Raw genomic sequence first — 131,037 nt, forward strand, 5'->3', positions numbered from 1 at the left:
TTTAGAAAATATTGCTAATAATAAATAAGAAATTCACATACTATCGCACCCCCAATATAACTCATACGCCTAGGCATATCCACTGTAATTAGGCAACAAAAATATTTCGAGAATTTGTGAGTTACTGCAGGGTGATATCATTTAGTTTAGAAAGTAATTGTTAGCAAAAGTTTCGCCACTTCTCATGCAAAAATATAATTTTATTATGACAAGGCTCGTTGGATCACTTTAGGACGGCTGGAAGTTGCTGAGGTGATATGGTGAGGTTCCAAACATAACCGTACATGTGGACACATTTATGCAGTTTTCTAACTAGCATTTTGAAATTATTTGCTACTGCGAAGAATTATATTAAAGTTTTATTTCTGTTGAGATGGCTGCAAACCATCCACTGCTTTTTCTTCAAGCCAAACTTAAAAAGCTCCCGGTTCATTGAATGCTATGCAGAAATGTTCACATCTTACTGCTCCAATGATCCTCCAATCCGTGGATCCCATCCCTGAAGTGAGAGTCCGGAAGGTGTACAAAATACGTTCCAACAGCCGTTATGACCTCTTCATTTGATGAAAAGTGCTTGCCACGCATAAATTTTTTGAGTTCAGGAAACAAATGGAAATAGCTGGGGGCCAAATCTGGTGAATACGGTGGATGTTCCAATAATTCGAACTTTAATTCATGGATTTTAGCCATTGTCAAAATGCTCTTGTGACACGGTGCATTGTCCTGATGAAAAATGATTTATTTCCTCTGCAAACCGGGTCTTTTTTCACGATTTTTTTCCTTCAACTGTACAATCACGTTTAAATTCAGCAACCCATCTTTCTACTGTCCTAATTGTAGGTGAACAATCATTAAACATTTTTCACACCTTGAAAAATTAAAATTTTATCACTGCACGATATTCAATTTTTTCCATTGTAAAAAAATACTGCGACACGGCGATACTAAATGGCTTGTAAACAAAGAATGAATTGACAGATTGAAACTTCACATACATTCATATGAAGCGTGTACCACCAAAACAAAACAATTTTTGGGCCCTCTCTTATTGAATGACTTCACTTTTGGCATATCTACTCTCCCAGTTCGATATGAAGTTGGCCTTGTTATAAAATCCAAAGATCATTTGCTCGACTTGAAGTCGATTGAAACTCTCTTATGCTCTTAACTCAGTTTCAAGAGGAAACCCAAAAGCGTCGATTTTCGAAAGTATGCTGTCATACTGTAATCCAAAAAGTAAGGCAAAAAGGGTTTATTTTTTAATTTAAAAATTGCGTCACCTTTAAATCTGGTATACTTGGAGAGAAGTCCTTATTTATTTTATGGAAATTTTAACTGCCATAGCTAAATATCTTAGTTAGAAGCGCTTTTGTATAACAATAGACATTGTTACTGCAATTTGCTGATTTGTGAAACTCAAAGTACGCCCGAAACACTACAATCCTTTTCGCAATTTAGCGATTTAATTCGCACTCCAACGAATAATTTCAACTAAAGCTTTGATTTATAAAAAGTGTTTTGCACTTCAATTTGAATGGAATGCTTTTGCTGAAGATTTCCAACTTTTTGGATTCGCTTTTCGTAATTATTTTCAACATTTTCTTAGAAGTGTAGAGAGCCTTTGTTGCCATGCGATTCCCTTTACAAAGCTGCCAAAAATGTAAATGCAATTCAAGTGCATGCAGCCTTTACCAGAATAAAACAGTAAGAAAATTACTTTCGTGTAAATACACACAAACAGAAAAGTGCAAAACCGCAAGGCAGCAGCAGCAGAAGCAGAACCAAAACCAGTCTAGGGTACTCTTTGTAGTTGTTGTTTACATTTTAGAAGCGCTGCCAACACTTTAAGCCCGAAAATAATTTGTTTTCCTTTAATATTTACACGAAGCCGCCATTGTTGCCGCGCTGGATGGTCGTCGTAAACACGGTTGGAGACGCGTCGTTCGTGTTCGCTGCCGACTTGGCCACTTGGCTACTACTTAACGCTTGTACTTGCACAATAGTCTCCAAAAACTGAAAACAGAAAACAACAACAAAGTGTACAACAACTACGAAATCATCATTACTACAGTAATAAAAGTGCATAAAACTCAGAATAGTACATCCTGTCGAAACTCGCCCTCAGTTCCGCTTTGCGCGCGGCTTGTTTGCGTCTGCCCAGTGAACAAGGGGAAACTTAAAATTCAAGTCGTGCGACAGCGGCAGAGCGAGGTACAGCGCGGGAGGGTGCTAAAGACAAGCAAAGTAAAAATTGCGAGAAATTGCAAGCAAAAGAGTAATACAAAAAGCATTGCATAATAACGGAGAAGGCGGTGATGTTGCTACTTGTTTTGCATATCAAAGCCGGGAAGGACGCGGCGTGCGCGCGGAGCGTGTTGTGGGCTGTAAGTACTAAGCAGGCGGTTGGCAGGCGCAAAAATACTAACCATAAACAAACCAACCACCCAAAAACCACATGAATGAGACGAAACTTAGCTCATAGCATAAGGTATGCAATCTATCCACACACACACACACACACACACGCCCCAAATCGCCTGCTGAACTCTTTTAGCGGTAAAACAAGCAGTACTCAACTTTAGTTTCGTTTACTTCCGTTTGTGCTATGCTTAAGTACTTCCGCTTGCGCGTATGCCAACAACACAAACAATCAGCTGCTGCACTATTGTTGCGCTGTTAAGCGTTACAGTAAAGGACAAGCTGTGCAAGGCAACATAATCAAGCAAAGAAACTTGTGTAGGCCAACATTACTAGATGCGAAGTCGTACATATATATTGTAATTAATCCTAAAAATATTTTTTATTTATTGAAGCAATTTTTTTTGTAAGGAAAACTATCAAAATCGATAACTAATAGAGAATGAAAAGTTGCTAAGTACCAGTAAGTTGATCCACCCGAGACAACAAACGCTTCCGGCTGCTGCGTGCATAATTAAAATGGAGAATGGAGAAGGATGCATGATCTCGATTATGCTCACATAACGGTTTCTTGTAGCAAAATACGTTTAAAATAGTATTGTAGGTTGTAGTTTATCCAAAGTGTTCATAAATTTAATAGAAATATTATCATTCGGTCATCTTAAATGAGTGAATTTGTTATACTAAAATATATATAATTTGATTGTACTTTTATATTCAAAATGTAGGCAGTTTCATTAGCCTCTCTCTATTTTTAAGAAAGATAAAAATATAATAGCTCTTCTTCTATTATTATAATCATTCTTGTGATCTGATTCCGATTGTTGGAGTTTGTAAAGTTCCACATGAAAGTTTTAAGAAAAATGGGCGCTTCTGCTGAATCCTTTAAAAAAATAATAATCTTTAAATATTTATATTAATGTTAATTGAAGAGTACTTTCATCTCCACATCCATCTCTTGCAATCAACTTTGGAAAAGGCTTCACTTAACTGAATGCAATATTATATATATGTACCTTTAAGGTATCTTCTTTCTAGTGAAAGTCAATTTACAATTTTAAAAATACTTTTAATATTTCCAGCGCAGCACAATATTGGCGGATTGCCCACAGGTTCTCCGTTTTTGACAGAAAAGTGAAGGCAACAGCTTAACTCATTTCCTTTTGACACTGCAGATGATTTTCGCAAGTTAATGTAAATTGACTACAGTTTCAGCGTGTTTTTATTTCTCAGAACAATTCAGTTCTTAGGCTTCGCCTTTTAATTTTCACAGAAAGTTTTCAGTTTATGGGCAAGTTTTGAAATTTAAATTATGATTAAAATATGATATAATTTAAATATCGTAATATAGCTGCATAGATGTAAGTATTTTCAATACGTAAATCCAGTGCATGAAAGGAAGCAGAAATCATTTCAGCAACTGGTCAGTCGAACTAATAGTATAGGGCTGCTTATAAAAAACAAATATGGGTGGCATGAATATAGCAAAACTAGAACTGTTGACAAATAGAAAAAATATGGCAACACGAAGAGTTTAAAATAATTTATATTTTGAAGTAGATATCTCTATTTTTTCTTTCAGTCCTACTTTTAAAGACATAGTTCACAAAAGAATTGTGTATTTATTCGTCTCATTTAAAACTTTGTCTCATTATTAGAGAGGTTAAACCTTTCTTTCGGTCTTCAAGTGTACTGTTTGCTATTCCAAGGTCCCTTCCACAGGTAGAGCATATTATGTCATTAAAATAAGTTCTCTGTCTGTTTATCAGGACTCTGCCCATGATGAAATTATTGGTATCGTAATGTCGTATGCAAAATGTTTGCCTCTCTTGAGGCCTTATCTGAAAATGTTGGAGGATAACAAAATTGAATCATATCACATTCTCGCCTTGGCTTTCCTGCTCTTATGAGACTAAACCAAAAGCACTCAGTTATTGCCTTTTTTTAATAATATACGAGGGAATCTTTTTTAGTATATTTATGATCATCTCTACATTTTTCGTCCATATTCGAAGACTTGATTGTCTTCCGATATTTTAGCATCGAAACATAATATCAGCAAGTTTTCAAATGCAAAGCTAACCTAATGAGTTCCGGACTATATTCTGAAACTTTCTTGCATAATTGAAATAAAAGTGGAAGGCATAAGTTCTTGCAGTGGGACTGCATTACCGCGCATATGACCAGTAATAGTGGGTCGGAAACTAGAACTCTACTAATTGTGACGTGGCGAATTTCTCCACAGGGTGCCATCATACAAGTATAATCCTACGCGCATTATGTATACCTACGCAATAATGCAATTGTTAGTGTTGGCGTTCCGCTTAGCACACATTGAATCGCATTCCAGGATGGTTGAAAATGCCCAATGGATTGTCATATTCGATGGTTTGCCGAGAATTGCTTACATTCACGGTAAGCGGCGAGAACAAAGCGACCAATAACGCAGTGAAGCCAGTAGTATTATTCCCGCATTTGATTTCAATAAGACAACAACAACAATAACACTATAACACTATAGTTGCGCCTTCGCACTAAGCCAACAATATCTAATTCTCCGAAGGCACATAATCAGCTCCTGGCGTGTTTGAGAAAAGACAGAAATCCTTAAGACGCAATTGCATGTATACTTATATGTTAGTATGTATATCTATACTCTTGAAGCTGAAAAGCGTGGTCCCTACTGTTTGGTTTACACGGCTATCTGCAATTGCTGACTTACAATTTAAAGACGGGCTTATCCCGATATTTTGATTTAATATCTTCAGACTTTCGGGAAGGTTTAAAAGTTCATTAAAGCCATTTTCGAAATTATTGGGTAATTATAATTTACTTCGAAAGCGAACAGAATTGTTCCTGAGTACTCCCAATTAGGCCAAATTTTACTTGCAGGGCTTAAAAGTGCGTCCATTTCCACACATGGGTACATAAATACACAACTTCGCATACATATTGCGTAAATACGTCCAAATGTTTAAGTTAATTTACGCACGTTGCTGTCAGCTTTGTTTGCTGCGACATCGGGGTTCGCGTGCATTTGTCCACATTACTAAATTCAATATGTGCCAAAATGTCATGGGTAAATATTCACAATACCCACACACATTTGTGACAGTTTTGGATTAATGGAACTGAATGTAGGAGCATGCAAGGGGGTAGCTGGTAGAATCCATAAGTTAGGGCTGCATTTTTATTTAGATTATAGTTTCACATAATTTCAATATTTAAGGTTGAAAGTTCGAAAATTGGAATAAGTGGGCTATGAATTTTTAGGTGGCCGGGAGAAAAGAATTTACGAAATTTATGAAACTTGTCAGTGTTGAATATAACATGGGCAAAGCTGCAACATTGATAGCAGGGATTTTATCATTTCACTGTCTTATCAAATGCGCCCCGTGGTTGTGGCTAAAATACGGTTACTGGAGCTAAAACACCGAACATTATGCGTAAAACGTCGCATGAAAATGCATCCGAGTTAAGTATAAATTGTCGCGCTTGAACCGATTTCAAATTGGCGAATTTATTTTAGTTCGTTTCGGTTACCGCCCTCCAATAAGTTAGCATGAATGTGTGTTCGAATTCTGCATACATACATATGAGTATATAGTGCTATGTATGTATATGTATTTTATTGGCATTGCGCCATAAGTTTGGATTGGATTAAATATGAATGAAAAGTGTCATCATGTATTGGATGAAATTTTGATCTTTTGTGCGAATAAAATTTATTGGATTATGCATAAATCATCAAAGGATGAAATGAGCGTAAAAGTATTATTTTAAATGCTATTAAAAATTAAAAACAATTTTTAAAATTTCCAAAACTAAAATTTTCTTAACCATTTAAAGATCACTTGCCCGCCGTGCTGACCAGGGCTTAATAAACTCATTACCAGAACTGTCGTGTTCCCTGATGTGCTGGCATACATTTGCACTTACGTATATACATACTTACATATACATTTTTCTATGGCGTCCTCTTTCTGAGTAATTCCAGCGCCTTAGCTTGAAAGTGTCAATGTGACTTCAAGCGAGTTGAATGCCGTTCATCTGACGTTATCAAGCGCAATAAGTGGTCAATTAAGCTTGACACTTGTACGCACATACATGTTTGCGTTGTTAATTGTGATTTGTGAGCGCTTTCTTGCAGTTTAGGCTTTTATATTTTTCAATGTCAGTTCACACATAAACGCAATAGCATAGACGAATGTATTAATTACTTCAGATATTGGTGCTTTGAAAGCTTTTAGTTATGTGATCTTCTATCCACAATGGTTTCTAAGTCAAAGTAATCAATTTTTATACTCTTGCAACCAGTTGCTACAGAATATAATAGTTTTGTTCACCAAACGATTGTATGTATTAACTAAAACTAATGGAGATAGGTAAAGGGATATATACAAGTATATAAATGATGACGAGAAAAGTTGAGAACCTGGTCTGTCTGCTGTCTGTTCATTCAACAAACTGTAACTTGAGTAAAAGAAGATATCTTGATGAAACTTGGTACATATGTTTCTTGGACAAAAGAAAGGTGGAGTTCGCAGATGGGCGAAATCGGATCACTGCCACGCCCACAAAGCTCCATTAACCGAAAAAGCATAAAGTGCCATAGATAAGCACTAAAAAAGTTAAAGAACTCTTATTGGCACAGCGGACAGGGGGTGGGCTGAAAATTTAAAAAAAGGGCGCGAGGCCTTCCTATCTCCTACGTCTATCCTGTCTATGTACATATCTCCTAGACTATTAATGCTACAATATGCAAATTACCTCAGGATAAATTCTTTAAGCTCCCCTACTGACATTTAAAAAATGGATGAAATCACAAGATAACCGCGTCCAATCCCGATATAACGGTACTGTTAAAAGCCACTAAAAGATACGACAGAATCGTAAAAGAGCCACACCTGAGATGGTATGAGCGGGCATTAAGAAAGCCGGGGTAAAAATTAGACGATGGAGGCGGCACCACCCATTGTTAGGTAAAATCACATATACCGAGAGCTGAACAACCGATTTCGACTAAATTTAGTAAGTTACGTTCTTTTCATACTTTTATGTCACAGTGTGACAATGAGCAAAATCTTGTATGTGAGGTATTATAACTTGATGAAACCCAGGGTTTTGTAGTACGTGGTACGTTAATAGTGGATGTTACTGGCAAAAATAGTTAAATCGGGTAAATACTACCCCCGTACTCCCACATTTTCCTGAAGAAAGTTCTCGGACTTTGCTCATACTGTCATGCTTAAATCTCGTTTTGAATCGAAAGAAATTGGAGTCTCTGCGATCAGCTTCACCTCTGTCGTATAGTGTCAGGACAGAAAACAGACCATCTGAGCCAAATTCGGAGATTTCGTCTGTTAAGAAGCAAGCCGAAGCCAAACTGATTTATTTTATTATCTTGTTTAAAAAATAATATTCTTTTGGATGCGGTTCATTCCGTACGATCCACTCGGATGAGCGTCAATCGATTTTCAGAGTAAAATGTTGAAAATAGATTTCATGCATTGATTGTGAAGGTAAATATATTTATTAAAAGCTGCAATAAATGAGCTTTAAGTGTACCTTTCGCGAATTCTCAAAATCGAGTTAAACTGTAATTCCAACTGGGTGCATTTCCTGTTGCTTATTTACACCTGCTACTCGGTACTAAGTATAAGCTATCATACAGTTTAGGCTTTCAAACAGCGATGCAACTACTGCAACTTTAGCTTTATATATCAGTAGATATATACATATATGTACATAGATGTTTAATACATCAATTCACCACGGTGAGGCAGTTCAAGTATTCTCCTAGCTTTTTAAGCATGAAATAAATCGCAATATTTATACGTACATACATATATATACCTATATTAGTCCAGTAGTATAAACGAGTATGTGTAGAGATCCTTATGTAAGTCTCAAATCTTTCGTGAGACAATACATTCTAGGATTTCTTATTACCAGTTTTGTTTCACACTGTTTCCGGTCTAAATTGGTTATTATTGACTTAGCCGTGATTTGAACCAATAGATCTCAAGTGGATGGTAGTGAACTTAACAGAAAGTAATCATAATAAAATAACTCCATTTTTGCCAAAAACTAGAGTTTCAGTTTTTGAGTTTGTGGTTATCACCGAGGGGTTTCAATTTTTGTTTAAAATAATATCTAAGTTTAATTCGACATTGTATAGGGTATACGTATAGCATATTTTGCAATGATTTACTGTCAAGAATAGTTCTACACATATTTATATTTGTATATATGTATATAAATACAGAAGCATATTAATATGTATATAAGTAAGTGAGATTTAAAACTCCGCCTCAGCCTCGTCGTACAGATATTTCGTCTTGCCTTACAAACTTTTAATGGGTACTTAAAATCTCATTACTCGAGACGATTGCATAGTATCTTGCAAGAGCTTATTGAAATAAATGACATAGTTGCCATTGTGGTCTTGTATAAGAAATTTGAAAACCGAAAATATTGGCGGGGGCAGATAAGATTACACCCTCACTTTCTACACATCCGAAAATATGTTTCGCCATGTCTCCAAATTATTGTTTAATTTGGTTTAAGTTCAATAATTGTTCAATAAGTGCCATTGGTTTGTAAACAAATCTCATACGACTGAAAGCGTTTATAAAGGGGAAAGGAATATCTAGTTTAAGCAAAACTTTTTAAAGTTGAATTTAAACCTCCTTATATTAGGATAGATTTATACAAATTTAGCTTTACTAACTTTGGTCATAACGAAAAATTCGCTCTACGAATTAGAAGATTCAGTATATAAGATTTTACAGATTCCCTCCTGCTTCATTAAGGGCATGAACAAAAGGTGTTATGAGATATACTCACTCCAAGACTATATGCAAATTACTTTATTCAATATATTACATTTAAGAGCTCATTCTAGGAGAGCCTTTCTTAGAGGTGTCTATAGATACCGTGGTTCAGAGTACCAAGCGAAAAAACATTAGTATTTTTTTTGATCCACCCCAATATAAATATTATATATCGATATACTCACTCAGAAGGCAATCACAAATAAGTGCTGGTGAGCTCGATGCCTATACTCTCCCACATTCCTACTATACTTAATAAACTGATTTCTCTTAGTCCGGTTGTGCTCAATTTCCTGCCTACATTTGACTACTCACCGAAATTATTACCTATAAATATTTACTCTATAAAAAAGATGTCTTTATCAGGCGCGTTCACACAGTGCAAAGGTAAGATTTTTTTGCCAAATATGAGTTATGAGGCTTATGAATAATTGCAACTTTCTTGCAAACACTTCACTGAATTGTTTACTAGAAAAACAGCAAGATTATTTTGCGTTGGTAAAACATTAATGGGTATGGCAGCTTCTTTTAATAATAATAATAAATATTATCATTATTTTTCCACCGTTTAATTAAACTTATGGCATGACTTGCTGTTTTTTGTTTTTATTTATTTTTTTTTTTTGACAACGCCAATTAGTATTCATAGTTCATTTCATTATCTCCGAAAATAAATATAAATGGCAGTTATAGGCTTGATCAAAGACAATCAGCATGCGATAGTTTGATATGAAGCTTATAATAATTATGCATTCACTATAGTGTATATACTACAGCAGTATAGTGTCTTTTTCTCGCGATATAACTGTTCATCATTCTAATATGAACTTTTTTATAAAGTTTTAAAATTTAATCGAAAGCAATTAGCATAACCGTAAGTGTCAAGCTCAAGTTCAGATCACAATTATTAAGTTTTTATTTCACAGAAGGTCAAATAACAATGTATAATAAATCTCACATTTACACAACAAAGAAATGTAATCTCAGAACATTATCAATTTAAGTCTGTCATACTTGAACTGCTCACCCCACTTCTGTCATTTCACAATATGTATTCAATTACTTTTTTATTTGATAGCTGTGTGATTATCAGTCTTTCTATTCCCAAAGAAAATATTAAATAACACTTAAAACAAGTAAGGAAAGGTTAAATTCGGCTATAACTGAACATAAACCATGTAAATTGCAAGAGTCGAAGTCCGGGTAACTCACATATTATCACCCAACCATATGGAGTACAGTCACTTAGATGTTATATGATTGTTATATAGCGCCTTGGTCAAGTTTTCGTCCAATTGTATACATTTTCTTCTTCTTAATTGGCGTAGACACCGCTTACGCGATTATAGCCGAGTTGTTTCTTCTTTTCGCTACGTGACGCCAATTGGATATTCCAAGCATAGCCAGGTCCTTCTCCACCTGGTCCTTCCAACGGAGTGGAAGTCTTCCTCTTCCTCTGCTTCCCCCGGCGGGTACTGCGTCGAATACTTTCAGAGCTGGAGTGTTTCCGTCCATTCGGATAACATGACCTAGCCAGCGTAGCCGCTGTCTTCTATCTGCTGGACTAAGTCAGTGTCGTCGAATATCTCATACAGTTCATCGTTCCATCGAATGCGATAATCGCCGTGGCCATCGCGCAAAAGACCATAAATCTTTCGCAGAACTTTTCTCTCGAAAACTCGCAACGTCGACTCATTGAGGCAAGAGTTATCCTGCGTTGGATTTCCAGGCTGACATTGTTGGTGGTGTTTACACTGGTTCCCAAATATACGAACTTGCCATTTTAGGCTCTAAAATACACTGTTATTAGAAAAACTCTCTGCTTTTGCGATGTAGAGTCACCTGGAAGTCCGAAAGTCTTTATATACTGTCTATGAGGCCTAAGAAAAGTTTTGCCACAATTTCTTAGTACACGTTATTACATGAAATTGATTTGTTTGGATATCATAGTTTCCCAAGTTTTCACATACCAACCAATTCTGGGGTTGGGAAACATTCCTAGATAAATCGGTTATTTCCTCAGTGTGTGAATATATGTGATAGATTTTTACTTTTAGTTGTTATGGCAACCCATTCGATCACAAAGCGGTTACAATTGTAGCAATATGTTGCAATGTACAAAATGCATTCGTTATCTGATATTTGTAAATTCTATTAGTAAATTTTGCATCGGCGATAAACAAGAAAATAGACATACATGCATACATATGTATATGCAAGAGTACAAAGCGAGGTAATCGCCGAGAGAAAGAGCCTACTGACACTCACTTTATCACATTCTGCTCACTGTCTGCACATACTACATAAGTAAACACTGATTAACCTGTGTTGCAAACATACAAACGCATACGCATATATGTATGTACTATGAATATACTCTGTGTATGCTATCGCATGAATATAATATCTGAACTTAATAACTGAAAAAACAAATATCACGCATGAGGGCATTACCCAAAGCGCAAAAGATTTTTTGTTATCTGTTTAAAGTGCTTGTATTTATGAGTGTGCGTGATGTCTTGGCAACATTTTATTTTATTGAGTTTTAATTAATCATATTTGTTTTTGCTAAGTACTTACTTGATGATTGCACTGCCGCGGCTTTCCACTGAGATGGTAATGGAAACAGAATTCAGTTGAATGAAGCAATTCACTTGACTTGGGGCTAGCGATATAACGGTGTTGAATCAAAGCGGCGAGAAATATTTGCAAACAAACACATGAAGAAGAAGAAATTCTGATTTTCGAATAGTACGAATTTTTCTAAGCTATCGGGCGACATGCATTCAAATGTCGGTTTTTTAGATAAACTACGTTGGCGCTTAAAGTGAGTTGTGATTTAATGAAAAATTAAGTCTATCATTTTGTAAGGGCTTAGATAGATATATAAACTTTTTAGAGTCAGAAATACCGGTGAAATATTTAGCATTTTAAGTATAAGTCATTTTGTATACGTGATTATAGTGAGCGAGAGTGATCTTGAGAAAGATATCAACAAAAGTTTCATCAACTTAGTCAAGTGTTTGTGTGACTACTCTACCACTTACTTACACAGTAGTAAACGTCTTCTTCATTCCAAAAGAATGCTTCCCAAATTACGATGCTTATATTGAAAGCCTTTGCTTTAATCACACATTCTTTTGGTCGCAACAGTTCTTCTGGTCAATGCTGAACTTAGATCACGGGTTTCAATATTCAATTTGCGCTGTGTTCGTGTCTTTAAGCTATAATTTTAGTTTAGTGCATATTCATTAAAAGTTCTATATTTCAGCGTACTTGGAAATAGATATGCTCAATACCGTTTAACCACCAACGAGACCGCTGTGGTTGAAACCGAGTATGGCAAAGTGAAAGGTGTTAAGCGAAGAACAATCTACGAAGTGCCATATTATAGCTTCGAGGGGATTCCCTTCGCTAAGCCACCAGTAGATGAGCTACGTTTCAAAGCGCCTGAGCGACCTGAGCCATGGGATGGTGTACTAGATTGTCTGAGCCCAAAAGACAGAGCCGTGCAACTGCATTTAATAACAAATAATGCGGAGGGTTCGGAGGATTGTCTGTACTTGAATGTGTATGCGAAGAATGTGAGTTGGAATAAGCAAGTTTCATGGAAAGCAGTCTTATAACTTTGAATTTATTATTACCATAAAAATATAAATTCTAGTTAAAACCAGATAAGCCACAGCCCGTTTTGGTTTGGATACACGGTGGTGGCTTTGTTGTGGGCGAAGCGAATCGTGACTGGTTTGGACCAGACTATTTCATGGAGAAAGATGTAGTTTTGGTGACAGTGCAATATCGGTTGGGTGTTTTCGGTTTGTACAATGTCTTTTTCGTATTCTTAATTAAAAAACAAAAAAAACTAAAATCAACAATTAAAGGTTTTCTTACACTCACCTCGCCGGAATTGAATATACCTGGTAATGCCGGTTTGAAAGATCAAGTGTTAGCACTAAAGTGGGTTAAAAATAATATAGCCAACTTTGGTGGCGATCCAAATTGTATAACTGTATTCGGCGAAAGTGCTGGTGCTGCCGCGACGCATTATCTCTGCATTACGGAACAAACCAGAGGTCTATTTCATCGCGCAATTTTAATGTCTGGCGCTGCCATTGCTTCTTGGGCGCACAATGGTCAGGAGCGGCACGCTTATCCACTTGCCAAGCTAGCCGGATTTAAGGGGGAACAAGATGAACAACAAGTCCTAGAATATCTGAAAAAATGCAAAGCGACCGATCTGGCACAGTTGGAGCAGAAAGTGCTGACCACAGTTGAGTTACAACGAAAAATAATGTTTCCTTTTGCACCCTGTATAGAGCCATACGATACGCCGGATTGTGTAATATCAAAAAGTCCACGTGACCTTATGAGAACAGCATGGAGTAATTCAATGCCCATACTGGCGGGTCATACTTCAGCGGAGGGTTTATTAATGCTGCCAAGTGAGTCTTAAACAACTTTAATTTTTTAAAAACCATATTATAATGCATTTACTAAACTTACAGTTATTAAGGCAATGCCAATTTGTCTGAATGAATTGGAAACTTGTCGTAGCTTCGTACCATATGAAGTAGTGGATGCTGTGGATATCGAGGAAAATGCTGCCAAGCTGAAAAAAATGCATGCCGACAGTGCTGAGCTTACAGCTGACGAATATATGGATGTATGTACTATCTTACAAAGCGCCCAGTTCATATTTTTATTCGCTTCATCATAGACAGTTTATGAATTTGCATCCTAATGCTCCGAAGGCTTATTCAAGTCCATATTCTGATCATGACTGTGACTGCTTTTTCCTATAGAATCTTGAGAGAGGGCTTACATGTATAATATCCCTGCGGCATAAAATAAGTCGCTTTATGTTTGAGCAGGTTCTGCGGCTGACGCAGGTTGGGTGCATCCTACTTTAGACCTGACTTTATACCGCCGAGCGTTATCTTGTGTGCTTTATTTTGGTCATTATCTTCAATGTTCCAATCGGGTTCTTTTTCATTTCTCAGTTAAGCTGCCGCTTTGAGTAGAAAGTTGAGGACATTAACATGAACGCTCAACGCTTTCAGGAGAAAAGCTCACCTTTCTTCAAGTACACATCGAGAGTTTGAACATTAAGTTCGATATCAAGTAGTGAGATCATGATTGCGATTAGACATCTTTAATTTTTTTTTAATGCCTGCCAGATTTTTAAGAATCACATAGAGAGTTTTGAAATAAAACAAGGCACTACCACCAATGGCTTGGAAAACTTTAAATTTTCTGACAATTCACTCAATATATTTATATATATCTCGTATGGTTTTCGTTTCAATTTATCATTTTCATACCAAAAACCATTTCAATATTTCTATAATCGCATTTTATAATAAAATTACACTCCATTTCACAATATTATTTCAGATCAACGCTTATTGGCTCTTCTACTTTCCTCTTCATCGTGTTCTGCTCTCGCGTTTGACTAATGCCACGTCTGCTCCCACATATCTGTACCGCTTCGACTACGACTCGGAAATATTATCATACCCCTATCGCATTTGGCGGTTTGGTCGCGGCGTGAAAGGTGTATCTCATGGCGATGAACTAGCTTATCTCTTCTCACATGCAATGGCAAATACACTTTCTAAGGAGAGCCCTGAATATCGCACAATACAACGCATGATTGGAATTTGGACGCAATTTGCGGCAACTGGTAACCCAAATGATAAAGAGGTTCTTGGTATGGAATCACTTTCATGGGACCCCATCCGTACACCTGAGCCTGCTTACAAGTGTTTGAATATTAGTGAGGAGCTGAAAGTAATAAATTGGCCAGAAATGGAAAAGGTTAAGGTGTGGGGGTCTACTTTCGATAGAAAGAAGGACTTATTGTTCTAAGCGTAGTATGTGTGGGGGCAATAAAATGTATAATTATGGTAAACACAATTTTATAATTTCCCAATGGGGTGATATTTCGTCTTTATTATTGCAAAGTGTGCAAAAGAATTGTCTGACTGACTTATCAGCGTGTGTGGCAAATATCAAATTCAGAGTAATGTGAAAAAAACTACCGAAAATATGCATGAAGACGTGTGATCTTTTCTCTAAGGAGAACATTTTACTTCAAAAGTATGTAGACATCAGATATGATGAGAGTATATACTAATGGTACTTTAAATATACGAGGGCGGTCCAGTAAGAACTTGATGGCACAAAAATTTCAAGAGTTAGTTAGCATGGTGTTGTTCACTTAGGTAGATGAAAAAAGGAAAAGAGCAATATCTTTTCGATGGAGTTTCCAAATATTGGTTTATTGAGTCTCAGTGATAATATTTCAAACTTTCACAATCTAAATTTAAGAGGCTACCTCTAAAATTTCGTACTTTCTTCTTCATCTGGCGGAATACTGAGGTATCTCTCAGGCAGAAGGCTTTGCGGTCAGGAAAGCTGAACAGATAGGTGAGTCAGGAAATAATGTAATTAGTTTCCATATTTAAGTCGATAGCCGAGCGGTATTTAAAGAAATAATCTCACATCGAATTTCGTCAGAGAATGTCCTTAAAAGCAGGGAGGTATAAGCCGGAAAGCGGTTGCATATATAAATGATTTCCAGGCTAGCGTTGCGGAGAACGAAATAGCTTAGAAAAAGCCATAAAATACTATAGAATATAGCCACAACACAAACTGAGTGATCGGAATCAAGTCCTTTTATAGGAAATATTTTTATATGTGAAGGGTATTACAGCTTCGTTTTATAGTTTTCTTCCGTAACATTGCCTTATATTCTAGTTTTAGTTATTTCTAGGTAATGTCCTGTTATACCAAATCCTTATAAAGAAAATTCCCATGTTCATACAAAGTGAAAGATCCTATCCCCAAAACCATTAATTAATGAAGAACTAAGTAGGAAAAGGATCTCTCCAAACTTAAACGCTCCGGGTTGCAGCATGATGATGGTAGAGTAGAAACAGCGTACAAATCGCCAAGATATCCTCGCTTATATACACACAGCTAAATAGTACATATGAGTATATGCGTTAACAAGCCCCATCATCTGAATGTATAGAAGTTATACTCTTTTATGCACCTTTCCATGTAGAACTGAATGCTGCTCATATAATTATATGCAAAAGATAAGCGTGCATTGCTGTGGAATAGCTGCGCATTAAAGAAAATTGCATTGCTGTCATGCAATTGCGTGCACATATGCCTGACTCTCCCCTTACATATAGACATATCTAAGTATCAGAATGACTCAACCATTGCTGGGGTAACGATGCAGCACACGCTTACGCAACGTCATTGAACAGATGGTTACTGGCAAGCGATGATTGTTTTGCGTGTTCTTCTTTGAGCCAAGCGCAGCTTGTTTCGGGTGTGTATAATAACGCTGTTCATCCTGTGGGTATCACTTTGTACCGCCCGCCACTTGCAGACTTAGAAGATTGTTGAAAACCAGATATTTACCTGTACCTCTATATGTGCCTTCCATGTACCCCTGCAGACAGTTACAGATGTTATTTGAAGCAAGCTTTTCAAACAACTCTAGAATACAATAATGGCGAAGACGAAGATCTGTGGTCAGAGGATCGCCATGAAAGAGCCCACGGTTTCGAAATTTCCAAGTTTCTTGCGTGCCTTACACTCCGTTTAGTTGAAATTTACATCTGTGTTCTTTGATTTCTCTTACTCTACTTATCACTACTTCCAATGGTTAACCGGTGGTATTATCAGCAGCTTGTTTATAGATCAGTGCTTGTTATCTCTGGTCCCTTTTACTTTGCTATGTTTTACATATAAATTTCTCGACAAAAAAAAACAGGCTATTGATAAAAAGGCGATCGGCGACTTCCACTTTGTCTTACTAAAATTGGGTTGGTATTTTTACAAAAAGCGGAGATCTTTGAAACTGACTTGGAGTCATAACGTCGATATTTAATAAAAGCAAGTGTTCCATTCTTTCATTTAAGTGATCCATGTAAAGATCCTTTGGACGAAAATCAGCCCTAGGGAAAGTTTATTTATCTAGTAAACCACTTCTTTCGACAGCGACGCCACAGTCAAGTGTGATAAATTCAGGATGACAAAAAAAGTGCTAACTACAGAAAGTTTTCAGTTATATTTCTTCAACAATTAAAAAGGAAAAACATTAATTAAGGACTAGCTGGTACAACAGTTAACTAAACGATATTTAGAGCAGTGAAAGATCACTTGCCTCTGCGATGATTTTTTAACTTGTAAATATTTCATGGGATCACTCAAGTAAGAGAGAATAGGTAGCCACTCCTTATCTCAAAAAGTGCGGCCAAGATGGGACCTCCAACTCGCTCCGCAGCATTACCAACCGCTTGCAGTAGATGAGACATTTATTAGCATTATTAATACTAAGACTGGCCACTCATAAGGAAATGGACGAGATCATGTTGCTGTCTGTATAATTTCTTTCATGATACCAGAAATGAATCTTACATTCTTTAGGTTGCAACCTCATTGTGCTCCTCCTTACTTGTTTTCCTCGTGTTCTTACTGTTCTATTAATACCTGATGATGCGCGCGACAATAGCGAATTACAGTCAGCGATTGGTGTAATAACATAATAATGAAATGGATAGCTATGCATAAACATTTATGGTATGTATGCGTATGTGTACCTTCATATTTAAAGTGGATAATAGTACATGAGCAGCGATTCACACATAAATATCTTTAATAAGAATAAAGCAGCCATGGTTTTGTTTCTTTTTTTCATTTATATAAAGAAATTTTGTACTAATTGGAAAATAGAAATATCGGACGGCTATCTTAACCACTTCCTATATGCTATAAAAACAATAATACGAGTATATAATATTAAATTTAAAATAATTTTCAAAGAGTATGACAAATATTTACAAAAACATGGATTAACTTCTATCGGGAAATATTCCTTCTTAAGAAAGCAAAACTGTGTGGTTTTGAGCTTTTTAGAATACATGAACATAAGTCCTTTTGGTTGTCTTTACAATAAGATACTACATTGAAACTTGCAGAGAAATCCAGACCTCCAAAGCAATATGATACAGAATGATATCTTTGAAATTTTCATTAAGACAATGGAGTTTATGGGATTGATCAGGTTCATTCGTGGCACCGCGAATTTGGGTAACATATTTAAACTGTAGCGCAGTTTAAGATTGATGAGATGTTGGTTGAAGGCTTCAGTTGCTAGGTTCAATATCGGGATCGCATAACGCTTGACCGTAAGCAACCGCACTGTTGCCATGGTTAGGCCAATGTGCTCTCAAGGTAACCCAATTAAGCACCATTTAACAACTATCAAACATAAATCAATCATCGTCATAAATCAGCCTACATAATACTATATGCTCGTATGTGCAGAAGGCATACCAATTCATGTGTGTGTGTAAATTCTGAAATCAAATCTCAATCAAAGGCGGCAATTGTCGGGTTGATGGATACAAGAGCAATAATTTGAATCCATTCATTCACAACAGCCTTTCGTAGCATACGTGTATGTATGTTAGATGCTCACACCTCTGGTGCAATACACATTTTATTGGCGCTTCTATGAGTTGGTATAGCAGCTCAGCTGCAATATCTAATACGATTTATGGCAAAATAGGTCAATAATAGCAGTCAATTGGATTTGATTGATTTTTCAATCTCTTCATCAACCCATACATAGGCACAGAAAATGCTTGTGTGTTTTCAGCTTTCAGATATTAGTTTTCAATTCCACAGTTGACCTGGACGGATCGCAAGTGGCCAGTATATAATTTAAATGTGTAAGTCTGTGTAATATTTTATATTTACTAGATTATGCTATATAGGAGTCTACTCACCGTTTTATATCGGTTGAATGTTGGGCATTTGTTTTCGGTTCTACTAATATACAGTGAAGTGTAAATTTGTGTATTAGCGGGTTAAAAAAAGACCGTTGCTAAGGCTCTTGATTGCAAGCGGCTTCACATTAGCTCTACTGAAGGCTTTGTAGTCTTTGATGAAAACCAAATAAGTCTGATTTCGTAATACGCTAAGACATATACATATACAAAGATGTATACTGTTTTTCCTGAATAAACTGAATATTTTTGAAACCGTTAAAGCATGTAAGTATTTTTTCCGCACGTTATCGTAAGGGATCATAACTGTAAACAACATACATAACAAATCGAACATAACGTGCTCAAACTCCACCCACACATATATACAGCTTATCTTTCATTTGGAGTGCATTGAAGTCAATCAACTCCTAACCCATAGCAATTGATAACTGCCACCGAAGCTCTAAGCCTCTACGAGTGCAAATGCAACGAGTTGTGAAATGTCTAAACATGTCGACTGCGCCAGCGGCAAATGCAAATGGCAGCGAAATTCTAACAATAATGTGAGTATTCCTAAGAGCAGGCACTGTCAGCTGTCACTTCGCTGTTGTACGAACTCTCCGCCTGTCATTGCAGTGTAAAAGTTAATGAGCACAGCGAATTGACTGCGAAGCGCGCCGCGACGGAGCCTCATCGCCTATATTACAAATGTCAACTGCCAGACGTTTCCCATGGATACTCGTATGCAACTCTTATTAACAAAGGAGCTTATGCGCTGTCTTCGGTGAAGTGCACTTTTTCTAAGCGATTGATTGACATCACTTAGTTGAACTAGTTGCAGTTTGTTGTTGCTCCCTTCAGCTCGCATGTATTGCAGCAGGCGGCGCTATTGACTAAATGCTTCGAACTGCAACATATTTTCCGCTGCTAGCCAAGTTTAATGAGTGGGTTTAGATTTGTTGATTTTCTACTTGCTGCGCTGTATCAATGCGCTTAATGATTTCTATTCGCAGAATATAATGCATGCCGATTCGGAGCAGTGATAAAGCAATGCGCCATGGAATATTGGCAGAGGAAGAAAAGTTGCAATATTCGTGATTTTGTTTGAAGCTTTTCAATGCTCATCGCTGGTAAAGTGTAATCTAGATTAAACTGTTTCGAGTGGTTCGGAAAATTTGCAAAAGAGTTCCGTAGACATTTAGTAATTCCAAATAAATAGCTTGCATACACTTCGACTGCTGCCGCGATTTAGTATTATGCGTTGGTTTACAGAAAGAGCAAAATTTCATAGAACAGGGAACGGTGCCTGGCTTTCAAGTGGCAAACCATAAAAAATCTGCGCAACAAAGGAGAATATATGTAAAAACAAGAGACAGCCACAAGACAAATGCACCGGTTCTCCATCTTACTCTTTCAGGGTAGCATCACTAATTAGTTATGTGTTAGCTTCTTCTTCTTTACTGGCGTAGACACCGCTTACGCCATTATAGCCGAGTTTACAACAGGAGGATGGAGTCATGTGTAGAAGTTCACGTTAGTGAGGAAAGCTCTCTGATCGCCATTCACTTGGGAGTGGCCAGAAACGGTTCTTTTATATATGGCTCAAGCGGTCTTTGACCAAGTATCCTCTGGGTTGCCAGAAAATATCCGTTAGAAGACGAGCTAAAGTGAGAAGGCGCAACATCCCCACCGCAGGGTTGTGCGCTGGGTTTGAGACCCGCCACGTAAAATAACGGCCCCAATGAAAAGGTTATGTGTTTGCAATCAGTTCAAAAGTAATGGGTTCAAAGAGTTTTGTGGTATTTCCTCGTAGTTTATTATTTAGACATTAAAGGCATTCTAATGATGTATTCTAGAGAATTGGAAATGTGTATGAAACAGTCATTTCCCAATGTTCGAACTCTAAAAAAACGTCAAAAGCGGTTCAGTTTTGTACATCCATTTTAGGGTTTGGAAAAGACGAGAACTGTGAGATCTATGTAGATGACGATAACAGCTGATTTCTGAAGCCTAAAGGGGTGACGTTTTCAAAATCAAATTTTTCCAATGACCCAACTTAAAGCACCAATGTTAATTTTGCCGCTAGGCTGGTCCGAAATACTGGAAGTAACTCTCGATAATACTTGTACTTTAAAGTTTTGCTCTCGTCAGCAATGTATTAAATTATGAGACCCCCTTCCACAGTAAAAATCTCTTTAACATCTTTTTATTTCTTACGAAGCCTTCGACTTTTCATTGCTCGCCACACGAGCATAAATATACCGTATTTACATTGCCATATTTCGCAGAAATTTATAGTATTTGCGTTTGGCAAATATAATTTTAAGTCACCATAATACAACTATGTATTTTGTTGCAATAAAATTGTAACACTGCGGCAAACAGTGCCGCTGGGCGTGTTGGCTGTTGAGAGCACAGTTTGTTGGAGTTGCCATGAATATTTGATTACGCAGAAACCGATTGGCGTAATCCAAACAGATTCAATCAAACTTAAGCGTCATTTGAAAATATCGGAACACAAACTGTGCGTATTTTATTATTTCGATTTGTATATTTTTTCCCAGTTGTTTTTGTTGGTTTTCGTTTTACCAACCCAATTACACTAATAAAGTTTTACAATTTCGCTTGCATGTTAATGCCGTCGACCGATGCTGTATTTTCATGCAGAAGTCTTTCAATTTATTTTTTATGCGAGTGGCGTATTGTGTCAGGTTTTGTTGCACGCCATCGCCATGAGGTGCGACCACAATGATGCCGAAAATTATGCAATACATTGCTTATTTTCGGTTAGGGTGACTCTAAATTCCTATTGCTAATGGAAACCTCTGACGTGGAGAGTGCTATGTGTGGAGTATCGAAGGTCGAAGGATTAATTAGGAAGTTTAAAAGAGAATTTAAAGAGATTAAAAAAAAATAAAAATTATATTTATGCCAATCGATTTTTAATCAATAAATCGCTGACATGTGTGATAATAATATTATGTACATATTTCAAATAAGTTTTAGCACAGATTGATACACATATCTGGTTATTAATTAATCTAATATTCTGAAACCGGAAAACTTACTTTTGTAGTAAGTATAGATGCGTCCTCCTAGGCATTTCAACTGTAGTCAAAACTCTAATTTCAGTTTTTTTTTAAGTATTACAAAGTCAAATTAAAATTTTTAATCTATGTATATGTACAACGACCACCCTAATGTGGTAACACAAATATTGGTATTAGCATTGTTGAGCATTTTTGAGCGTCTACACATACGGACGCACGTATAACAGCGCTACAGCATTATGCACAATTTGGCATGTGAGCAAATTTCAATTATTTTCAATAATTTATTAAGGTTTGTATTACGCGCCCGCCGTCGCCTGCATTGGCAAGCCGCAGCCGATGACACCAGCCAAGTGAGTGAAATATTATTGTACCAAAAATCATACATACGAAATGCGTGACGCATAATTGAACGCACACACCTACATGTATACATGTGTATGAGCACGTGACTTCTTTTATCCATTTTATCGGCTGACTAGTCAGACTCAACTGACAGGAGGATGCCATTTTTATTTATTTATCCGCCATGTGACCTTAAATATACATAAACCCGTGTATTTAAATCTCTCGTATGCGTATTCTCTTCTACTTGCATATTTGTATATGAATGTGTCTACTGTGTGTTATGAATATGTCAAATTTAGTAAAATGAACTAATGTCATTATCACAAGTTTGTTATCAAATTTCATGCTAAATGAACCTTAAATCGAGACTGTATTGTGCAGAGAGAAATGTGATTTATTAGGGTTACTTGGAGTAAGTGTGTGGCTAAATCGTTATTCTATACTTTTTGACATTGTATACAGGGTTTGTGCGGAAAATAATAGGACTGAGTCGATTAAAAAAAGGTACATGCTGCTTAGATCCTCCTTCATCGGCCTTTCCAGCCAAGGAAACAAAAAAAGGTTCGGAAGGCCACATCGGGATTGTAGGGTGGCTGCGGAAGCGTTGAGATGCCTGCCTTGGTTAGGTAGCTGTTCGAAAGAAAGGCAGTGTGAGCCGGGGCTTTGCGATGTCTTGTCGGATCCGATTGATCCTTCATTTGATTCTCTTGAGGACTTCCACGTAAAACAGGAGAAACAAATTCATGGTGGACAATGCCTTTGATGTCAAAAAAGACAATGAGCATCGTTTTCACTTTGAATTTGCCCATTCTTTCGGTCTTCATCAGCCCTCCAAAGAAGTTTGGTGCCATCGAAACACGTCACTTCTTGCCAAAGTAACATCTGGGTATTCATATTAAACGACTCTGTCGCAGATTTACCAAGTTTCACTCAGAATTTAATCGCGTACCTCTGCTCTTACGAACGCTTACGGGCGTGAAAATGTTTGTCCTGACTCTCGAGGTGCTCGGAGACAACTGCAGTCGGTGCGCGCACTCTCTAAAGTACAGTCGCGGTGGAAGAAAATCGGCCCTTTTTCTTTCCGGACAAATATACTATTAATATTTTAGTATATTATCTCGATTTATATTATTATCTTTGGAAATATTGAGATCTAGATTCTATATCCAGCAAAACCTAACAACACTTTGGTGGGCGCTTTCCAAGTTGTCAAGAATCGCTAAGTCAGCTGTATAATGTTAACCATCTTTTTTTTAAACAGTTATCTTACAGGGTTAATATAAACTCTTAAGTTTTTCGTCATAAATACTATATCTTCTAAGTAAGTTACATTTGTAGAACTATTGCCAAATCCTACTCTTGCGTACTTGCCGACTCGATATTTCAAGGCCATCTTGCGGGCATGTATCGCCATCAGACAGTGACCAGTTAGTATTCCCATCATGCTCCAACAGTCTCTTCTATCGAGTGCCAATATGAATGCTGTGTACTTCCGATCTATCGTTTTGCAAATGACGGGGTCACGCCTAAAAGACAACAAGCTTCAGCGAAACCACTCCAACATATTCGGTTTAAGGGTTCGTTGACGTCTGTAGCCTCTCTTCACCAGAGGTGCGGCTGGATTCGGGACTCTTCACGTATAAGCCACTCTCAATGAAAAAAAAACAACAGTCTAGGATGAAATACCTCACTTTTGATGACGACTAGAGCAAACGTTATAAGGACTATCATTTACAGTAATGTTCGGTCCCTAAATTGAGATGGTGCCAATGCCCGTCTGGCTGTTGTTCTCTTTAAAATAAGGGTTGCTATCAACGCCGTCCAATTATTAAGTTTTTCAATTTACAATTAAAATATTGTATCAAAGTACCCCAAAAAGTGCTATAGTCGCGTGCTAATCTGCTTGGTTATGGCAGTTTAATGCATTTATACCAGTTACTAGTTCGATTCGCAACGCATTAATATATATACATATGATGGCACAATTGTTGAAGACAAAAATAAAGAATTTTTTTCTATTTCATTGAATTTTTCTAAAATTCTAACACTATTTGGGTTATTTCAAATACAAAACTATGAATGCTTTAATTTATTAACAACGTAACTCCAAATGCAATATTTTATTTTTTTGATTTGCGAGTTAGTTAGTCTGCTTTTACAGTTATTTGTCAATGATTAATGACAATGAATGTAAATTACGCGAGTGCGACCAAAAATCCACAGACTAATGGTGTTGCTTACAAAAAAGAAGAATGGTGTGAAATATTCGCATATTCAATGGGAAACTAGTAAGTGCATATGAACGCACACCAATTCAACCATACATGGCATTTATACTTACTATACACTACATACTATGTATATAATGTAATAATATAGTTTGCACCCCTGGCAGTTTATCATGTCGGAAGCGCTCTAATTTTAGCAACTAGAAAACAGAGAGGCCTCATTAGCATGCTACGCGCACGTTATTCAACACACACACATACACATGGACCTACACATATAGTGGATATTGGCGATATCATAATTTATCAAAATTTATTTACATAAATGACACTGAAAAACTATTGAAGCAAAACTAACAGCATATGAATATTAAGTCAGCAGCACAGCATGGGAGCGTGGCTGCGCTGATGTGGGAGTAAGGCGGCGTTTTCGAGCCAATTAGTAGAACATGTGACAGCGCAAACAAAAAAAAACAATGAGAAATGGCTTTCTGATGTTACTTACTACACATATATTACACGTGGGTGTTTGTGTGTGCGGCAGCAAATAATATGCATCAGTGGAAAAGTAGTGAACTGTAAACTGAGCGCACGTACGTACACATACTTATACCTACACATATACACGTGTATTATGTAGCATATTTATATCGTTTCTGCTTAGATTATAGACTTTTTTTTTACAAATTATCCAAGTAACTTTATTACTCTTCGGCGGATATTTATTCCCTTAACTGGAAACCATTTTCTCCGCTACAAAAAACATAATCATCCACTTAAAAACGTGTTCATATCTTTGATTGGTGGTTATTGCTTAAGAAACAGGGATTGACGGGTCCAGTTTAAAATTGTTTCCCATGCGGACTTCAAAAATCGTAAAATTGACAAAAGATGATTTGCGTTAAAGGACAAGAAAGTTGAAAAGCTAAAACTGTAAAAATATAAAGTAAATCTATGGCTGTAAACATCGCTTGTGCGATGAAGAGATCTTTTTTGTAACTGAATATTTTGGAGCATAGACCGATAGTAGTACCTATCTCGATATAGGACGCAACTTTAACCATTTTATTAAGGTGAGTGGATAGAAAAGATTACACATTTCGAAGGGAATTTCAAGTTTTAAATATTTAGTTTGCTTTCTAGTTAATCGCTTCACTACAGCATTTTCATAAAAGATCTTGTCTACTCCATGGATAAGAAAAGCATGCAAGGTGAACTTCATCTACAATTCTAAAATCTAAAAACTGGTCTAACTCTATATCCACTGAATTGTGTCTGTAGATATTTGGCATGTTCCTTCAGCATTCTTAGCTTATTTTCATATCCACTCAGACAGAAATTGTGTCAGAGCTTTAGTAAGTCAGACTTCAGTTTAGAAACCGAGTTTTGAAACGAAAACTACAAGGTTTTTTAAATTTTCACCGCTGAAAGCTTTCCCTCTCGGAAATTCGATACCATAAAAATACCCAGTTTGAAATACAAACCACTATGGGCAGAAAATAGTAAGACTTTGTTTAGAATTTTAAAATTCTTAATTTATTCGTTAAAATCTATGTCGTCCCTCTCAATGTAATCCTTTTTGGCCCCAATACACTTGTGCCAACGTTTTTTCCAATCTCCGAAACAGATGTCAGTCAATTTCCAGAATTTTCTTGGAATCGTTTAATGATTCATGTCTTCAATTGACTGAAAACGGTTCCTTCGAAGAGGTCGTTGGAATTTGCTGAATAGCCAAAAGTCACACGGAGCTAAATCTGGCAAATGCGGTGGTTGCGGGACGATAGTGGTTGAAAATTTGGCGAAAATCTTACGAAGGAACAATTCAGGATGCCACGGTACATTATCATGGCCCATAATTCCGACCTCTTTTTACTAATAGCTTCGCGCAAATGACGCATAACATTCAAATAGTACTTCTTGTTGTTGACAGTTTGGCCAGTCGGAAAACATTCGAAGTGCACTGTACCTCGATAATCGAAGAAAACTGTCAACATAACCTTGATTTTTGGCCTACTATGCGTATTTTTCCGGCTTCGTCTCACCTTTGCCATAATATTGGGCCGATTGATTGTTTGTTACTGGCTCGTAAGCATAGATCATCGCCAGTAATAATACATTTCATGATAACCTGGTGGTCAAAAAGCATTGTTTCACACGTTAACGCGACGCTGCTTTTCGAAAGCATTGAATGATTTTGGAAGCAGTCTTGTTTTCAATTTTTTTAGCCCCAAATAATTTTTCAGATTGGTTTTCGCTGTTCCTTCAGATGTTCTAACGATGCCAGTAAGATCTCTGATTGTTAATCGTCGATTTTCTAGCACCAATTCTTTGATTTTATACACATGTTGATCATCAGTTGAAGTGGATGGCTGTCCTGGACGTTGTTCGTCGTCAAGGCCAATAAAAAAACCTTGCTCACGACAAACAGTTATTACCGAAGGCCTTTTCCAACATTCTGAACGTTTCGGCACCAGAAATTTGATTCCGTACATAAAATTCAATGAAACTTCTTTCTTGAATAATTTTATTCATCGTAAGAATCGCCGAATGCATTTTATGTACTTTTGAATTACAAGACTGACAAATGTCATTGATAGTCATACCACAAATGGAAGAAAAAGTATTGCGACAAGTGGGATTAAATTAAAAAGTCTTACTATTTTTTGCCCACTCTAGTATAAAGTTTTCTTACTCTTGTCATTAACTGTGCGCTACAAGACTTTTGAAAAAATTAATCTATTAAGAAGTGAAATACGGCGGTCGACAACCCAGCCTTTATTAAATCTGCTAGCCACATTTTTGGTGAATTGGCAGAACTCTGCTTGCTTAGACGACATCACACACTAGGAGTGTGGCAACTGCAGAAGCCGCATTTAATTTTACACCCCGCTGAGCAAAGAAATAGTTCTTTGTGGAATATTGTTCACTGGCAAATACAGCGCCTTGAACACCTCCCCAACACGCGCACGGACGGACTACAATTGGCCACCATTGCCACTAATGCCGTGCTAGTAGAAAGGTAGTACCGTCTATGTGCCTTACAACAGTGCATTCTTATCTGCGCAAATTGACTTGTACGACTATGTCGTTAAGCGTTCTTGAAAGCTTGAGCGCAGGCTAAGTTGCTCTTCGGGGAGCCATATGTATTGCCTCTGTGTAGATGTGTAATATGTGTATATATACATGATATTTTTGTTAGAGTAAGTGTATACAAATAGTTTTTAATATGAAATTTTATGCGTCCTTTGCTTGTACGCATCTTCTTAAGTTTTTGCTTTGATGATTGGACTACCAGCGATTGCTTGGATGCGCAAGTAAACCTCTCGATTAGGGTTACTTCTGAAGTGGTTGTTAAAAACTATGTATGTAGTTACAAAAACAACACAATAACTAATAATAATGTCATATATCTGTGTAGTATGGCTATATCTCTCATATGTGGCACTATTATTGAACCTAAGGGAATTCTGTTGCCTTAGAACAGCTTAGTTGCATGGTAAGGGCTAACGGCTTGTTCTTGACGCTGCATGAAGTCCATTGAAGCTGAAATTTTATATCAACTTTAACATTCATGCTACAAACACAGTTACATTACTGTTTGTGTTTGCTCACATATGAAAGAATATGGCAAAACGTATAGATGTAAATATGTATGTACATACATATACATGTTTATAGCGGTAAAAAATGATAAATTGTGTGTATACACTTCTTAGCTAACAACGTTAGCCGTGTGTATGTAAAAACGCCACACTTGTCTTATTATATGTTAAACTGAGAAAACTAAGCTTGAAGAGCAGCAACAACAATAACAAAATAACTAAGCTTGAAGAGCAGCAACAACAATAACAAAATGACTGACATCGCTTAATACATCTTCACTACCAGCTTGTCATTCTCTTTGGCGGGTTCACAGTTTGCTCCTCAATCATGCGTGATTACCTCTTTTCGTTTTTAAGTTAGCTTTTTTACAACGGTTTCCTTTTCTTCAAATACAAAACTAATTTCAGTGATTTTCCGAAGTTTTTGCGAACGGTTGAAAAGCAGTTGCCTTCAGCTCAGCGTCTCAGTGGACCTCTTTTAATCATACACTGCTGCACCTAATGTCTTCTGGGCCCCTAGCTGCCTTACTGATGGCAATAATTTACTCTCTAGCGTACTTTGCAAATTCAACATTGTATTCAAAGATACTATTTCTGCGGTAATAATTCTGATTGCAATTTTATGCGTGGATATTGTTTAGGGCCGCACAGCGGTTGGCATCTTTTTAAGCATTTCCTATTTCGGAAGTTGGGACAAAAAATAAGCATTTTATCGCCTATCGAGAGGCTATGGCAGTGTATGATATGTGATTTACAACAGTTCTGTGTACGGTTCAGAACTTCTAAAGCTTCTGGTATTTTTATTTTTAAGTTCTAAATTGAACAGGCACATTATGCTTCATTAATTAGCAAACAAGGAGGGAGCATAGAAACATATTTTGCACTTTTAAATAGAAGAGGTCGCATGAGAATATATCATGCAATTAGAACTGCTGATTTTGAAAGAACGGCGGAAGACTAACCTAAAGAATCCAATATTTTACAAAACTATTTTGTATGTATACTCAGAACTCTGCGGAATTTTGTTGCGTAACGCAATTTCGTCACCATTAATCGAATTTTTAATAAGCCTAATCGAGTTTCATTTTACTTTTTATTTTTGTTAAGGCTTTTAAGTTTTTTAGCTTAATAAAATTTACTGTTTTTTGATATTTCATGTTGCATTTTCTTAACTAAAATTCTGTGTAAACTTAAAGCAAAGCCAACCATTATTCTTTAAAGCGAATTTAAGCATTGCATTCTGACTACACTACACTTCTCTTGCCTTGCTTAGCATTGCACTTTCACTGCAAGCTTCAAGTTGCTACACACACACACACACGAGCGCTCTCACAGATACACATTGTGTACTACTTTGTTGTCATTGCTGCGTGTCTGAAAAGCTTATTTGTTAAAGCAACCATTGTAGAAGTGCTGCCAAGCCGAGACTAATGCAAAGCTACAGAAGCACACACAAAATTGCTTATTACACTGTGTGCCATAAGATGTGGTACGCAAAAGGCGCTGACTCAGGGTGTTACTAACAAGGAGCGATAAGTAACTACAAGAAATTTGTAAATCTAAAATTTGGAGGCACTTCTCAACAAATACTCGTACATACGTATGTATATGTATGAGTAAGCTCAAGTGTACTTACATATGTATGAAGGCAAGGTGGCTAGGGAAGGAAGCCGCGTTGTAGCGTCGAAGTTGGCGCATATGGCGAGATAATTTCATTGCTTTACTTAAAACGCCACAGAAGCTGCAATGTCTTTCGAATTTCGCTATACAATTATATACGTGCGTATGTGTGCATTTGCAGTTTCACTTTTGTGTTGCGATTGCTTTTAGAGCCAAGCAATTTTCCATTTCCACCGAATTTCCAATGAAATGTTGTTTGTTGTTATTATTATTTCTAAAGTAATGCCAACACACGTCCGGATTGTCGGCAGCAGAATATTTCGATGCTATGAACCTACTTACATAATTATATTGTATGGTATATGCATGTATAATATGTACATACATATGCATATTAGGGTTAGCATATATAGAGAAAAATATTTCGGAAAAAAAAAAATTTCTCACACTTTTGAAATGACTTTTTAGAAAATTTATGATCTGCAAAATATAGAGATGAAAAAATTCCACCATATACTTTGAAAATGTTATGGTATTTTTAATGACTTGATGTGATGGATGTTTTCTATAAAAAAAATCGCATTTTTAAAAACTTCAAAACTGAAAATTTTGCTCTCTGCATGGTTTCATTTTAACCCCTAAATTCGACATTGTTTTTGTTTTGGGTCACCCTAATGTATGTACATATATGCATTTACATGCTTTTACTTGTGTTATATGTTTATGTGTGTGTGTATGTATGCATCTATCTGCAACTACTAAGGTTTAATTAAACTAAAAGTGTGTGCACAACAACAACAACTAGTAATATGCCACTAACAGCGGCGATAATATCAGCTGGCAGCCGCCAAACTTTGCAGTCAACAACGATTTGCTTGCTGTTTTATCCGGCGTTAATTCTGAGTAAAGCGTATTTTCATTAGTATTGCAGAGATATTGGCTAAAATGCATACACATTTACGCTAAAATATACACAACGCAATATATTCATGCAATTTCGGATTTGTGCAGCTTTCTGGCACAAATTTCAAAAGCTGCACTTGACTGGTGTCGCTTTTACCTATAAATAAATGCGTCTAAAATACTAAAAAATAAAACAAATTGAATTTGAGAGATTATATTTATGCTCTCAAGAATAAGTTGCGGGCATTTTATGATAACTCGCAGCGAACTCGCAGAGTCTTACGCGGTCTTCTCAATAATTTCTAACAAATTTTGATTGCCATTTTTCCTAGAATGAACGGTTGGCTTAAATTAATGCCACATTCTTCCCGCAAGACCTGAATTTCTATCAAACTTCCCTCATTATCTTTGTTTTCTAATTAATTTGGCTCTGAGCAAGAAACGACAAAATTCCGAGTCTGTTTCTTCTATTAAAATTAATTTATATAAATCATCATTCAACAAGTATCTGGGTCAATAATTTTAGATATACTTCTCTCGACGTGATAAACTGGGTTTCATGAAAATTATTATTATACGGCATAACTGGCGAAGCGAACAATCAACTGGTAAAAATACTTGCATAATTAAACAGAGTACACAAATGAGTACACTAAGTGTGACAGCCTAAAAAAACGTCGATTTTTGGTAGTATCGAATTTTATCCTTCTTTCGGCAGTTCTTCGTAAAAAAAGTAGGAAGATTTCAAAAAAAAAATTCAATATCCAAATTAGATCTGAATATCTTCAAAAATTTTCCTTTGAGTGGAAACCGTTTTTTCACTGAGACGATCTCTTAAGTTCATCGGTAATTTGTCTTCGACTTATCACTGCAGCAAATTCAAAAAATGTTGTCTCTAGAAAAACGCGCTTCAAAAGAAACAGCTGAACCGGATTGAACTGCTCTGCTGTTTCCCTTTAAATGGCTGCAACTCGAAAACTATTTGAGATATGGATTTGAGAATTTAGTATGACTTTTTAAAAACTTCATGGATAAGATTTTTTTTAATTTGATAACGCAATTCATGCGTTGCAGTTTTCAAAACAGCATAATTATTATACCAATTAACTTATCACCTAACTTGGGACAAAAATAACTGCAACATACAATGAACAAAGCCACAGCAAGCAAAAACAGCAGAACTCCATAGAAATGAGTTTTCATTTTCTTGCTGCGCAAACAACCGCAAGCGTTGTCGTCCTGCTTAAAACTGCGCTTCATAAGACTCGGGTCCATGATAAAGCTAAAAAGAGAAGACATACAGAGCCGTGTTAAAATAATTGTCAGGCAAATGAAAATTCACTATTATAACTGTATGTATATATGTATTTTAACTCATACCTGTTATCGAATTATTAATCACTTTTAAAATGTATAAGTACTAACAAAGTTATTGAGCAAGAATTATATTAGAATTTTATATACACATACACACTATTTTTATTTTAAGCAAACATTTCTCTTTACGATTATTATTTTTTAGCCCTATGATTGAATACTCTCTGACACAAGAAAATTACATTTTTTTTTTCAAAACAGCAAAGTGTCCAAACTTGCAAAATTTACACAATAAATGTGTTCATATGGAAGAATAACATAAGTCCAATATGCAAGTTTTAAGATGTAGACAATTTAGTAAATATTTTAAGCCAATAAAAACGTTTAAGTTTGATTTAGGATATATATAATATGAATAATACAGATACTGCTGACTTAAGGTACCCAGCTCTTCGACTGAAAATTATACTTAAAGCATTAGAAACCCTTCCGCATCAATTCAAATATTTTTCGTCACACTTTCGACTTAATTTCGGCTCGAAGCAAGTCTGTGCTTATTTCGTTCCAAACAAAAACTCATATAAAAGAGCATTGAGGTGAGTGGCTAATTTTAAATTTGGTGCATGTTTTTCGGTTCGCTGCTGTTAATTGAGTTTTATAAAATAATCACAATTTCGCGCAAATTCCGCAAATATATTTTCAATTGTCTGCAATTCAAAGGCACACTCCCCTTCACTCCTAGTATGCAAATGTAAGCACTTTAATCTATTGTTTAGACACCTATTAATTGCCAATTTGACCACAATTAAATTTGTTTGCATTGCCGGCACAAAAATAAATTAAAATTTCAACAGTTATTTAATTGAAAATTAAATATTTAGTAATCAACAGGCTTATATGCCACAAATTAGCGCATTGACTGAGAGTGGGTTTAGTTGAAATGGTTCACATATTTCCATGTAAAGAGTTCTTTTTCAATTTTGTCATGAAATAGTAATCATATTTCAATGTTTTATGAAATGAATTATATTATATCCCGATCTGCGGCTTCGAAAGGATATTATCATCTTTTTTACTGAAAGATAATCACAAAGCCTATCCTCAGACATCTCTGCAGAGCCAATTCTGATGTGGACACTGTTGAGACACAACAAAAGAAGCGAACTAATATTATTTTCTGCCAAAGACGGCAAAAAACAAGAAAATCCGCTCGGTTACACCGCACCTAGAATGCCCTTCACAAATTCAACGGATTTCTTACAATAACTTTGTTTTGTAAGTTTGGATGGCAGCTATGTGCTATTGTGATTCGATCTGCTAATTTTGAGATTATACCGTTATCTTGGTAAATACCATACGTCTTGTCATATAAAAAAAGTTTTTCTTACAAGCACTTAATTCCAATCGCTCAGTTTGTAAGTCAGCTATTTGAGATAAAGATCCGATCTGAACTATCTCTTCGTTTTAGGCAATAACCCACGCCGAATTTCGTGAAGATATCTCGTCAAATGTAAAAGTTTTCCAAATAAGCGCTTTATTCTGATCGTTCAATTTGTATGACGGACAGACGGATATGGCTAAATCGACTTAGCTCATCACGCTGATCGCTTACATACATTATATATATACAGAGTCACTGATGTTTCCTTTATGTGTTATAAAAAAACCTGCGAGAAACTGTTGTTATCTCTGTTCACAGATTTTTGACCCCGAGCAGTTTGTCACTTCATGAGAAGAGTTTAAATCATTCCTGGCATTTTTGGTAACCTTAGTAACAGAAATGTCGAACTAAGAAATATTTTGAGTAGTAGTAAGTTTTTTAACTCGTATTATATGTATACGTAAAAAAAGGTATGAGTATGAGTATGCATAAAAACTTTTTTGAACTTTTGGACTTTTTTCTAATATATTTTTATATTTATCTAACATATATTTTGAAGCCAGGCAGTACTGCTCTTTATATACGATGACATGATAGCAAGAAATAAATAAATCTACCATCCTAACACATGGTACCATATTTATTATAGACATCAGAATAAGAGATGATTAAACATACCTATTAAAACTTAAAACAACGCCTATGTATGGCGTATGTTAAGATAGGCAAAAAAACGAGGAAGTTTTATTTTATTTGATTTCAATATTGGGTTTTGCTCTTTGGTTTTAAATGACAAATGAATGATTTAGGCTTTTTATTTAAAGAAAATAGTAGTATCACTGTTAACAGTTTGTTGTTTCACTAATATATTGTTACAATATTTACAAGCCATTAGAATAACTTCAATACTTTTTTGTAAAACTAAGAAATAAATAAATTTGCAAAACTGAAATCGCAGAGGCGTCATATAAATATACATACTTCATATATTAGAGCTCTTGGTATTCGAATAATCGATTAACCGGATGAAGGGGTTACATAGGTATACAGGTTTCAAAAACTCGATTTTTTTTATTTTTTATATCTAGAATATTATCCTAAATTTTCAAGTTGATCGAAACAAAAGTTTCGGAGATACAGCCTTGAGAACTTGTGCGCTCGAGGCTAGCGAGGCTAAGTGCGCTGTCTTTAAACGCGTTTTTCTCGAAGCTGTGTTTTTGAAATCGGTCAGTAGGATTTTTCAAGAATTACCCAACCGATTTTCATGTTTTGAGATTTTTTTGTCTATTACAACTACTTGAAAAAAATGTCGCGATATTTTCACTGAAATTTAAATTTTTTTATGAAATGTCTGCCAAAATTTCAATTTTCAGTTTTTTTCCCTTCATTCAAGTTCTAAGTTAAGGTATTAACTAAAACACGTATTTTTTCTTTTTCGAAGATGCTGTAATCCTGCGTCAGAATTTCTTTGTTAATAGTGCATGTTTGTAACAATAAAAAATTTTAATCAAATATTTCATTTTTTATATAAGAAAAAATATGTTGAAGAAAGACTGTTTTTTTAACCGAGGAAAGCCATGTAACTTCTTAACCCCATAGGAAATTATTCGAATAATAATAGTCGGATAGCCGTAAGCTATTCGATTAACCTCTCATTTTCGGCTATCCGGTTAACCATTCGTTGTCGACTATTTGCATTTACATAAGTGTTCAACTCCAACAAATTTTTTCTACGAAATAGATTTTTATTTATTCGAAAAGTCGCTGTAGAACAACTATACGAATAGGTGTAACATTTCGACATTAATCGGTTAATGTTCATACGAACAGTTACAAACAGGATATTCGAATAATCGGTTTTCAGGTTATTCGAATAATTTTAATAGGTTTTATATACATACGTATGTATTTTACAAATATTTAAAAAAGCTTCAACTCTAAACTAACCTTCATAAAAAAAGTCATTTAATTTTAATACAAAATCGAATAAATAACTTTCAGTGTCAAATATCGATATGAAGAGTTCTCTTTGTAATAAAATATACAAACACTATTTTTTTATAAGATTTGTTGTATTTGGTTTTATTTTCTACCAAGAACGATAATTTTAATACAAAAATATGTATTATTTTCATTAAGAACCTCCTTAATAGTGTGTCAACTTTTTTAACACGTACGCGAGTGGTTTGAAACACAACTGATATCATATCACACGGTAGAACAAACGTACGAAACTCACTTTCGCGTTAATGAAATAAATTTGCAAATTTTCAACACTTTGCCCGAACAAGTTGTCTAATAAAAAAATTCGAAATCGGAAACCAAAAACGCTTTGCGGTTTACCACAATTTACATGATTGCATATGTCAATTTAAATTGAAATCCAAACATTTTCGATGCGCATTTTTTGTGCAAATGACCACTATTGATTTTTGGTCATTAGAATTTAGTTAGAGCAGCGAACACGAAACACATATGTTTTACTTATTTATTTTAAGTATGCCAGCAAAAAAATATGGAGTTTGGAAGGCGTTTATATGCACAAACTTCGTCACAAAGTTAATATACAGTGTTAAGGGTACAAACGTAACTAAAATGTAGCAGCTTATACATGGAATTGCTGAAACTAGTTTTTATGTAATATACATAATATATCCATATACTATATCTAATACAGTTCTCCATCACTTTTCTAATTACCTATTAATCGACTTTGGCGAAAAGCTAATGTAGCTAGCTATTTTATAATTACTCATTTCATGCTTGTTTGTAAACAGTTAGCCTCTCATAAAAATAATTTATTTGCACGAAAATGTAAACCTTCGACTCTAATTTATATGCACACCAAATAAATTGTTAAAAAAGTTCTTTAAATAAATTGCGAAAATAAGCGATTTCAACACATAATTGTGCTAACACAATATAATTTTTATTACATGCTATTAAAATTTTAGCTATGGCAATTGACATGCTAATTAAATCAATTATCTATTTCCTATGTGAACGAATATATTAAATTAAATTAATTGCTATTTTGCTGTACTTCAAATAATGTACGCTTGCAATTTATAAAATAGTTCAAATAGTTTCACAACTTTGTTCGCTTTAGAATATGAAAACTTTAATGCGATTGCAAATGAATGCTTATACGTTTTAAAGCTACACAACAAATCTGGTAAAATCTTAGTTGTCACAGATGAAGGACATTTAATTTGTTATTGGAGTTGTGGAAGATTTTTCTTACGTTGGTTTAGAGTTTTCCGTCGTGTTTATGATCATAAAGGTGGAGAAAATATAGTCGAAATCAAGCCATTCCTTCGCTCATGGTGAAACTCAGCATATTTTTCAGATACGCAATAATCCAGCGGGGTCTTTAGGTTAATCACTTGAAATTTCGTAATTGACTGATTTGAAGTAAAACAAATTTGTCTGGCAAAACCCGTTTTTTCTATTCAACATAGTCCTCTTCAATTGTGACACACTGATTATTGTGACCCTCCAACTACCTGTTACCATTTTTGTAGTACGTTTTGTACTTTGCTTCAAATTAAGTTTCAATTTCGGCGACTTCATCTCCATTCGACGAAAATTTCTTTCCAGCGAGCATTCTTTTGAGATCCGAGTACAGGTAATAGTCGCTGGGGCCAGATCTGGAGAATGCGGAATTTGAAGCCCAACTCATAGATTTTTCTGCCGTTTTCGCTGACGGTCTTGGTACTCGTAAACAAGAATTTCTTTTTCTTTAAATGCAGCCATTTTTCGACGATTTCGTCCTTCAACAAACAGTCTAGTAATGCTATGTAATAGTCGCTTTTACTGATCCTTTCTTTTTCAAGGTAGTCAATAAAAATTATTCCATGCGCATTTTCACATACAAACACCATAACCTTGCCAACCGATTATTTCGTTTTTCCATAGTCCACTTGGATGAATGTCGATTGGACTTCGAAGTGAAAAATGGAGCCATCCATTGTCACATATCGACACAAAAACTCTATAGAGTGTCTGTTATCACGAACAACTTCACTTTACGGTCATCCAAAATTTTTTATAGACCTGTTGATGTTTTTGTTGATAACAACCTTTTTAGGTTGGTTTTTCAAGAGCATTGTCTGGAAACTCGTCATCGAGCCAAGTTTTTGCTTCAACTGTATTTGTTTTCTTCAAAAAACAATATTTTATCATCACAACATAAAATATTGTCCATATTTTTCATAGTAACAAAAGTTGCTTCTCTCAAATTGATATTATTCCAAAACTTATAACCCGATAGCTGTCAAATTTATACTCGCGCCTTATGAAGGTTAGGATTAACTGAAAATCAAATAGATTTAATTTTTTTTTTTTACGAGAAAATTCACTTAGAGGCTGAACTGTGTCTATAGTCTTTCAATAGTATTAACTTAAGGACTTTTTTTATAATAAATAATGTTAAGCAAATTTAAATTTGTCTTATAGCATAAACACATCATTACTAATACATATAGTCTTTAGTTTTTTTTGCTGTGCAATTATTCGAAATATCACCCACAATTTTCTAAGATTTCGAAAATTAAGGAGATGTACTATTCACAAGGCAAGTTGCTTTTCTAATTGATTTTAATTTAGTTGTGTAAATATTAACATTCAAAGCGAACCAAATTCCTCAAGTGCTTTAACACCATTAAGCTTTCATTCGGGAAAGCACTAACAATTAAACACTCATAAAGTGTGCCAGTGTATGCGTTGTTGCACTCAAAATAATTTCACACTAAATGCCCGAGGCAATTAAATGCTTAGACTTTGAGTAGTAAGCACATAATTCTTATAATGACCATTCAACAGCCAAGCATTGCCGGGTCAACCGTTTAACATGCCACACACACACACACGTAAATATGTATGTGTGTATGCATGCAAAAGCGAACAGCAAACCAATGTACGAGGCGTTGCAAGCAATGCACTGCCACCACACATACATACATCGAATGCCAGTAACACTCATGCACTCGCCGGGAAAGTGCTACGTGCTGGCTAAATTGTGCCAGCGAAAATAATTTTCTTCAAGTTGTAAAATTAAATGATTAAAAGCGAGTTGGAAAATTGCGGTCGGAAAATGTGTGTTGCCAGCAACACAATTGCACAATTTTCGCTCTGGTGTGGCCACGCCCATTGTTGTTGTTGTTTTTGTTGTTGCGCGTTGCTTTTGTGCGCACTTTTCGCGCGTAATTTCAGCACTTTATCTAACTGCAACATGGCCATCAACAACAATGGCAGCTGTCAACAGAGCACAACAATAGAAATAAAGTAAGGTGTTAGATGTGCGGCAAAGAGTTATTTAGTGGCTGGTGCAGAACTGTGCGAATGCTTAATGAACTTTTAAAAGCACATGCATGCCTACATACATACATATATACTACCAGTTCGCAACATGTGTGGCATGTAGCACGGGATTTCACGGATAATTGCCTCTGTGGGGCATGCAAGTTGGCGTTATAGCAGCACGCAAGTTTCGGCAAAGGGATCGAGCCCTCAATCACCTGCCATAGCTTTACTTTAATCTCAATGAATGAAATACCTAGCGGGGGTAGGAAGAAGTTTCGGATTCAGAGTCACATGGCAAATGATATAACTTCGCTCTGTCCATCTTTATAGAAGTACATCACAATAATACCTGTGACAAAGATGAAGAGGGAGAGCTACTGCGCTTCGTGGAGACCAAGTTCAGAAAGGTCTAATGGTGTCTCCAATTTTTGTAAAGTGGGAGAAAACTTGGCGCATGAAGTGGAATCAAGTATATACTAGTACAGCCTTTTGTAATTCTTTTCACCATTATCATATTTTCAATGTTCATAAAGTCAAATCTTAGAAATATTCAAAATATTCATGAATTTTTTTTCGTTCACCAACTGTCACAACAAAATACTGAATAAGAACCATTTCTTAACAAGCTGCAGTTATATCTTTATTTCTCAAAGCTATCTTTTTCAATTATTTGATGTTTAATAAGGAAAGTTCAAAAGCACACAGTTCGAAATCACTTTCCTGAAAAGCTCATATTTTCTTTCAATTACACAAAACAAAGCAGTTTGTTGTTAACCATTTGCGAATACCTATACAATTCTATTTTATTCTTCAACTTCTTGTTGGCCAGATTCGTCTGAAGATTTGTATTTCCAATGCGTTGGTTTTTAGTTTTACTCAAATATAGTATATTATATACATATGTATGTATGAAATATATTCAGTCACATAAAGTAAATTTAAAAGTCGCTTAACAAATTTGATATTCATTCGTAGATATCCAAAATATTTCAGAACATGTGCATATGCATGTACATATATACATATCTACACATGATTTACCACATGTGTTGGAGCAATCTCCATTAAAATTTCTTCCATAAAATACTTGCAAAAGCCACTTGAGGAAACAAACGGAACTCTGAATGCACTGTGAAACGTCTTATATATCAAATGTGTATGTGTATGTACATAAAATAGCTAATTCTAGCCCTGAAGGAATAAATTGGAATGCGGCATGAAATACATATGTGAATATTATTCCGAATGTTTTTTTTTAAATGAGGGCGCTTTAGCTTTTACTAAGTGAGCGTCTTTTCTGTAAATATTCTTAAAGCTTTCAACAGTCTTCAAGTAGCCAGTGTAGTTAAAAAGCTATATACTCAGAAAACGGATAAAAACTACTGGCGCTAAGAAGATCGCATTCTGAAATTTTTGATTCTGTATTGGTCCGAGTGAATGCGGGAACTCTCTATCTGAATAATTGCTGTAACTTTTCTGGTCATACCGATTTTCGGAAAAGGAATGAAAGAAAAATTTAATTGAAATTAAACTTTGACAATTCTGTTGGACAATGTATTTACAGTTATCGGAAAGTTTCGCGAAATTACTAAATTACTTATTATTCTCAAAATTAAGTAATTTAGTAATTGAAAAGGTTTTTTTTATGGAAAGCTCAAGCGAAAGTTGTGATTAACTTAATAATTTATAAAGTCTCCGTAATTACACGCGTGGCCATGCAAACCTTACCACTCAAAATTTTCAAGTATTGCGTACATTCGAGTTTTTGCGGTTCGGTTGCACCGAAGCTAAATACCCTTCACAGGTGCATTTATGTTAGTAACTATGTGTTCAGTTTGTAAGGAAGCTATATGCTATAGTAATCCGATCTGAACAATTTCTTCTGATATTACATTGTTGCCTTAGAAAAGAATCTTTCCCAAATTTGGTGAATATGTCTTTTCAAATGTGAAAGTTTTCCATACAAGAACTTGATTCCGATCGTTCAGTTTGTATGGCAGCTATATGCTATAGTGGTCCGATATCGGCAGTTCCGACAAATGAGCAGCTTCTTGAAGAGAAAATGACGTTTGCAAAATTTTAAAATGATATCTTAAAAACTGAGGGACTAGTTTGTATATATACAGACAGACGGACAGAAGAACAGACGGACAGACAGACGGGCATGGCTAATTCAACTTAGCTCAACATACTGATCATTTATATATATACGTTATAAGGTCTCCCACTCTTCCTTCTGGGTGTTACAAACTTCGCGATAAACTTAATATACCCTGTTCAAGGTATAAATATTAAAAATTTAAAACAAAACACATTCAGCTTTACACAAATTGAGTTATAATGTCAGCAATTTTGAAAAATGTCGTTTCGAGAAAAACGCGTTTAAAGTTTCACTTAAATATGTTTGCACCTCTGAGCGGTCGCTGTTTAGAACGCTGGCATTCAAAAGCTATTTAAGATACGACCTCGCCGATTTCACAGGATATTTTTGAATATATAAACTATCGAAAAAGCCAAAAAAATAATTTGTTGAAAGTGTCACACTGGTATAGCCCCTTAACTGAGCCTTCGTTAATACTTCGGAAAAATACAGTTCGTTTTCTGACTCACATGTTGGTAGTATAAAGTTTTTCGGCCTGGCTTTGATTTCGCAGTGGGTAATTTTTATAAAACTATGCAAATTTATAGCAAGATTATAAAGCACATGAATATAAGTACATATGTATGTATTGTATATATATAAGAACATGCACGTGAATATTAAATCGAAAATTTGTTACATAGAAAATAGAAGACAGTCCATGGAATGTTTTATGTAGAGAAATCATTCATGTTTTGAGTCAAAATTGCAATCAGGAGCGAAACAAGTCGGAAATCTTATATAGCAGTTGGCGCAAAAATTAACTTCCGATATTTTTGGGAAAATGGAAAACTTTTTTAAAAAATGAAAAACTTTGATTCTGCTTGTAGATTATTTTTATTTAGTACTTTTAATTTTTTTTACATCAAGTCGAGGATGTGATATCATGTAAATGGCCGCCGACAGAGTTGATTGTCATTTGTCACACATCTTATGGCATTTTCCATCACTTTGTATCTATTGTCCAAAAACAAGCTAAGAACCTCTTTTTATTCTTATTGAATCTACTGGCGGAACAATAATATGCATATTTGCAGGAAGCCAAGAAAACGGGAAAATGTTCTACGGATCATTCTGAACAATTATTGACGGATATTGTCTTTAAGAGCTGCAACAGTCTGAGGCTTGTTGATACAAACCCGCGACTTCAAAAAGCCCCACAAAAAGAAGTTTGGAGCGGTCAAATTCGCGATCTTGCTGGTCAGTGCAAATCGCCAAAACGGGAGATTAGGCGCCCGGGAAATGCATCCTTCAGCATATCGTTTTACGTGTATTTCGCATGTGTTTACTACACAAATGTCAAAACAGTACCGACATTTGAGGTCAATAGCAAAATTTATGACATCTCCTGATCATCTTCTGACTTTTGCGCCACCCGTTACACGTTAAACACATATATGTGTATATGTATAACAACAGAAAGTACTTCTAACTTTGTGATAAACTGCTCTCAAAATGAGAACGAGGAAAGCGCATTAAATATATGGAAATATATATGAAATTGCATATAAATAGGGTGCTGTTTTGGAGGTATACTACTGCCTACATTTAAAGCTGTGAGCCTGCTCTTCCGGTGAACTCAAGTACAAGTATATTCAGTACAATTTACAGATCACGACAAGAATTAAGAAAAAGTGCTTTATTTGGAGTGAGCATACAACTGAGGAGGTTCTTCCTGCCGTCTGCTGCCGTTATTTCTGTATATTTTTTTAAAAACTAAAGATAAAGCTTGCCAGCAGATTGCAGTGCAACATTCCATACATACCGTGCGAAACCAGCGCTTTTTTGGGAAGAACTGCTGACCTAATCCTATCAACTAAAGAGTCAGTCACATTGACCTCTTAAATATTTTGGTATCGTTATACCCAGTTTTGTAGGGAGAGTAGATCAACTACACCAGAAAAAATAGCGCAACATTGAACGTACAAAATATTTTCAAAAAGGACAGTCACTGTGTTTATATTCCTGAAATTCTAGTCAAGTTTCAAACGACATAAGATATGATAAAACAAAATGTTGACCATGCAGTACATTTTTCGTGTTTAATTTGAACTAAAGTTTTAACCTTCAAAAGAGCACCCTTTTAAAACATTTGTATATGTATGTAAACAAACATCTATATACATGCTTTCAAATAAATTTAATAAGTTCTCTGAAATCAAACATGCTATAGTGTTGCTCATTTTATAAGCATATAAATATATATGTATATACACATACATATACATATGTATTTACTCATATTGCGACATGCGAAGACAAGATGGGCAAATGTCTTACTAGTATAAGAATCATTTGGCATTCATGCTTACACATTTATGTAAGTATATAAGAGTATACGAATATATGCAAATAAACAAGCAGGAAAGAAGAAGAAGTGAATGAAAGTATTGAAGATAAAATGCAGCAAGAAATCAACAAAGGCTACATTTTCGAATATATTGTTCATTATAAATATGTTTACTACAAAAAATATTAGATTCACTCAGAGCATAACGCAATTTAATATGCATTTTACGCAAGAGCACTGAATTGACTCAGAAAAAAGAAAAGCAGAAAGTTCGCAGCTTTTTTATTACGCGGCAGAGATATGAAACTGAATTTATTGCGACTCTCAAATTGAGAACATTTCAAATCTGAAAATGAACAGATCTTTAATATTTACGGTACAAAAAACAATTACCATCTGTTAATATATAAAACTGTAAATGAATATACAGCATGAGTCATTCTTTATGTTGGTTGTTACGATCTTGAGGATGCACCACGTCCTGGAAAGCCACTTGAAGCCGATGTGGATAAAAAAAGTCGATGGTCGATGCGAATCGCTGAACACTCTGACTCGACAGATTGCTGAAAGATTAAGGGTGTCTAACGCGACGTTCGGAATAAAAAATCGTGTTAAAATTTCATTTTCGTACTCACACAGATTGTGAATCACCCTGTATATAGTCGTAAATGTATGTGATTTACACTTACAACTGTGCAAGTTGCTGGACCACACTTCCCTTTCATTATGTTTATTATTGATGTTTGATAAAAAGTTTCGAAACTCTATAACCCTAACAAATAAGTTAACGCAAAATAGAATCAAAGTAAATGAAAAATTGAACTTTGGTGAAAGCTTTTACTTGTGACGAAGTGAAACTTTAAACGTGCTTTTAGCATTAAACTTTAAATTGGCGGTAATACCTTAAAAAATTTTGTCAAATGTGTAATTTTTTATCTAAACTAAAATCCGAAAAGAGAGACTTTTGCACTTCTAAAAAGTTTAGCAAAATTGTTTAAAACGCACTTAGCTTTTTAATGTATTATACAAGTTACGTGCAACACGCTTCTAAGGAAACTATAATTCCTTATTCAATGAACTATTAGTTATCCAATTTCGTTGTAGTAAAGCTAATGTATGAAATTATATATTTCGGAGTCTTACTTCCAAAAGCAAAATATTTGAGGATAGTTTTCGTAAAACACTATTTAGAAGAAGTATGTACGGCAAAAGTATGCTTGCCCAAAAGTAGAACGCAGATGATGAAGTGTAATCTCAATAGTGACTCCTAATGTTGAGTTTATTGAGTCTCCAATTGACTTGTTTTCGTGTAGAATTCCATAGAAAAACTTCCTTCCAAAAGTATTAAGAGAACACTCCTAGAATATGTGAACGACGTTCTCTCTGTTACAAACAATATCATTGAAAGGGAGGCAGTTAAATACTTTCAAACCTCGCAAGTGCCCACTCAGACCAACTAATCTAACTTTCTCTCTCTTTGTTTCGATAACTTCGAAACAACTCATTACCTTGACCTCTCGTTAAATGAGTACGATTACTTATAATTAGTGTACCGAAACACATTGTTGTCATATGTACAGGTTATCACAGCTTGTACGATAACACCTCGGACAAAGCGGTAATGAAAATGACCACAATGTTCTCAAGTGTACCTCAGCCGATCTGTTACGTCACAACTTGCTTTCTAAAGAGGAGAACTATTCGCATTTGGCCCAGTAATTGTACCGTATTTATCAGAAACATATATTATACCGAAACAGCCGATTGCTCTGTTTGTCGATGCTTGGGGTACCCATACGTCCGTTATAATTAGTGGTACATCTTTTGAGGGTCTTCAAGCTCAAAATTGGAGTTAGTTTAGATATACTGACTCCTCATCATGACATGTTAGCTCTGTTCCCTTACGAAATAGCTTTACTTGTACCCAGTGATGGTGAATAATTTTTTGGAAAATCCCCACCAAAGAAGAAAAAAATCCCCACTTTTCCCTACGCTGTTTAAAATTTTTCCCCACAAAATTCCCTACAAGTTTTACCAATCATTTCTTACAATATTAAAAGAAAACAAAAAAGTTTGACCTTAAAGTACAAAAGGTTAGACATTTGGAACATTTATTATAATATTAAATATGTACAATACATAAAAATATAATATGTGCACTATTGCCTTGTATGTGAACACATACATATATATATATATATACATATATACAAATAAAGAAAGAAAAAAATTAATTTCATTTAAATACATTTCATGTTTTAAATTAGACTAGCATAGGTACAACAAGAATGATCCAATCAAATGGATGGTTAACTAAGGCGACATTAATTTATTTGGTTAAAAAAAACTAAACACACAAAAAACACGTAAACATATACTTTAAGCATGATGTAACCACAGTGCAAAAAAAAAAATATTAGTGATGGTCGTAGAGTTCAGACGCTGTAATTTTTTTATCTATATCCCCTTCTGCATTTACGTTTCTCTTATAAAAAGTATTCAATTGGTCGTTTTGCTTATGGCTTTTACATTTTTCTGGTGTGCTTTTGTTTCTGCGTGTTTCAATAAATCAGACTTGCCGCAATTTAAAATTTTGTTGCAGGCAGCGCATTTGCATTTAAACGACTAACTGGCCAAAGCTTGTAACCAACCCTTGAATCTTTCGTCTCCTAGCCACTTATTTGTAAACTTTTGTTTACGATATTTGCGGCTCTTTGCAATACTCTCGTCCGATTCTGTTGAAGAACTCATTTCTGTAAAAATGGTTTTTGTCGATAAAACTTACTTCAGACTTACCTCACAAAAAGTCAGCAATCAAATTAAAAGCGGCAAACGAATTATATGCGACGCCAGCATGCTGCCATACAAACACTTTTTCAGAGTGCTGCCTTTGACAACGTGAAGTTGAAACCGATTTAATGCTGCCATTCGAACATATTCTTGATAAAAAGTTGCCAAATAGACTTATTTGCATTTTGACCGAAAAAAAAAAATTACGTAGAAATTTCGATTTTGCTTTGTCGAAAAATCCCTACATTTTACTTATATATAAAAATCTGTCCTTTTTTCCCCACGTCCATTTTTTTCGACTTAAATCCCTACGTGTAGGGAATTTTCCCTTCATGTACCAACACTGCTTGTACCAAACAGTGGCTGTGAAGTGTGTACAGCGTAAATAATAATATTATTTTCAGGTTATTTTAAGCTGCTCGATCCATCAGAAAATATAACATTTATATAAAGTCTAAATATTTATAGCGCTTAAAGCTTTTGAAAAAATGTGAAAGCAAATACTTTTCCTCTCACCCTCCACAACAAATAGTTTATAATCTTTATAGACACCATGAAGGTTCTATTGCGCGCAAATAACAGCACGTTGTGTAAATAAAACATATTTAGATTTACATCTTACGGAACAGATATAAAAGCGAGTGCGGAGGAGCCAAAAAATGGTACAGGTGCAGCCGCAGTTTCAGTTATTACACCGCAGCAGTTAGTTGTAAAAATTATGGATTCGCAGTAAGTCGCACGACGACCGGGAGTAAATTCTTACAGATCACATACCGGGAAACTGTAGAAAGAAATATGAAATTGTATTTAACATATTTTTTTTTTTAGAATTCTGGAGCCAATAGTGTCCACCGCAAGTGGCAAGGTGAGAGGTCAACTGCGTGAAGGCATCTACGGTGGCACCTATTACAGCTTCGATGGCATACCTTATGCGAAGCCACCACTTGGTAAATTACGCTTTAAATCACCACAGCCGGTCGAGCCTTGGCTTGGCATACGCGATTGTACCATATGTCCGCCGATGTGTATCCAATCGAATTATTATAATGGCGTGATAGACGGCGTTGAGGATTGCTTATATTTAAATGTATTTACGAAGAAGGTGAGCTTGGCAATATTTTAAAAATAAAAAAATATTGCATAATAATATTTATTGTAATGTCACATAAACCTAGCTACGTTCTGCAAAGCCCTTACCGGTGTTAGCTTATTTGCTTGGTGGACGTTATGCCAACGGAGACGCCTCGCGTAACAGTTGGGGTCCGGATTATTTAATGATGAAAGATGTAGTATATATTACAATTGGATTTCGGTTAGGTGCTTTAGGTAAGTGACGAAATATATGAAAATTCGAAACAAGCCTGGATTAACAAAGGGTCTTGAAGGAAAAAATACTTAGTACTTTATTTAGAAGAACCGAGTAAGATAACTAGTTTCTTATCTCAAACCACTTAGGCTTTCTCAGTTTTCCGGAACCCGAACTTCAAGTGCCCGGCAATGCGAGCCTCAAAGACGTCATCTTGGCATTGCAGTGGATAAAGAAAAATTGTCAGTACTTCAACGGCGATCCCGATAATATAACACTATTCGGGCACAGCTCAGGCAGCATGACAGCACAAATGCTCATGTATTTGCCGCAATGTGAAAATCTCTTCCACAAAGTCATACTAATGTCCGGCATGCAAATGCACTTACGCCGCATTCCTCAACTAGAATATCGCTTCGCCAAGCACTTGGGATATAAGGGCAAAGAGAATAACCACGATATACTTGCCTATCTCAGCGCATTGCCAGCAGAGCGCCTTTGCGATGTTAAAATTTGGACGCCAGAAGAGCTGAAGCAATGCCCTCATTTCGTATTCTCTCCTACGCTCGAAAATGAGTCCGCGTCAGATGCTATACTGACCAAGGACCTACTTGATATGTATGCCAATAAGCAATCTTGGTGTCACAGTATACCGCTGGTAATAGGTGGCAGCTCATTTGAGGGTCTTATGAATTACAATTATTTCAACAAGGAACCTGAACTATATGAAACTCTCAGAAAGCATCCTGAGTACTTGCTCCCATACGAAGTCAGAGAGAAATATGATATGATCACACAACAACAACTCGCTAAGAAGCTTATCCACTTGCATTTAGGTGCGAAGGAATTGGATATTGAGCAATCGTTTGATCTTATGGATGTAAGTAAATTCATTTCTAAATTGGGAATTTCTTTTATTGCCGCTCTATAAGGGTTAAAAAGGTTTTTGGACAAATTAGGAAATATCTGTTGAAATTTGGCAATCTTACTACCTTAATTTCGCTTCTAATTCTTTGTAAACCCCATCTTACGTATTAACAAATCAAATTGTAATATGCATTTTTATTCCTGCATACCGTTACAGTTAACGTCATATGATTTTTTGTACCATCCAATATATCGCTATCTCAAAACACGAATACCTAATGCTAAAGCACCTACCTATCTTTATCGCTTCGACTTTGACTCACCTCACTTCAACTTGTTTCGGATTAACCATTGTGGTCGTGACGTGCGTGGCGTATGCCATGTAGACGATCTTTCCTATATCTTCTTTATGCCAGACTCATTTAAGCTGCAGCGTAACACGAAGGAGTTTAAGATAATTGAGTGCATGATAGATTGGATTACAGCCTTTGCTCTCAATTCGGATCCCAATTGTGAAAAGCTAAGCAGCTTCGTTTGGAAACCACTGACTGCAGATGCCCTCTATTGTCTTAATATTAGCGATGAACTAAGCACTGTCAAATGGCCAGAGGAAGAGAAGTGCGTATTATGGGATCAATATTTTAAGGAGGCGGGTATAAGGACTTTTTAGTTGACACCAAGTTTTACAGTGTGTGCAAATTTTTGGCAGCAGTTTATTTGTTTTTTATTTTTTTTTTATATAAACAATTATTTCAGTAAACTTTTGTTAAACTTAGTTAAACATTTTATAAATAAATGAAAAATAACATGTTAAATATTTTATTTGTTTTTATCAATTTACTATTAGTTAATGGCAATTGTGAGTTGAGTATTGAATTACAGCAAGTGCTATGAGGTTTCGGTTTATAGCTAGTAACAAACGTGGAGACCAATTTTTTATAACTGATTTAGGAAAGACCTAGCAAAAGCACAGAACGAAAAATTTGATATTTCCATTTTTCATAGAGATGACTATTTCCAGGTGAGCCACAATGGACTGAATTTATTAAGGTCAATGTAACTCTATACTAGTTGACATCTTGACGGAGCTATATGGTAAATACGTGGCGTATACAATAGTTGGGGTTCGTGTTTCAATAACGTTACCCAAATAAACACTGTCCTGATAACGGATTTTATTGCGAGAAAAAGTATTACACCGCTCCCCGTCTTAATCGCATTGCTTAGCTCATATATGTAGTACACTTCAGATAACCACTGACTTAATTTGTGGATAAGTAATCAAAAAGCTCTGATAAGCATCTTGTCACGGCCCCTTTAACATTATAAGTTGGTAGACAAAGTAAACCATTTAAATTATCTGAAATGTTTTTGGCAACTTGCATAAGTTAATCGTAATTTGCCTCCTCCAGCGACCAGTTGAAAATACACAGCATGGCTGCACAGTAAGTTGCCTCTTTGCTCTCATCAAAGTTACTATAGTAACATATTTAATCTATCGACAGTTTTGACGAAAATACGAGACAACCGATAATTTCCACAACACATGGGCATGTGCGTGGGCAATTGCGTGGTACCGTTTATGGCAATCAGTATTATTGCTTCGATGGAAGTGGGAAAAACTAACAGATCCAACCACGCGTTGCTGTGGCTTAGTAAGATGTACATATATATTTTATTTTACTCAATCCAGCAACAGTTATCGTCATTTGTTAGAATCTTTTGGAGCTAACAAATAATTGTGATTGTCAAATAGAGACAAATAATTTGCAATAAAGTAATATTGCGATTATAAATTGAGAAGTAAACCAACCTATCTTTAAATCTGGATCAAATTGCACACGGTGTGCAAATCCAAATTAAAATCGGTTCAGTGGTTTAGGAGTGCATCGCGGACAAACAACGTGACACGTAATTTTTATATGTAAAGATGATAGATCTCATCTAAATCTTATAGTTGCGCACTGAAACACAATATTGTATTTACACGCTTTCTCAGCTTGCAGGATCCCACAGTTGGCATAAGGGCAATACGGGTCTGAAAGTCCATCTTCTTGGCTTACAATGGCTCGAAGAAAGCAACAGAAATTTCAACTCTTCTCGGTGAAAGCGCCGGTTCTGGGTCCACACACCTATAATGCTGTCACCGCTGGCGAAAGGACTCTTTCACAAAGCTACAAGGTGTGTTCCAAAGTATACATTTTGGAATCTACCGCCCCTGGTGGCGCCATCTTTATGCCGAATAGTGCATTAGAATCTGCTATCTTTATCGATTGACCAGTGAGAATTTCATGACATTTCATCGATTAGAAGTGAAGTTATTGCGAAAATGAGCTTCGAACAAAGAGCCAACATTAAATGTCGTTTTAAAATTGGTAAAACTTTTACCGAAACGTTTCAATTAATGAATCAAGTTTATGGCGATGATTGCCTATCCCGTAGCGGAGTGCACGAGTGGTTTCAACGTTTTCAAAGTGGTCGTGAAGACATAAATGACGATCAACATGTGGGCCAATAAAATTCGGGATCACCGGAAATTCCATCGAAACTGTGCGTGCATTGATCAAAAATCAGCCGAAGTCATCATCGAAATTCATGAAGATAGACCAGACCTAACATTTGGGCTCACGAAAGGTGTGTGCACGGTTTTTTCTGCACTAATTTTCATTCGAAGGACATCATTATGACCGATTATTTGAACAACAATCACATTTTAACCATTAATAACTCCTCATATTCACCTGATATGGCACCGTGCGACTTCTTCCTTTTGAGAAAATGCATTTGCCCATGAAAGGAAAGCGTTATGCAGACGTAGAGGCTTGCATCGGCATACTGGCGGCCATATCGGCCAACGAGTTAAAACACTCGTTCGTCATGATTTTGGACCGTGAAAAAAGCTGTATTGAAGCAGAAGGAGACTATTTTGAATGGAATAAATTGATTTTGCCGAAAAAAACCATTTGTTCTGTTTTTTTTAAGTCCTGTTTACTTTGGAAAGCTCCTTGTATACTAATGTCTGGCACCGTACTCTGCCCATAGGCGCTGTCGCCACTGAAGGCCTTACCAAAACGATTAGCACAAGCTAATGGCTACACTGGCAAAGACAATGATCACAACGTACTCGTATGCTCGTTTCTTTTGCACGAGTTAAACGAAAACCAACAACATTGCCATAATTATTATTTTAGCTCTAAACTCTCTTCATTTATTTATAGTACGTCTTGTACAAAGCAATCACCAGCTTATCGGCTATTGTGGTAAAGAAGTACGCGGCGTTTCAAAAAATATGTATTTGGACTTCGTTTGCCGCAAACTCTGATTCGAATTATGATTATCTCGGCGGTAACAAATGGATGCCGCTGCAAGGTGATGGCAAGGTGCATTGCCTAAATGTAAGTGAGGATTTAGAAGTGATCGAGTTGCCGGAAATACATAAACTGCAAGTGTGGGATAGTCTGTATGAAGTGGCGGAAGAGCAAAGACGGTGTTGGCAAAGTATTTTTTAAATTGACACGTAGATATGTAAATGGTTGAGAATATTTTTTCAAGTAACTATAATCGCAAAAAGGTTTGGCTTTAGGTTTGCTTCAAACTGTTTAAACACTGCTTGATCCCGAGTCATAATTGGAGTTTGTTCGGTTATACTGAGTGCTCATTACGCTTTTGTTGTACCAAAGAGTGACCGTGAAGTGTCCTCAGCGCTAATTTTATTTATAAGCTCTGGCTTCACGAGATCCATCAGGAAAAGATAACATTTGTATTAAGTCTAAAAATTTAAGGTGGTAAATGTTGTTCTTAAATTGTGAACGCAAGTAGTTTGCCATCTAATCTCCACAACGAGATAGCGATTTTGGCTTGCGCTATGTAGTAAATAGCTTATACTCATTATAGACACCATGAAGATTCTATTGTGAGTAGAATAAAGCACGTTGTGTAAATAAAATATATTTAACATATCAAGGAATTGATAAGGTCGATTACGGAAGAAGCAAAGAATGGCACAGGTGCAGCCGCAGTTTTAGCTACTTCACAGTAGAAGACAGTTGCCCAAATTATGGATTCGCAGTAAGTCGAACCACGACCGGGAGTAAATTCTTACGTATCAATTACCGGCAAACTGTAGAGAGAAAAGTGAACTTGCATTTACCATATTTTTCTTAGAATTCTGGAGCCAATAGTGTCTACCGAAAGTGGCAAGCTGAGAGGACAACAGCGTCAAGGCATCTACGGTGACACCTATTACAGCTTCGATGGCATACCTTATGCGAAGCCACCACTTGGTAAATTACGCTTCAAATCACCACAGCCAGTCGAGCCTTGGCTTGGCGTACGGGACTGTACCATATGCCCGCCGAAATGTGTGCATGCCAATATTTATACCGGCGTGATAGACGGCATTGAAGATTGCCTGTATTTAAATGTATTTACGAAGAAGGTGAGCATGGCAATATTCTAAATATAACAAAATATTGCATAATAATATTTATTGTAATGTCACATAAACCTAGCTACGTTCTGCCAAGCCCTTACCGGTCTTAGTTTATTTGTATGGTGGACGTTTTACAGCTGGAGATGCCACACGGAATAGTTGGGGACCGGATTACTTTATGATGAAAGATGTAATACTTATAACAATTGGATATCGCTTAGGTGCCTTAGGTAAGTGATGCAATATATGAAGATTCTAAATAAGCCCGGATTAAAAAGAGTCTTGAAGGAAAAAATACTTAATACTTTATTTAGAAGAACAGAATAAGATTACTAGTTTCCCACCTCAAACCACTTAGGTTTCCTTAGTTTTCCGGAACCCGAACTTCAAGTGCCGGGCAATGCGGGCCTCAAAGACATCGTCATGGCATTGCAGTGGATAAAGAAAAATTGTCAGTACTTCAACGGCGATTCCGATAATATAACACTATTCGGACACAGCTCGGGCAGCCAGGCATCACAGTTGCTCATGTATTTGCCGCAATGTGAAAATCTCTTTCACAAGGTAATACTAATCTCCGGCATGCAAATGCACTTACGCCGCATTCCCCAACTAGAATATCGCTTCGTAAAGCACTTGGGATATAAGGGCAAAGAGAATAACCACGATATACTTGCCTATCTCAGCGCACTGCCAGCAGAGCGCCTTTGCGATCTTAAAATGTGGACGCCAGAAGAGCTGAAGCAATGCCCTCTTTTCGTATTCTCTCTTACGCTCGAAAATGAGTCTGCGCCAGACGCTATACTAACTAAGGACCCACTTGAAATGTATGCCAATAAGCAATCTTGGTGTCACAGTATACCGATAGTGTTAGGTGGCAACTCATTTGAGTCTCTTATGCATTACAAGTATTTCACCAAGCAACCTGAACTATATGAAACTCTCAGAAAGCATCCTGAGTACTTGCTCTCACACGAAGTTAGAGAGAAATGTGGTGTGCACACACAACAACAACTCGCTAAGAAGCTTATCCACTTGCATTTAGGTTCTAAGAAATTAAATGTTGAACAATCGTTTGATGTTTTGCGTGTAAGTCAATTTATTTATGATTCTGTATAAACCCCATCTTATGTATAAAAAAATGATATAATATATATTTTCATTTCTGCGTACCGTTACAGTTATCGTCATATGATTTTATGTACCATCCAATATATCGCTATCTCAAAACACGAATAGCTAATGCTAAAGCACCTACCTATCTTTATCGCTTTGATTTTGACTCACCTTACTTCAACTTGTATCGGATAAAGCGTGTAGATGAGCTTTCCTATCTTTTCTTAATGCCGAACTCATTCAAGCTGCAGCGTAACTCGAAGGAGTTTAAGATGATTGAGTGCATGATAGATTGGATTACAGCCTTTGCTCTCAATTCGGATCCCAATTGTGAAAAGCTAAGCAGTTTAGTTTGGGAACCACTGACAGCAGATACTCGCTATTGTCTTAATATTACCGACGAACTGAGCTTTGTCAAATGGCCAGAGGAAGAGAAGTGCGTCTTATGGGATCAATATTATGAGGAGGCGGGTATAAGGACTTTTTAGTTGACACCAAGTTTTACAGTCTGTGCAAATGTTTGGCAGCAATTTATTGTTCTTTTTTTATACACGATTATTTCAATAAACTTGTTGGTGGTTATGAATATTTGCAATTTAGATAAGCATGTGAAAAATAAATGAAGAAGTGCGTTAATTTTTTTACTTAGACTCGAAAATAAGGGGTTTTCAATAGGGCACTACAAAGGTGGATCCCTAGGGACAGCAAACGACGCCATATGTTGCGCGCTTTTTTTGACATTTCTCTTCGGTAAGCTTTGTCATTTCAGCATGGAAATTTATACGATCCAACGACGAGTCGAAATCGAAGAAGTACGACCCAGTGACGCCTCCGACCCATCAACCGCCCTAAAGCGTGATTTTTTCGAGATGTAGTGGTGACTCATGGAGTACGTAGGAATGAACTTCCACAAGACTAAAAAATTTCATTGATATTCGGAACCGCTTTTGCGTTGTTAAAAAAAAAACTTTTGTAGCGCTCTTATTGTAGAACCCGCTATATGCTTACATTTCCGGAATTGCTTCGTTGCTATAACGCTTGAATGCGCCAACTGAATGCGTAATTAAAATGTTGCACCATGGGTGAAAAATGTTGCACAACAGTCTTTTTTTTTGTAAATTATCAGGCAAGTGGACGTGCCGCATAGCCAAGCGCCGGAGCGCATTAAAAGTGGTTATATAAAGTATTATATTTAACTACCTGCCCTTACACATATTCACAACAACAAATATGAACGAGTTTTGTGTATAAAAACTTCTCTTGCCCACTCACCTCACTGAACAAGGTACAAGTCGTTATCTGTGGGTAGCTAAGGGCGCCTCTTGCAACAAAATAAATAACTGCCAAATAAAGGTAAATAACAACAAGTCTATCGCATGTAATCGCTTCACTGCCAGCGAAAATGCAACAAAACGAATACAATATATCAATTAATGGAATGTAAAAAGTGGCCACCGAAATGCGCACGAACTTCATACTTACTGCAGATCCTTGCAACGCCGTATCGCGGCTGCTATGTTGCTCGCGATGCAGACGCAAGTGCTTGCCGAAGTAGCTGCTATAAATAAGTGCCGGTTCATGTATAAATTTCGTGCAAAAACACGGTGCAGTAGCCGGAGTAGGTCACATACTTCACATACCATCGAGGTTACCGAGCAAATGAAAAGTGAACTTTACTCTTATTTTGGATTCGTTAATATCTTTGCGCAGTCATGGTTTGCTTTTGTTTTCCAACTTGCTTAAAGTGCACAATTTTAACTGAAGAAACAGAAAGAGAGGAAGAGGAGAGGAGGAGGGAGTTGGAGCGTAAAGATAATATAATTTTTATGTATGTGTGTTGTCCACCTTATAGATCCGTAAAGAAGAGGAAGCTGATGGGGATAAGCGCTGTCATTGATATAATTCGCAATCAGGTTGGCAACTTTGGAAGTAGTGGTCTATATTATATTAGTTTTTTTTTTTGTTTTTTTTTTTCAATACAAAGATATGTACATATATCTACACCAATCTTGAATTTGCAGATCCTGTAGTATGTGAGTGCTGAAATCGTGATTTATCTGAAGTTTTTGTGGATAAAAGCAAAGACTGTTCCATAGATTCCGCTCTGTTTTGCTGCACCTAGAAGTTTATAATGTTAACTCAAAATAATTCTATGAACCTTCAAGCTTCATATCTCAATGAAACAGCCAGTCCACTCCGACACTATCCTCCCACATACTGAAGCAGCTTATCTATGCAATCTCTTGACCATGCTAGTATTAGACTGTTTAACGCTACGCCGGTTGATTTTACAATTCCTCAAAGCCACATTTTTCATTTTCCTACAAATTCAAAATCCAATGAACTTATGCAAATTGCCAGACAGTGTACAATAAACAAAATATCAAGAAAGTAACAAACCAACGACGTAATCGACACAATCTGCGACCAAATGGCCAAAAGTCAGCAAATAAAGAGCAAAGGCAGAGCACGAGGAAACAGAAAATTGTCAAACAACAAACAAATGCGTACTTATATTCATATTTGATGCTTTTACTCAGCGGCAGCGCATTTTTACTGCCACTGTATTAACAGACGTCTATGACTGATTTTCGTCCTTGCCATGGGTCACTGATGTGCAATGATTGTGGACAGAACAAGGGCGCATGAGAGCGCGATTGTGTATAAATTGAAATTCGTAGCAGGTTTATTATTGTGCGCTGTTTTTTTTGTTTTTGTTGACCACAAATCTTTGCTGTCTGCTGTCCGCATTAAAATTGTGGGCGTTTGTCTATTTGTGTGCCAATAAAAGGTTGATTCAACTCATCGTTAAATTTTTGATTGCATTATGGTTGGCTTACGGCGGCGGCTATTATATACTCATATATGCATGCTTTAAGTGTGTACGAATGTTGTAAGTAGAAGTTAATGCGTGTAGTGATCAGTTGGCTTTATTGCGAGCGGAGGGGGTAATGAATGAACGTTGTGGCGAGAAAGTCAGCATAATTGAGCTTGATTAAATGAAATTCAGAAATTAATTTATGAAGTTTTTAAAATGTTTAAATTCAAATGTGTTGGGAGTGACTTGCGAAATTTTTCGTTTTCCATATAGGGGTATATTAATATCGTCTTGAATGTTGCGTATACGCACTGTCGCCCATACTTGTAATGACAGTATGTAAAGAGTAAAATTTTTTTTCAGTTAATGCTTAATAAAGTCAACATTTTGAGAAAGATATGGGGGTTTGCTGGTTAGAAATAGTTAGGCCAAAGCAATCTGTGGGGTAAAACTAGAATTCAGCCGTACTGGTATCGTTCTCGCGTGAACATTTTTACTTTCAATTGGCAAAAAAATATGGTGAATATACGAAAAATAAAACCAAATATTCACTGCAATTTTTTTTATACCTAGTAAGCAAGAGTAATTTTCTTGCTTATTATGAAGCAGAATATCTGAAACCCAATCTTGCATCAATTTTTAAACTAAGGGTGGAAAATAAGTGAGTTCAGTGATGATGCAAGGTGAAATATATTATCTTATTATAGTACATACAGTATACAGTTTCATGATCTTTTACTGAGCATTATTATTAATAATTTTCCACAGATTGATGCGTCTGTATTTGCTTTTGTGGATAAATCAAGTAAACTTAGCCAGAATGACTCCCAACCCTCGTGACCTTAGTAATTGCAGTCACAATATATTCACGCTGACAAGGCTTCAGCCAAACAGTTAACAAATTTATAGCACAAGGGCAGTAGAGGGGCAATGCTAGCGCACATTTTGCTGCTAGTACTTATATATGAGCATTGAAATTGTGCAAAAAGACTTGAGAATTGTATAACCACAGCAATTAGTAAGCATGTTGCCGCTAGCGGGCATACGGCGTGGCTGAAAATATGAAGGAAATAATAAGAGCATTGCAACAACTTGCACACTACCGCATGCAATTTTGTGTGAGCCAGCATTAGGTTGGGTCATTATTTCAGAAAGAGTGCCCTTTTTAGAATTATAATAACAAACATGTCGATTGCATTACTTTAGAATAAGAAATGTTTTTTTTTCACCTGCCAACAAATAATACTACACAGTTTGCATCGAATGTTTGGAATTTTTTTTAAATCATCCCACTCTAATACTAAAAGTAAAATCAAACTTGGCGCGTATTCGCCTGAGTGTAGACAACGCTTGTATGGTTGTGTGTGTGTGTGTGTTTGTGCGACCGCAGCTGCAGCTCAACAAATTTTTGTAATTGAATTGCTTGCAGCACATAGCGTGCCACATACGCTTTCGCACACGTGCGCCACTCATACGCCATGTTTGCCGCATGTAGTCACGCACACTAGCACAGCTACGTGAAGCTACATGCTGCATATTAACTTTTTAAGTATATTAATTGCCACCATTTGAACTTTATTTAATTTACGAGCGACTGCAATAATCTTGGCCGCATGCACTGACTGCGCTTTTCACTTCACTTCCTTCCTACCGCCGCCAGTTAAGTGCAGCTTTATGTGAGATTTAGTAAAACGGACGGCCCTTCCTCTCCGCTCTCCGCTCTCATGCTCTCTCTGTGTGTTACAGCTTGCCTATGCATAGGTGTAGTGGGAGCGCCACTTGCCCATACATTCTCTCGTTTAGCTCGACTTAAGTTAAGACTTAGCCGCGCCTTTCCATGCACTGTCAATTGGTTGACTCGTTAGCTAGCTGACTGCCAGCGCGCCACATGCAACGGCAACAAAAGCTAGCACATTGCGTTGTGGCAATTTGTGTGTGGTTGGCTCTTTCTGCTTTTTTGCCGTTTTCCCCTTTGCTTGTTATCATATTATTCGCTTTTTATCCAGCTCTAGCATTGCTGTGGCGAAAGCTGTTGTTTTTGTTTTTGCTTTTTATTCATAAAACACCAATGAAGTGCAAGGCATGGTTGATATTGCACGTGAGTGTGAGCGTATATGTGTGTAGCGCACACACACATCTGTAGCCCGCTTAGTAATTGCAGCAACTGCAAGTCGCTCACATATGCACCTACACATATGTATATTGCATGTGGGGGTGTAGTTGTAATTAGAGTACACCAGCTCGCCAGAAATATGAATTGTCATTGCTCGTTGTATGGCAACCTAACGCTGCCGGTTGCTGCCTAACGACGCCTGGTTACCGGGTCACATATGCGGCTAATAAATTGTGTTAAATTAAAAGGGAGCTGTCAGAAGAACGTACTAATGCATGCCAATTTAGAGGCGTTACATATATACATACATATGCATTTGTTCTTTCCCATATATCCTACATTCTTTGAACTGCATATGTGTGTGAGAGTAGTACAGATTTTTACACTTAGGTTGAAATCAAAATAAATTCAAAGTTTTTAGATTGCCGGTGTTTCTTGAGAAGTTAGCTGCCGTTGCTTGATTGTGATAATTCGACTATTTTTGTGTCATTCCGGCAAGAGTGTAAATATTCCAATTCGATTAATGAAACACTGTTAGCTTTGTGTTCAACGATATAACTGAAATTTGCAAAATATGCGCACAAAGAAAAATAATTTCACAGTTTTAGACTAATACGTCAATGGAAAAGTCCAAGGCCTATCACAGTAAAACATATTTTTTTGCAAAATTCGCTTTTTTATTCAACATATAGCAGTTCCCATCATGGGTGAGATACTATATACAACGATCTTCCAACTTTTCGATACCATTTTTGTAGTAAGATTTGCCCTTTGCTTCAAAATATACCTCATTTTCGGCGTTCCGAGAACAGGAAATAGTCGGTGTGGGCTATGTCGAAGCCTACTTCATGAACTTTTGCCATCACTTACACTGACTTGTGACACGGTACATTGACTTGGGGATACATCACTTTCTTTTTCTTCAAATGCGGCCGTTTTTCGGAGATTTCGCCCTTGAAACTACAGTTCTTTTCAAGGTAGTCAATAAAAATTATTCCATTTGCATCCCAAAATACAGGCGTCATAACTGTTTCTGCCGACTATTGAGTTTTTCCACGCTTTGGAGCGCCGTCTAAATGCAACCTACACGGATGATTGTCGAATGAACTTTGGAGCCATGTTTTATCCATTGTTACATATTCGACGCAAAAACTCAGGTTTGTTACGCTTGACCATCTCCAAACAGTGCTCCAAATCATCAATTCCTCGATGTTTTTTGTCATAAGCTCGAGCCGCATTCACAAAAACAACATCTTTTGGGCGTCCGCTAAGTTCACCATTTTTGGTGCACATTTTACCATGTCCCCACCAATGCTTGATGGTTGGTTTTCTTGGGGCAGTGGCCAAAACCTCATCATAATGCCAAGTGTTTGCTTCAACTCTATTTTTCCTTTTCAAAAAGTACTATTTTATTAACTCGCGAAATTACTTTTTTCCCATTTTTTCGAAATAACGATTTGAGTGAAAATATGTTACCGATTATAATTCACAAACTAATGATCCGACAGCTTTCAAATTATTTACCTTCGTAAGGTTAGCGTGGCTTTTAGTCTGGTGAAATCATCGGTGCGTATTTCTTTCGAAATGAATCTGTTATTGACAGAGGAGGGCGACGATTACCAGTTTTCCTGGCCGCAATTGTCAGAAGTTGGTCCTGAAAACATCTGGTTCCAAGGAGACGGGGCTTCGTGCCACATAATCAAAATGTACAAAAACCTAATTATCGCGAGAAAAGTTCCGAGACTCGATTATTTCAAGAAATTGTGACATTGAATGGTCTCCAAGAAGTTGTAATTTAATACTATTACAGTACTTCTTACGGAGTTATTTGAAGTCATTGGTATATAGCAATAAACCAGACTCTCTTCAGTCTGTAGAAGTCAGTACTGAACGTGATATTCAAGATATACCACATGATTTAGTGGAAAAAGTAGACGAAATTGGATTCATCGAATTCGTAACTGTAAACAAGTTGTGAAGGCCGTTTGAATGTTGTTATATTCAGGACTTAATTGTATTGATTCCTCTTCGCACTGAATAAAAAACATTTGAATTTTCTTAAAAAGAACGTGCGTTTTTTTTTTAAGAAAGCATACCAAGCTTATTGGAAAACCCTGTAAAATGTTTCAAAAAATCTCCACTAGTAAACTGGAAAAAGAAACATTATTGAAGCGGTTGACAACCCTTAAGCCAATGAACCTGAACATTATATTGTAATGAAAAGCGTTTCGGAATACTATTATCATATATTAATTATATATATATGATATGATAATGTACGTAATATATTTGTTGTGGCTACACTGATAAAACCGCATAGCAACAGTTGCAATTGTTGTTATTGCTTTACTATGTCACCGCATTTCCGCCTTCGTCAACCTCATGACATACTCTCAACTAAAAACTGATTGGCACACTTTGACAATCCGTGTAAACATGTGCTTACCCCAAAAATAGGACGAAGCCGCTTATACACATTTTAATATAGAACTTTGAACTTCGCCGGCAAATATTAGCTTTGGGTGTGCTACCCGATTCCTCCTCTGATTTCCATGCCAATACAGTTGCGAAAAAGGCAGGCATTAGTGTTATTGCTTTTCCTCATACAGTATACATATGTACATGCATATGTGAACATATGTAGATGATATTTGTACTATGTCACTTTGTTGGCGAACTTGAATGTATTGGTTTGTGGTGCATATTTTTTGTCAATATTTTTTAAGGAACTTCTAGCAAAAAGAGCCTTAAAGTATGCAACGTACTTTACGTATATTGGCTTTTGTCACATATTCTACGTTATTTGGGCGTTTTCATAAGCGGCAATGTGCTAAAGAGTCGCAAAAAAATCGTAATAGAGAAAGAATGTTGTCCGCTCTGGAATGTGGCTGCCGCTTTCCGAGACAATTTTTGAATGTGAACAGAAAAAATTCAGAGCTCATAGCTTTGCCGTTCCCAGCGAGTCTACTATAACTATGCGTTCATGCGAATCAACAAAGTGGCTTAATGCCATGTGTAAGAATGATACGTTTTACTTGGCTGTGACTAGTACAGAATCACACAGGGCTGTAAGTCTGCTCAATGAGAAATTTTCGCCTATCTGAAAGGAACCTCTAAGCAGTAGTGCTACTGCCACCTTTGTGGTAACGAACAATGCCAATAAAACGTTTATTAGTTTGGAAAACTGAAATCATGATAAAGTTCTCAACAAAAAATGTTTCCACTACTCACTTTAATGAACTTTAGCCTTTCCTCAAGCGGCTTTGTTAAAATTGAGTCTTTTTGGTTTTAATATTAAAATTTGGAATGGCCACTGTTTCCAAGAATTTAAGAGAATCAAGCTGTAGGAGACAGGTAATCAACCAAGTTCCTCTTTTCTTCACTGCATGGGTTTTAAGCGGAACTTCCTAGCACATTAAGGCCAAAAATCCTACTATTTGTCAACTTAGCAAGTTGCTTTTGAGAAGTAAGCCAAAATATTTTAGACTTAAATTTACCTTGGATCTCGACATTGATTAACTTAACGGAGTTCTCATGGATACACGACAATTTGTCAAAATATGAGAGTTTTAATACATCTTTAGGAGTTTTTGGTATTAGTGATTTTTTTGCAGCTGTTTAAGTAAGATTCTCCGTCTCTGGACATAACCTAACTTAATGCTAAAACTGGACATCCTAGAGTTCACTCTTTTTGCTCTCTTTGTTTGTTGTATAAGTCCCACACAGTGTTGGAAGCGTTTTTTATATACATATACATACGTACATATGAGTTAGTGTTCGCATGCTGTTGCAGAAAAACAGCAACATCCCAGACTAGTAAGTTCAGACTCTTCACTTTATGCAACAGCATCAATTCGTGCGGGTGTTTGCCACAAAAGAACAACAACGCTGTAAGTCCAACAAAAAATGGCCACAAGTGGACAGTGTGCAGCAGACACACACTCACATATGCGAATTTTGTAGCAATAGATTGTGGCTGTAACTACGTCGATAGCAGCGACATCAGAATTTGTCGAAACCGCATATTTGGGGCTTTGTTAGCTGGCACATAAATAAACAGATTCGAGTGCACAAAGCGGGGTCAAACACACACAAGATGGCAGCGGGCATTCGATATCGCGTGCAGCGCTCCGGTGATGTGGGCAGAGTTCGTTACCTTTTGTTGGTTATTTTCCCAATGCATTAGCAATCCTTGTCGCGAGCGTGTCGCTTTTGTCTATGCACCTCTCTCGGTTCATTGGCGGTGGCTCTAATTCGCGGAGTGTAGCTTGGCTACGTGTACACAGACCGAGCACTTGCGTTGTGTCGCTAATTAATGCACGCCATGTTGGCCGATGGCCCACGCTCATTTACAAGCGAATGCGCTGAGAAATTCATGGCGAAAATTTCATAGCTCACTACTGAGCTGACTGGCTAACGTGGACAAGCCCTCACAGATTGAATGTAAGGATGGCACTCAGTGTGAAACAAGTCCAAATACCTGAAATATGGATTTTTATATTGTAGGACATATTATTCGGGTGTCAGTGTATATTATAAAAGATTGTGAAATGTCGATTTGGGTCTTTTGAATTCTATTGAATTTGTATACACAAGTCGTGAGGGTTTTGTTTCTTGATGGTCGATCATATATTATAGTGAATTAATTTTTTTGAATCAATTGGATTTCAGAAGTTGGCGAGGTTAATTATAGACTTTGAGAGTCCTTCCAAACAAATAAACCGCGGTACCTTTAGGAGTCATACAAGAATTTGAGAATCAGGCTCGATTTCTCAAAAAAAAAAAACAACGATCGCAGTGCCATCAACAAAATAAGTTGCTTTTGCGTCTATAATATGCGCAAGTATAATTTGTGGCATATATAAGAAATAGAGTTTTCTCACCCCCAGAAAATAACACCTTTTCGAGACAATTTGATTTGCAAAGCTATCATTACTTACCCACCATTCTGAAATATGTACAAATATAATTACTTATATATATTAGGAACCACCTACCCATATTTTTGGAAACAGTTCCAATCAAACTGATACGAAAAGTGCCACTATAGAACGGATGCCGGCTACCTTGCCACCTGCAGAATTCCCACACCTAAAGCCTTTAGGCTGCGAGACGTAAAAAAGCACTACGAAACTGCCGCTAGCATTGTTTGACAAGTCGATTTCCAAAACGCACCAATACTTTGGAATTGCAAACTTTGCTCACAGCAGCGCAGACGATTATTTTCTGCTTACATACATATTTACGAATGCACTTAAGTAGGCAGAAATGGCACAATTCTCGCTTCGAAACTTATAAAATATGAACGTTAATGAGAAAAGTTTTATTTAATTAAACTAATCGAAGTTCGGCGCATTTGCTTTGATAATAAGTACAATTATTTCCACAAGGTATGCACGCCGAAGCTGCTGCAGCCATCTTTTTGCCGTGAAAACTCAACTCGCTGAAATTGCCTTCCATTAGCTATACAAATTAGAGAATTCATTGTGCGAATGTGTCGGCGGCAGGAGGGGCATGAACTTGTGCTTACAATGAAATAAAACTTTACTTTGATTTTTGCAATTAATAATAGCGCAATTTCTCATTTAGGCTTACAATTGCGTAGCCGTTGAATAAAATAGGTGTATATGTCAATAAAGGGAAATTGGTGTGCGAATATTTTTGAGTAGAAGAGTTTTGTGAAGCATAATAACTTTTTAAGTACTAGCCATTGAATTAAGTAATTAATTGTACATAATGCAATGGATCATATTATAATTTTCCTATCACAAATATGTGTAATTCCTTTTCTTCTTCTGTAACACTTTATACAATAGTCACTCATACGCCCTGCTGATACATTAGCTACCACTAAAAGGTAATATTTTTTTATCCACGTTATTTTAAGTTTACAGAACAATAAGAACTTAAATGAAATTAAATAATTTCCTATTTTCCAACAATCACATTAACTAAGTATTTTTTAGAAGAAAGAAAAAATTCAAAATGCCCATATCCATTTAATGTCATATTTTAAAGTATAAAACTCACCATAAATTTATTTTCAGATTAACACATACGATAACTAAAAGTATATCACTATAATAAGGACTACCTTTAACTTGTCACAAACCGACCGGATCACTGTATTTAAAACTAAACTTTATAATTACGCAGATTATCCACATTTATAATATGTACAATTGACAGCTGAGAGTAATTAGTATCTTTCCGCTTGAAATCGTTGCTTCTAAATAACCATCCCTTGTAATATGAACCGTGCACTTAAGAGGAAAGTTTGAAAGCATGCTGTCTAAAAAAAATAACATTGAGGTAGACAAACGACCACACAGTCATGGTAGCCCCCTGAATTGCGGTCCGTTCACAGTTTTCCCGGCGCATAAAACTCGGTCCACACTTTGATCTGGTCCATGCCCGGTAAGTCAATGAATTCTATTTTTTCGCTAATATTTAGGCATTTAATATCGCCCACTTCACGTGTGACCGGCTCGAATATCAAGTCCTCCAACATATCACAATTCGGGTCACTATTCGCCGCGAAACTGGTCCATATGTCAACCATGGTGCGCGTAATTTCATGCTCTTTGGAATCCTTCGGTGGCTTATGTGAAAATAAGGCATAAAAGAGATAACAGAGATCATCACCGTGGCAAGTGCCTTGCACGTCGCGACCGCAGAGAATATTACGTATGGCATTACCATCGCGAGAGTCATAATCGAAGCGATACACATATGTGGGCGCTGTGCTGTGGCGTTGACGAGCGAGCACCGTACGATAAATGGGCACCCAGAATTCACGATGCGAATTCAGCTGTTTTGTAAAGAGTTATAATAAGAGTAAATATTCGCGGCATGAAAGAGGTAATATAAGCCATACTCACCTCCAAAAACTTCATCATTGTGGCACGCGAACATTCCTCATCGCCGAAGTAAGTGCTTTTGAGTTGGAGACCGCAAGCTTCTGCCTTCGCCGAATCACGATCGAAACCGGCATCGATTGGCACGAGGTTTTTACAGTTCTTCACTTCATCTAGTGTTGCGGGGCGGCGTGTTATTTCTGCGGATAGAAAATTTTAGATTCTTTGCTCAACCCGCAATATTTTTTACGCACCTGGATAAAAGATTAAACCCTCAAAACTAGTGCCACCAATGATGATCGGTATATCATTGCTCCACGTCCTTTTCAATAACTCATACGGGTGTTCACTCATCACACATTGTTCCGTCCAATAGGGCTCCACAGTTGGCACGAAGGCAAAAAGTGTACGGTTGTGTTTCTCTTCTTTCGTCAACACCATGCCATTACCACGCACTAGGTCAGGTCCTTTTGTATTCGATAAGTAATCGTATACGTCTGCATCGATATCCTCACCCTGATAGCCTAATGCCTTGGCCAGTCGATAGGCCCAACGTTTGTTAGGTACATTCGCCCAAGAGCAGAGTGCGCTGCCGGACATTACGATGCCTTTGTTTACCAATCCTTTAGACTGCTCGCTAAGTAGGCAAATATGTGTGGACGCGCCACCAGCGCTTTCACCAAAGACAGTAATATTGTTTGTGTCACCACCGAAAGCTGCGATATTTTCTTTTACCCAACGCAGTGCCATTATTTGATCTTTAATGCCAGCATTTCCGGGCACTTTCACATTGGGATCGTCCAGACGTAGAAACCCAAATGGTCCAAGGCGGTAAGCAATAGTCACCAGCACGATATCCTTGTGCATGAAGAAGTCTGGGCTATACATATCACGTGTGGCTTCTCCTATTTGAAAGCCACCGCCATATATCCAAACCATTACTGGTTGCGCTTTCTCTGGTTTGATCTGCAAAAAATCAATAAGAAATGCAATATAAAAGCGAGGAGGTCGGAAAGAAAGTGGAAAAGTAAGGAAATATTTGAAAAAGGAAGCAAAAATCTTCGAAACTTGGACAGAACAGAGCTTTAAATGGACGAAGTAAGACACTGGTAAGGCATTTGCTTTTCAGTAATGTATAAGTTTAATGGTCGGGTTTCACCCTTCTAGCTCAAAATTGGTTGAGCGACTGCAACTGAAGGATTCTCAATACTTACACTCTTTGTAAACACATTCAGATACAAGCAATCCTCTGATCCTTTGTATTTACGAAATATAACGTTTGTCTGTAGCGGCTTCTCGGCGGGACCAGTGCCATCTAGCACGCCTTGCCAAGGTTCAGACGGCACGGGCGCCCGAAAACGCAGCTCACCCAACGGTGGCTTCGCATAAGGTATGCGCTCAAAGCTGAAATACGAATCGCCCCAAATGGTGAGACGCTTCACGCCTTTCACCTCGCCTTTGATGGTCTTCGCCACCTCATAGATTTTTGTGGTGTGTTTACTTTGTTCATATTTGAACTCGAGGACCCTGAAACGGAAATAAAAATCGTATTTAGTGAATATTATGCAAATGGCAAACGTTGCCGAATTATTTATAGCGATTTTAAGCAAATTTCAATTTTTTATTGTGCAAGCGATGCGAAGCGGAACGTTATATATACATATATTCAGTGCGCAAAAATCTTCGCGCATGTGCAATGCCCATCGAGTGCGCGCATATTGCAACGCTAAATACTTTTAGTGAGCGTGTTTTACCGCTTTTATTGGCTTTTCGCTTAATGTAATATATTTGCTATGATTATTGTTTCTGTAAGCGATCGTACGGTGTGCCGGCACGCACAGGTAGCCGACAACTTGTCATGCCAGCGGCTTTAAGTGCAAACTTGAATAAGTACGTCTAGCGGTTTCGCTACACAATTGAAAGTAAAACAAACAATCTAAAAAATAAACAAAAGAGGCGAACGAAACGTGAGGAAAAAATACATTATATTTACGAGTAGCAAACAACGACGTCGTCGTCAACCTGACAACTTCGTAAATATCAAAATGAAACAAAAAGTGCCAAAGCGTCTTGCTTTGAGGTGTGAATCAAAGCAAAACACGTTCACTCGTCATGCTCTCCTCGCAAATCACTGCATCTTGTTGTCTTTACATGCATGAAGTATTAACTTTTTATTCACCTTCGGAATGTATTTTACGATTTTCATTGGAAAAATGCATGCGCATTAATTTCACCGTCAATAACAAATGTCCAGCTATGTGTCTTTGTATGCACTTGCGACTTAATATTATGGAATTTTGGTGACCAGGTATCATACATACATATGTTGCAGAAACACAAATTTATGTGCCCTGCTTACAAGATTTTAAGCCTGACAGATACTATTGCTCTGATTCTGAATTTTGTTTTATTTAAATCAGTTCTCACCACAATTTCTATGGTGTGTTGAGTGCTTTAAAAATGACAGTTCTTTGCCGCTGCCGACACCGAAATACGGTGTCATACAAGTAAAGTGGATAAATTAATACCTCATTAGAGAGTGGCAGTTTGGTTAGTATTTCGGGGTGCTGGCATTTATGTTAGTCGAAAAATTGGGGTAAATATATATTTTATAATATTTGGTTTAAAAATGTACGATGTGATCATTAAACATCCCTAATTTTAGCAAAATATCGCATCATGTCCCGCAGTATATCTCAGATTTGATGTTCCGTCAGCCGCACTAATAGAACAGTCATCGTATAATTTATTTCCACCGCCACATCTATAAATTAAATTACTGTTTCAAAGTTCACAACATCAAGTGAGTAATAACCGTTCCAATTATCTGTCAGCAATTTACATTTAAATAAAATAGTAGCAATTGTAGAAGTTTTTACAATGTTTCTCGCAGCTCCGTTAATATTTAATACACAAGATTTAATCACTTCATGTTACATATGGTGATAAGTACAATATACTTATATAAGGTATGGCATATAATTCGAAATTAAATTTGATACAGAGATAACCAATCGGAGTACGCATGACTGACTTCGCATGCTGTCTCTCATTTTGACCTTTAGATCAAGTATAAAAATTATTCTAAAACGGTTTATAAGCAGGCAGGTATTAACTTCGTCATCTCACGTAATTAGTTTATTTAAGAAATTGTATTTTATTTGCGGTAATTATAACCGTAAATAGCGGCTACGTACATAATACTTAGAAATTTACATACGTTTTTTATATTATTTCGTTGCGCTCTTTGTAAGCTAGCCGTTCAAAGTGCAGTCAATCTGTCATAGTCGCTTTGACGTAATTATAAATAAGGTGTGTTCTGGTTTTTTATTTACATTGAAAATGATTTATTCCCCGCAATAATGAGCTTGGTGTTTTAAGTTATAACTTTCAGAGTAATCCGATCCTAAACCGTTTATAAATTTTTTAAAGCCAAATTTGCCAAAATCTCATACTTATAATCCCAAAATGCATAAAATCGGTTCACTATTAATCACAATAGTTTTTTACATATTTCCACTTCAGCACCATTTATTTGGTTTTACAGTTTACTCGAAAACTATTTTAGTCTGCTTGTCACATTGACGCTTACGCTTGGTTTTTCTCGAAGTGCGAAACGTAATGACGTCGTGCTTAGCTCACAAGCTTAATATAAAAACTCTCAACTAAAAAATTAGAATTTATTGAACACTTTGCGACTAATTTGCAAGTAACAATCGCATTTAAGTGACTTTAATGACTAATAATTATAAACTTATGGGCATTATAAATGTTTATAAATATAAAACAGTTTTAGTAATTAAATAATAATAAGTTATTTACGATGCAGCTGTAAGTGTAAACTAGAATATTAAAAAAAATATATGTTATATATAAAAAGTACGTGTCACGTTGTTTGTCCGCGATGGACTCCTAAACTACTGAACCGGTTTTAGCAAAATTTAGCACACTGTATCCAGTTCGAACCAACTTAGAAGTACGGATAGCTAAAACAATTATAAATAAAAAGTACAGTGAAAGCTCTATTAAATGAACACTCTATTAAGCGGACATCTGCATTAACAATGCACATTGGCCGGTCCCACACGTTTTTGATTTTTATTAAGTAGGATCTACTAAGCGGACAACTCTATTAACTGGACAGAAAGACTGGTAATCACCTTGGATTCTTATACCGACAAAAACAAACTGGTATAATAGAAAATGACTGGTATACGCAAACATCACAGAATAGGAAGAGGTTATACTTTTCCTAGGATAGTACCTGCTTTCTACGCTTACAGGTTAGCAACTCGATCTTTAATTGGTATAACTCTCTTCTTCTTCTTTTCTGGTATAACTCTCACAATCTGATATAATCAAAATGAAGTAGAATAGCAAGCGATTATACGAGTTTATTTCGGGTATATTTAAACTCTAAAAACTAAACTGGAAAACCTTCCTGCTGATCTTAGATGTCAATTTTGCAAGATATGTATACTTAGCGACTCATGCTTAGCGAATAGTGAATCGAAGATGTTTGTTTACTAGTTTCCTATATTAAACAGTTATAGTTGCACTGTTATATAAACATATGGCGCTAAATAGTTATTCACTTGCTATAATAATAACTCAACAACAAAAAAATAACAATAATTAAGTTATTTAATGCAATTTCATTCGCCACATCAACTCAGCTATATAATTAGAGAAAAACAATAACAACATGTGGAACTTGATATTATATTTGCATATATTTATACTCGTACATATGTGTACAGTAGATTATTTTATTACTTCCATAAAATTACCAGCAAACACATTTATAATTCCTTTGTGCAATTGCAGGGCGACGGGCATAAAAAACTTCATAATTTAAATTACAATAATACATTTATCTAAGTTTACAGTTAAATAAGTTATTTGCTTTCAGTAAGTGATGCCCAGTGGTATCGTAGCACTTACAGTAATTGTAGGTTTATGAATACTTTATATGGCATGGTTGTCTGTATTTATGTGCTTCTTCTTGTATATAGCCATTATATAAATACAATACAACAAATGGAAATTTTCTGCGCTCGCTGACATCAAATATCGCACATTTCTCTTCGCGTGTAAAGTTGTTTACATATATTTACGACACATGTTTGTTTGTACAATAATATATGCATTGGCGTCTTTGCATGACCAAAAACGTGAGTCTCACCAAAGTGGGTAAAAGCGGTGAATCATTGAATATACAACGAGCTGACTTTTGAGTTTATGTGTACTCAGAATGCACGGTGGATGCCGTAGTCGCGTGCGTTGAGAGTGTGGCCATCATTTTTGAAGACACTGAGCTTAACCCTGGTTTAGGAGAATGTGTATGCATTCGAATAAGTTTCGGGCATGCCAAGAGCGCTCTTAATTTTTTAAATTTTACGATGAATTTTAAATCGTAAAGCCTATAAAATAGATAGCTGCATAGGTCAATCAGTAAACTCAAACGATCGATACAGAGAAGCCATTTTCAGCCAATTGATGACATTAAGCGTGAGTCGCTACTGGCATTGAAGGCTATTCCGAAAATTGACTTTAACAACTGTTTCGTGAATTGTAGAAAACAATTATATTGTGACCAAGAGGGATTACTGTGAGGAATTATGAAGTGAATGTGAAATTTCGTCACGTTTCATTGACACCTTTTTGGCATTTGAAACAATTTTCTTACCAGTTTAACGTCATTAAATTTGTCTTAAATAAATTTACGCTTGAAACATTTGATATTGGAAGGCTTAAACTAGCGATAGATCCACGTTCATTTCGATCATCACCATTATACATGTTTTTTTGTCTTCCTCTGGTATTTCTGCTTGAAGACCTTAATCTTCACGCAAATGAATATATCAAATCCATTATTTTCAAAATAAAGTTCGAAACCACACAAAACTGCTGCGTAATCAATTTCACTATCTGATTTTTATCTTATCTGACAATAAATGCATTAACAGGTGCGAAGTAAGCTTTTATATAGGTAACAAGGTAGCTTATTAAAACCAGTTAACTATTCAACAATTTAGTTGAGAGCACTATTTTCATTTACTGGATGTTCGACTGTTCTAATTCTTATGGCTAGTTAGGATTTTCTGAAATAATTGTATGATTTGTTAATGGTTTTCTAAATAACGTTGAGTTCACAATATAACAAACAAAGTGGAAAATTAAAGTGAAGTGAAGAAATAAGGTCATGCAAAAAAATTCAACGTTTTCGTTGTGGTGTAGAGGTGGTCGAAGATGCGCCACGCTCCGGAAGGCCTGTCGTCGAAAATTGCGATAAAATCGCTGAAATGGTCGAAAGAGATCGGCATAGTAGCAGCCGTAGCATCGGTCAAGAGCTGGGCATGAGTCATCAAAATATCATTTCAATTTCAATAAAAAAAAAATAAATTCAATAAAAATACCGCAAGACTTTTTTTACATATTCTTGATATACAATTCCTTTGTCAAAAATTTTATAGTTATCAGAAAATTCTCATTGATTAAATAATTTTGGACTTTGAATTGATTCCAGCATTTTTGATTAGGATTGAATTAAATTGGCTGTAAAGTTCCATCCATCCACAATAACAGCTTACACGAAGATTAGTTGTTTCTTTGTTTTGAAATATACACATAAAATTTCAAAACGATGCCGACATAGCAAAAGCTGTGTAGTTCATTGTACGTTAATCTCAACGTTTAGGTCATAAAGCTAATTGCCGCAATTTCTGTTCTAAATTTCGTTTTAATATCAATTTATTAGCGTACAGTTATCTCAGCTTGGTAGAACTTTCACGAAACTGAAGTTATGTGAACTTAATAAAGAACTTTAGCGTAAAAATAAACTGAACTATTTCGATATAAACCGGGTATCACTTTGGGCTAAATAACTGAGCACCCTAGTACCAGCTATGCATACATATAAACATAAATATTTTTTGGAAAGTTTCAACTCACTAAATTAAGCAGAAACTACACAAAAAATTTCAAAATTTTATAAACGGCACGCTACTGCATTATTACAAAATCAAAAACATTGTAGTTTGCCACCTGCCATCAGCAGCGACCGCTCCGTGTCAGCGCGCTCGCTTGCGGTCATTGTGCAAATTTTCTTGCCGCGAGCGGATGTGCGCATATACACTTACAACTCTGTACGCACACTTCCATTCAGCTCCATTAGCGTAACGGTAATATGTATATGTATACAATTAGATGCACATACATATATATGTAAGTGTTTAGTATATGTATATGTGAGGTAAATATGTGTTTGCTATTTTGTTGAACTTACTTAAAGGTCAGCTTTAACATATCCATAAATGAGAGTGAACTCATTTTGTGCGCGACTATTAAGCACTTTGACACAAACTATTGGAGAAAACTTTCAGCGATTTTTTTTTTTTGCAAAAAAGTATTTTTATATTTTTGAACTTTTCGAAACAGATGGATGTTATTTGGCTTTGCACTTTGACACTCTCCGAATGTACATACGTTATTTAGTTTTCGTTTCTAATTACACTTTGATTACTAATATTTTTGATTAATTTTTAATTATGTCTATCAACACGCACATTTAATTATACATAAATATATACGTTTTATGTATGCAAGCGAGTTTGAATATCGAAAAAATACGCTCCACACGAATTACATACGTACGCGTTATATGTTAGCAACAACAAAAAGGCACAAAATGCCGAATCACTTTATTACCAAATCGACAAAGTTACCAAGAGCGTCTAACAGCCAGCGGCTTTGTCCAAAAAGTTGGTAAGTGTGCCAGCGCTTCACAATCAAATGGAAATATACTAACAAACTGGTTGTGGTCGATAAACAAAATTGTTGTTGTGTTAATTATATTCCCACTATTAGTTGCAGCAAGTGTTATTGTTTCCGTTTGTTTTTGAAAAAATTATAAACCAAAGTATTTAAAGGAAGTGGCAACTGGAGAGCAAAGCGAAAACGCAACTTCTGCGCTACGATTGACAGGTGAAAGGAAAGCACAAAATATCACTTCAAGTAATAATTGTTACTTAAATCACTTTCGTTTAAGCAAAGCGCGAAACTAGCTGGCAACGGTAGGGCAAAATTGTGACTGAAGCAAAGTGTTCGCTAAAGCAGCGAATGAAGGCAGTGAGTCCCCGAAAGTTGCATTCAAGCGGCCACCGCATACGATGGTTAGCGAAGCGATCATGCACTTCTTGCAATGAAAGAGCGAAAATCACAGCTGAGCACTAAAATCAAACAGCTGGTGTTTCTCACTTTCTCTCTCTCTCTCTCTCTCTCACATGATTCTCGCTAGCTTATGTTATTGTTAAATTGTTGTTATATATTTTTTTGTTGTTTTATTTGGCTGATCAAGCCGGTTGGTATGTATTGTAGAAATCAAAGTAAATGAGCCAGGTGGCATCATAAATGTGGAACTTATAAAAAAGCTTCAAAAGCTTTGTTTAAGAGGCGATCACAATTCGTGCGCTACCAAACACTTAATGATAGTAGTTAACATTTATAGTAAATTAAATTTACTCTGGAATCTGAAAGGTCGTATCTGGGGTCCGCTGGGTACATTCATTCCGCTCAAATTTAATTGTGATCAAAACTAGTCGCAATAAAATTCAAAATTTTCAGCATCATCGTTTAGAACCATTATCCTTTAAAAGGCACATTCTTAACCAAGGCTTGTCCTGGCTTCTAAGTCTGTAAAATCAAAATATTAATTTTTTCTGGCAAAAGCATGTGACACCTCGTTGACCACCTTTCGAAAGTTGTTTTTCCGTCTAAGAAATTAGAAAAGGCACTAGCATAATGTAGAGAAATAAACTAGACAAACTTATAAAAGAGAACAAGTTCTAATATTCACAAATCGCTCACACCACCTTAGGTCTATTTTGTGTGATGTATTTTCTAAGCTTTAGCCAACGGAAATTACTCACACGTTTCAACGAATACCGTGCTTGTTTCATGCTTCGTTAATATCGGTCTTACAAAAGTCAGTAATCTCAAATTGCGGGAAAATTACTAATTACATAAAATAATATATACAAGTATATGATATATAGTTAGACCTAATTAAATGCTAAGCAGAATACATTTTCGCATCACATATAATATTTGAGATAATTTTTATCTAAACTTACTTACTACTATCAGCAAAAAATAGTAAGTGTTTGTTCATAATTTTTAAATTCTTAATTTATTCTTCAAAAGCTATGTCGTCCTTCTCAAAATAATCCTCATTTACCCCAATACACTTTTGCTAAAGTTTTTTCCAATCCTCGAAAGAGTTGTTAAAGTCAATTTCCGATATAGCCATTAATGCGTGTAGCGATACACGCTTTATGTCTTCAATTGCCTCAAAAGCTGCGTTACGATATTGGATGAAAATTTGACGAAAAATTCACTAAGAATCCATGCAGTATACGACAGTGCTTTATCGCGGTGTAAAATTCAAGAGTTATCGGACTATAATTTTGGCTTCTTTTTACGAATAGCTTTACACAAATTACGCATATATGTAGGTACCCCTCAAAAATTATTCCTTGTTGACAGTTTGACGGATCGAAAAGAATTCGGAGTGCACCACCTCACCACCTCAATAATAGAAGAAAGCTATCAGCCTAACCTTGATTCTTGACCTGCTTTGACGGGGTATTTTGGCTTCAGCTCATCTTTGCCTCGATTCGGTCGATTAGTCGTCTGCTTCCGGGTGGTAAGCACAGATACAAAACTCCCCGCCAGTAATAGTACGTGCTTTCACTTTTCTTACGCCCAAATGATCTTTCAAATTGTCTTCACTGATCCTTTCGATCTTCCAACGATGCCAGTAAGATCTCCAACTGTTTATAGTCGATTCTCAACCAGCAATTCCTTTATTTTATTGAAATGTTGATCATCAGTTGATGCCGATGGCCGTCCTGGGCGTGGTACGTCGTCAACGCGTTCTCCTTCTTTGAATAAGTTGTATCAAACGAAAACACTTCCTCGCGGCAAACAATTATCACCGAAGGCCTTTTCCCTTTTTTTGAGTTTTCGCGCGAAATTTAAATAAAAAAGTCGTACAACAACGCCCACAGCAGTAGTCATATCACATACAATTTATATCGCTTAATATATTGCTTATATACAACAAAAAAAAATGTAGCCTCTTCACGAATTTTGAATTCAATCGCCTTAATTAATATACAACGCGTTGTTGAATTACAAAAACAAATTTAACTAATTGCATAATGGACACAGTTTAATAATCTTTTATTAATTTAATAATTCGCTAACTTGTGTGCATGAAAAACAAAAATTATTAGCAAAAAATTGTATATGTCGGTTTTTAATAAATACCAGTAACAAAAGATAATTACTTATCTATTATTATTATTACTATTTGTTCGTTTTTTTTGGTAAATAAAAGTGGGTATTAAAATGGGTTTAATATATTTCGAATTTGAATTTCAAACATTAGCTTCACTTGAGCATGCAATATTATAATTTGTTGATTAATAATTTTTTACAACTTAGTTCGTAAAACGCTAAAAGTTCAAATTCATAACTATGTGCTCTATATATTAATTTTTTTATGGTTTGTGGTTACTCAATCACCACAAACGTCAGTTATACAAAACTTGTTAACAAAATAATGAATTATTGCGAATTGCTCGCCAATTACCGTAAAACAAACAATTTCAAACCATTCTAATAGCCTAATTTTATTAATACTAAGTTTTTATTTCAATTAAAACATAAGCAGAGCATAATAGTTTTTTTTTATGAAACAGACTATATTTAAAAGTAAATGTACTTACCATTTAACTGATGAAAATTTTTATACATTAAGTATAAATTCAATATTTTTTCTTCAATTAAATATATTTGTAGTTACGTGAGAAACTAGTTTTGTGCGTTCATATGTAGTTAATGTCGTCACGTCAGCTGTTTGTACGGTGATTTCTACAATTCAACACAGTTCATGTTCAAGGCTATGTGCGTGGAAGTTCAGTTATATGTATGTATATGTTTCTATGAACACATTTATAGAAAAAAGTAAGCATTTTCTTGTCCTATGTGATATCAGAAATAAAATTTTGAAAAATTGCTCCATTAAAAACAATATATGTATACTAGCTGTAATGTCTTCCGATCTTTGATACAAAGTATATCTGTATTTTACCAATGCTTCTGGCTCGAAAGTTGCAACGAGATGCCAGCAATTTTCAAAAATGATTTTTATGTTTAAACTCTACTACAGATCTTAAGTTTTACTTTTCCCTTATTATAATTTCGGCTGCGACCTTTAATGTTATCTACAATTTATTGATGAATGAAGGCCAAATAGCGGTGTATTTACAAGTAGATATCTCTATAGTACTGACATATAATTTCTGTAATCATTACCTTATATTTCATTATTACATTTTGTGTTTGGTTAAAAATACAACCATTTTGTAATAAAAAGAAGGTGATTCCTTCGAGCCGGATTTGAACCAGCGACCTATGGATGTCTACTTAGCGATTATCTTTCTACAGTCCACCGCTCTACCAACTGAGCTATCGAAGGCTGTATAACACCACAGATTTATGTGGTCTATGCGTCAGTCTTTATTCGTTTGTATTTGGAGTTAATTGCTCTGCGGTTTGCTTATGCGTTTCTTATCGCTGGCGCAGACTTGATAATGTCGAAATTGGTGTTTCTTCGCAAACTCTGCGCGTAGTTAAGCTTATACACACGTATACATATGTATTTAAATATTTATAAATGTTCAGTCAGCAGGTGCCGTGATTGAAAGAAACTTATTTTCGCTGCGAAAGGCAAAAGCAAATGGATTTGGTCTTAGGACTGCAATCCGAATAGAGTATACTAAGTTTCCCAGCAAGTTTGTAACAGTCAGAAGGAAACGTTGGGGATTAGCGTGATGACTTGAGTCGATATAGTCATGTCGGTCTGTTTGTAATATACATACATGCGTGAACTAGTTACTCAGCTTTTGAGATATCAATCAGAAATTTTGTAAACAATTTTTTCTCTCCAAGAAGCTGCTAATTTTTTGGAGCAGTCGATATGGAATCACTATAGCATATATCTGCCATACAGAACTGAACGATCGGAATTAATTGCTTTTTTATTTGACAATATATCCTCAAGAAATCTGAAATAGCTTATTGTCTAAGGTAACGGTACAATCTCTGAAGAAATTGTTCAGATCGGAGGACTATGGGGCATGGTTGCATTCCAAAAATCGATAAAAATAATTTTTTTATATTTTCCACTGCTGAAGTACTCTGGTGATGTAGTGACCGATGCAAAGAGCATACTTAAATTATGGAGGGAACACTTCTCCAGCCTGCTGAATGGCAGTGAACGCACAACGCCAGGAGAAGGCGAACCCGATTCCCCAATTGATGACGATGAAGCAGACGTTCCATTGCCCGACCATGAAGAAGTTCGAATAGAAATTACCTGTCTGAAGAACAACAAAGCAGTGGGGGCCGATGGATTACCGGCCGAGCTATTCAAACACGGCGGCGAAGAACTGATAAGGAGCATGCATCAGCTTCTTTGCAATATGTAGTGGGACGTAAGCATGCCCAACGATTGGAATTTAAGTGTGCTCTGCCCAATCCACAAAAAGGGAGACCCCACAATCTGCGCCAACTACCGTGGGATAAGCCTCCTTAACATCGAGTATAAGGTTCTATCGAGCGTATTGTGTGAAAGATTAAAGCTCACCAACAACAAACTGATTGGACCTTATCAGTTTGGCTTTAGACCTGGAAAATCAACAACCGACCAGATATTCACCATGCGCCAAATTTTGGAAAAGACCCGTGAAAGGAGAATCGACACACCACCTCTTCGTCGATTTCAAAGCTGCTTCCGACAGCACGAAAAGGAGCTGTCTTTATGCCGCGATGTCTGAATTTGGTATCCCCGCAAAACTAATACGGCTGTGTTAACTGACGTTGAGCAACACGAAGAGCTCCGTCAGAATCGGGAAGGACCTCTCCGAGCCGTTCGCTACCAAACGTTCTAAGTTCTGCGGAAGATTTAGGATCCGTTGCGCATTGGCCACACCAAAAACGTTCCGTGGAACGATGAGCTGTATGAGATATACGACGCCATTGGCATAGTTCAGCGAATTAAAAGACAGCGACTACGCTGGCTAGGTCATGTTGTCCGAATGGACGAGAACACTCCAGCTCTGAAAGTATACGCAGTACCCGCCGGGGGAAGCAGAGGAAGAGGAAGACCTCCACTCCGTTGGAAGGACCAGGTGGAGAAGGACCTGGATACGCTTGGAATATCCAATTGGCGTCACGTAGCGAAAAGAAGAAACGGCTGGCGCGCTGTTGTTAACTCGGCGATAATCACGTAAGCGGTGTCTACGCTAATTAAGAAGAAGAAGAAAGTACTATGGCATACTGAGCACTGGAATAATGTTTTCAAGATCCCAAGTTACTATAGGCCAAAAAACTAGAAAAAATCCAATGCATTCACGTGCCTGAACTCAGAGGGAAAATATCTATTAGTTCCGTCACAAATTTTCGTTTTATCCATTTTTAAACCGAAATATTGATAAACTACTATTTCTTCTAAGCATTTCTCACATTTTCTCATGAGCTTAGTTTGCTGAGGACGTTTTCTTTTGGAATCACTTAAGATCGGTCTCCAATTAGAGTTTCAATCTTTTTCTGGTACCAGAAAGCAGCCTTATAAGTATAATTTTGACCCAAAAGCGAAGAAGAAGCTCTTGGACTAAAGAGAAAACTCAGTTCCAATGAAAATTTAATCGCCAAACGTTAAACCTATTACTATACCTCCAACTTATTATTTTCGTAATTTGTCTCTTTAGCTTTCCAGATTTGTGGGTACTCTGCTATCCCTTCATATATATGCTGATACTTGACTGTTCTGTTCTTCGCCTGATGGCTTAGCATATGATAGGGTTTGGAAATCATTTTTCTTGTCTCGCAACCTATTAGAGTGCTTAATTCAGAAAGCAGGCATACTTACCTCAAACCTGGAAAAAATCCACAATAACTTCTTTCTTCTGAGAAATATATATTTTTATTTCTTCTTTCCAACATTTATAATATTTTAATGTATTACATTCATAGCAAAATATTTTTCAATAAATATTAGCATCACAATCTATTTAGTTAGTGGTATGCTTGTCCATAGTAATAAACTTTATAAAAATATTTCAAAATATACAAAATTACGCAGATTTCTTTTGTAGTACTTATCAAAAAATACACACTTAATATGGTTTGATTTCAAAACCATTGACACGCAAGTGCCCATATTTTTATATTTGTAACAATTGTTAATTTTATTTACTAAATTTAAATATATATTAGCATACATATCTAATGAAGGAAGTTGTTTGCACGTGGCATTTGTATGTTTGCTTGTATTCAATTGGCGCTACAAGCGACACAATCTTTTCCTGAAAAAAAGTTTTAGCCTTCTATTAGCTACGGCTCGTAAGGTCTTAGTTATAGGAGAAGCAGACTTAAGCTAGAAGACATGCTTTAGTTTGGATGACTTGTAGTAAAAACTTTAAATTAGTTGCGTTCACAGATTTCATTTGTTTTTCTTGTCCTCTGTGTCCGACTTACTGTGTTGCTGCAGGGTTGCCATGTTTTTTAGGTTAGTTCACTTGCTCTAGAAATCACATTTTGTTCATCTTAGTGTCACATTTTTATTAAAAGGTACTTTTGTCTTGATATTCATAGGTACATATATTTATTTCTGGCGACCTTCGAGTTCATATTTTGTTTTATTTTCACTATCTTTTTTTCTGGAAGTTTTTTTTCCAATACAAAATTAGATCACAATCAAATTAAAGCGTTCAAATTCTTTCTTAATAGTATCTTTGTGAAACTTTACTTAACGCCTTTTATTTATAATACAAAAGCTAGACTTTACAAACATTAAAAAATAACTAATATTTACTAATACGCAAACATTGTCCGCTTTAATCAGCTCAAACTATTGGTCATTTGTATAAATTATTACTATTAAACAACTAAATAACATTTTCGAGCTCTCTACTGTGTCTATAGAAAGCTTTGCAGCTTCCATAAGTTTTTGCGCTTTCAAAGCATTGATGAAAGCTTTGAAACTTTGTGGCTTTCATATTTGGAAGACAATAAAAATGAGTGTATTGCATTGGAGTTGTCAGAATATTAATTGTGTTTTTGAAATATGTTTGCGGTTAATTACTTTCGTGTTTAATGTAAAATTTGTACGCGCTTATAACTTCAGCTGTAAGAGCCTTAAGCTATTTTTAAAAAATTTACTAGTTTTACTCCCTCTGTTAAATTTGCGGAGAACTCTTAAACTTTTCCTTAAATCCTTTTGTTTGCAAAATTTTCAAATGTGTCGTGTCTTCGAATTAACGAACTTGAAATCAGACTCCCTAGTAATTCATGCAAAAAGCTCTGAAGTTTCGCTAAATTTCGGAAATTAAAAAAAAAACTTAGATATGCTAAAATATTTTCTTCGAGGCAATTTGTATGACCTTCTTATTTTTATAAATTATTTTTTAATATATATTGTAGTTAGAATATATCAGATTTAGTTTATATTAATTACAGTTAAAATTGGTGGTACATTTGAAGCGTAGATTTTCAAAATTTTATCATTGGGTTGTACGATAAAAATGTTTTATACCTCAAGCTTCGGCAATGATCCAAGTAGTTGGTAAAAACTGCTTTAACTTTAACATATGCATTTATGAGGACCTCCATGTTTATAAACTTTTGAATTTGACCTCCCAATTTTTTTAATCCGTAGATTTTTCATTTCTAATACATTGGTTTCAATTTTATCAAAGCTTTCTTAAAGCTTTTAATAGATAACCTTTTTATGTTCCAACTTACTGTAATGTATACAATTGGCTTAAATATTTTCAATACAAAATGTTTATTATTTTACTTGAGCTCTGTAAAAAGTTGTCTCGAGCCAAATTGCCTTTTATGCTTCGTCTTTGAAATTTAAATATTTGCTAACAGTACATACCTTTGACTTGACAATGCAAAATCCTTTAGAAATTTTAAAGTTAAAACAATTATATGATAAGTTGATTCGCCTCTCTTGGTATGGAAGTTCGTTGAATCTATAGATAAGCTCTTGTGGTTCTCAGTGTTCATATAAGCTGATCCGGACCGTAGAAGTTCTCCCAAACCAACAACTTCTTCAACTCTGGCACATCGATCTCTTTCAATTCATCGGATATATTAAGGCACTTTAATTTTCGTTTCTCCAAAGAGGCTTTCGTAACAGGCTGCCATAAATCTATGTGCTCTGGATCATAGTTGGGATCGGAGTGCGCGGCAAAGTGTGTCCACATACCCACAAGCCGTTCGATACATTTGTACTCACGTGTATGATTTTTCAGCTTACGTGCAACAGAATTATAAAATAAATAGGAGAGATCGTCGCCGTGACACGTGCCACGTACCTTCTTGCCACAGCTGAGTATACGCAGGTGATTGAAATGCTTCGAATCGAAATCGAAACGATACAAATAGGTGGGCGCGGTGGCGTGTGTCATACGCGACAATACTGTGCGATAGATGGGGAACCAGAAGTATTCATGTGAAACCATCTGTGTAAAGTATTCAAGTAGTATAAATTAAACAACTTATTCCAGAAGAGTCATTTGATATTTGTTTAATTTACCAATAGATACTCGTGTAAGGTTTCTAAGCTGGGCTCTTTGTCGCCATAATATGCTTGTCTCAATTGCATGCCGTATTCCCTGCACAATTCGCTTTCGCGATCCATGCCGAGCTCGAGCGGTACCACAAAGCGACAGTCGCCGAGTTCATTAAGTAGTTTGGGGTTAGATTTCGTTTCTGTAAAATATAAATAATACAGCACAATACAATTTTAAAATAATTGAAACATAAAACGTTGGACCTTACCCGAATACAACAGCAGCCCTTCATTCGACACGCCACCGATAATCATTGGTATATGATTACTCCAAGCACTGCGCATCATTTCTATTGGCTTTCGGGGCACCACACAATGGTCTGTCACATAGGGCTCGATCACTGGGCCAAAGGAAAAGCCAATGCGTTCGCGCTTCTCTTCGTCGGAACATAAGTCTTCATTAGCCTTAACTATATCGGCACCCCTTGCTTTGTGTAGAAAAGCAAAAACCTCCTGATCACTATCTTCTCCAGTATAACCAGCAGCCACTGCCAGACGATATGGCCAGTTATGTTGTGGCGTAACTGCCCATGGAGTTAATGCGTTTCCAGACATAGAAATCGCTTTATGAAAGAGGCCTCGCGTTTGATCGGTGATCATCATGTAATGTACTGATGCACCGCCAGCGCTATCACCAAAAATTGTTATATTGTTGCTATCGCCACCGAAACGTTCGCAATTTGCTTTGACCCAACGTAGCGCCATCACTTGATCTTTTAGTCCGGCATTACCAGGCACGTCGAAAGCGGGATCGTCCATGCACAGAAAACCTGAGAGAGAAAGAACAATAGCAGATGTAATATCTAGTATATATAATGCTAAAAAGATTTGACTGAAACAAAATCTTACCGAAGGGTCCTAGCCGATAAGTTATTGAAATAATGACGACGTCTTCGCGCAACAAATAGTCCGGACTGTAGAGTTCCCGTGAAGCTTCACCAAACTGAAAACCGCCACCATAAATCCACACCATGACCGGCCTAAGCTTATCCGGATTTATCTAAAAAAATAAACAACTTTGCATTATCCTTATATTTAATTGTTAATTAATATATTTGGTAATATACTTACATGCTTTGTATAAACATTTAGGTAAAGACAATCTTCCGAGCCATCTGTCATTTGAAATACAAAATGTTTTTGTAATGGCTTTGGACCACGCGACGTACAGCTTCTCACTTCTATCCAAGGTTCTGGCGGCTGTGGTGCTTTGTAGCGCAGCTCACCTACCGGTGGCTTGGCAAAGGGTATCTTTTCGAAGCTATAATACGAATCGCCATAGATGGACTTGCGTTTAACTCCTTTAACGGGTCCATATATGGTGCTGACAATTGTTTTTTCGTTGGTGCGAAAGCGACGCTGTTGCACTTTAAAGTCGACCATCCTACAGTGTGGAGTAGTAGGAAGAAATAAAGAGAGGGAGAATATTGGTCAGTAAAATGTTGTAAGAATGTTATTTAAGTTATTAGTAGTTGCAATGAATGAGATATAAAGCATATAATACAAGCTTAAATAAAAATAGTAAATATAGAAAAGAGCTTGACTATAAAATAATTATTTGAGTCATAATCAACACCCAAAACGGCTTGCCTCTTAGCATAAGTATTAAATATTTGGGTGTGCTCTGGGCGTAGAGTTTTCGAACACTTAATAGAATCTTTAATATACCTCAGCCAATGTCTTCGCAAATATTTTCACATCAAAATACTGGATAATAATCTTTTGTGGAACCAAAACGTTTAAATAAGAAATCGTTTTAAAGGTAGCTAACACGATACTGTGACAATATTTACTTAATTATTTAGTGAAGCATGAATTTCTGGTTAATTTCGATAGACATAATCACATCACTTGACTCTGAGTATTGGTATGTATGTATGTATTTGATTTGCTTTCATGAAAGACATCTGCTGCTAGCGGTAGTTCCCTTAAAAACATTAGTAATCGTTCGCAGAATATCATGCAAAAAGCCCTGCAAACTATGGCACAATTTTAATATCTAACCTTATTTAGAAAAAACAAACAGTTGTTCATGCTTTCACGAGTTTTATGTGAACATACCAAATGTACCAACGTCAGGGTCAACATATCTATATAATTTTTTGTTATCGCGGTGCACCCTTAACAAACACGTCAATGCTTTTCATTATCAATAAAAATCCCCCAAAAAGTACTTGTCATTGACTGACTCAGAGAAAAATTGTCATTCATCAAATTGGTATTAAGGATTAGTCATTAAAGGCTTCAAAGCATATTTATATTATAATAACGTCTAATTTTCTGTACATTCTTTTGTAGATACCACCGGAATTATATAATTTTTTTTATCAAACTCTTTGAGGCTTCAGCAAGCACGACTGACTGCATGCCAAATTAATCTCACAGCTAAATCACTGATTCCACTTCAACTGCTGTTTTGCGTTAGACAAACAAGTAAAATACCTTGCTTTGTTGTTGATAAAATAAAAGAATAAATTACGATAAATATATTTGTTATCGGAATATAATACACATTTAATAAATCTCCCCAAATTGAGTGTGGAATTGTGTGAATTTTTGCACTTGAACACAGCGTAATCGATAAGTAATTTCCGCGCCGAGTGGGTTACACTCTTATCAAGTAATTTCCATTGAAATCGGCATGCCAGCTCGTTGTGATAAAAATTCTGTCAAATAAATGCGCCAAAATGTAGACAACATGTGCTCTTTCATAGTAAATCGTAAATAACTTGCAAGAATATAAATATTTAATGTTGGGAGTCCGAAACTTGTATTTTCTTTTGGTTGGCGTGAGTGGGACTAATTTCGAAATACAGCATTTCATTTTACTGTCTTTTTTCTTTGTTTCTTTTAGGCTTTTTAAAGACACCTAAGGTTCGTGATATACATATATGTATGTATATATTAAGTAAACGGTACATCAAACTGCATAATGGCTTGTTTACAAAATTAAATGCCCTACGATTTATGTATATGATAACATGATTCATTTTGAAGTTTTCTCGTGAAAAATTTAGGTACTTATCATAAATTAGTAGAATTCATTAATTCTTTGCTTGCCTACTAAACACAATTATGTAAAATACTGACTTCGAAGAAGAAGATAACGCGATTGTATTATGCTTAAAACAGAATTCTAGCTTTGATATTTAACACTAACTTTGAAATAGTTTTACTGAAAAGTTAGTTAAATGAATTATTGCAACGAAACTGCAATGAGCAGTTCATTTAAATAACATTTTTATTCACGAATATATAACGCGTAATACAAGTATAAAAACTCGCTGATAAGCTGGTGTCTGGACAAGGCTTCTATAGCAGTACCTTTCACCTATCTTTTATAAACACACATATTATTAGACGGCATGCTAAAATTTAATAAATATAATACGTGTTTAATTTAAAGCAGCTTCAAGTAGTAAAGCACTTATCAGCGTAAGAAAGCAGATAGGTATATTATAAACAAGCTGGCAACTTTCATTGGAAATTAAATTTCATTAAAAGTTTAAATATCATTAAGTGTAATCCAACGTCTGTAATAATCCTTTTTATATTTTCATAGGGGATGCATGTGACACACCGCTACAAATATTTTTGAAAGCTTATTAATGCCACTTAATTACACCTAATTACACTTTTCGCTGTGCAAAACTAAAGTCTTATCAAATTTAGCAAAATCAGCGCAGTTTCATAAATAATCTCATTTCTTTTTTTTAAATCAAGCTTAATTGGTTGAGCTGGCATGATTTTTGTTGATTTCAAGTGTATAATTACTTATCAATATTTACTGACATAATGACACCTAAATTTATAAGTAACCCAAATCTGTTTTGTTTTCAAAATTTTGCATAGCCTCAAGCGCTCACAACGGGGGATTTCAAGTTAGGACGAATGAAATTCGATTATTGTTTATTTGCGTATTTATTTTTAGAAATACTATTTTATACGAGTATTTAAACTACTTATGTGGTTTTCTCTTGTAGATCGCTCCCAGGATGGCACGCAGAATTTGGACAAATTAACTCTTAATTATATACTACAACAATTGAGCAATTAATTTAATTATCTATTGTGTATTATGGTAAATTAGGAAGAGTCAAAAGAGTCTGCGCTAAATGATGCCGCATTAGCAAAAAAGTGGTCTTTCTGTAAACTACTTAATGCCTCTTAAATTTCTTAGATACCTTAGATTAAGATTCGTTGAAATTTAAATTTAAGTTAATTTATTTATTCTAGACGATAAGATTTACGAGAATGTTCTCTCAAAAGTGTATTAAATTCAAAAGCAATTTTGAAGTTGAAACACTTTCCTACATAACGGAAATGTGCGAAGGTTATAATGATTCCGAAACTAAACAAATGTCTTTCAATCTCCCGTCCTATTATGTAGCTTGCTGGTGACCTTTTCCGAAGTATTCGAAAGTATTTTTATGAGTACATTGTTACCAGTTTTGAATGAATACTATTTATAGAATATAATAGAACTCCAGCGCAATGTCATCGTATATTGGATTTAACTATTTGTGAATACGAAAAGAATCTGCACTCTGCGACTGTATTTAGTGATATATAACCAGCACTGTTAAAAATTAGCATCTTTTTTTTTATTAAAATCATATATGAACAACTGACACTTTTATGTTCAAACTTCCAAACTATACAGTATACAACAAGGCAGTGTTCTGTGACCTGTCCTTACAAAATATTCATTACTGATCTTGTTTCTGTTGCCAGAGATGTTTAAAAAGCTGCTTAGGCTGATGATATAGCTGTAATTGCATCTGAAGATACTGCGGCAGACGTATCTCAAGTTATTCAAAATCAAATAGTTGAAATAGAGCGATGGCTTAGGAAGTCAAAAATGAAGGTTACAGGCTATTTTAAAGCTTGTGTGGGCATGTGCTATCTAATTTTTAAGTACCGCAAGTCAATCAAATACTGAAATTCTTCAACGACCGTAGCCGTTCGACCAAATTCGTAAATATTTAAACATTCTATACGTTACATCTGAAATTCGCCGGATAAGCACTAAGTATGTTGAGATCACTATAGTCTTACTATATGATAGCGACACAGATGAACTGGACTGAATGACTGGAGATCAACTATTTCTGTAATAATATTAAAATCTGAAAATAACTTACATAATGTCTTACTGATAGATTGTGAATAAATAAGTTAACAAAAAACGTATATTACTTTTAAAGGGAATTTTTTTAGCTTCCCCGACTTAGATTGACGTCATTTACTTAAGATTTGTTCTGTTTTAGAAAATAAATCGTTATTATTAAAATGCCGCAAATATCATCCGAGAATCGAGCAAACTTTGAAAGAGAGTAGCTCAGTGTCGCAAATTAATGCGTAACTCATACAGTACTAGTACCAAGGGTTGATGAAGGAAGCATTGAGTGGAGATGGCCAAATAAAACTTAACAAAATGAAATGCACATTCACGGCACTACAAATTTTTGTGGCTTCTTTCCTCACGCTAAACATTATATGCGGTCTTCAGAAATTAAAAATTAATTCCTAAACTATTTTGGTAAAAGATATTCGTTGGAAGACCCACCGAGGACGGAGGCCTTAAGAAGTATGTATATGCAAAATTGGTTAGGAAGTTTGCGCTGCTCGAATTATTTCAAATTAGAATTTTTGGTAGCATTCAAAAAAAAAAAACAGAAACAGAAACAAATGACGGTAACAAAACAAATGAAAATCCAGATTCATAAGCATTTCTTATTGCTATATTTCAGCAGAAATTTAAATGGTTTTGTTTGCAGACGCAGTTGAGCATACATTTCGCCATCTGTGTCTTGTTTTATGAATTTAAAATTTTAATTGTTTCCTATTACCTAAATTGAAAATTTCGAATTTTTTGCTACAACGAATTATAAAGAATATTGCGAATAAAACTCAATCAACCTCAATTAATGAAAATACTGAAAGTAATATTGACATTTCAAGGTCAGCGATTGCCAATAACGCGCTGCCAAATATACCGTCAATGCAAATAAATTTCAAGAAACTGAGCGAATTGAAGAAAATTTAAAGATCTTTAAGAAATTGGCATAAATAATATAATAATAAATTAATTTTATTTCCACCTAAGGAAAACACCGCCTTACATATATATATGCTCAAATATATTCACAATGCATGAGTAAGATACCTATATGGTTGTTTCTATGTGTATGTTTGTATCATATGTGTACCAATTTTCCATAGGCGATTTGAATGAACTTGTCGCTTGAATTTTTGTCCATATTTTGCTAGCCAAGCGCAAATTCTCTATGTCATTCTATTTAAAAGTGTGAATAAGCGTACATAGAAGTTCAATATGTGTGCATTGAAGAAGAAAAATAAAGTGTGATACATTTGGAGGCTTTCTACCTTTTTAGAGAAAAAAAAAACACAAAATTTCAAATTTAATGTGGAGTGTTTATTAACATTCGAAAGAACTTCATTTGGCATTTACTGTTTGAAAATTATCTCTTTCTTGGCCCCGGTTACGTCTCTGATGGTCCATCCGTTGAGCGAAATTTTCGATGTAATTGGCAAATGACACTTGTGATGTTTTGCTGAAAGGCTTGAACCGAAGCGGAATTGTCCGCAAAGACTTTGAACTTTACAACCTCCACAGAAAAAAGCCAAACAGAGTGATATCACATGATTTTGCTGGCCAATCGACCTGCCCAAAACGTGAAATTATCTGCTTTTCGAAGTGTTGTTTCAATTGATGCATGCGAAGTGTGAGAAGTGGTGCTGTTTTGTTGAAACCAAATGTCGCCGAGATCACGAGCTTCAATTTCAGGTATCAAATAGTTGGTTATCATGGCGCGATACGTTCTCATAATTTTTGAAGAAATGTGTACCGAAGATTCCACTGACCCACAAACCACAAAAAACCGTTCTCTTTTCTGAATGAAATGGCAACTTTTAAATCTCTAGCGGTCGCTTTTCATCCGAAATGTGGAAATTTTGCTTGTTTCTTACATACCCATTGAGCTAGAAATGGGCCTCATCACTGAACAAAATCTGGCTCGAAAAGGTTGGATCTTCTTGGAACTTTTCAAGACCCTATAAAGCGAAGCGAAGTCGCTTGGCAAGGTTAGCTTCAGTTCTGTTCTTGCACAAGCTGTACGCTCTCAATTTAAGAACTCGACGTAAAATGTCCTAAATCGCTCCATGTGTCAGTCCGAGTTGCTGCGAACGGCGTCGGATCGAGTCTCCACGGTCTTCGTGTACACTCTCATCTACGACTGCGATATTTTTTTTCATTGCGTGCTGGACGTTGTCTACTCGGTCGAATAGTACGATTATGTTCACCATAAGTTGAGCGAAGTACAGAACAAAAATAACATGACAGCTTGACACAACTCGCGCCAGATCACGCGCGATCGAAAAAGGCTATTGAAAAAAGTATATCTTCTTGGATCCCCCGTAACGATGCGGCAACAATGAAGCAAATCTTTATAGAATTCAATTATTGAGCAAAACAGAAATTGTTATACAAAGTATTTGGCTGCTGTGTCAAATGGAATGAGGGATCGAAAAGACCGCATGGCAAAGCGTTTGTGTTTGATATTTTGCATATACATATGCACAATAGAATATATTTGTTTATATACACAAATATATGGCAGACATACATCTCGAACTCACATTTCGCTCTTAATGGCGTGACTAGAATTGATGTGATTGAAAAAATTAAGGCACAGTATCATAACGTTTCATTCAATAATTCATTTTAGCAATAAAATCATATTATTTAATTTGTATTTTTGCTCTTCCCATCTCCTGCAAGCATGGTGTCGATTTCATTGTGGTCGTTCAAATACCGGTCAGCTTTTAGAAGCGCAGTAATAGGGGGTACATTAGAAAGTGCTTAGAATATGTGGCTGTAAATGGTAAAACACTACAAGGGAGATTATGAGCGAATGATTTTAAGTGTTCCTGCTTTTAGAGGGTGTCACGCTACAAAGTCGTTTTTATGTATGTATTTAACGTTATACAAAATGTACTAATGTTTGCCTCAGTTGCGTCAATCTTCAATCTTTTCCATAGCTTGCAGAAAGTGCTATTTTAGGAGTACACTACACTTTCGCTTTGTACTTCACGCCAGGAGTGATCGTTTTCGTTTTATACTTACATATGTTTGCTGGCATGGCGCTAGAATTAGAATTATTAGTGGGAGAGAATAGCACCTAATCGTATATCTTTCCAAATAAATAGTGGTCCGACATATGAAACTATGTTAGCAGAGTATTCCAGTGACTGTACCCTTACTGTTTTTTGTTGGAAAAGATAACACTTCTCCACTGCCCACCTGATGGTATACAAAGTTGAAGCATCCAGGTACCTTCTATGAACTATACTTAAGAGTTCTCGTACACACAAGGAACCGGCGTTTTTAGCTGTCTAAGTAAAATCATCCATGTCTACCTATAACAGGCAAGTTCAACAAGTTAGCTTACCTAAGTTGTTAACACATTTCGAGAAACGCTGGTTCTCTGAAGATTAACAGGGTTTATGGAATTATAGCAAAACCAATTTCTGAGGGGACCATCACCAGACTAATAAGAGGTTTTAGTTTAGAATGCACATTAGACTCACTAACTTACAAGCTTTGGTGTCGGTTTATGACTCGGTACATATCAGAAAGCTATTGCTTTATACTCCGTGTTAGAGTTTTCATCTTGCTTTGGTCCTTCATAATGCCTGACAATGCCAGTACCAAAAGAAAAACTATTTCAAAATGACTGCATGAAGCACCCTTTACGCACATACGATTCAACAAGTTAGCTTACCGTCGGCACCCTTACCCTTATACCCATAATATTAACTAACCCGAACTGTGTTACTTTCGCGTGTCAGCCTACAATTATGTAATACACCGCGACAGGTGTGGTCAACTGTCTAAAAATAGGAAGGAGTGAAACAATGAAATGACCGAACCCCACGGTTTTATAACCCATTACTTTTAGAAGTCAGCATTGGCTGAGCGCAAAATTGACCTTGAGCGCAGACGGCTAATGAAATGGCAGGCAAAGCAAAAATAAATGTCATCATTCGCTGCTCAAATTCCAGTTTGTGCTTTATTACAAATTATAGTGGATTCATGTTCCGATATAAAAACTCGCATAGCTGTGAATTTGTTGCAAGTATGGGTGTGTAGCTGCACTTGTGATTACATGCACGTGGCTGAGTCAATTATAGCAAGGCATCACAGTCATCATTCTGTGCGATGTTTATTTTGACACATTTTTATGGCGATTCCACGTGTTTGTTTTTGTAATAATTTTTTATTGTTGCTTTAATGGTGCTATCAATTAAATAAAGTGGCAGAAAAGAAAAATTCGGTGGAAACGAGTAAGTGAAATTTTACGAAAGCCGATGAGGACTAAAGGAATGGAAAATATGTAGACGGTTATAAGTAAAGTAAATAAAGGCAAATGCCTTGAAATAAAAAAAAACGTTAACTTCGGCTGCACCGTAGCTAACATACCCTTCACAGGTGCATTTCTTTTAGTAACTATGTTCCAGTTTGTATGGAAGCTATATGCTATAGTAATCCGATCTGAAGAATTTTTTCGGAGATTATGTCATTTCTATGAACAATAACTCATACAAAATTTCGTGAAGATATACCGTTAAATGAGGAAGTTTCCCATGCAAGCATTTGATTCCGATCATTCAGTTTGTATGGCAGCTGCACCGATCTGCACAATTTCTTCGGAGATTACAATGTTGCCTTAGAAAATAATCTATACCAAATTTCGTGAATATATTTTGTCAAATGCAAAAGTTTTCCATACAAGAACTTGATTCCGATCGTTCAGTTTGTATGGCAGCTATATGTTATAATGGTCCGATATCGGCAGTTCCGACAAATGAGCAGCTTCTTGAAGAGAAAATGACGTTTGCAAAATTTCAAAATGATATCTTAAAAACTGAGGGACTAGTTTGTATATATACAGACAGACGGACAGACGAACAGACGGACAGACAGACGGGCATGGCTAATTCAACTTAGCTCAATATACTGATCATTTATATATACATATATACTTTATAGGGTCTCCGACGCTTCCTTCTGTGTGTTACAAATTTCGTGAGAAACTTAATATACCCTGTTCAGGGTATAATAATTGTTCAAAAATTTTTTATATTGCGTGTATGACGGAATTGCCTAACTTGTGAAAGCACCCAAGCAAATATTAACCGATTCATATTTTTAGTGATTCAAAAATTCTATTTATGCTATTGTATTCAGCATTGAAAAGAAAAATAAAATGAATACACTATATATTGAAAATATACCAACAAGCATAAAAAGAATCAACTACTTGTTGAAATCTCCCGCATATTATATCATAAGCAAACGAAGCTATGCACTAATAAAAACATATGTATGTATAGTATGTATATTGATAAATACGTACGCTGATCTGTACATATATAATGTAATATAAAGCTTGTGTGTCTGTATGTATGTAAACAAATGCCTTTTGTTTCGACGACAAGCTTGTAGCGTATTTTTTGTTTACAGAAGATAAAACAAAAATTGTCTGGCTCTTTGCCAGCAGTGACGCCAAAATTTCTGCCAGCGGAAGAAATCATAAAAACAATTATAAACGGATTTTGTAGATACGCCAGTTTCACTCAAGAGATTTTGGTTAGACTGGTAAATTACCTTTCTAATATAAAAATGGATGTTTTTTTTGTTAATTTTGAGACTAGGAGAATAAGAAGAATAATTTAGAGTAGCACATTATCGACTACCCATTCTGCAGTTTCATTACTAAACACAAATATATATCTACTTCTTTCACCTTTTTGCTCATGACTCCGTCTCTTCAAAATAAGAATCGAATTTTTCATATAGTGCACAGAGAATATTTATTCTTTGGTAGAAATTCATATAAACGTGCATAATTCGAAGTGTAATTAAACCATGGTCACGCACAAAACTAATCCAAATTACATGTATTCCAGGGAATTCGAAATAATGGTATTTTTTGTTTTGTTTTTGCCATAGTTTTCTTCCAATATTTACTTTGTAACGAGACATACCCAAATACATATACGAAACTCCCACCCTCTGTCTCATGACCTTCACCTATTGTCAGTTGTGTATGTGCGAGCATGTAATTTTGCAGTACTGACAATAAAGCTTAGTTACAACAACAATATTTGCACATCAGTATGCACCTTTATGCGCATCGCTAGAGCTTAAGTAGATACACGCACACGCCCTCCCGAGGCTATTGTCCTTTTTCCTAAACAAGACTTCTTATATATACATAAGTATTTACCACACAAACACACATACACACTTCCGCTGTTACGGCACGAGAACTTTCAGCCGTGGCACGTGCTGCTGAAACCATGAGTCTGCATATTTTCAATACAGCATGACCTCCTCGTTTCACATTTTCTGTATGTGTATGTGTGGGTGTGTGTGTGTGTTTGGTGAATGAGATGAAAAGCTCTTTGCAGCTTCGCTCGAATACATACATTTCGTGTACACGCTGCACAGAGCGCGGAGCTTTTCGACAGCAGAGGTCATTGAAAGTGGATTGTGTGAGGCTCGGGCGAAAGTGTGCAAAGATGCCAAAATAGCAAATAGTTGTTTTGAAAAGCGTTGCCAATTTGAATGTGTTTTATTCGGTGAATTCTGAGAATACTTTATTTCGTGGGATTCGATTAATGCAATCAAAATTAGAAATGTACTCTTGAGCAATGTTTGACTCAGCGCAATCACTTATAATTTTATTTAACTGATAGCATGCCAATTTTCGCTATGTTTATTCGAAATTAGGGTAATTTATTGTGTGTTTTTAATTTCGAAAACCGTTGAGAAACAGCAAATCGCAACTACGTCATCTTTGTCTAAGGGTTTAACAAGGGTTCAGAATCAGAAAAACTCTTGAGTCACAGACCTTTACTACATATAATACATAATAGTCAGTCTGGGTCCATATGGACTCTTGTGAGTCTACTAGCAACGCTTGGGTCCATGTTCGTTTCTGGCTCTAAGGGTACAAGGTTTATCTTAGAACTCAAATTTCAGCTGGATCAATTGGAGATCATAGAAGGAATCTTAAACAAACTCATACGAAATCAGTAGTCTTTTGGTATTTTACTGTTGGCTATTTGTTAAATTTAAGTTGCTTAAAACCTTTCAAATAAACAAGTAAGGAGATGCTGTGTTCCGGGTTAATCGAATTTTTCATACTTTTGCAACTTGCTTGGACCAAAGCCAAGGAAATACAAATACGTACCTTAAGGTGCAAAACTTCAACCAGAGGTCCATCCACGCAAATATATATAAGTGTATATATATACATATAACAAACACCCTGACCGGCATTTTTGTCATAAGATTGTTAGAGTAACGAAGATAATTATCTGTAGTACTGTACAGGAATTTGGGAAATTCGTAGATCGATTCCACATATTTTTGGCATAAAACTATAGTATGTCCAATATCATAGTTCAGTTAATTTAAGCAAAATTTCAAAGATCTCATATTAGGTATATAAGATATAGCTTTAATTTATCTATTTTTTGCCAATAATACAAAAAAAAGTCAGCAGGGTTTTCCGAAATCCTGTTATAGAGTGCTAAGTCAAGAGTCAAGTTCTCTCCCAATTGTATCTATTTTAGGTACAAAAATACATTGTCATCTACCATTTTCATTGAGGTAACTCACAGGTTGCCGATATATGTATGCGGCATCGTCACCTGGAGGTCTGGATATCTTTGCATTAAGTATATGGAGGCTAAGTGAAGTATTGACTCTATCCTTGAATTTTAATTATGTATCTGACACATTTAAACCTCAAAGGCAAAATACATGCAAACGTCACATACCAAATATTCCATACAAGGAACTAAATGAGCAAGAGATGTTTGCGAACTGAACTTAAGTCTTTCAAATTTTGGTTTTACTGTGAATTGAGCAAAGTTTTTATGAATAAAATCACAAGATTGGAATTAAATACAGGCTGAGCCAAACGTAATGCAATATTTAAATTTGCAGCCATTTATGTCGTAAAGTAGTGCCATAAAAAAACTAATCGATAACTGACAGTTTAGGATTAGTAAAAATGGAGCGTAACTGATAGAACAACGTGTCTTCATTATTGAACAATATTTAAAAAATTATTAAAGATTGGCGGCCGCAGTCCGAAATTTTATACAAACTATATTCGAAATAGTGTTTTAACGTTTTAGCGTTTAATTTAATTACATTGTGTTATAAACTAGTATTCCTTCAAAGTAGCCGCCGGCTCTAATTTTTTGAGTCATCAACTTTAACGATAGGCTTGCGTGCTAAATACTAGCCTATTTGCCTTTTAATTGTTGATATTTCAATAAACATACTTTTGCAAGCGTACACACCTACATTTGTATTTTTTACTTCACACGTTTGCGCTTTAGCCATTGTCGTTATTCACCGTTGCCCGGAGGCGGCATTATGTAATGCTCTTACTGACGCTTGCGCCAGTTAAAGTGAGATCATTCATAATTAGTGATTGTTGTCATTGCTATTATTCTCAAAAAAAATAGTCATTGTATATTTCATATGTTTCGTAAATATACATGTATATATGTATGTATATATGTTGCTATTAATAAAATTCGTTCAAATATTTGTTTTCTTATTTTTGCTGGCTTCTAGTTTTTCATATACTTATGTAGGTATGTACACATACATATGTAATTGAAATGACAAATAACGCGCTCACTTGGGAAATGTCTTTTTTTTGTGTGAAACTATGCAAATTTGAAAATGATAAATAAATACAAATCAGGAAGGCTAAATAAATATGTTTACCAGAGACCTTATCAATAAAGTTAATACTAAGTTTTAATGGTTGTTTGAAAGTGAATGACATAAGATCAAATAAAGGTGAACCTTTGGTTATGTCATCAAATGTCAACAGTTTTTGTGATCAAGAACATTTTTTGATGACCGAACTTTAACCAGAAGTTCACCAAATCATTTACTGCAGACAACTTTTCAGAAGAAAGGAGATTAAAAAATATATATTTCCTGCTCTGACGACATCTGTGGTTTCTGCGGAGGCAGGCTTCATGACACAATAACTCCAATTCTTTGTTTTATAAACTCCATATGGGGTTTTCGTTTGAGCAATGAGTCATTAACAGTTTTATACAAATAAGGGTCTTGAGTTATTCTATAAATAGCATCAAATGTAATTTAAGCATAAGTAAAAATTGCAACAAATAATTACATCAAAATGCTGAGCAATTGAGAACTGAATAAATAACTAAATGATCGGAATAAGAAAGTGATTCAGTAGTTTCACGCAAATAAAGTAAGCACTAGCAAACGGTTTATTTATGTATTTGGGAAAAGGCTCACAATACTGACTATAAAATGACAATCCTGTAGTAATATTTTTTTAAGTAGTTTTTATCATGTTCTTAGTTATATTTTACCATTTTCATTTTATTTCTGTAATGTAGCATATACCGCGCCTGAAAAATTATTTGATCAGTTCTAAGGTCTTCGTTGATGAATAAATTTTAGGGCTACTTAAAGTAAGTGTAAAGAGCTATAATTCAAAAAAATTAAATGCAACTGTTTCTTTATTAAAAAAACTAGCTGTACCCTGCGCTAATTGCAACGCCACTAATTAAAATAAATTTTAATGAAAAACATTACACAAAAACTCAATTCATTTTGAGACATTTTATTTATTCTGTTCCTCTGCCGGAAATTGGTTCGACTAACTAATGGACCTTCTTTGGGTCATGCACAACAATTGTGCTAATTATGATGAAATGCACAGTTCATTATTCTATTAAGGATCTTATAGACAAACATTCGTTTGTATATACTCTGTACATACTATATGAAGGTGATCGCGTGGTTTTGGCATTAACTGTCGGAGAACGTCCGACGTCAAAATTAATAGCGACGAAATATAAAAATATTATATTTCTTACTGTAAGAAACATTCTTTACATATTTTTTTTTTTATAATAATGAAAATAAAAAATATCTCAAAATCAATTGAATTTAAAAATAAAATTGAAAAATAGTTTCTACATTAACTAATTTTCAAAATATTTACTAAGCGAAAAACATATTTTCTTAAAAACAGATATTATAATTAACTGTAAAGGGTTACTTACTTAAAGCCCAGCTTAATTTGATCGATGGTTTGCACGGCTGCCATGTTGTTTACGATTAGTTGGTTCCGCTTTGATTACTTTAAACTTGTACTTAAAACGTAACTGTGTGTGGTTGCTTTGCAGGAATTACAGTAATTACACAACAAGAATGAAATGGCCAAAACAAATGTATGTAAGTATTGGGTATCACTGGCGCATGTATTAAGTTATTCGGCACTCACTGGAAATTGAAAGGACGCATTTGTTGTTGAAAACATATACAAGTATTTGATCTAATATTTGAAAGTATGCATTGATACATTCATGGCCAACCTTTCAAAATTAAAATAAAAAATTATTAACTGCAATGTAACTATGACAATATAGGGTTTCAATTAATATTACTTTTGTAAGAAAATATCGGCCAACTAAAATTTGTAAACGAATATAAATATCACCCAAGTCAGGAATACGTTTTGTGAGGCGTAGATGTACTCGTATAATTAAAGGGTTGTTTTCTCAATACTTGATTAGCAAATGTCAGTTAAGTTCTGGTTAACTTAACGAAGACTACTTTTTTCGGTAAAGAATCTTCTTTAATTAACTTAGATAAGACAACGCGGTTATAGGATATATACACGTGATATATATATATATTTTGCTTGTAGAAATACGAAATAAGGCGCTCGAATTGAACTCAAGACCTGTGCATTTACGAGCCACACTAAACTCTTCATCAACGCGATTTCTACGTGTGTAGCGCCGTGGGTGCATTTTTTGTGGTTTAGAACTCGATGCAACATTCTTAGTAAAATGAACAATAACAGCGCTAGTAAAATGAAATACATCTGTTCGGACACACATACATAACTACAATATACGTACATTTGAACCGGTTGGCAACGCTTCAAAGTTTGCAGGGATCTCTTTGGCGAAAAATGACTCCAAATTCAAGCGAGAACGCGAACGAGAGCAAATGACGATGTTAAGAAAACTAAAAACTTAAATAAAAATTTAGAAAAATAATTAATTTTATAATTGTATTAATTTTTTTTCTAATTAATTATTGAATTTTTTTGTAATTCTATTGGACTGTTTTGCGGAACTAAAATATTTACAGAATCTTTAGTCTCATTATTAGTATTAGTTTCAGCAGTAAAATATTTTATGCCAGCAGCTGTTTTTACTTTACAACGACATGTTTTGCAATCTTAAATGATTACTTCAATATGCTGCAGACACACCTATACACACACACACACACACAAATATATATACATATGTATTCTGAACACTTTTTCTTTGCATGCTGTTTTCTACGTATCTCGGCAGGATTTACCTGCTAAACTTTTTGATTCAGGAAAGCTTTCGCCAGCATATCCTTGCAAAGACGAAAAGCTCGTGCAGTGTTATCAATACTATCTACCATACACAGATACAGTTACGTGCGTGTGTTTCGCCGTTGAAAACAGTATTGTAATGTGAAATTATCTATTACTGGAAAATATATAATAATCCGTTTGTTAAGAACCGCACATACATATGTGTAGGTATGTATTTATTCGTATATTCGTATATATTGTATGTATGTATATCACAAGCTTGCTTTCGGTTGCTTAGTAAAATATTTGCAACAACTTTTTCACTAATTCATCACTTCCTTTTGTACGCAATTTAGTTCAATTTACTTTTATTAAACTCTGCAATTCCATTCTGTATTTTCAGGTAATTTCTTTGTGTGCACAAACGTTTTAAGCTTTTTTTCGGCGCACAAACACTCACACGCCACACAGCGCTGATTAGCGTATAAATTTTTCTTTTCGATATTGTTGATTTATTAGTAAACTAAATAAGTTGGTTGTTTAGTTGATTGGTCTGTTTGTTGAGGCCTCACCGCCAGCACACGTCGGAGTCGGAGTCGGCGTATCGAGCGCAACGTGAATTTGTAACACTGGCAAAGCGACCGTTTAGCGCGATGGCAACTCATCAACTAACTGGCTGTGCCAGCAGTTCTACAGCTGCCACAGTGCGAAAATGTTGTCGCTGTTGCTTCGGTTGTGTTGGTGTGTGTGTGTGTGTGCGTGAAAAGTTCTGATAACTCGTATGCTTTCTGCTTGCCGCAACAATATAATTCAATATAGTTGCTGACTGGTGTGTGTATGCGTGCGTGTATGTCAGCACTCATTACTTATGTATGAGCGAAATTCTTTCTATTTTCACACACATGCATACGTATGTATATATGCCAGAGTTAGAGAAACAGTATATAATAGGCGCCTTATGCTGCCGGGCTTGTGCTGCCGGCATGCTTCTAAGCAAATTTACACAAAATCTCTCATATACAAACATATTCATATATGCATGCATGTATTCTAACGGAAAAAATCAGCTGTTTCCGAATTTTTTGTGCACATGAGAACGCGAGTGCCACTCGAGATTATTGTGTGTTGCTCTTTTTCTTTCAGTTTATTTTGAAATTTTGCGGTTTGTTGCGGTTTCTATTTCGTGTAAATTATGCAAATACGTCAGCAATTTACAATTACAATTTATATCTTAAATAGGTGACAACGAAGCACAAAGTTGATTAAGACTTAATCAAATAAAGTAGAGTTAGATTTACTGGTCTGGCGCTTTGTTATTACTGCCCTAAGAAATTGTTGTTGCTTTATATGGTAACTGCCGTTAAAAAAGTGTATACACAAAACGAAAAGCGCTAATAAATAAAATATGAAGATTTTAACTTTGCAAAAGCAAATAATATTGGCTTATAAATTTTTAAGCTTTCGAAAAAAATGTTAAAATGTCTTCTCACAAATAAAAATTATATATAGTATACACTGAAAAAAAATATTTAGACTCTAGCCATTTTCAGTGGGTAATAAAGTATTTATCCAACAATTTTATTTAATTTTTCGAATTTTGAATAATTTTTTATTTTCAATTTGCTGTAAATAATATTGAAAATTAAGAACAAGACTGGCAAGAGTATGAATTTTGTTTTCAGAGACTTTAAACTAAATTGTTCAAATAAATAATAAAAAATTTTAGTTATATAACGCTGGAAGCGCATTTTCATCCATTATATGTATTTTGAAAAATTCAATTTCTAAAAAATAAATGAAAAAACTATTTTTCAGCACTTTTTATTCAATTTATTTGAAAAAATTAAAAAAAAAAGTTTCGAATAAAAAACACCAGAAAAATTATATAATATTTTAATATTGAAAGAAGAAGAAACTCGAAGGCCAAAAGTATTGTATTAAAGCGAAAGCCGACTCTTCGGTCAGTGTATTTATGTTGGAACACCAGGCGTATGAGCAACCTACCCAATTTGCATAGAACAATTATTTTATTTGGAAGAAAGATTGCGAAATGATTAGTAAACAAAAAGCTTCTAGTGAATAGAGTGAATTGGTATAAGCGGCGCACAATTGACAATAGCCGACAGCTGGTCAGCTAGCAAAGCTTTATGATATCATTTGGCGCGGCATAAACAAGGGACCCAAAAAAAATGAGAAGTGAGGATGCTTCACAAGGTTAGCACATACATATGTACATACATATAACAGTATAAGCTTTCGTACGTTGTGCACATTTAAATATATACTTTGTTGTTGTGCAGTGTCTGCAGCTTTTCAGAGAAGCTTGTTTCATTTATACAGAAGTTGTCGCTTATGAGCTTTATTAGAATTGTTGCAAAGCTTTCTATTGTAAAATGAAAATGCCTGTATTTGTTGCAATTGCTGTCATTTATTTACATTACCTGGTCACAGTAATTAACTGTTTTCTACGATAAATACGCCTCACTGTTGGCATGTCATGCTCATTGCCTGCAGCAGCTGTGCATTATCAATGTTTCATATATTTCTGGAAAACGAAGCACGTGCCGACGGAGTACATATGTACATATGGACACCTCGAGATGTGAGAACTTTTGCTAATCAGAAGCTAGTGGCATGGAAATTGTGTATCTGTGCTTTTCGTGGTTTCTTAAATGTCACGTAGTTATTTAGTATTGGATTAATCCAACTATATTTTAAAATTTTTTTTTACAAAAATGGTGAAAAATAACGGAGCTATGGGTTGTCTTCGGAGGTGCCAAAAAAAAGTGCCCCAACTGTTGGCATGATTCCGGCCGAATGTGTTGCTGAAACAAAAAAATTTGAAAAGTTTATTAAACTTAAAGATATTTCCTATACAGTGACCTACGAGCTTTGAAAAATGTCAATAATGAACAAAATGGCGTAATTTTGAAAAAAAAAAATCGTTTCTTTAGGTAAAAAATGGTCGTTTTTTTAATGCCAAATGGGCAATTTTCAACCAGTGAAAAAGATCGTAGGTCATTGTATAGTAAAAGTATTAAAAAATACTCAGTTTTAATTTGAAGTAGATCGGTCAATTTCTCGTTGAGTTATGACGCCAGCAATTTTTAAAAATGTCGTTTCGAGAAAAACGCGTTTAAAGTTTCACTTATATACATATGTTTGGATCTCCGAGCGGTCGCTCTTTAGAACGCTGGCATCCAAGAGCTATTCAAGATACGACCTTCCTGATTTCACAGAATATTTATGGAAATATAAGCTATCGAAAAAGCAAATAAAAATTCTTTTTTTAAAGTGTCACACTGGTGTAACCCCTTAAGAAAATTTGGCAGTATTTTTTTCACTCAAAATATATTATTTACATTTATGATTTTTCACAGTTTACCCAATTGTTGCCACTTACTTAATTGTTTGTGTGTTGAGTAATTCTGCACTGTCATTTAGTAATTGCTTGCATTGGGTATTTAAGAGCCAGCAGCACCCTTCTCGCTCGTCATCTTGCCTTTCGTTATGTAAGCAATTGGTCAATGTTGAAACTTTCAAGGCTCTTCGGCAAACTCTCCACCATTCGGCCTACATCTCTTAAGCTGCGGTTGCCTATACAATTTTGCTGCGAGAGAGGTCGGTCGGTCTATGTGTTGAGTTTTGTTGATGTAAAGATAACATTTAAGTGATTGATTGCCCAGCATATTGAGGTCATGTAGCTGTCATCCCTTTTGGCTAATATCGATTTTATTATTATTGTTTATTGTTATTACAAAGCTGCGGCATTTATTGAGTTCATTGACATTATTGTGGTAAGATGTAAATAAAAGTTGAATGCTTGTATGAATATTGTATATGAAAGGAATTGTTAAATACATTTATTTCCCAAATAAAATTATCATTTATTATATTCCCTGAACAAAAGGAAGTTGTAAAGAAATCAACTTTGTCTAAAGTATGAGTTCATTTCGTGTTAATTGAAGGAAGGGAACAAATGCTGCCAAAGATTGTCACGGAAGGGCTTCGAATATTTATTTTTGCTAGAAAGAGTAAAAGATATCTTTTCCAACAAAATAAACGCCAAGAAAATTAATAATAGTTCAAATTAATAATAAAAGCGGCCATTTTATTCCATTGAGATACCTCAATATGAGATATTGCGCCAAGTGAAGGCCAATGCTATCTTTATTTAATTTTTTTAGAACCAAGCTATATGGGAACCACAAAGCTAGACTTTTTTCCTAATTTAATTCAAATGTCTCCCATTATTATTTATATCGCATACTAACTACAAAAAATTTAAAACTCGAAAAGTAACAAATGTTCTGGAGTGGCAAAAACAGTTCCTGTTCCTTAAAATTTTATGGTCAAATCGTCGTCTATATTGTAGAAAATCTGTTTTAAAAAAAGTCTTACCCAAATAGGGTTTTCTAGTTTAGGAAGTAAATTAAGAAACATTTTGGAGTTAAGATATCGAAAAGAGTATGATAAAGACAATTCTTTCATTAAAAGTGACACACCTCAAATAACTCAAATGATTAATAAAACAATTTTTAAGATAAAAAGACACAAATTCGCAGAATACAGCAGATAATTTATGATTTATTTCAGCAAAAGCGACCTAACTACAAATAGACTATTTAGTTTATTTGGAGAAGCTCCTCGAATAAATGCTGTATACCCACGGCAAGCATCCGAAAGTTATTTAGCTTTGTTTGATTAGCAAAATCCCGCATGAGCTCTCCCCGAGGAACCGATTGGTAGGTATATACATATCTAAGGTCTGACCTTTTACCTTGGTGTTCGCTGCTCTTCAATAACACAGCATTCAAATGGGGAGTTGTGCTATGGTTGGAGTACAGAAAAGGGCTGAATCAAGATGTAATGCGATCCGTGTCGAGGATCAACTTGACTGGAAGGCCTTTAATAGTTTCGAACTGAGCTTATGAATACCTGGCGCTCTCTGCATTAAGAGAGCCTTACTTGCGTAGCGGAAGCTATGAAGCGAACCTACATTCTTCTACACTCGTGGGTATAAATCATGGACCAAATTAGCAAAACAAAAATACATAATTGGAGTAGTCCGGATTCTCCAGGAAAACCCCTAAGGTAACTAGTTCCGAAAAGTGGTATAGAGGCGATTGAATTTATCTTCCGAGACTTTTGTTTTGCCACAACCTCAAAGAAATAGCTAGAAATACTAGTTTTCTACTCAAAAATGTTCTCACATTCTCCGAACATGTTTATGTGGGCGCAGATTAACATTTATTTCTGCTCACAGTGAGTACACGCCTAAGTTCCGGCTTAGGTAAATGCATTTTTTATTCTCTATGTGCAACATAATTAATTTAAAATAACATAGCATTTTCTCGTTGCCCTTCGCTGATCATGAGCTAGTGGATACATGCTACACTAAATCCATATGTACATACCAACTAATGTCTGCTACAACCATGTACTTATAACACCTTCATCTACCCACGCAGCACAAAAGAGAGTTTTAAATTTCATACAAGTTTATTTATGAGTTTCTCCTTTTTAGTTGGTGTGCTGGCTGCTAGGCGACATGCTTATGTATGACTGTCATACATTACAAAAATATGTAATGAAATTACTATTGTTAATTACTGCTCCGCTGGCAGAAGGGCTCAACTTATGCTGGTTTTCGCGGCCAAAAGTAGACAAAATGTCCGGGCACATTATTATTAACTACATATGCATGTGTGTACATATGTGCTTTTACGCGAAGCTCGTGTAAGTTTTAATTACAATTTAAGTCGCAGTAAGTCCGACTTTTTGGCTGGAAATGTGAGTTTAAGGTTGTGTGTGTAAGCAATATTTTAATCGTATATTTTCTTTTATATTCCTTCCATGCTTCAAGTGCGGCTTCCATGCAGTCGAGAGCTACAATTGCGTGCATGTTTTCAGTAGAGCACAATGCTTATAGGGTAAATTATTACACTCGTTTGCAAAAAAAAATTAATTGTTGCACAATTTCTCATATATGCCTCCTTATTACGTTTGTTTTGAAAAAATAAAAATATTTACAACAAAATTAATATAATAAGATACAAAAAATTTAAAGTTTTTCTCATTAATATGGATTAACTTTTAATTATAACCACTTCCAGTGGTTTTGAGTGGAAGACTAAAAAATTCCCATAGACATAGGATAACACTATAAATTGTAGTTAAATGTTCTGTCTAAAATAAAAATATGATTATATGAAGTTTTACACAAAAACGTTCGAAAGTTACTCACACCACATGTACATCTGCTTTTTATGCATACTAGAGAAGTATGTAGTAGCACTCAGTAGAATAATAATTTTATCTCTAATTAAAGCTAATTAATGCACTTATATAAATTTATTTTTATAATCTTCAAGGATTACTAATTTTTTTACAATTATGTATATCATAGTTATGTTATAATAAAAGCTGGCCTAGACTTGATGCTGTTGCTTAACTACACAAACATTATTGCGAAAAGATCACGTATGCTGAAAGTAGAGAGAGAAAACGAGCAAGCGCTATTTAGGGCGAAATTTTTAAGAATTTGTTGATCAAATTTGTCGGAATCAGTCAGATCGCACAACTATAGCGCATATAACACATATAACCGATAGTTCAAATTAAATAAAAAATAAAAACCGTTGGCTCTAAACCGGTTTTAGCTAACGCACAGTGTCTTAGGCTAAGTTGGTCAGAATGATCCCTACAAATTTTTTCTCGCATACGCGATTTAAAAAAAAAAAATCGGCCCGCTCTCATTAAACTGCAAACCATTGAAAGAATGTGGCATTGAAAGCTACGCTGAGATACTTCTATTGAAATTCGTGGTATATCAAAATTTTCAACCATGAATCTATCAGAGACGCAAACACTTCTAGCGACATCTGTCAGTGAACCTTAAGCTTTTTGGATTACGAAGATCATTTGGTGAGTGTATGAACTATATAACGTATAACTAAAGGAGCTTTGAGAATATTTGTGTTTATATAGTTGGATATTTAAAAATCTTTAAGAGGAGGAAAATTGCTTAATTAATTTTTATTGACTTCGGAGAAAACGCTTCCTTTTTCTGTTGTTAACTGGATGACACAAAATTTATTTTTAGTTGATCCTTACTTTATACTAGGAACAAGTCTACCTGTACTTTCAATAGCCCCCTTTCGATTGGGTTATGAAAATAGTTTTAACACTCAACTTTTGTCAAGTTACTAAAAAATAGTAAAATTTACTAAATGCATACCCAGCAAGCCTGATAATTCGGTAACAGTTTCTATGAGTGTATAAGATCCAATTGATAATTATACTCTCGCAACAAAGTTGCTAAGGAGAGTATTATAGTTTTGTTCACATAACGGTTGTTTGTAAGTCCTAAAACTAAAAGAGTGAGATATAGGGTTATATATACCAAAGTGATCAGGGTGACGAGTAGAGTTGAAATCCGTCCGTCTGTCCGTCCGTCCGTCTGTGCAAGCTGTAACTTGAGTAAAAATTGAGATATCTTGATGAAACTTGGTACACGTATTTCTTGGCTCCATAAGAAGGTTAAGTTCGAAGATGGGCAAAATCTGCCTACTGCCACGCCCACAAAATGGCGAAAACCGAAACTAAGCCATAAAAAAAGATATTAAAGTGAAATTTGGCACAAAGGATCGCAATAGGGAGGGTCATATTTGGACGTAATTTTTTTGGAAAAGAGGGCGTGGCCCCGCCCCTACTAAGTTTTTGTACATATCTCGGAAACTACTATAGCTATGTCAACCAAACTCTATAGAGTCGTTTCTTTCAGGCATTTCCATATACACTTCAAAAAATGGAAGAAATCGGATAATAACCACGCCCACCTCCCATACAAAGGTTATGTTGAAAATCACTAAAAGTGCGCTAACCGACTAACAAAAAACGTTAGAAACACTAAATTTTACGGAAGAAATGGCAGAAAGAAGCTACACCCAGGCTTTTTTCAAAAATTGAAAATGGGCGTGACATCGCCCACTTATGGACCAAAAACCATATCTCAGGAACTACTCGACCGATTTCAATGAAATTCGGTACAACATATTATCTTAACACCCTTATAGCATGTACGAAATATGGGTGAAACCGGTTCACAACCACGCCTTCTTCCAATATAACGCTATTTTGAATTCCATCTGATGCCTTCTCTGTATAATATACTATACATTAGGAAATGAAAATACAATTCAATACTCAAAGTACACAAATTGATCTAATCTAATTAATTTTACAGCAAAATAAAAAAATATGTAAATTATTATCACTTTATCATGCGAGGGTATAAGATGTTCGGTGACACCCGAACTTAGCCCTTCCTTACTTGTTTTAACTGAAATTCTTTTTTACGTTGTTCTCTTTCTTACGCAAAGGCTTTATGAGTTGCAGGGTGTGTATGTGCTAGTTTCCGCGCTAATTCTTTCTATGCATTGGCGTTTCGGTAGCCGCGACTTGCTCAACAGTTAATAAATGTCTCACTTATTATACCCTAAACAGGGCATATTATGTTTGCCACAAAGTTTATAACACCCAGAAGGAAACGTCGGTGACTTTATCAAATACATACATATGTGAATTATCAGCATGGCGAACTAAGTTGATTTAGCCATGTTCATTTGTCTGTCCGCCTGTATATACACACAACAGGAGCTTGTCGCTCAATTTTTGAGATGCCGATCTGACATTTTTCACAACTTCTTTTTTCTCTAAGATCATTTGCTGGAACCGCCGGTATCGGACAACCATGGCATGTAGCTGGTATACAAACAGAATGATCGAAAACGTTCACTTCTATGGAAAAAATTCTGCAACTAAATTTGAAGCGCTTATTTTATAGCTGTCAAACTTTAGTTGCTCAAGCTAAATTGAGTAAGTGAGAAGCACAAATATAATGAGTTAGTTAATCATGCTAATTGCCTCTAATTGGGCCACATAAAAGCAATAAATGTCAAAAAAATAAAACACAACTTTGCATGTTATATACAAAATAAATATATATATATTTATTTAAATAGTGTTTATATACAAATATGCTAATATATGAAACTGTTATATAAATAAATAAAGTTCGAACTGCTTAGCAGTACAGAAATAACTAACACTGATCATACAGAGTTTAGGTATATTTTTCCACTTAATATCACATACGAAGGATGTATTCTGAAACACCTTCAAAGGCTTCCTATGAAACACACACATTTAAATACGCCATGCCTACAGTTACATCACGTGCGGCCAACCCATTACAAGCAATCTCTCGACTGTCAAACGAAGTGGCTAAGCAACAAACCAAACCACACAGCAAACGGGAAAGCGTAATTACGTGCCCGAAATAAGCACGAACTCAATAGAGTAGGGTTTTATCTGTGTACATTTCGTCCCACAAACGCAACTTTTCTGCCTCGGGCAAATCTATCACCTCCAATTCATCGGAGATATTCAAGCATTTGAATATGTGCGAGTCGCGTGATACCGGCAACCATGTCTCTTGTGGTGGCGTTTCATTTTTCGTCAATGCCGCCTTCACTTCCAGCGCCAGCTCGATACCGTCACTGACGCTATCATCAAAACTGCCGTCCGTACTGAGCTCTCGGCTATGGTGTTCGTGCCCATCACCATTTGCCTTGTGTTGCACATTTTGAAGCGCATTGCTACTGCCATTTTGATTAGTGGCCTGAACTGGTTGCGCGTGGTGTGCCGGCTGCCGATGGTGATGGTGATAATGGTAGCTGTGGTCGTGCCCTTCATTCATCGGTATATTTGGATTGCCGCATTCGGCGAAACGTACTAGCATTGTGGTCAATCGGCGAATGGTGCGAAATTCGGCACTGCGTTGTTTCAGCTTCTTGGCACCCGCATTGTAGAATAAGTAAGAGAGATCGTCAGCATGACAGGTGCCGCGCACGTTGCGGCCACAGGTGATGATGCGCATGAAATTGAAGTGCTTCGAATCGAAATCGAAACGATAGAGGTAAGTAGGCGAATTGGCGTGATGAAGCCTTGAAAGTAACGTACGATGGATGCCATGCCAGAAGTATTTGTAAGAGAAGATCTGAAATGAAATGAAAGTACATTTCAGAATTTAGAGATGAAATAGCATCTAAGTACCGGAAATAAGCAGCAGTTTGATAAATGCATGATTATGTGGTGGTTTATGCTTGGCTTTAGAATGGTCAACCTTACAGGTAAAGTAATTGCAGAAAAAATATATATCTGTGGTGGAGCCTATATCACTAACAGTTGCGATTCATCTTCAAAACCAAATGAACATACAAATATAGTTAGATTTATATTCAAATTGGGTGTATGATTCGTTGGGCTTATAAATTTTGTTCTCTGGATGGAACATGCATTTGTAAGTATATTTCAAAAAAAAAAACCTGGTTTTCAAAACTAATATGAGCGCTTATGAAATTTTAAATATATCCAGTTCAGGTACGATAGAAAAGGTCCACCATAGTATTTAACCATAATTTATATACTCACATCGGCATACTGCAATACTGTTTCCCAACGAGGTTCATTGTCACCGAAATGTAGACGCAACAACTTCTCACCGTAATCCTTTCGCTGGTCCACATTCACATTCGCGTCGTCCGGCACCAAATATGTGGCATCTTTACTCAATTTGTGCATTAGTTCCGGATATTTGCGAGCCTCGGTGAACATTAGCAGACCCTCTGAACTATTGCCACCAATTAGCAAGGGTATTTCATTGCCCCAAGCGCTACGCATCATTTCCAAAGGCGGTCGCGGTATAACACAATGTTTGCTCTCGTATGGCTCTACTGTTGGTCCAAAACTGAACATCATCCTCTGATGACGCTCATCACTGGTGAGCAGATCTTCGCACACCTTCACCATGCTGCTCGCTTTGCAGTGCTGCAAGTGTTCGAATACTTGCCGATCTTCATTTTCGCCACGGTAGCCAGTGGCTTTTGCCAATCGATAAGCCCAATTGTATTGAGGTATGTTGGCCCATGGTGCCAGTGCGGTACCAGACATTAAGACACACTTGTGAAATAGATCACGAGTTTGTTCGGTGAGCATCATGTAGTGTGTTGAGGCAGCACCAGCGCTTTCGCCAAACACAGTGATGTTTTCAGGATCACCTCCAAAGAATTGGCAATTGCGCTTAACCCATCGTAAAGCCATCACTTGGTCTTTGAGACCGGCATTGCCAGGCACATCCAACTCGGGGTCCTCCAGCACGAGGAAGCCTAATGGGAATAGTAAATAAATAACAAGAATAATTAGTCATGTCTCATGTCTTATCAGACTGCAGTAAAAGACCACTTCAACTATCCCCAGAATTGCTGGATAATATCGGCCCAACTGAAATGACTGCGTTAAGCCTTTGACAGACCACACTTTATTAAATAGAGGCATAAATTCGGTAGCATTGTAACCTACTTACCCAATGGACCCAAACGGTATGTGATAGTAACGACTACAACATTCTCCATCATGAAGTAATCAGGACTGTACATATCACGCGAGGCTTCGCCCATTTGAAAACCCCCACCGTAGATCCAAACCAAAACCGGCATCGGCTTCTGAGGATGCAGCTGTAAAACGAATTTCATTAAGAAACATGCAATTAAAGATATGCATGAATAAAATTGGTGTAATGGGTGTTAAGGAAAATGCTGTTTGAGCGCTCACCGTTTTTGTGAACACATTCAAATAGAGGCAGTCCTCACGGCCTTGCACTTGCTTCAGTATAATATTGTATTGGCATGGCTTAAGATGCTCGCGCGTACAGCGTCGTACATCCGACCACGGCTCGGGTTCTTCGGGCGCTCTAAAGCGCAAACGTCCAATCGGTGGCTTGGCAAAGGGTATACCCTCAAAGCTATAATAAGAACCACCGTAAACCGAATGCCATTTGACGCCCTTCACTTTGCCATAAATTGTGTCGGTCACAACTTTTTCATTTGTGCGCATGCGCCTCTGATTAGTTTTGAATTTTACATAGCTGAAAGTAAGGTTAGATAAAATAAATATTTATGGTCGAATAATAAAAAGTTATTATCGAGGCTCAAATTGTGTTGAGTGTACAAATAACGCTTTGAATAATCTGAAAATATATGCCAATGTCTCATCATAAATTTTACACGAACCCGGAGTGAACTTATGCTAGCCGCTGATAAGAAGCAAGCTGCCGGCTGGCTTATCGCTGCAAGAGTCGCACATATAAGACACTTTGAGCCGTTGAACATGAAACAAATTTAAATGCCATAATTTTCCATAATTAGGGGGTCTTGTTCCGCTTAGGCTTCTTTAAGGAACAACAAAACAAACAAGCACTGCTCCACAGGCACACATGCTGTTGCTATATTTCAGATTGTGGTTTATTCTTGCCATACTATTTTATATTTATTTACGTCAATCAACAAATATGCAGAAGATCTGAGGTACATATGCACTCATATACGTATAAATAAATATATATTTATAAAAATATATACGTAGTAAGTATTCAATAGAAAGTCCAAATCCACGGATCCGGCTTGAGTAGACGCTGTGGTAAATACTTTATCGCCGTTCGTATATATATATTGCGCACTTCAGTGCAATTACGAATTCTTTCTTAGGACGTCACTATGTGGGCTCGTAGATTGTGCGAATTAAAATTAGATTTTCTAGTATACAAATAATACGTGTGTATATGACTATTTTAATGAAATAATTGCACTTGAAAGATGCTGCTGTCGTAAGACGCTTCAAATACTTATAAAGTGTAAATTGAACTTAAATATAACAAGAAGCATTCACAAATGTGTTCGTGAGTTGATGCGACTTGAATTTCTCGTTGTAATTTAATTGTATTAACATCTGTTTGAATTACATTGATTGGCATCCCGTAAGGTCATAGCGATAAGAGTTGGCTTGAAAGATCTTTAATTCAATCAACAACTCATAATTAATGGAATTTTTATAATCACTGGCATTGCACAACAACAACACAGAGCTTCCATACATAACACCTTCAAAATGTGTTATTTCAGTGGTCTACAAATGACAAAACAATAAACAGATATTTCATAAATTAAATTTTTTTTTTTTTAAATTGAATTAAATGAATGTAGACAACATTTTGCGATGTGAAGTGCAGGTTTCATGCGCTTCATGAACTGTTGCTTATGGAATCTTCTAACCGTTAACCAGGGCCACTAAAAAGGCCGAAATATGCCGCAAATAGCCAGCGGATTATCTTATTCCATTTTGAAATTATTAAGGCAATCACATGTTTCTAAAGTTCCTGAATTACGGAAGCGATTTACAGATAATTTGTTGAAATATAAAGCTTCGACCTAAATTTTGGCAAGCTTTATAGTGTCATGCTAATTTGAAGAATCAACTATTTCAACTATTTTTCTCGCTACTGCGCAAATTATACTTTATGAATATGTTACTTTGTCGGTATAGAAGGCGAGTTCAGTCAACATGGTTTGGGAACCAGTTGTGGAGAAGTCAATTTGAACTAAATTTTATAGAAAAAATTGAAAGAAAAGAAATGTTTATGCTGTTCCCTTATTCTATTTCTACGAAAGTCCAACAAAAATGTCTAAAATGTTACTGGTTTCGGGAAATTTGAGCACTTTTGTCATACTGTCAATAAAATTTTTTAGTTCTAACAAAAATTCCCTAGATGTCTGATTCAAAAATAGAAACTCAAACATTCAAAAGATTGTCACGTGAATGAAAACTAGTTATTAGTTATAAAAAATTTCTGCATTTTAGATTATTTGCATTTATGTATATATTATTATTGATACGATATCTTCGATTATAATTTATTATTAGCTTATTACTCATAAAAGTACTGTTTCATCACAAAACGATAAAAAATTTGAATTGAAACTTAGCACTTTAAGTACTAATTTATAGAGCATAATTTGTCTAGCTCATATTTGCCATATAAAGCTTAGACAGCTGGCGGAGAGCAGAAACAAAAAGCAAAACGATTATTGAATTTTTTGACGACTCACTCACTTATCAATCCTAAAGCAAATGCTTCGAGTCGAAAGTACAATAAATTAAAGTAGTTTTTTGCAAATAATTATAATGCGTAATTTATTGCTATCACGTTCAACTTTATTGCTTTATTGCTTGCAAACAAGTAATTCCTCAGAATTACCACAAAAATTGTAATGTTTTATTTATACGAGGGCTGCTATATATATTCTGGCCTAGTGCAACACTAAGTGTTGCCAGGTGCAATCTGACATTTCCGTTGTGCCAGAAAACATCGGTGCCGTACGTGAACTGATAATGCAAGACCGTCATGTAACATACCTTCAGATAGAGGCATGCCTATGCATTTCTCCCATCAGCATACATTCGATATTGCATGAACACCTGGCCGTAGAAAATGTTTGTTCTCGTTGGATCCCGCACAATTTGACAATCGCTCAAAAAAAGGCTCGTGTGGATTGGTGTAAAGAAATGTTGGAAAAATACGATCGCGGTGCTTCAAAAGACGTTTATAAGATCGTCACAAGTGACGAAACATGGATCTATGCGAATGAGCCCGAAACAAAACAGCAATCGACAAAAAAAAACCATTTTCGTTGATAAATATGCCTATTTACATTATTAGGCCAGAAATATATATAGCAAACTACGTATGTTTTTTTTTTTTTTAAATGCATGCATGTGTGTGGGTTTCAATCATGCACTCAGCGAATTTGTTTTGAAATTTCGCTATTCTTAAGATAAGATCTGGACATTTATAGAAGTTTTATTTGATTGCTATTGTAAATTTGCTGTCCAAAATCATTGCCACTATATAATCTTACAGTTATTTTTAGCAATAGAACAGCAAATCTATCAACATAAAATGCTTTGATAAGACGGGGTTTAGTGTACTGGCAATATTTTTACAGATTTTATTTTTGTAGTTTTAAAAGAGAAATGCTTTGATAAGAGAAAGCCTATATTAGATGGTTTTTCATGTCATGTAGCAGTCATCATGTGAAAGTACAAAAATCGCAGATGTTGATAGGAAATTTGCGTCGAATTCAAGTCGTATGAGATCTATGTGTTCCTCTAAGCACTTCACTACATCAGCTACCAGCAGCTAAACACTTGTAGAACCCTATAGTTAAAGAGAGGTGAAGATATGCGAAGGCAGAAAAAGTAATTCGTTGGTTAGCAATTTGCAAGAGATATCTAGTCTTGTTTTGGGTATAAATTTTTTGGACTTAGCGAAAAAGTATCTTGAAGTGATGCCAACTTTATATCTGAATGTCTCAAGTTACGTGTTTGTTGAATGTGTTGCAGACAGCTTTAAATCGGAAAATTATACCAGATCTTACTTACATCGCAAATTCAGGGTTCACTCTTTCCTATAATGGTTGTGTTACAAAACCTGAGGTGTTTCTGTAGTATTAAATATGTTTGTATAGTAGCCTTTGAAGGAGCCATTAGTTCACCAGCAGCTTACAGTGGCGTAGTTGTTGTGTTTAATTATAAATATACCCTGTTCAACTTGTGTTAGTTTATTTTTGTTGTTAAAGTGAGCGAGTGCGGTTACTGTCAATGCTGCATGGAAGGAGAACCGGAACGAGTATTCGAATGCCACATACCCCGTCGGCAATTACATACATATATATATATAGGTGGTCTCCGATTTGGCGAATTCATCTCCAAATGCCGGCATAAACTACATAGCCACACAGCTCTATAAGCTTGCTTTGTATATGTAAAAGCTTGCTAACTAATCCGTACGGTCTTGTTGTATTCAGCCGACCACAACAGTGCAATTAATGCATTGTAAAATGATTGTCTGATGCAAATTTGTTGTCTGCCTGTCAACGCTTATCGAATTGGATTCAAATGAATTAATATGTATGTGTGTATGTCTGTCTGTCTATGAGTGACTGTTCAAGTTGGAGGCTTGCTTGTTGATCGACTAGTTTTGCGACATGCACATGTATAAAGGTGGATGTATATTTTTCTTCAACAAAATTTAAAAAGAATTTGTTCTCATAGAAGGAAATTAATAATCTGAAAACCAAGGTTGTGCCAGTTCACATTATTTTTGAGCTCGAAATTATTACCCTTGGACTACAATAGATTGTTCTAAATAAACTCCATTTATGTACCATATATTATTTCAATATATGTGTGCACCGTCTTCACATTTGTTGCGCAAGCGCATGCAAATTTCCAATGCCGAAACAATATTTAAAATATTCTTGCATTTTTTCCGGTTATGGCGTTCTCTAGAAATTTGTAGAGAGATTTGGTTGAGCAAAATATTTGTATGCTTTTATAAGAATGGCTTCAAAAGTACAGTAAATATTATGCAAGCATTCACAACTCTAGAGCGTTCGCAACAACAGTAAATATCTGTGCGATTGCTTTATTATACTCTTCACCTTGTTATCTCTAAGTATGAGATGAGCTTTAATTTATAATGAGAGTTAAAATAATGCTGTATTTACAAGTATAGATAAATTGAATTAGAAGGCAAGCTTGAGGAATGAGAAAAGATTAAAGACACAGTAGTAAGTCCCTTAAAATTTATTGAGTTCTATAATCTATATGGCTTCGCGACGAAGATACAATAGCAATAGTATAATATATCAAGTTCAATGTCAACAAAGTTCTTTTATAAAATTAGGAAAAATTAATCTTTGTCAACTATATATGTATGTAACTACTTGGATAATCTCCTTATCTATCTGTCAAACTAAAAAAGACGATTTGATAGCTAATTCATAGAATTTAATTAGAATTTGTAAAGTTCCTGCACGAAGATCCATTATTTTCGCTCTCTAAATATTTTCCTATTTTGTGGCTGATTGTGATGATTTCACACCAATTCAAAGCAGTGAAGCATCGTCATCTTTGAAAGGGCTTATGAAAATCTCAAATCAATCAACGAAATGGTCACATGGCTTTTCGATATGCGAATCAGGGCTTATCAAGCAATTACTATCAAAATACTATAGCCCCACAACACATGTGCATTATTATGATTGATTAGTTGAAGATTACCATAGCTTAGCCCTACCGCTTGCAAACAGTGGCACACACACACATGTGTGCAGATAAATAGACGGCGAGTGTGCACTATTTGTCGCTACGAGGTCAAAGTTCAAATTGCTCGCCGCCGCAGGACACCTAGTAATTGGCTCTTGCCAATGTATGCACTTAAAACAAATGGAATACTAAAGCATACACACCTTCGTACAACTATGAAATTATGTATGCTTGTTTATGACTGGGCATATAAATTAACAAATTAGAAGGTGCCCAGTTATCTCATTTGCACAATTGTGTGCCGCAGCGCCAACACCTGTTTAATAATAAATGCGCTGAAATATTCGTCGTGGCGCTGGAAGCCACCGAACTACTTGTATATGTATACACACACCTACCGTACATAAGTACATGCATGCATACGCATATTCGATCGCCTCCACAAACTACTGCATATATGTATGTAATTATGTAAGTATGTATTAGATATTATGGCGGGGAATATTTGTTAGACATGAAACTACGAAATACTAATTATATTGCCATATTTTCGCTTTGAAGGCATTGTGCGGAAGAATAATTGGGGCGCAAGGCACGTGGCGGCTGTGGAATGAGGTGCAAAGTGCAAGCCAAATTTCTTTTGTGCGCTGGATTTGGGTGCTAATTGAAATATTTTAGCAATATGGATATCAAAAATGGAAATAACCAAATTCAGAAGAAAAATTTAATTTTTTCGCAATTTTCTAAAACGAATAAATATTTAAGACAAAATTACTTCCAATTAAGGTGTAGTAAAAATCTGTAATAAATAATAATTAAAAACTGCATACCGGCTAAATTTCTTTCGTATAAGATCTTATTAGGTGTGCATTAACAAAAAAGATATTGAGGATCACTGCCCTCATGACACCTCTATGTATTCTACAAAAAACTGATATTTTTTGGATATTGCGCTCAACAGTTGAAGACGTGTAAATATGGAGTTCACTAACGCCGAAATTCGCGCTATTTTAAAGTTTTCCTTCGTTAAAGGCAAATCCGCTAGAGAAAAGTTCCGAGAGATTAATGGTGTTTTGGGGGGATAGTACTCTATCACTTCGAACTCCGGAGGAATGCTTTCGACGATTTAGAGCGGGTGAAAACGACACCATGGATGAGCCAGCCGGCGGAAGACCTATGACAACGAATACCGATCAAATCGTGAAAACATCAACTTAGACCGGCATGTGACATCAAGTGACGTCGCTCCAAAGATGGGAGTTAGTCACCAAACCATTTTAAACTATCTGCAGAAGGCTGGATACAGAAAAAAGCTTGATGTTTGGGTGCCGCAGGATTTGACGCAAAAACACCTTCTGGACCGAATCAACGCCTGCGATATGCTGCTGAAACGGAACGAACTTTTAAAGCGGATGGTGACTAGCGACGAAAAATGTATCGCATAGGACAATATCAAGCGAAAACGGTTGTGGTCGAAGGCCGTTGAATCGTCTCAAACAGTGGCCAAGCCGGGATTGACGGCCAGGATGGTTTTGCTGTGTGTTTGGTGGGATTGGAAGGGAATCATCCACTATGAGTTGCTGCCATATGGCCAGACGCTTGATTCTACCATCTACTGCGAACAACTGGACCGCTTGAAGCAGGCGATAGACCAGAAGCGTCCAGAATTGGCCGACAGAAGGGTGTAGTGTTCCATCAGGACAACGCCAGACCACACACTTCGTTGATGACTCGTCAGAAGCTGCGGGAGCTCGGATGGTAGGTTTTATCGCATCCATAATGGCAATTTGTAGGCGTGGAGAGACCCCATTACGATTTTTTTTTACTTAGGAACGCTCGTAACAAGTTTCATCAAGAAAGCTCAATTTTTACTCAAATAACAGTTACCTATACCTAAAACTTGCCAACATTTGGTTTCACTATTACTTTATCTGCCTTACTTTTGAAAATTTTCTTCTCCAGCTTACTTTTTGCTGACTCTCAGCACACAACACACACACTCTAAATTGGAACATGAGAAGACATCAAGAATTCATAGAATTCACTAAATTGGCCTTAATAAATAAATGTCCAGTCAGCAAGATTGAAATAAATTTGCAATGTATGCAAAGTCGCTTTGTGTATAGTTGGAAGTTTAAAGCAATATAATTTATGCATTCATATGGGCGCTGACATGTCTTATCATATCTTTTTATGCACGGCTATTGTCCAACAGCGATTTGTTTAGCGCGTTGTTGCTGGCCGCTGAAGGATAGGATAAAGGAGGCAGGATAAGCAATAAAACTATTTCAATAATTTACTCCGTGATGAAGAATTAATATTTCGTGTGAGTGGCTTTAGCTTGCTTATATTAGAAAGGAAAAGTAAAGTAAATTTACCTTAATGCAATACGCATCTGATCGCCGAACGGTATATCGAAAGACATGCTGGCGCTGTTTTGTGTTTTAGTTGTTGTTAATTAGAACTTCGAAATTCGAAGATGACAAAAACTTATTTATATTTCTAATTTTTTATTTTATGCACGCAGTCTTTACTGTAAACTTTAATCTTAATTTAATCTAAAAAAAATAACGCCCGAGCAATCTATTTCTCGCTCACTTGAATTTTAGTTAATTTTCTTCACTTCAATGAATTTCAATTTAACGCGCATTAACGATGCTTATTGCCTGTGTGTATGTATGTATCAATGTATGAACTGACTGAAAAATCGACCGCAGGATAACGGTGTGTATGCGCATGTGTGTCGCTGGCGTTTTAGCGCGCAATTTCGCCGCACTTGTTGCTGTCGTTCACTTTGCTCGCACTTATTGCAGCACCTGCGTTCACGGCAAATGTCCTGCAGGCCTGTTTGCTATTGACTTTCTCACCGTGAATTTATTAAATCTTAATTCATTGATTTTTTTTATTGAATCCACTTTTTTAATTTATTATTCATGCGTCTATATTGCTCGGTGCCGGCAACCGTGTCGTCTGTCCGTTTTGCACAAGGGTTGTTCGCCAACTGAGAATTGCGAAGCGCGAGCAAGGCGGCACGGGCCAACGCGTGGCTATGCACACATACAGGCGCAGCCACTGACTAAATGAATGGGCATAAAAATTTTGGTATGTGTATGTGCAAATGTATCTGTGAATAAGTGGCTGGTAAGCCACAACCAAACAGTCAGAACAATAATGAGGCGAGCGGATGTGTGACTATATGATGAGAGCTCAATTGGGAACTGGTTATGGAGTAGTTCGAGAAAATCAACTTGTTGCTGGTTGGAACAGAACTGGATACAGAGCATTAAATAAACATCTTCGTTTAGATTAGATGTGCAAAATAGAGCGACTAAGTGGTGGGCTGTGCCGTCAGAGCATAGTCAACATTTGTAGTAGTGGCAGTTCAAATGTTCAAAATAAACTCTAGGCATTATACACTCGAAATGAACTTTACCACCCAATGTTTGTAACGCAGCAAAGTAATTTGTAAGTAATATATATTATTATTAAAAATCCGTTTTTTTTCTCAAGAATTATAAACTTTTTTTAAGCTGTTGTTCAAAATATTAAAAAAACAAATATTCTATAGCTGATCACATGAACTAGTAACAATCTGGCTTAACCACAAATACTTACCATCAAACTCTAAAAAATGCCAATTAACTAACTAACATAACAACTAAAATTTTTAAGCTGCTACAACAGCCGCTCATACTACATATGCAAACATTCTTATAAGAATACATGCATGAGTATGTGTGTATTGTGTGTAAAATGAGAGCCTAACAGCTATTGCTTCCGTGACGGAGCGCCGCTAATATGCCAACACCGATTCCGTGTGTGTCGATATTGGGCGAGCGTAATTGATACACTATCGCTCATACGCCTTATCTCGTTGGCATTGCCGCCGTTGTTCATTGTGCCGCTCACATATTTAATTATATACGCGCATGCACATTAATATTGATATGCAGTGAATTTGTAAATATGCATGCTATCGCTACCGGCTCTCCTTTGACGGCTGGTCTTCTTGTGCCCTTATTGCCCTTAACGCCCCATCAAAGCGGGGGGCGATCGATGTATACGTGGCAATAAACTTCAAACAAATTATACACTAATTTGCAGCACAGGTGGCTATTTTCGGGTGGGTGGAGTACGACCACACAAAAATTCATATGTTAGTCTGTTTATAAATATTAAAATATATTATGTCGGTCTCAACCTCGCTAAAATATTTTATATGTGGTTGACGACCGATTAGCGGTAAAATCAATAATTTTTTTTAGCACATTGAATAAAAAATAACTTTTTTTCTGTGTCTACATATATGAATGCTCATAAATGGAAATGAAAATCATTGCTAGTTAGTTTTCTGTAAACTTTGTTGCTTAGTGTTTTGTTGATATGGAGAGTTCGGCAGAATTTTTGCAACTCCTCCGCACCATTTAGTTTTTTGTTAAACATTTTATAGTCTGCTTGATGATTTACGTAAGTTACCGTGAATATTTATTTTGTAAAGTTTTAACATATAATTGTCATAATTGATAAGCATTAGGCTTCTTAGTCACTCCACAAGACCTCACCCTACACCAAAGTGGCAAGGTGTAGCACATTTGCTTAATTGTGCATGCTCATTATATCCGGAATAAGATATAATGTCACAAAACTGGTGAATAGTCAAAGTCAAAAGGAAAAGTCGATGATATAAAGTATATTTGCAGATGATCGGTGTGACGAACTTAGTCGATTTAGCTTTGTCCGTCTATCTGTCTGTATATAAGCGAACTTTTAGCACAGGTCTTTTGCTGCCCAAGAAGTTGGTCATTTGTTGGGAACACTGATACAAAATCCCTATAGCATATAGCTGCCATAAAAACTGACCGATTAAACTCACGTCCTTGTATGAAAAACTTTTTTATTGGACGAGATATCTTCACGAACTTTGGCATAGTTTGTTATTTAAAAATATTCTATATTATTCGAAGAAAGTTTCCAGACTGGACCACTAGCATATAGAGCCCATTCCAACTGGCCGATCAAAATCAAGATAAAGATCTTTTTATTTCTTTTTATTCTATAAGAAATGCACCTGTGACAGATATCCGGGTATCAGTGCAGCCGATATTAAAGCTTTTTTCTGTTTTCCTGTTTCATTTGCGATCTGGTTGGTTGTAGTATAATATCGGACAAAAATGTCTGGGATGGAAATTATTGAAATCAGATCAATTTGAGAGTATTCCGCATAACACTATACACAATTTTTAAACTTAAGTCATTACCAAGCAACACCACTTCAAAGAAGATGAAAATTTAAAGTATACTAAAGAAATATTCTACTGAAAATCTGACTAAAGTCTTTCCCAGAAAAAATATGCACTTTATATTTTATATAAATATTTTCACATATCTTCTTAAACTATAATTATTTAATGCCCACACCTTTTTTGCTTGATAGGCCCTTGATAGGCACTCATTACAAAATAAATATCAATAGACTGTACTTATTCTGTCACGCATATTATTACTATGTTGCCCTGAAGTTAATATTTTCGGTCATTCCGTGCAACAATTGATAGTATTAGACGCCACTACGTATACTTAACATGAATTCTAATATTAGTACATTTCACTCAAAGTCACCGCAGTATTTGGTATATTTGAAACGCTCACTTTAGATATACATACATATATTTGTAATTCATATTTGCGGAATAAAATTATAGGTTTGTTTTAACAAAAATAAGTTATTCACTGCAAACCGCTTGCATGCAAATAGTAATTATCTGATATGTGCTTAATTGAGTAAACTGGGATGTACAGTACTTTTGTAAGCGAAAAACTGCATACTATAAAGTAATATATTCGAAGTTGCAAGGTTTTGAAATTTTTGGAAATCTATAAATGGTTCCGCTAGTAAAGTTTTGTTCTGTTTGAGTAAAAGTTCAAAATTAATGAAATAAATTGATTTTCTCTGTCAAAGCCAAAAAACAAAATATTCTTTACGATCGTGAATATATATTTTTTACATATAGGCTCTCGAACATAGATTAAACTATGACCTTGAAATAAAAGTTTTATTAACAAATTTCTTTCCATCTGTTCCAAGTATAACTAAAACTAAAAAATAATTATTTTTTTATTACTCGCCTTGGCAGTAATTTTCAACAGAGTCATCTAATCAGCTACAATGACTACAACTTTTTTCTTAATTAACAATCTATAAGAAAGGTAACAGTTTGATGAATTGTTCATGTGCAGCCTCGAACCAACAAAGATTTTGTACCACAATTAGTGCCTCAAAATCAAGGGAAGTTTCGTTGAAAACATATATGTTAAAAATAACTTATAATAATGTATAAGGGTACCAGATTCTTTTCTGGAATCGAATTGCCATAGCTGCGTACCATACTCCACGAAAGTAGGCGCCTAAACCTGGTTCTTCTCTACAGTATATTCCTTCAGTGCATACTCCTAATCGTGGGCAGTTAAAAGTTAGGTCTGCATGAATAAGAAATCAGTACTTCAAACTGAATCTTCAAAAGCTTCCGAGGAGTTATAAAGCTACTCCTCCTACTGTTTGTCCTCATGTGTGTTGTCACTGTAAAAGGTATGCTTCACCGTTTATAAAAATTGGAATAAACCAATAATTATGGGTACCGATACAATGCAATTTTTAACTGTCCCAAATAGTACCTATCCTCGCCAACTGCAAAGTATGTAAGGCGACCGAAATGAAATTCTCAACTATGGATGTGTAGTTATCGTAACATACTGAGTTTTTAAAAAATGTCATAAGTCAACCTGACGTAAATTAATGGTATTAGATAACGTATACGCTATGTTGAGCCTCAAAGAGACGGAAATTCATTTCAGATACTTTCTTTGACCTTTAAGTTGTTCCTGCAACTCCCGATTGACTTCTAAAATTGATTTATTAAAAAAAATAATTAATTACATAATACAAAGAGAGTCCGTCAAAAATTTAAACGATTGTTTCTTTCGTTTTTTTTCATTGCAAGTGTATTTATTAAATTTACATAAATTGTACAAGTTTTACCAATATTTAAAGCTTCATTGTATGGATTTTCATTGCTAAAATTATACTTTTAACACAAATATTATATACATTTATACACAGCGGTCAATCTGATTAATTTTCGTTCAATCAAAATAAACTTATTTACAAACAACAGTTTCATAAACAACAAAATATATAATTGTACTATATAATTTTTATAAAAATATATATGTTTAAATGTTTCATATAAATATTTCATTACAAACAAGTGACTATTTTGCATTCAAACCGACGTCTGAACTGCTTTTTACCAAATACTTCCTGGCTACTACCTTTCGCGTCAACACAGCAACTCTGTGTGCTTGTCGTAAGCGCTCGCCCATACTTTCGCGTTCGGTAACTCTGGCCATTCTATGAACTTCAAATCATCGCTTATATTTAAGCAATTTAATTTTGGTTCACTTCTTTTCAATGGTTCCCAAGTCAACGTTGCCATACCAGGTATATCCTCGTCATTCGGGTTGCCAGTGCGCGCAAATTGTGTCCAAAAGCTGATCATACGGTTAATAGTCTTATATTCACGACTCTCTTTTGGCAAGCGTTGCGAAAAAAGATTCGAAAAAATATACGAAAGCTCATCTCCGTGTGCCACGCCTTTCAAACCACGCCCCATACGCAATATACGATAAGGATGCGGCAACTCTTCGGAGTCAAAGTCGAAGCGATATAGGTAAAGTGGCGCACCGGCCGCATGCGATAAGCGTGAAAGTATGAGCCGATAGAGCGAAAAGTGCAGGCACGAGTAGGCTATGATCTGAAATATTATAAATAAAAAGGAAATGTTGTATTCATGTTTTTTATAGGGGCGTGTTTAAAGAATAAACTTACATTTTTATATTCATCGATAGTAGGTGTCTTACCACTCACATGCACTGTTCTCAATTTTTGCTCGAATATCTCACTCTCTTCATTGTCGGCTACTTCAAAGGGCACAAAGGGTTTAAGAGAATAACATTTCTGCCTTTGGGCAGCACTGGCTAAGGCCTTGGCTCCTGAATTATATGTGGTGTTGAAATAAAGAATAAAATTTAATATATTTGCAGCATAAATTATCAAGTAGGCATTTAAGATGATTTAAAACGTGGGATAGAGCCTGAAATCATCAACTTATCGCAACATATACTCTTCTATGTTTTACCGACTTGTAGCATGAAATCATACCGAATAGAATACCTTCTTCAAAAAAATAAAAGTCACCTTGCATGAAGATCAGCCCTTCGTCTGACGTATGGCCGACCAGCAGCGGTATCGCATTGCCCCACGCAGTCTTCATCATTTCCCTTATTGGCTTCGGTATCACACATTCCGGCGTCGCGTATGGCTCCACGCAGTAGACGAAAGGCGTCGATATATTGTGCGCACGATCTTCTGGCGTCAGCGTACGACCTTCAAGTGCCATCAGATCTTTCGCTTTACACTTTCTTAAAAATTCAAGCACACTTTTATCATTATCAACACCCTTATAGCCAGCTAATTTTGCAAGACTGAAAGCACGATATTTTTGACCTTCTGTCTCCCATAGAGGAAGGGCAGTTCCCGACATTAAAATCACACGGTGAAAGAGTCCTTGTGTCTGTGCGGTCAGCATCATGCAGTGAGCGGCGGTAGCGCCAGCGCTTTCACCAAAAACCGTTATGCAGTCGGGATTGCCACCGAAGCTCGCACAGTTATTTTTAACCCATTTTATAGCCAGAACTTGATCTTTAAGGGCAGCGTTGCCAGGTACATTGCATTCGGGTGTGCTGAGCGATAAAAAACCTGGAGTAGAGAGAAAATGCAAAGGAGATATTCATATGTCTTATTTTGCCAAATCTATACACTCACCCAATACACCCAGCCGGTATTGTATTGTCACTAGCACAATATCTTTTTGCATAAAATAATCTGGTCCATACCATTCACGTGTAGCCTCACCGGTGCAGAGTCCACCGCCGTGTATCCAAATCATGACTGGCCGCGGTTTATCGGGCTGTGGCTGTGTGTATATAATTTGTTCTTGAAAATGATAATTTAAAATTTTCGGTAAAAGCACATACATTATTCGTATACACATTGAGGTAGAGACAGTCTTCAGATCCCTCCATTGCGCCGGTTATGACGTGTGCCTGCACAGCCATTTCTTTGGTACTTTTGCAATCTCTCACACCCTCCCATGGTATGGGTCGTTGTGGTGCTCTAAAGCGCAGCTCGCCCACAGGTGGTTGTGCATAGGGTATACCCTCGAAGCTGTAGTATGGCACGTCGTAAGTAGTTAGCCGCTTAACGCCTTCTACTTTTCCATACTCAGTTTCCACGATCGACGTTTCGCCGGTTGTGTGTCGATTTTGTTGGTATTTGTGTTCGTAGACTCTAAAGATTGGGTGCAAAAACGTGAAAGTTGTTTTTTGAGAGCTAATTAAGTTTAGATATGATTAGGATAGATATTAGGGTGCTGCAAATTTTTTTTTTTAAATTTTTTTTACAACTCTTACCCCCTCAAATGTTAGTAATTGACAAACAAAAAATCCTCCCTCAAGCTGGGCGCTGTAGCTTAACTCTAAGGGATCGCTATTTTTTTTTAGGTTCCCATACGTTTAACATAGGAATTTTCGTTTTTCCATTCAAACTAAAATTTCACCAACTAATTTTCGTTCCTCAAAAAATCCATCACATATTCAGAAAGTTCACTTTTCAATCTTTAAAAATTTCTCTTTTCTATATTGTTTGTCAATCACTAACATTTGAGGTGGTAGAGTTGAAAAAAAAAAATAAAAATATACATATATATAAATATAGTTATACCAATGTAAAAATTAGAGTTATAGTTTTGATATATAATTACTTTGCCACTTATTATGAGAGTTTGCTGCGGTCTTCTTAAAATGAATTGAAATTGAATTCATATATTAATATAGAGATTGAAAGTTATATAATGTAAGGGATCAAAACTTCAACTAAAACATAAGTATCTGTTGGGAAACTTCTTAAAATTGAACAAACAGCTGTCTAATAACCTTTCTTCGCATTTCCGATCTATCAAGTACCTCACGCCACATAATGGAAAGAACTACAAGTATTAAGTCGACCAATAATGGTTAATGGCCTTTTTGAGTTTTAGCTCTTATAAAAATTCGAACTTTTCTAGAAAATATTTTAACTTATTTGTTGGAAAAGCCATATAACCCAAGTCCTGGAAGTGTTAGTCCGTACTTTAGATATTAACAGTAGTTATACAATCAGTATAACTAGTTTTATCCTTAGCGATAAAGTCACGATTATGGTAATAAGACGGGCAGTGGGGCAGATGTCCGCTTTATATGCGACGTGTTTAACTTGTTTATGTCTTTATATCTCTCTAAGTGGTATGATTCCATTCACTTAGATTAAATATTTTTTATAAACGCGACATATTTGTGTAATCTTGTTGAAAGTTTCAGGTTCAGCTTGTCTACTCCCACATAATTGTTGTGATTGTAGTGAAATAACACTTGTTAAATATACTATATATTTACACATCACTTACTTTATAAAAGCGAAAAATTACTTAAGTATATTCCAAAAAGAGATTGTGAATATCAAAGAGCACTACAGTTCGTATTCGAACAAAACTACCGATTACACTGTTGGTTGTTATCTACAAATCAGTCGAAATCACGTATGCCGCTATAATATCACAACCCTAACTATTATTATATTTTTTGCCGATGGTATTATATGCCTTCACTATACTTGTATACCTAAAGACGGTAGATTCGCTGGCGAATTATGTTTTTCCAGCAATATGTGAAAAGCAGCCGGAATCGCCTCTTGGTTTGCCCCTCATTGCTCGCATATTAACATTAAAACTTTAGTATGTTTCCCTTAGTAGAAAGTATAAACACCGAAAAGAATGCTAGTCTTCATCAGCAGTGTTGGATCGGTCATGCTCATAAGTGCAGATTTTGAATAATTTTGATCTTTATAACAGTTATTCGCATATACAGGGTCTACCAACAAGAAAGGCGTGTCAAAATGGGTTTTGCTATATTTTGTTATGTAGATAATTTTATGCCATTTATGACTTCAACAAAATGTCTGCTAAATGGCCAACACGGCATCCCTTTAGGCCAACTTTCAATGACCTGGTCTTTCATTTCGGCTATAGTACACTGAATGGTGTCTTCGGACTTCTCGAGCGTTGGTGGTTGATTGACGTAAACCTTTGATTTAACTTATCCTCTGCGAAAATAATCAAAAGTCTTTGTGTCCATGTTTAGACGTGACGTCTTGTGGGAAAAAGAGCCAAGCAAGATCGTGTTATACACTGCTATTGATGGAGGCAGCATATTCGGCCACATTTCGAAAGAAAGAAGATCCGATGATGCCGCTAACCACAATCTCCACCCAGCGGTCAAAGGAGATGAAGTTGCCTCTCCTTAACCACACGATGATTTGACTTACCCAGTAGTGACTGTTCTGTTTGTTGGCGAAGTCATTCAGCCAGAAATATACTACATCTATATCCCGTATCCCAGAAGAGTGGATTATCATGATATTCCGTAAGGAATGTAACACAGTCTTCGAGAGAATAAATGTCATATCAAAGATAATGGAAATATAGTTGTTACGCTATTAAGGGAAGCTACCGAATTGATAAAGTTTCTTTAGTGAAAGCAGTAGATGAAAGAGATTTCTTTTGCCTTTGAAATACGAAGGGTAGAAGCTTGGGTATTCATTTGATGTTTCTAAAAAGTGCATACTGGGGAAGCAACGGTTTGGTATTCATTATGGACGCACTCAGTGGCGCAGTATTCGGAGGCGTGGCTGTGGTCTGCAACAAGTTTTTGCAGATGTTTTTCCTCAAAATTTTTTCCGATCCACATCAATGTTTCTGCTGGATGATGATAAAACACCACTATCAAGTTATCATATATGTATTGGAGTAAATACCATTTATCATGAACAAAAATATACGTATGGATGGAAACATCTAGAATGCCCAGCTACTTACAAACGCATTATACATTTTTCTCCCCGATCAATTTTAGTCACCAAATCAAGTAAATGCATTTCTCTAAAATCCGTAAATTGTCGGCAGGTATCAAAACCATTGTGAAACGGTATTTTTTAAACAAACCGTTAGCTTTGTTAGCGAACTGAGTAAAGGTACAGTAATGAATGAAATTAACTGTGAACAGGTAGCTCTCTAAAAATAAACATTGATGCGCCTTGCTATGTACATATAACTTAGTATTTATGTATGTAATATATGAGTTGTTTTGCTACCTGAATTTCTTACTTCAATATTTATGGGCAAACGAAAGTGAAATTTCATTGATATGCCAAACATGGCGGCATCAAAAGGTTGGCAATTTCATGGAAAAAAATTTAGAAATACCTACATACGTAGAATATGTAAACACTAGATATAACATTTGCTTTTGAGATACTACTCATATTACTCATCGTAAAATACCACAAAATGATTTCTGTCATTGCATGATACATAATTATATGAGCAATTTTCATAATTTTTAATAAAGACTAAAATACTAGAAATCGATTAATTTTCACAATATGCGCAAAATTGTAAATAAACTTTTGTTTACTTTTTTATTACACGCGTACATATGTATGTAGATGTGTAAATAAGTATATGAGTGTGCTTTAACAAAACCAGTCATTTATTAGTCATCTCAGCTGATTCGGCCAACTAGTTGGCCGTTTTTTAGGAATGCATAACATAAATACAAATACAACAAAAACTTGTGTAAGTGTGTATACATAGTATGTACATTCATAAATGTAAGACTGGTTTTCGGTAAACAAAATGTCAAGCCACGCGGTCGAGTTGCGAAATTGCTAAATGTCAAACCATTAATATCTATTATTCAATGAGATGTGAACATTTTTGATAAAGAGCATAACTCAATTTAAGTTTTCGTACACTTAGCACTTTCAAATATAAATAATATTAATTTTTAAAGACAAATAATGAGTTTTTAATATATAATATAACAAATAAACAAAAAAAATTAAAAAAATATTGAAAATGAAATTCGATATAGATTACTGATTTTTTTATAATACTCATTTTTTATATTTATATATTTATTACTCTTAAATTTTTAAATTTCAACAGGCACTGCACTCACTTCAATCGCCATCGACATTTCTCTATAAATCCAACATTTGAAAACATGTTAGCAGAGCGCAAGTTGCTTTTCCTCCAGCCTTTAAAATTTATAATCCAGAAAATGCGTTGAATTGCTTCAAATTACTAGTTAAGCTTGTAGATTAGTTACAAACTGCCACAAAACATACATATATATGTATGTATGTACGTAAGTGCCCACTCAGCGCTCTATACAAATATGAATATACATTTGATTCGGTAGATCACTATTAAAATATCACACACGAAATTATCGTAAACCAATTATTTGATTTTTCGATTTATATCTGCTCCAGCAGCGAAGCACCGACAACCGCATGGAACAACGCGAACAACCGTACTGAAAAAAGTTCATACTAGCGTAGAAATCAAAAGCGTAAACAATTGCAGCTTCAGCGTAATATCTATATAAATATGTATGCGTTTAGATAAAGAAATGGAGAAATAGCGCACAGGAAAAGGCAGACAAAAATATAAAAATATATTACTCATATCAGTAAAGTGGATGATACCGAGTACCTAAAGAAAAAGAAAACCATAACAAAGCGCATTTTAAGTTAAAAAAGTCGAAAAATCAACGACACTTGCCGCGCACTTGAAGCAAACAACGATCATTGAGCGAAGTTGGTGAGTGGTGAGCGAGAGCGCCATTAAAAAACGCTAGCCGATATTGCGCTCTCAGTTGTCACTTTCGACTACGGTGTTGTTGTAGATGCTTTGTTTTCGAATTTTCATTCAACATGCACGTCCGGCATAAACAAGCTACTTAGTTGCTGGTGATACACGCCTGCCAGCAATATCAATTGATACGGAGGCGAAGGAAAAAGCAGCACAAAAAACAGATGTTTTGACGTTTTGCACAAATACAATGAGTGTGTCAATATGTATCAAACAAATATTTGCACATCTCCCAGTAAACTTGTGTGAAAATGTGATGAAAGTTGGATATATTCTTTAGAATTTCTCGTAAATATTTAAAGAAACTGCGCTTTCTACAAGAACTTAGGAAATAATGCGTTTTTGGTAGTTTTCAAGAGTCTGACTAATGAAAGCAACCTCTTTTAGTTTTTTTCCAGAACATTTTAAGTCAGACACGCCGAGGATTATTCTTCATACATCACTGAGTAATGGCTGGATACTTACCGTCTTACCGCAAGCAGCTATGGTGACCTAAATAGCAAACTTTTGAACCATATCTAATGTGTGAGAGTCTCCAAAGCTTGGTTTTGACTTATCTCTGAACTTTCTTAGTTACGAAATTTCCTTACTTGGTTGCAAAGGCGCCAGTAGCTTATATATTTATAGTATGTACCTGTATTCATATTTATGTTAAGGTGGTAATTAAATGACCAAAAGCGCAAGCTTCCGGGAACTTAGTTGAGTTGTTAATAATGTAGGTCTACGGAATCAAGCTCCAGCTCATCTGTAGTAAAGTCGAAATATGTACATATATATCGACAACTATATTATTATCGATTTGTTTCTAAGTTTCAGTTTACTTGTTAAATTTTGCACCATAGACGAGATGACTTCTCCGCCAACTCCGAACGGTTTCGAAATTCATACAGGATATCCGAGAAGAAAGTAATCTAAAGTATAGATTTGTTTCTGAAATAAAGCACCACCCTAAAATTTAAGCTTAAACTCTCTAAACAGACATAAAGTTGCGATTGAAAAAATAGCACCACACGTTATACTGAAATGTTAGAACATATTTTACCTTTTTTCTGATTTGGCAGCAATCACTGTGGCGTGCTCTCTTACTCAGTATGAACAGTTCGTTACAAACTTAAGCGGTCCTTTTAGTTTGATTAAATTTTGTATTATGTGCCTACTTTGGCGCAGATAAAAGGAAAACATAAACTGAAATCATGAAATTTCTAAGTTGTTCCAAAAAAAAAAAAATATATTCGAAACGCTTTATATTGGGCAGTCGGAAAAGTTGTATTTCTAATCAAACTTCAACTTCTCTTCGCCGGCGAGAAAAACGTGTAGCACAGCGCATGCAGTTTCCAAAAATCCACTTAGAAATCCTCGCTGAGATGTGGCAAAACATTCTTTGGAATAACGAGAGCAAATTCGTTTTTTTCGGTGGCCGAGGATCTCGATCTTAAGTTGGAAAACCTA

At 35.8% G+C, this 131,037-nt stretch overlaps 7 protein-coding genes and 1 non-coding gene across 19 annotated transcripts; 3 read left to right on the plus strand and 5 right to left on the minus strand.

Annotated features, from left to right (window-relative positions):
- The first annotated feature begins 12,034 nt into the window (after positions 1-12,034).
- LOC120782264 (esterase B1-like) lies at positions 12,035-15,165 on the plus strand. Of its 2 annotated transcripts, none has more exons than XM_040114433.1 (6): positions 12,035-12,081; positions 12,526-12,838; positions 12,919-13,069; positions 13,136-13,696; positions 13,760-13,917; positions 14,649-15,165. In XM_040114433.1, exons 1-6 carry the CDS (start codon positions 12,035-12,037, stop codon positions 15,120-15,122), a joined length of 1,704 nt encoding a protein of 567 aa, XP_039970367.1. In that variant the 3' UTR covers positions 15,123-15,165. The 2 variants fall into 2 exon arrangements, with proteins under 2 accessions (XP_039970367.1, XP_039970368.1); XM_040114434.1 differs by lacking the exon at positions 12,035-12,081 and adding an exon at positions 12,131-12,463 and having other exon boundaries at positions 14,649-15,122.
- A 31,507-nt stretch (positions 15,166-46,672) lies between these two features.
- LOC120766724 (esterase B1-like) lies at positions 46,673-48,931 on the plus strand. Its single transcript, XM_040092371.1, has 5 exons — positions 46,673-46,750; positions 46,850-47,123; positions 47,197-47,347; positions 47,477-48,207; positions 48,412-48,931. Exons 1-5 carry the CDS (start codon positions 46,740-46,742, stop codon positions 48,862-48,864), a joined length of 1,620 nt encoding a protein of 539 aa, XP_039948305.1. The 5' UTR covers positions 46,673-46,739; the 3' UTR covers positions 48,865-48,931.
- Positions 48,932-52,220: 3,289 nt separating this feature from the next.
- On the plus strand, positions 52,221-54,255 carry LOC120781699 (esterase B1-like). Its single transcript, XM_040113927.1, has 5 exons — positions 52,221-52,262; positions 52,359-52,632; positions 52,706-52,856; positions 52,985-53,715; positions 53,808-54,255. Exons 1-5 carry the CDS (start codon positions 52,252-52,254, stop codon positions 54,228-54,230), a joined length of 1,590 nt encoding a protein of 529 aa, XP_039969861.1. The 5' UTR covers positions 52,221-52,251; the 3' UTR covers positions 54,231-54,255.
- A 10,397-nt stretch (positions 54,256-64,652) lies between these two features.
- Positions 64,653-73,624, minus strand: LOC120766882 (esterase B1). Of its 2 annotated transcripts, none has more exons than XM_040092625.1 (5): positions 72,819-73,624; positions 66,745-67,057; positions 65,785-66,496; positions 65,555-65,730; positions 64,653-65,484 (listed from the first exon to the last, which is right to left on the minus strand). In XM_040092625.1, the coding sequence occupies exons 1-5, from the start codon at positions 72,860-72,862 to the stop codon at positions 65,035-65,037; spliced, it is 1,695 nt and encodes a 564-aa protein (XP_039948559.1). In that variant the 5' UTR covers positions 72,863-73,624; the 3' UTR covers positions 64,653-65,034. The 2 variants fall into 2 exon arrangements, with proteins under 2 accessions (XP_039948559.1, XP_039948560.1); XM_040092626.1 differs by lacking the exon at positions 72,819-73,624 and adding an exon at positions 67,191-67,257.
- Positions 73,625-76,981: 3,357 nt separating this feature from the next.
- Trnay-gua lies at positions 76,982-77,075 on the minus strand. The gene is made up of 2 exons: positions 77,039-77,075; positions 76,982-77,017 (listed from the first exon to the last, which is right to left on the minus strand). It is a non-coding gene; the product is annotated as a tRNA-Tyr (tRNA).
- A 4,347-nt stretch (positions 77,076-81,422) lies between these two features.
- Positions 81,423-99,368, minus strand: LOC120766880 (esterase B1). Of its 10 annotated transcripts, XM_040092616.1 has the most exons (9): positions 99,080-99,368; positions 98,731-98,888; positions 98,277-98,392; positions 97,413-97,632; positions 83,313-83,625; positions 83,091-83,241; positions 82,451-83,011; positions 82,206-82,381; positions 81,423-82,131 (listed from the first exon to the last, which is right to left on the minus strand). In XM_040092616.1, the coding sequence occupies exons 4-9, from the start codon at positions 97,454-97,456 to the stop codon at positions 81,670-81,672; spliced, it is 1,707 nt and encodes a 568-aa protein (XP_039948550.1). In that variant the 5' UTR covers positions 97,457-97,632; positions 98,277-98,392; positions 98,731-98,888; positions 99,080-99,368; the 3' UTR covers positions 81,423-81,669. The 10 variants fall into 10 exon arrangements, with proteins under 10 accessions (XP_039948550.1, XP_039948551.1, XP_039948548.1 ...); XM_040092617.1 differs by lacking the exon at positions 98,731-98,888 and having other exon boundaries at positions 99,286-99,368; XM_040092614.1 differs by having other exon boundaries at positions 98,731-99,368.
- An 8,354-nt stretch (positions 99,369-107,722) lies between these two features.
- LOC120774273 (esterase B1) lies at positions 107,723-118,145 on the minus strand. The gene is made up of 5 exons (XM_040103765.1): positions 118,099-118,145; positions 110,390-110,702; positions 110,142-110,292; positions 109,211-109,944; positions 107,723-108,776 (listed from the first exon to the last, which is right to left on the minus strand). Exons 1-5 carry the CDS (start codon positions 118,143-118,145, stop codon positions 108,069-108,071), a joined length of 1,953 nt encoding a protein of 650 aa, XP_039959699.1. The 3' UTR covers positions 107,723-108,068.
- Positions 118,146-122,739: 4,594 nt separating this feature from the next.
- LOC120770295 (esterase B1-like) lies at positions 122,740-130,285 on the minus strand. Its single transcript, XM_040097656.1, has 6 exons — positions 128,891-130,285; positions 124,814-125,126; positions 124,602-124,752; positions 123,975-124,535; positions 123,606-123,769; positions 122,740-123,531 (listed from the first exon to the last, which is right to left on the minus strand). Exons 1-6 carry the CDS (start codon positions 128,935-128,937, stop codon positions 123,058-123,060), a joined length of 1,710 nt encoding a protein of 569 aa, XP_039953590.1. The 5' UTR covers positions 128,938-130,285; the 3' UTR covers positions 122,740-123,057.
- Between the last annotated feature and the right edge of the window lie 752 nt (positions 130,286-131,037).

This window comes from Bactrocera tryoni, chromosome 1 (assembly GCF_016617805.1).
Source record: "Bactrocera tryoni isolate S06 chromosome 1, CSIRO_BtryS06_freeze2, whole genome shotgun sequence".
Taxonomy (NCBI): domain Eukaryota; kingdom Metazoa; phylum Arthropoda; class Insecta; order Diptera; family Tephritidae; genus Bactrocera; species Bactrocera tryoni.

Bases quoted from the DNA above. Each gene is read 5' to 3' on its own strand.
- LOC120782264 (XM_040114433.1), top strand. From the start codon at position 12,035: ATGCATTCAAATGTCGGTTTTTTAGATAAACTACGTTGGCGCTTAAA. The intron at 12,839-12,918 runs GTGAGTTGGAAT...TATAAATTCTAG, and splicing joins TGAATGTGTATGCGAAGAAT to TTAAAACCAGATAAGCCACA. The intron at 13,918-14,648 runs GTATGTACTATC...ATATTATTTCAG, and splicing joins CAGCTGACGAATATATGGAT to ATCAACGCTTATTGGCTCTT.
- LOC120766724 (XM_040092371.1), top strand. The intron at 47,124-47,196 runs GTGAGCTTGGCA...ACATAAACCTAG, and splicing joins TAAATGTATTTACGAAGAAG to CTACGTTCTGCAAAGCCCTT. The intron at 48,208-48,411 runs GTAAGTAAATTC...ATACCGTTACAG, and splicing joins AATCGTTTGATCTTATGGAT to TTAACGTCATATGATTTTTT.
- LOC120781699 (XM_040113927.1), top strand. The intron at 52,633-52,705 runs GTGAGCATGGCA...ACATAAACCTAG, and splicing joins TAAATGTATTTACGAAGAAG to CTACGTTCTGCCAAGCCCTT. The intron at 53,716-53,807 runs GTAAGTCAATTT...GTACCGTTACAG, and splicing joins AATCGTTTGATGTTTTGCGT to TTATCGTCATATGATTTTAT.
- LOC120766882 (XM_040092625.1), bottom strand. From the start codon at position 72,862: ATGAGTTCACTCTCATTTATGGATATGTTAAAGCTGACCTTTAA. The intron at 67,058-72,818 runs GTAAGTTCAACA...TTTCCGTTTCAG, and splicing joins ATGTTAAAGCTGACCTTTAA to GGTCCTCGAGTTCAAATATG. The intron at 65,485-65,554 runs GTGAGTATGGCT...TTTACAAAACAG, and splicing joins CAATGATGAAGTTTTTGGAG to CTGAATTCGCATCGTGAATT.
- LOC120766880 (XM_040092619.1), bottom strand. From the start codon at position 97,456: ATGGCAGCCGTGCAAACCATCGATCAAATTAAGCTGGGCTTTAA. The intron at 82,382-82,450 runs GTAAGGTCCAAC...TATATTTTACAG, and splicing joins AGGGCTGCTGTTGTATTCGG to AAACGAAATCTAACCCCAAA. The intron at 82,132-82,205 runs GTAAATTAAACA...TACTTTACACAG, and splicing joins CCTTACACGAGTATCTATTG to ATGGTTTCACATGAATACTT.
- LOC120774273 (XM_040103765.1), bottom strand. From the start codon at position 118,145: ATGTCTTTCGATATACCGTTCGGCGATCAGATGCGTATTGCATTAAG. The intron at 110,703-118,098 runs GTAAATTTACTT...CCTTACTTTCAG, and splicing joins CAGATGCGTATTGCATTAAG to CTATGTAAAATTCAAAACTA. The intron at 108,777-109,210 runs GTGAGTATATAA...ATTTCATTTCAG, and splicing joins CAGTATTGCAGTATGCCGAT to ATCTTCTCTTACAAATACTT.
- LOC120770295 (XM_040097656.1), bottom strand. From the start codon at position 128,937: ATGTTTTCAAATGTTGGATTTATAGAGAAATGTCGATGGCGATTGAA. The intron at 125,127-128,890 runs GTGAGTGCAGTG...CCCAATCTTTAG, and splicing joins AAATGTCGATGGCGATTGAA to AGTCTACGAACACAAATACC. The intron at 124,536-124,601 runs GTGAGTGTATAG...TCTCTACTCCAG, and splicing joins ATACCGGCTGGGTGTATTGG to GTTTTTTATCGCTCAGCACA.